The sequence below is a fragment of the Rattus norvegicus genome, chromosome 1, assembly GCF_021556685.1.
Source record: "Rattus norvegicus strain SHRSP/BbbUtx chromosome 1, alternate assembly SHRSP_T2T, whole genome shotgun sequence".
Taxonomy (NCBI): Eukaryota; Metazoa; Chordata; class Mammalia; order Rodentia; family Muridae; genus Rattus; species Rattus norvegicus.
This window is the reverse complement of record NC_141534.1, coordinates 104,540,696-104,652,084: the sequence shown is the minus strand read 5'-3', so window position 1 is coordinate 104,652,084 and position 111,389 is coordinate 104,540,696. Positions and strand designations below refer to the sequence as shown.

General features: G+C 39.0%; 1 protein-coding gene across 2 annotated transcripts; it reads right to left on the bottom strand.

Moving 5' to 3' along the window:
* Positions 1-24,379: 24,379 nt before the first annotated feature.
* Vom2r38 (vomeronasal 2 receptor, 38) lies at positions 24,380-87,426 on the bottom strand. 2 transcript variants are annotated; one of them, NM_001099476.1, is given in 6 exon segments: positions 24,380-25,317; positions 66,411-66,534; positions 67,603-67,830; positions 69,201-70,007; positions 70,341-70,632; positions 87,218-87,426. In NM_001099476.1, coding segments are annotated over 6 exon segments (2,598 nt in total).
* Positions 87,427-111,389: the final 23,963 nt, after the last annotated feature.

The window sequence follows — 111,389 nt, the reverse complement described above, 5'->3', positions numbered from 1 at the left end:
CAAGGCCCATAGCTAAACTTATTAAAAGCAATATACAACAAACCAGTAGCAAAACTTAAACTAAATGGAAGGAAAGTTGAAGCAATCCCACTAAAATCAGGGATTAGACAAGGCTGCCCACTCTCTCCCTACTTATTCAATATAGTACTCAAATTCCTAACCAGAGCAATCAGACAACGAAAGGAGGTCAAAGGGATACAAATTGGAAGGGAAGAATTCAAAATATCACTATTTGCAGGTGATAAGATAGTATACTTAAGTGACACCAAAGTTTCAGCAGAGAACTACTAAGCCTGATAAACAACTTAAGCAATGGGGCTGGGTATAAAATTAACTCAAACAAATAAGTAGCTTTCCTTTACTCAAAGAATAAACAGGCTGAGAAATAAATTAGGGAAAGGAAACCCTCCACAATAGTCCTAAATAATGTAAAATACCTCAGTATGACTCTAACCAAGCAAATGAATGATCTGTGTGACATGAAATTAAAGTCTCTCAAGAAGGAAATTGAGAAAATCTCAGAAGATGGAAAGACCCCTCCCTCCCATGCTCAGGGATTGTCAGGATTAACAGAGGAAAAATGGCCATTTTTTCTAAAAGCAATCTACAGATTCAATGCAATCCCCATCAAAATTACATCTCAACTCTCCATAGAGTTAGAAAGAGTAATTTGCAAATTCATTTGAAATAATCAAAAAAATGAGGATAGCAGAAACTGTACTCAACAACAACAGATTTTCTGGGGGAATCACCATCCCTGACCTCAAGGAGTATTACAGAGAAATAGTGTTAAAAATTTTTATGGTATTGGTACAGAGACAGCAAGTAGATCAGTGGAACAGGATTGAAGACCCAGAAATGAACCCACAGACCTATGATCACTTGATCTTTGACAAAGGAGGTAAAACAATCCAATGGAAAAGAGATAGCATTTTCAAGAAATGGTGCTGGTTCAACTGGAGGTCAGCATGTAGAAGAATGCACATAGATCCATTCTTATCACCCTATACAAAGCTTAATTCCAAGTGGATCAAGGACCTCCACAATAAACCATATACATTCAAACTAATAAAAGAAAATATGAGGAAGATTTTCTATTACATGGGCAGTGGGAAAAATTTCCTGAAAAAAACACCAATGGTTTATGCTCTAAAATCAAGAATCCACAAATGGGACCTGAAAAAACTAGAAATCTGCTGTAAGGCAAAGGACACTCTCATTAAGACAAATTGGCAAATTTTCAACAAATGGTGCTGGTTCTACTAGATGTAAGCATTTCCCACAAATTTGGAAAAGATCTTTACCAAGTAAATATCCAAAATATATAAAGAACTCAAGAAGTTAGACTACAAAGATCAAAATAACCCTATTAAAACATGGGGTACAGAGCTTAATAAAGAATTTTCAGCTGAGGAATAATGAGTGGCAAGTGACAGAGAAGTACCTAAAGAAATGCTCAACATCTATTGTGAGCGATGCCCTTGAAACCCTCCATTATTGATGTTAATGTTATGGTTAGAGTTAAGTATGACTGGGTTCATGGAAAATCCCCAGCCAGCTACAGAAGACTAATATAAATCTGGTGGTCAGGATAAATAATGATATGATAAAGTTGTGACCTTGCTGAGAAATACATCTGATGTCAAGATGCCCAATGTGATGACCTATAATCTGTCTGAGAAACCAACATCCTGCTGACTAATAGATATGACAAATCTGTAACTTTTCTTGAAAAACCAATCCTGTGGACACCAGCTGATCACATGAATACTATGTCCTTAGCCTGCGTAAATGTTTCACACTCCCCCCCCCCTTTGTTACCCCTGTTATGGTATAAATTCAGCTTTTGGGAAAAATAAAATTTTTGCCATGATCAGGCTCTTGTCTTTGTGTCCTTCTTCACGTCTCTTGTCCCCCATTCTCTTCCAGGTATCCTCAGCACCCTTGTTGACAAACATCCTTAGTCATCAGGGAAATGCAAATCAAAACAACCATGAGATTCCACTTCACTCCAGTCAGAATGGCTAAGATCAAGAACTCAGGTGAGGACTGACCCTGGACTCTGACCCCATAGGTAGCAATGAATATCCTATTAAGAGCACCAGTGGAAGGGGAAGCCCTGGGTCCTGCTAAGACTGAACCCCCAGTGAACTAGACTGTTGGGGGGAGGGCGGCAATGGGGGGAGGGTTGGGAGGGGAACACCCATAAGGAAGGGGAGGGGGGAGGGGGATGTTTGCCCGGAAACCGGGAAAGGGAATAACACTCGAAATGTATATAAGAAATACTCAAGTTAATAAAAAAAAAAAAAAAAAAAAAAAAAAAAAAAAAAAAGAACTCAGGTGAAAGCAGATGTTGGCGAGGATGTGGAGAAAAAGGAACACTCCTCCATTGTTGGTGGGATTGTAATCTGGTAGAACAATTCTGAAAATCAGTTTGGACGTTCCTCAGAAAATTGGACATTCCACTACCTGAGGACCCAGCTATACCTTTCCTGGAAATATACCCCAAAATGTCCCACCATACAACAAAGACACAGTCTACTGTGTTCATAGTAGTCTTATTTTAATGGCCAGATCTGGAAAGAACCCAGATGCTCGTCAACAGAGGAATGGATACAGAAAATGTGGTACATCTACACAATGGAGTATTACTCAGCTATCAACAATGACTTCATTAAATTCATAGGAAAATGGATTGAACTAGAAAATATCTTCCTGAGTGTGGTAACCCAATCACAGAAAAACACACATGGTATGCACTCACTGATAAGTGGATATTAACCCAAAAGCTGAAGTTACCCAAGATACAATCCACAGACCACACATAGCTCAAGATGAAGGATGACCAAAATGCAGATGCTTCATTCCTTCTTAAAGGGGGAACAATAATATTCATAGAAGGGGATTTGGAGGCAACGTTTAGAGCAGAGACTGAAGGAATGGTCATTCAGAGCCTGCCCCATATATGGCTCATATATATATACTGCCACCGAAACTAGACAATGTTGAAGAAGCTAAGAAGTATATGCTGACATGAACTGTATATAGATGTCTCCTGAGAGGCACAGCAAGAGTATTTTACAAACAGAGGAAAATGTGAGCAGCAAACCATTGTACTTAGCAGGAGATCCCTGTTGGAGGGATTAGAGAAAAGATTGAAAGAGCTGAAGGGGCTTGCAACCCCATAAGAACAACAATGCCAACCAAACAGACCTCCCAGGGACTAAGCCACTACCCAAAGACAATACATGGACTGACCCATGTCTCCAGATGAATATGTAGAAGAGGATGGCCTTTTGGGCACCAGTGGGAGGAGAAGCCCTTGGTCCTACCTAGTTTGTACCCCAGTATAGGAGAATATTGAGAGGGGGCATAAGGTAGGGGTGGATGGGGAGAGGAACACATTTATAGTAGAAGGAAAGTGGGATGGAATACGGGGCTTATTTCCAGGTATCCAGGAAAGGGAATATCATTTGTAATTTAAATAAAAATATATCCAATTAAAACAAAGATTCTTTTGTGGAGGATAACCATAAGACTTAAACACATATGTTTGAAGAATTGTCCTGGTAGCAGTACGAGGCATTTATAAAACCTTTTTTCCTTGCATGTTGTGTCAAGAGTCATTCTTACAATGTTTTAAATGAATATTTGTGAAAATACAATATTTTTGTTACTGATATAGGTATTATAATCCAACAAGAACAAAAACTAGCTTGTTACAAGTATTTAAGGACAAACATTAAAGAAAATTGAGTTAATTAGTAAGATTGTCTGTGAAGAATGGGGCCATGTACTGACCTTGAAGATGCAACTCTATGACCCTAATGCTTATGTACGCATCTCTATCAAGTATAGAGTATGTTGGTACTATCCTTACCTGTGTATCTATCAATTTCTGAGTTATTAAAGTACCCTGGTTTGAATGTGCTTGGCCCAAGGTATGGCACTATTTAGAGGGGTAGCCTTGTTGAAGTAGATGTGTCAGTGTGGTTGTGGGCTTAAGACCCTCACCCTAGTTGGCTGGGAATCAGTATTCCACTAGTAGCCTTCAGATGAAGACATAGAACTCTCAGCCCCTCCTGCACCATGCCTGCCTGGATGCTGCCATTTCCCTACCTTAATGATAATGGACTGACCTTCTAAACCTGTAAACAAGCCCCAATTAAATGCTGCTTTTATAAGAGTTGCCTTATTAATAGTGTTTGTACACAGCAGAAAAAACTACCTAAGACATGAGAATAAATTAAAAAAATTAATCTATACTTCCTGTAAACATGTATTCCTCTGGGTCTCATTTAAAACCTCATACAATGACACACCTTGTAGATACTACAACTGGTACACTAGAGCATCTGTAGGCACCATTCATGACACAGATTCAAAGATTAATGCCAGGTGCCTTACTAGTATTCTTTGCTTCCCTATCCTCATTTGAATCCTAGACCATTTCTCACTGCCAGAGGAAAGTTTTTTAAGATTCTTTTATCTAACTCTTGAAAGAACTGGGCATAAGCTGTGCCAAAAAACCCCACAAAAAGCAAAAAGCAAAAACAAAAACAAAAAACAACAAAAACAAAGAAACAAACAAAAAACAGAACAAAAAAAGACCTGAATTCAAGTTGTTTTCTCAAATGATACACACGATAAATTAAGGCCCCAACAATATACATGAAGATGTGGCTCAGCTTTTACAGCTACTATCTGCTCTTTCAGAAGACTTGGGAACTATTCCCAGAACTAAAATTGAAGCTCACAACTATAGGTAACTCCAATTTTATGGAATACAATGCATATTTCTGATCTTTACTGGTAATAGTCATGGGTGTATTGAACAAACTTACATGTGGGCATAATTCCAATGCACACAAAATAAAAATATTAAATTGTTTGAATCTTCCCAAGACTGCTTTGAGTTGCCCTATTCTCAACAATGTAAATACTTCTAATGATAGAGAAGTCAAACTCTGATATCAAAATAGAGTTTGAATTTTTCAAGAAAATCCAAAGTGAAGGTATTCTGGAAAGGAAAACCTAATAAAGCAAATGCAAATCTCGATGTAATACCACTTTCACAACACTGATGATGCAAAGAAGTTGAGAATAGAAGACCATTGAAGAGAGAATTTAAGGGTAAATTCAATAACAGCCAATGAAAAACTTGAAATTGTGTATGAATAGAGCACAAGAGAGTTTGGGGATACCAAGGAAAGACCAAATCTCAGAATTATGATTAGAGAAAGAGGAGAATGAAAAAAGAGAGAAAATATCTCCAGTGGAGGTATAATTTGAGGAATGTCAATGTTAAAAGGCATAAGCTATGTGTACTTAACAGGAAAGATGAAAAATTTAAAACTTTGAAAAACCAGGAGAAGCAAAGACTACAAATGTTTATGGGTTGGCAGGAAAAAACTTGTGAAAATGTCTAACCTATCAAAAGCAAATTATATATTCAATACAATCTCCAAAAATATTCAAGTCTTCAAAGAACCTGAAAATAGTCTTGAAGTACATGTGAAAACAAATAAAGGCTCAGGACAAAAAATTCTTAATATAAAAATATTACTAGAGGCATTTCCATTCCATGTTCCATCTTAAATTTAAGAGAAATAGTATAACAACAGTATGGTACTGTGCACAAATGGGCTCACTGACAAATGGAGTAGAACTGAGGACCCACACGCAAAATCACTGTCTTGCAGTCATTTGATCTTTTAAAAATGATGTGATATTTTAGAGAACAAACATCTTCCAAAGTGTTGGCTAAATTGCATAGCTTCACTTAGGGAAGAAACTAGATATTTACCTTCACCTTGTACAAAACTCAACTATAGAAGTATCACAAAGGACTGTAACTTAACATGATATCCTAATCCTTAATCATGATATCCTATAGGTAATAGGGAAAAATATAGGGAATATCATTGAATTGGCTTGGAAGGAGTTTCTGAACAGGACCACAGAACACAAGCACAGAGATGAATACCATTATTAAGTGGACCTCATGAAACTAAAGAGCTTTTGCACCCAGCCTTTAGAAAATGAAACGGTATCAAGAAAGGGGAAAATCTTTACCAGCTATATGTCAGACAAGTTTATATTTAGAACATAGAAGGGATTCAAAAATCTGAACAGGACAGGCTCTGGATGGGGAAAGGATCTTCAACCCTACATCTGACAGAGGGGTAATATTGAAAATGTACACAGAACTCAGTAAGTTAGACAGTAATAAGCCAAATAACCCCATTAAAAATTATGTTGCTTTCAGCTTCTGACTATCACAAATAAGGCTTCTGTGAATATAGTGGAGCAAGTGTTCCTCTGCCACTTTTGGGTATATGCTCAAGAGTGGTATAGCTGGGTCTTCTGGTAGATCTATTTCTAGTTTTCTGAAGAACCTCGAGTTTGATTTCCAAGGTGGTTGTACCAGCTTGCAACCCACCAGCAATGGAGGAGTGTTCCTCTTTTTTCACATTCTCACCAACATGTGCTGTTATCTGAGTTTTTGATCTTAGCCATTCTGATTGTTTTTTTTCTTCTTTTTTTATTTATTTAATACTTAATAATAATTCTTTGGTTTCCGGGCAAACATCTCCCTCCCCCCTCCCCTTCCCCATGGGTGCTCCCCTCCGAACCCTCCCCCCATTGCCGCCCTCCTCCCACCAGTCTAGCTCACTGGGGGTTCAGTCCTAGCAGGACCCAGGGCTTCCCCTTCCACTGGTGCTCCCACTAGGATATTCATTGCTACCTATGAGGTCAGAGTCCAGGGTCAGTCCATGTATAGTCTTTAGGTAGTGGCTTAGTCCCTGGAAGCTCTGGTTGCTTGGCATTGTTGTACATATGGGGTCCCGAGCCCCTTCAAGCTCTTCCAGTTCTTTCTCTGATTCCTTCAACGGGGGTCCTATTCTCAGTTCAGTGGTTTGCTGCTGGCATTCGCCTCTGCATTTGCTGTATTCTGGCTGTGTCTCTCAGGAGCGATCTACATCCGGCTCCTGTCGGTCTGCACTTCTTTGCCCCATCCATCTTGTCCAATTGGGTGGCTGTACATGCATGGGCCACATGTGGGGCAGGCTCTGCATGGGAGTTCCTCCAGTCTCTGCTCCAATCTTTGCCTCTCTCTTTGCCATTCTGATTGTTGTACTGTGGAACTCAGGGTTGTTTTGATTTGCATTTTGCTGACAAGTAAGGTTGGTGAACATTTCTTTAAGTACCTTTAGGCCATTCAAGATTCTTCTGTTGCGCAGTCTCTGCTTAGTACTATACGTCATATTTTGATTAAGTTGTTTGGCTTTTGAAGGTTATCTTCATGGGTTCTTTATGTATTTTAGATATTAGCCATCTATAGGATATGAAGTTAGGAAAGATTTTTCCCAATGTTTGGGTTGTTGATTTGTTCTATTGATTGTGTCATTTGCCTTACAGAAGCTTATAAGTTTCATGGTTTCCTATTTTTCAATTTTAGATCCTTAGCCATTCGAGTTCTGTTTAGGAAGCCCCCCCCCCCCAACACCCGTGTCAATGAGGCTCTTTCCTATTTTCTCGTTTATTATGTTCCACTTATCTGGTTTTATGTTGAGGTCCTTGATCAACTTGGACTTCACCTTTCTGCAAGTTGAACAAATACGCATCTGAGTGGATTAAATCAGATAAAAAAAGACATGCATGATATTTACTCACTAGTAAGTGGATATTAGCCAAAAATGTGCAGGATAGCATCCACAGAACCCAAGAATGTACTCCAGCTGAAAGGTCCAGGTGAGGATGCATTCATCCCACTTAGGAGGGTGAAGAAAGCAATAGGGGTAGAGAATGAGGCAGGGAGTTTCCTAGGTTGGAAAAGGAAAGGGAGGAGGAAAAGGGGAATATGATCAGTTATGGAAAAGTGGGAGAAACAGGAGAGAAGGCTTGAGGACCAGCAAAATGAATGGAAATATGCAACCTCAAGGGGATGGAGGAACCCTCTAGAATGTACCAGAGACCTTTGAGGTGAGACTTTATAACGACTCAAAATTAGAGACCTTAAATACAACAACAACAGTATCCTTTGCCTTACAGAAGCTTTGCAGTTTTATGAGATCCCATTTGTTGATTCTTGATCTTAGGGAATAAGCCATTGGTGTTTTGTTCAGGAAATTTTCTCCAGTGCCCATGTGTTCGAGATGCTTCCCCACTTTTTCTTCTATTAGTTTGAGTGAATCTGGTTTGATGTGGAGGTCCTTGATCCACTTGAACTTAAGCTTTGTACAGGGTGATAAGCATGGATCGATCTGCATTCTTCTACATGTTGACCTCCAGTTGAACCAACACCATTTGCTGAAAATGCTATCTTTTTCCCATTGGATGGTTTTGGCTCCTTTGTCAAAAATCAAGTGACCATAGGTGTGTGGGTTCATTTCTGGGTCTTCAATTCTATTCCATTGGTCTATCTGTCTGTCTCCGTACCAATACCATGCAGTTTTTTATCACTATTGCTCTGTAATACTGTTTGAGTTCAGGGATAGTGATTCCCCTAGAAGTCCTTTTATTGTTGAGGATAGTTTCAGCTATCCTGTGTTTTTTGTTATTCCAGATGAATTTTCAAATTGTTCTGTCTAACTCTATGAAGAATTGGATTGTTATTTTGATGGGGACTGCATTGAATCTGTAGATCGCTTTTGGTAAAATGGTCATTTTTACTATATTAATCCTGCCAATCTGTGAGCATGGGAGATCTTTCCATCTTCTGAGTTCTTCTTCAATTTCTTTCTTCAGAGGCTTGAAGTTCTTATCATACAGATCTTTCACTTGCTTGATTAAAGTCACACCGAGGTATTTTATATTATTCGGGACTATCATGAAGGGTGTCGTTTCCCTAATTTCTTTCTCAGCTTGTTTCTCTTTTGTGTAGAGGAAGGGTGATTTATTTGAGTTAATTTTATACCCCGCCACTTTGCTGAAGGTGTTTATCATGTTTAGTAGGTCTCTGGTCGAACTTTTGAGATCACTTAAATATACTATCATATCAAGTGCAATTAGTGATATTTTGACTTCTTTTCTAATCTGTAGCCCTTTGATCTCCTTTTGTTGTCTGATTGCTCTGGCTAGAACTTCAAGAGCTATATTGAATAAGTAGGGAGTGGGCAGCCTTGTCTAGTCCCTGATTTTAGTGGGATTGCTTCAAGTTTCTCTCCATTTAGTTTAATGTTAGCTACTGGTTTGCTGTATATGGCTTTTACTATGTTTAGGTATGGGCCTTGAATTCCTATTCTTTCCAGGACTTTTATCACGAAGGGGTGTTGAATTTTATCAAATGCTTTCTCAGCATCTAATGAAATGATCATGTGATTTTGTTCTTTCAGTTTGTTTATATAATGGATTATGTAGATGGTTTTCCATATATTAAACCATGCCTGCATGCCTGGGATGAAGTCTACTTGATCATGGTGGATGACGGTTTTGATGTGCTCTTGGATTCAGTTTGCCAGAATTTTATTGAGTACTTTTTTTTTGTCGATATTCATAACGAAATTGGTCTGAAGTTCTCTTTCTTTGTTGAGTCTTTGTGTGGTTTAGGTATAAGAGTAATTGTGGCTTCATAGAAGGAATTCAATAGCCGTACATCTGTTTCAATTTTGTGGAATAGTTTGAATAGTATTGGTATGAGGTCTTCTATGAAGTTCTGATAGAACTGGGCACTGAACCTGTTTGGACCTGGGCTCTTTTTGGTTGGGAGACCTTTAAAGACTTATTCTATTATTTAGGAGTTATGAGGTTGTTTAAATGGTTTATCTGTTCCTGAATTTAACTTCGGTACCTGGTATCTGTCTAGGAGATTGTCCATTTACTGCAGATTTTCAAGTTTTGTTGAATATAGGCTTTTATAGAAGGATGTGTTGATTTTTAGAATTTCATCTGATTCTGTAGTTATGTCTCCTATTTCATATCTGATTTTGTTAATTTGGACACACTCTCTGTGTTCTCTCGTTAGTCTGGCTAAGGGTTTATCTGTCCGGTTGATTTTCTCAAAAAACCACCTTTTGGTTCTGTTTATTCTTTGTATGGTCCTTTTTGTTTCTAGTTGGTTGATTTCAGCTCTGTGTTTGATTATTTCCTAACTTCTACTCTCCCTGTGTGTATTTGCTTTTTTTTGTTCTAGAGCGTTTAGGTGTTCTGTCAAGATGCTGATATATGCTCTCTCCTATTTCTTTCTGCTGGCACTCAGAGCTATGAGTTTTCCTCTTAGCACAGCTTTCATTGTGTCCCACAAGTTTGGGTATGTTGTACCTTCATTTTTATTAAATTCTAAGAAATCTTTAATTTCTTTCTTTATTTCTTCCTTGACCAAGTTATCATTAAGTAGAGCATTGCTCAACTTCCATGTATATGTGGGCATTGTTCCCTTATTTTTATTGAAGACCAGCTTTAGCCCGTGGTGGTCTGATAGGATGCATGGGATTATTTCTATCTTTCTCTATCTATTGTGGCCTGTTTTATGACCAATTATACAGTCAATTTTGGAGGAAGTGCCAGAGGTGGTGAGAATAAGGTATATCCTTTTGTTTTAGGGTGGAATGTTCTATAAATATCTGTTAAGTCCATTTGGTTCATGACTTCTCTTAATCTGTCTATGTCTCTGTTTAATTTCTGTTTTCATGATCTGTCCATTGATGAGAGTAGGGTGTTAAAATCTCCTATTATTGTGTGAGGTCAATGTGTGCTTTGAGCTTTAGTAAGGTTTCTTTTATGTATGTAAGTGCCATTGTATTTAGAGCATAGATATTTAGGATCGAGAGCTCATTCTGGTGGATTTTTCCTTTGATGAATATGAAGTGTCCTTCCTTATCTTTTTTGATGATTTTTAGTTGAAAATTGATTTTATTCGATATTAGAATGGCTACTCCAGCTTGCTTCTTCAGACCATTTGCTTGGAAAGTTGTTTTCCAGCCTTTCATTCTGAGGTAGTGTCTGTCTTTGTCTCTGAGGTGTGTTTCCTGTAGGCAGCAGAATGCAGGGTCCTCATTGCGTATCCAGTTTGCTCATCTATGTCTTTTTATTGGGGAGTTGAGACCATTGATGTTGAGAGATATTAAGGAATAGTGATTATTGCTTCCTGTTATATTCATATTTAGATGTGAGGTTATGTTTGTGTGCTTTTCTTCTCTTTGTTTTGTTGCCAAGATGATTAATTTATTTCTTTTTCTAGGGTGTAGCTTGCCTCCTTATGTTGGGCTTTACCATTTCTTATCCTTTGTAGCGCTGGATTTGTAGAAAGATGTTGTGTAAATTTGGTTTTGTCATGGAATATCTTGGTTTTTCCATATATGTTAATTGAGAATTTTGCTGGATACAGTAACCTGGACTGGCATTTTTGTTCTCTTAGGGCCTGTATGACATCTTTCCAGGATCTTCTGGCTTTCATAGTCTCTGGTGAGAAGTCTGGTGTGATTCTGATACATCTGCCTTTATATGTTACTTGACCTTTTTCCCTTAATGCTTTTAATATTCTTTTTTATTTTGTGCATTTGGTGTTTTGACTATTATATGATGGGAGGAGCTTCTTTTCTGGTCCAATCTATTTGGAGTTCTGTAGGCTTCTTATATGTTTATGGGCATCTCTTTCTTTATGTTAGGGAAGTTTTCTTCTATGATATTGTTGAAAATATGTACTGGTCTTTGAGCTGGGAATCTTCACTCTCTCCTATACTTATTATCCTTAGGTACGATCTTCTCATTGAATCCTGGATTTCCTGTTTGTTTTGGACTAGTAGCTTTTTCCATTTTACATTATTTTTGACTGTTGTGTAGATGATTTCTTTGGAATCTTCTGCTCCTGAGTATCTCTCTTTTTATCTCCTGTATTCTGTTGGTGATGCTTGTTTCTATGTCTCCTTGTCTCTTCCTTTGGTTTTCTATATCCAGGGTTGTTTCCTTGTGTCTTTTGTTTATTGCTTCTACTTCCATTTTTAATTCCTTCACCTGTTGGATTTTGTTTTCCTTGAATTCTTTCAGGGTTCTTTGTGATTCCTCTCTATAAGCTTCTACTTGTTTATTTATGTTTTCCTGTGTTTCTCTAAGGGAGTTCTTCATGTCTTTCTTGAAGTCCTCCAGCATCATGATCAAATATGATTTTAAATCTAGATCTTGCTTTTCTGGTGTGTTTGGATATTCTGTGTTTGCTTTGGTGGGAGAATTGGGCTCTGATGATGCCATATAGTCTTGGTTTCTGTTGGTTGGGTTCCTGTGCTTGCCTCTCGCCATCAGGTTGTCTCTGGTGTTACCTTGTTCTGTTATTTCTGACAGTGGCTAGACAGTCCTATAGGCCTGCATGTCAGGAGTGCTGTAGACCTGTTTTCCTGTTTTCTTTCAGCCAGTCATGGGAACAGTGTGTTCTGCTTTTGGGTGTGTAGTCTTTCCTGTCTTAAGCTGTTCCTGTGGGCCTGTGTTCTGAGTCCACCAGGTAGGTTGCTAGGAGCAGAAAAGTTGGTCTTACCTGTGGTCCCCCGGCTCACGTTTGTAGTGGGGGGCTGCTTTTGAGCTCTCCACGATGGCAGCAACCAGCAGGGTCTGCACTGCCTTTTCCCGGAACCCCCATGCACCAGGGTTTCAGATGGTGTTAGGCATTTTCCTCTGGAGACAGAAATGTGGGCAGAGTGTAGTCTCTTCTGGCTTCCCAGGCATGTCTGCCACTCTGAAAGTTTAGCTCACCCTCCCATGGGATTTGGGTGCAGAGAACTGTTGACCAGTTCCTCTCAGGTCTGGGCAGTGTCTGGACTGTGGGGGATCTGCCTTTCGAGTGCCCCTATCTTCTGGTTTCCAGAGGCCGTATACAGTTTCCTCTTGGGCCAGGGATGTGGTCAGAGGTGGGCAATATTGGTGGTCTCTCCTGCTCTGCAGTCTCAGGAGTGCCCACCTGTCTGGGCAGTGAGCTCTCTCTCCCAATGGGTTTGGGAGCAGTGAGCTGTGAGCTAGGATCAGCGAGGTTAGGGCTCCAGTTAATAACTGGAAGTGTCTGGTCCATGAGGAATTTTGTCCCTGTGTGTCCTGAGTCCACCAGGCAGGTTGCTTGGAGCAGAAAAGTTGGTCTTACCTGTGGTCCTCCTCTCAAGGTGCTCGTGGGGGGCTGCTTTTGAGCTCTTGGTGAGGGTGGCAACCAGGATGGCCTGTGCCGCCTTTTCCCAGGGCCCCTGTGCACTGGGGTCCCATAATGCATTAGGTGTTTTCCTCTGGAGTCAGAAATGTGGGCAGAGTGTAGTCTCTCCTGGCTTCCCAGGCGTGTCTTCCCCTCTGAAGGTTTAGCTCTCCCTCCCACGGGATTTGGGTGAATAGAACTGTTGAACGCTTCCCTTCAGGTCTGGGCGGTGTCTGGACTGTGGGGTATCTGTCGTTTGAGTGCCTAAAGTCACAGTTTTTGATAACAATGGAGGACTTTAAGAAAGGCATAAAGGGGGCTGGGGATTTAGCTCAGTGGTAGAGCGCTTACCTAGGAAGCGCAAGGCTCGGGGTTCGGTCCCCAGCTCCGAAAAAAAGAACCAAAAAAAAAAAAAAAAAGAAAGGCATAAAGAACTCCCTTAAAGAAATGCAGGAAAACATTAGTAAACAAGTAGAAGCCTTTAAAAAGGAAACACAAGAATCCCTGAAAGAATTACAGGAAAACATAGTCAAACAGGTGAAGAAATTGAACACAACCATTCAGGATGTAAAAATGGAAATAGAAACAATAAAGAAAGCACAAAGGAGCCAACCCTGGATGTAGAAATCCTAAGGAAGAGACAAGGAGTCATAGATAAAAACATCACCAACACAATACAAGAGAGAGAAGAGAATCTCATGGGCAAAACATACCAGAGAAAACATTGAAACAACTGTCAAAGATAATGTAAAATTGAAAAAGCTCCTAGCCCATAACATCCAATAAATCCAGGACACAATAAGAAGATCACACTGAAGGATAATATGTGTAGAAGAAAGTGAAGACTCCCAACTTAGTGGGCCAATGAATATATTCAACAAAATTAGAGAAGAAAATTTCCCTAACCTAAAGAAAGAGATATGCATATACATGCAAGAATCCTACAGAACTCCAAAGAGATTGGGCCAGAAGAGAAATTCCTCCCATCACATAATAGTTAAAACACCAAATGCACAAAGCAAAGAATACTAAAAGCAGTAAGGGGAAAATGTCAAGTGACATATAAAGGCAGACCTATAAGAATGACACCAGACTTCTCATGAGAGACTATGAAAGTGAGAAGATCCTGGACAGATATCATACAGACCCTAAACGAACACAAATGCCAGCCCAATCTACTGTATACAGCAAAACTCTCAATAAACATAGATGGAGAAAACAAGATATTCCATGACAAAACTAAATTTATACAATATCTTTCTACAAATCCAGCCCTACAAAGGATAATGGATGGAAATCTCCAACACAGGGAGAGAAACTACACCATACAGAAAGCAAGAATATAATTTCCTTGCAACAAAGCCAAAAGAGAGACACACAAACATAATTACACCTCTAATAATGAAAATATCAAAAAGCGACAATCACTATCCCTTAATATCTCTCAACATCAACTGACTCAATTCCCCAATAAAAAGACAGATTAACAGATCTGACATGTAAAGAGGATCCAGCATTTTGATACATGCAGGAAACACAGCTCAGAGTCAAGGATAGCCACTAACTAAATGACTGGAAAATGAATTTCCAAGAAAATGGCCCAAAGTAATAAGCTGGAGTTGCCATTCTAATTTCAAACAAAAATTACTTTCAACTAATAGTCATTAAAAAAGATGAGAAAGGACACTTCATATTCATCAAAGGAAAAAAACACCAAGATAAACTCTTAATCCTAAATATCTATGCTCCAAATGCAAGGGCACCAACATACATAAAGGAAACATTACTAAAGCTCAAAGCACACATTTCACTTCACACAATAATAGTAGGAGATTTTGACACCCCACTCTCATCAATGGACAGATCATGGAAACAGAAATTAAACAGAGACATAGAGGAACTAACCAAAGTTATGAACCAAATGGATTTAACAGATATCTAAAGAACATTCCATCCTAAAACAAAAGGATGTATCTTTCTTTTAACCACCTCATGGAACCTTCTCCAAAGATGATCATATAATCAGTCACAAAACAGGTCTCGACAGATACAGGAAGATAGAAATAATCCCATGCATCCTATCAGATCAGCATGGACTAAGAATGGTCTTCCTTAACAACAACAATGACAGAAAGACAACATATACGTTGAAGTTGAACAACACTCGACTCAATGACAACTTGTTCAAGGAAGAAATAAAGAAAGAGATTAAAGACTTCTTGGAATTTAATGAAATTGAAGATACAATGAAAGCTGTGTTAAGAGGAAAATTCATAACTCTGAGTGACTGCAAAAAGAAAAAGAGAGCATATGTCAGCACTTTGACAGCACACCTAAAAGCTCTAGAACAAAAAGAAGCAAATACACCCAGGAGTAGAAGGCAGGAAATAATCAAACTCAGGGCTGAAATCAACCAAATAGAAACGAAAAGGACTATACAAAGAATCACCAAAACCAGGAGCTGGTTCTTTAAGAAAATCAATAAGATAGATAAACCCTTAGTCAGATTAAACAGAGGTCACAGACAGTGTGTCCAAATTAACAAAATCAGAAATGAAACGGGAGACCTAACAACAGAGTCTGAGGAAAAAAAAACATCAGATTCTACTACAAAAGCTTATATTCAACAAAATTGGAAAATCTTGAGGAAATGGATAATTTTCTAGACAGATACCAGGTACCACAGTTAAATCAGGAACAAATAAACCATCTAAACAACCCCGTAGCCCCCAAAGTAATAGAAGCATTTACTAAAAGTTTCCCAAGCAAGAACAGCTCAGGATCAGATGGGTTTAGTGCAGAATTCTATCAGACCTTCATAGAAGAACTCATACCAATACTGTCCAAACTATTCCACAAAATTGAAAGAGATGGAGCACTACCAAATTCCTTCTATGTAGCCACAATTACTCTTATACTGAAACCACCTAAAGACCCGACAAAGAAAGAGAATGTCAGACCAATTGCCCTTATGAATACTGATGCAAAAATACTCATTTATATTCTTGCAAACTGAATCCAAGAACACATCAAAATGATCATCCATGATGAACAAGTAGGCTTCATCCCAGGGATGCAGGAATGTTTAAATATATGAAAATCCATCAATGCAATGCACTATATAAACAAACTCAAGGATAATAAGAGCATGACCATTTCATTAGATGCTTAGAAAGCATTTGATAAAATTTGATAGCCCTCCATGATAAAAGTTCTGGAAAGCTCAGGAATTCAAGGTCAATATATAAACATAGTAAAATCCATATACAGCAATCCAGTAGCTAACATCACACTAAATGGAGAGAAACTTGAAGCAATCCTACCAAAATCAGGGAGTAGACAAGGCTGCCCACTCTCTCACTACTTATTCAATATAGTACTTGAAATCGTAGCCAGAGCAATCAGACAGTGAAAGGAGGCCAATGGGATACAAATTGGAAGGGACAAAATCAAAATATCATTATTTGCAGATGATATGATAGTGTACTTAAGTGACCCCTAAAGTTCCACCAGGGAACTACTTAACCTGATAAGCAAGTTCAGCAAAATGTCAGAATAAAAAAAAATAACACAAACAAATCAGTAGCCTTCCTCTACTCAAAGGATAAAGAGACTGAGAAAGAAATTAGGGAAATGAAAACATTCACAATAGTCCCAAATAATATAAAATATCTTGGTGTGACTTTAACCAAGCAAGTGAAAGATCTGTATGACAAGAACTTCAAATCTCTGAAGAAAGACTGAGGAAGATCTCAGATGATGGAAAGATCTTCCATGCTTTTGGATTGTCAGGATTAATATAGTAAAGATGTCCATATTGCCAAAAGCAATCTACAGATTCAATGCAATCCCTATCAAAATTTCTACTCAATTCTTTATAGACATAGAAAAAGCAATTTGCAAATTCTTTTGGAATAACAAAAAACCCAGCATAGTGAAGATTATACTCAACAACAAAAGAACTTCTGGGCAAATCACCACCCCTGACTTTACAATATTACAATATTAGCAATATTACAGAGCAATAGTCATAAAACCTGTATGATATTTTTAAAGACACAGGTAGATAGATCAGTGGAACAGAATTGAAGACTCAGAAATGAACCCACACACCTATAGTCACTTGATCATTGACAAAGGAGCTAAAACCAATGGAAGAAAGATAACATTTTCAACAAATGGTGCTGGTTCAACTGGAGGTCAGCAAGTAGCAAAATGCAAATTGATCCATTCTTATCACAATGTACAAAGCTTAAGTCCAAGTGGATCAAAGACCTCCACTTCAAACTAGATGCACTCAAACTAATAGAAGAAAAGTGGGGAAGAGTCTCAATCACGTGGGTAGTGAGGAAAATTTCCTGAACAACACACCAATGGCTCATGCTCTAAGATCAAGAATCGACAAATGGGACCTCATAAAACCGCAAATCTTCTGTAAGGCAAAAGACACTGTCATTGGGACAAAACAGCAACCAAAAGATTGGGAAAAGATCTTTAACAATCCTCCATCTAATAGAGGGGTAATATCCAAACTATACAAAGAACTCAAGAAGTTAGACTCCAGAGAGCCAGATATCCCTATTAAAATTGGGGTACAGAGCCAAACAAAAAATTCTTAGCTGCGGATTATCGAATGGCCAAAAAGCACCTAAAGTAATGTTTAACATCCTTAGTCATAGGAAAATGCAAATCAAAACAATCCTGAGATTCCTCATCACAGCAGTCTGAATGGCTAAGATTAAGAAACTCAGGTGACAGCAGACACTGGTGAGGATGTGGAGAAAGAGGAACACTCCTCCATTGTTGGTGGAATTGCAAATTGGTACAACCACTCTGGAAATCAGTCTGGAAGTTCTTCAGAGAATTGGACATTCCACTTCCTGAGGACCCAGCTATACTTCTTTTGGGCATATACCCAAAAGATGCTCAAACATACAACAAAGACACATGCTCTACTATGTTCAAAGCAGCCTTATTTATAATAGCCAGAAGCTGGAAAGAATCCAGATGCCCTTCAACAGAGGAATGGATACAGAAAATGTGGTACATCTACACAATGGAATACTACTGAGCTAACAAAAACAATGACTTCATGAGATTCATTGGCAAGTGGAATGAAGTAGAAAATATCATCCTGAGTTAGGTTACTCAAATCACAGAAAAACCCACATAGTGTACACTCATTAAATAAATGGATATTAGCCAAAATCTCTAATTACCTAAGATGCAATCCACGGACCACACGTAGCTGAAGAAGAAGGAAGACCAAAATGCAGATGCTCCCAATCCTTCTTCAAAAGGAAAAAAATATCCATAGGAGGGATGTGGAAGCAAAGTTTAGAGCAGCAAATCAAGGAATGGTCATTCAGAGGCTGCTTCTCATGTTTCCCATAAATATATGGCCACCAAAACTAGATAAGATTGATGAAGCTGAAAAATGCATGCTGAAATGAACCAGATATAGAGCTCTCCTGAGAGATACATCCAGAGCATGCCAATGCTAGCAGCAAAACACCAAACTGAGAATAAGACCCCCTTGGGTGGAATTAGAGGAAGTATTGAAAGAGCTGAGGAGCTTTCAACCCCATAAAAACAACAATGCCAACCAACCAGAGCTTCCAGGGACTAAACCACTACTGAAAGACTATACATGGACTGACCCTGGGCTCCAACTGCATATGTAGCAGAGAATAGCCTTGTTGGGCACCAATAGAAGGAGAATCCCTTGGTCCTGCCAAGGTTAGACCCCCCAGTGTAGGGTAATATCAGGATGGGGGCATGTAGGGAGGGTGGATGGGGAGGGGAATACTCTTATAGAAGAAAAGTAGGGGGATTGGAAACTGGAAAAGGGAATAATATTTGAAATGTAATGTAAAAAAATCCAACTAAAAATAAAAGAATAAGGGAATCATGAGTTTTTCAGGCAAAAGGATGGAACTAGAAATTATCATCTTGAGTGAGATAACCCAACCACAAAAGAATACACATGGTATGTATTCATTGATAAGTGGATATTAGCCAAATATCTTGGAATACCCATGATACAACTCATACCATATGAACTTCAAGATGAAGGACGAAACAAGTGTGAATGATACAGTCCTACGTATAAAAGGAAACAAAATAGTCACGGGGTGGAGGGGGGCCTGGGAGGGAAGGAGAAGGAAGAGGGGAAAATGGGGGTGGAATCAGTTTTGGGAAGAGACTGAGGGAGAAGTACAGAGGGTCATCAAATTGATTGGAGCTGTATAGTGGTGTGGGATGAGGAACTGGGGGGTAGCCAGTATAAAATCCCAGATGCCTGGGAAGCAAAACTTCAGAGGACCTATCAGGGATGACACTAACCAAAATACCCAACAAAGGGGATATAGAACCTGTAGACACTGTATATATTTGTTTGGCATGGCCCCAGGTTGGAGGGGCGGCCAACCAAACAACTCAAAATATTAACCCAGAATTGTTTCTATCTAAAGTAAATGCAAGGACCAAGTGGAGCAGAGACTGAAGGAAAGGCCATCCAGAGCCTACCCTACTACAGGATCCATCCCATCTGCAGACACCAAACTCAGACACTATTGCCAATGTCCAGAAGATCTTGCTGACAATAGATCTTGTTGACAGGATCCTGGTACAACTACCCCTGAGAGGCTCTGGCAGAACATGACCAGAAAAGATACTGATGCTCACAGCTAACCATTAGACTGAGCATATGTACCCCAAGGGAAAAAACTGGAAAAGCTGAAGTGGTTTGCAACCCCATAGGAAGAGCAACATTATTAACCAGACCCCTCAGAGCACCCAGGGAGTAAATACCAGCCAAAGAGTACAAATGGAGGGACCTATGACTCTAGGTGCATATGTAGCAGAGTATTTCCTCGTGTGGCATCAAAAGGAGGGGAAACCATTGGTCCTGTGGAAGCTCAATGCCCTAGTGAAGGGGGCGCTAGTGCCTTTAGGTAGGAGTGGGTGAGTAGGTGGAGGAGAACCCTCATAGAAGCAGGAGGAAGGGGGAATGAGATAGGGGCTTTGTGAAGGGTAAACCAGGGAGGGGGAAACCTTTGAAATGTAAATGAATGAAATAAACAATTGAAAAAGAATAGTTTTACTTTTTTTTCAATGAAGTATATAACCTCCATATTATCTCTGCTGTAGAATTTTACTAACTCCATCTTCCTCAGTGGCCTTGCTAGTCTGAGCTAAACCTACATGCCTCTCTCCAATGTGGTATGCTCATGACAGCCTATGAAATGCCTGCTTAGTCACTCACATCCTGTTCCTGAGCTCCAAGTCTATAAACAGATACTCAGACATCTCTTGTAGTTATGCAGAGTAAGAAGCTTCATTTTTCCTTGAGTAACAATACATTAAATTAGAAGGAACTTCTACTGTTATTCAAAAACATGGCTTTTTTTTTGATCACTGGAAATAAGAACCTGTCAAATTGAGAGCAGAGACTGAAGGAAAGGCCATCCAGAGCCTTGAGAGACACTTTGCTCTAATAATCGTCTGTTTACAGAGTAGAATATAATAGAATATTCTGGAGTCGAAAAACAAATCAGTCACATAAATATTTTTTGAAAGGACAAAATGAGTGCAACGTAGCTGACATGGTGAGATATTTTCTTTCTTTTCTTTTCTTTTTTTTTATTAACTTGAGTATTTCTTATATACATTTCGAGTGTTATTCCCTTTCCCGGTTTCCGGACAAACATCCCCCTCCCCCCTCCCCTTCTTTATGGGTGTTCCCCTCCCCGTCCTCCCCCCATTGCCGCCCTCCCCCCAACAAACTAGTTCACTGGGGGTTCAGTCTTAGCAGGACCCAGGGCTTCCCCTTCCACTGGTGCTCTTACTAGGATATTCATTGCTACCTATGAGGTCAGAGTCCAGGGTCAGTCCATGTATAGTCTTTAGGTAGTGGCTTAGTCCCTGGAAGCTCTAGTTGCTTGGCATTGTTGTACATATGGGGTCTTGAGCCCCTTCAAGCTCTTTCAGTTCTTTCTCTGATTCCTTCAACGGGAGTCCTATTCTCAATTAAGTGGTTTGCTGCTGGCATACGCGTCTGTGTTTCCTGGATTCTGGCTGTGTCTCTCGGGAGAGATCTACATCCGGCTCCTGTCGGCCTGCACTTCTTTGCTTCATGCATCTTGTCTAATTGGATGGCTGTATATGCATGGGCCACCTGTGGGGCAGGCTCTGAATGGGTGTTCCTTCTGTGTCTGTTTTAATCTTTGCCTCTCTATTCCCTGCCAAGGGTATTCTTGTTCCCCGTTTAAAGGAATGAAGCATTCACATTTTGATCATCCGTCTTGAGTTTCATTTGTTCTAGGCATCTAGGGTAATTCAAGCATTTGGGCTAATAGCCACTTATCAAGGAGTGCATACCATGTGTGTTTTCCTGTGATTGGGTTACCTCACTCAGGATGATATTTTCCAGTTCCGACCATTTGCCTACAAATTTCATAAAGTCATTGTTTTTGATAGCTGAGTAATATTCCATTGTGTAGATGTACCACATTTTCTGTATCTATTCCTCTGTTGAAGGGCATCTGGGTTCTTTCCAGCTTCTGGCTATTATAAATAAGTCTGCGATGAACATAGTAGAGCACGTGTCTTTTTTATATGTTGGGGCATCTTTTGGGTATATGCCCAAGAGAGGTATAGCTGGATCCTCAGGCAGGTCAATGTCCAATTTTCTGAGGAACCTCCAGACTGATTTCCAGAGTGGTTGTACCAGTCTGCAATCCCACCAACAATGGAGGAGTGTTCCTCTTTCTCCGCATCCTCGCCAGCATCTGCTGTCACCTGAGTTTTTGATCTTAGCCATTCTCACTGGTGTGAGGTGAAATCTCAGGGTTGTTTTGATTTGCACTTCCCTTATGACTAAGGATGTTGAACATTTCTTTAGGTGTTTCTCAGCCATTCGGCATTCCTCATCTGTGAATTCTTTGTTTAGCTCTGAACCCCATTTTTTAATAGGGTTCTTTGTGTCCCTGCGGTCTAACTTCTTGAGTTCTTTGTATATTTTGGATATAAGCCCTCTATCTGTTGTAGGATTGGTAAAGATCTTTTCCCAATCTGTTGGTTGCTGTTTTGTCCTAACCACAGTGTCCTTTGCCTTACAGAAGCTTTGCAGTTTTATGAGATCCCATTTGTCTATTCTTGATCTTAGAGCATAAGCCATTGGTTTTTGTTCAGGAAATTTTTTTCCAGTGCCCATGTGTTCCAGATGCTTCCCTAGTTTTTCTTCTATTAGTTTGAGTGTATCTGGTTTGATGTGCAGGTCCTTGATCCACTTGGACTTAAGCTTCGTACAGGGTGATAAGCATGGATCGATCTGCAGTCTTCTACATGTTGACCTCCAGTTGAACCAGCACCATTTGCTGAAAATGCTATCTTTTTTTCCATTGGATGGTTTTGGCTCCTTTGTCAAAAATCAAGTGCCCATAGGTGTGTGGGTTCATTTCTGGGTCTTCAATTCTGTTCCATTGGTCTATCTGTCTGTCTCTGTACCAATACCATGCAGTTTTTATCACTATTGCTCTGTAATACTGCTTGAGTTCAGGGATAGTGATTCCCCTAGAAGTTCTTTTATTTTTGAGGATAGTTTTAGCTATCCTGGGTTTTTTGTTCTTCCAGATGAATTTGCAAATTGTTCTGTCTAACTCTTTGAAGAACTGGATTGGTATTTTGATGGGGATTGCATTGAATCTGTAGATCACTTTTGTAAAATGGCCATTTTTACTATATTAATCCTGCCAATCCATGAGCATGGGAGATCTTTCCATCTTCTGAGGACTTCTTCAATTTCTTTCTTCAGAGTCTTGAAGTTCTTATTGTACAAATCTTTTACTTGCTTGGTTAAAGTCACACCGAGGTACTTTATATTATTTGGGTCTATTATGAAGGGTGTCGTTTCCCTAATTTCTTTATCGGCTTGTTTCTCTTTTGTGTAGAGGAAGGCTACTGATTTATTTGAGTTAATTTTATACCCAGCCACTTTGCTGAAGTTGTTTATCAGCTTTAGTAGTTCTCTGGTGGAACTTTTGGGATCACTTAAATATACTATCATATCATCTGCAAATAGTGATATCTTGACTTCTTTTCTGATCTGTGTCTCCTTGACCTCCTTTTGTTGTCTGATTGCTCTGGCTAGAACTTCAAGAACTATATTGAATAAGTAGGGAGAGGGTGGGCAGCCTTGTCTAGTCCCTGATTTTAGTGGGATTGCTTCAAGTTTCTCTCCATTTAGTTTAATGTTAGCAACTGGTTTGCTGTATATGGCTTTTACTATGGTTAGGTATGGGCCCTGAATTCCTATTCTTTCCAGGACTTTTATCATGAAGGGGTGTTGAATTTTGTCAAATGCTTTCTCAGCATCTAATGAAATGATCATGTGGTTTTGTTCTTTCAGTTTGTTTATATAGTGGATCATGTTGATGGTTTTCCGTATATTAAACCATCCCTGCATGCCTGGGATGAAGCCTACTTGATCATGGTGGATGACTGTTTTGATGTGCTCTTGGATTCGGTTTGCCAGAATTTTATTGAGTATTTTTGCGTCGATATTCATAAGGGAAATTGGTCTGAAGTTCTCTTTCTTTGTTGGGTCTTTGTGTGGTTTAGGTATAAGAGTATTGTGGCTTCATAGAAGGAATTCGGTAGTGCTCCATCTGTTTCAATTTTGTGGAATAGTTTGGATAATATTGGTACGAGGTCTTCTATGAAGGTCTGATAGAATTCTGCACTAAACCCGTCTGCACCTGGGCTCTTTTTGGTTGGGAGACCTTTACTGACTGCTTCTATTTCCTTAGGAGTTATGGGGTTGTTTAACTGGTTTATCTGTTCCTGATTTAACTTCGATACCTGGTATCTGTCTAGGAAATTGTCCATTTCCTGCAGATTTTCAAGTTTTGTTGAATATAGGCTTTTATAGTAAGATCTGATGATTTTTTGCATTTCCTCTGAATCTGTAGTTATGGTGAGACATTTTCTAAAGCAGCACTTTGTATCCAGACGAAAGTACTTTGTATCCATTAGTTTATTCCACAATAGTATAGTTAAGGGAAAGTAGGCCAAAAATGGCATACATTGAAACTATGTTACAAAAATCACTTGAAGAACCTAAAACATAATATAAAATGAATGGTCTCAGTACAAAGAGAGTTTGATAGAATTAGATAAAGAAGTATGAGTGTACATAATTTTATCATATTATGTCTAAATAAGATATTTACAATGCTGTGGCACTGGATTACCCATCATAGATAAATTTTAATTTTTAACTAAATGTAAATGGATATTCCTTCTTGAATGTCTTTTGTGCCTGATATCAATACAGGAGTTTTTCTCTGGCCTTAACAAAATAATGTAGCACTTGGGTGCAAAAATCAATCCAAGGAGTGCTATACTGGAAGCCAAGGTGGAGAATATTTCCATAGACACCATGACCTTTCCCTTTGTGCTGTGATAAACATTGAGGAACGTGATCCAAACACAGAAGAATACCTGCATGCTGAATGACAGGAACTTGGCTTCGTTGAATGTGTCAGGCAGATTCCTGGACAAGAAGGCCATGGCGTAGCTCCCAAGTGCTAAGGAGCAGAGATACCCCAGGACAGTGTGGAAGGCAACTATTGATCCCATGTTGCACACAATGATGATGTGACCACGCTCAGCATGAGTATCTTGATCAATGAAGGGTGGAGAGGTAACTAACCAGATTCCACAGATAATAATTTGGATCAGTGTGCAGAAGGGAATGATGAAATTAGGGGCTCTTGATACCATTAACCACCTCACCATTCTAGCTGGAACAGTGGCCTTGAATGCAATAACCACTGTAATGGCTTTGGCCAACACTGTGGAGAGAGCCACAGTAAACAAAATTCCAAATGCTGTCTGCTGCAAGATGCAAGTGGCTGTGCTGGGCTGTCCAATGAAAAGCAAGGAACTGAGGAAACAGATGAAGAGTGTCAATAGCAGGATATAGCTGAGAGACCGGTTGTTAGCCTTGACAATGGGTGTGTCTCTGTGCTTCACAAAGACAACAAGAACCACAGCTGTGAGTACAGAGAAGCCCAGTGCTGTGATGGTGAGTGCCATCCCCAGTGGCTCTTCATAGGCCAAAAAGCTCACAGATTTCCGGAGGCAGTGGTTCTTCTCTGAGTTGGCATAGTGACTTTCTGGGCACTTCAGACACTGATCCATATCTGTTCAGAAATGAAAGTGACTGTGAATCAATCTTCAGGTGTTCACATACCCACTAATATATTAATTATCCCCAGCTGATTGAAGTGCTTCCTGATTCACCTCTTTTTATTGTTTCAGAAAGGCATTTTTAAGGATTCTGTGCATCATTTCAAATCTATACTGTGCTCTTTGCTTATGCTGACAAAAATCAAACAGCCCACTGCCTTTGCTCTCCCTTTGAATGCTTTCCTGCAATTTGTGACTCTGTTGCATCTATTTTATGAGTCATAACACTTCAGAGCAATATTGTATAATTGCAATTTGATTCTGATCTCATCTTATAAAACATGTCTAATCCTGGACTTTTATTTCATACAATACTGGCATTAGTGTTTGAGATTCATTTCCTAAATGATGTTTTCTGATTTGGGACCCATATTTACTTATTTTCATAAAATCTCTTGGAAACCCCAATTTGGTTAATACTGTGAATGATTTCAAACTAAAAAATGCCATTACATTCTTGGAGCCTAATTCCTTCACTAGTATAATGTTGTAACAATTAGCTGTCGCATTCTTTATCAGCACATAGGTAGACAACTATTACTAGGTATTAAATGTAGTTTTTGAATATTCTGCTCCTAAATGTTTGTGTTTTACCTTGAAATAAAAAACTTGTACCTCAGTTTATAAGGCCATATTTGCATTACATTAAACCTTAGTGTACTTTTGAACACTATCAACCTTATCAAGGAATTTCTCTGCTTTATACTTTTGAGCTAACAATTATCAAGGTTATTTTCAGAAGAATTTAATTTTTTTGATATCTTGCTTTTTTTACTTTAATGTTCATGGAAATCTACTCATATTTTATCAAGTTTTTACACATTCACAACTTGTTCCTTTGCTTCTACTATGAGCTTTTTGGTGTTTCTTTTGTATTGTACAAGGTATACTTCAAGAGTAGAATTCTATCTTCGACTTGCTTAAGAAACATGATGTCTGTTTCATTAACTAAATTATAGAAGGATAACACTTTATTTGAAAATTAGGTTTTTCTTATTCTATCATCTTGCATCAATGATATCTTGAATTTTAAATTGTTATGTGTATTTTCACCCTGATATGCCTTATGTATGGTTTGGATATATATTCACTAAAATAAAATTGTGCAGGACTTTATATCCATAGTTGAAGTTCTCCTATTCTATGCATACTGAAAATATCTGTGGACATTCCATATAGCTTAAGTACAGGCAAGAGATATTTATCAAAGGAGTATTTCATATCAAAGGTACTATGAGCTCACTTGAAAAGTCATGGTGGTAGGATTTCCTATCATGTAATAATGAACTCAATGCTGTCCTTGAGCTTAATCTACTGATTGTCAAAAACACATCTAAATATTTGATTTTATATACATCATTAAGTGACATTGTCATCCATACCTCAAGAAACGTATCTTTTTATAAAAAATTATTTATTTTATGTATATGAGTGGTATAGCTGTCTTCAGACACAGGAGAAGAGGGCATTGGGTCACATTACAAATGGTTGTAAGCCACTATGCGGTTGCTGGGAATTGAACTCTAGAACAGCAGTTATTTCTCTTAAATGATGATCCATCTCTCAAAACCCCAAGAAGCCTATTTTAACCATGATCTGTGATAAAGGTCAAGAGAGATGACTGTGGAAGATCATGAAGTGATACCTATCCATACACCAGTACTTTATAACTATGCCTTCTAAGACATAGTGGAAATAATGGCATAACAATCATAAGATAAGAACTGAGAGCTGCCACCTTCTAGGCAATATATGCATTGTTTTATGGAATTCTCAACAATTAAGGATACGTTTTTTTGGTTGTTTCTGCATAAGTATGGGTTGTAATAAAATGAGGAAATTATCTTATCCTTCCTTGCTAAACTATCCCCTGCAAAATTAGTCAAGGAAAGAAGTTAATTATTTCACTTTTAACAGTTGCTAACTACACTGGCTTCCCAAGTACATTCTAGTAGTTCTTTAAGGGATTTTTGTTTTTCCTTTTAAAGGGCTTCTACTTATTTACTTGTGTTGTCCTGTAATTCCTTAAGGGAGTTATTTATGACCTTCTTAAAGTCCTCCATCATCGTGATAAAAATGTGATTTTAAATCTAGACTTTGCTTTTCCAGTGCGATTGGATATCCAGTGTTTGCTTTGGTGGGAGAACTGTGATCTGATGATGTCAAGTAGTCTTGGTTTCAAGTTTGCTTGGGTCCCTGCGCTTGCCTCTCACCATCAGGTTGTCTCTTGTATTAGCCATTCTTGCTATTTCTTTCTTTCTTTTTTAAATTTATTATTTTTGTATTATTTTTCCATCTTTATTAAATTGGGTATTTCTTTTTTACATTTCAAATGTTATTCCCTTTCCTGGTTTCCAGGCTAACATCCCCCTAACCCCTCTCCCTCACATTCTACATGGGTGTTCCCCTCCCTATCCTCCACCAATTACTGCCCTCCTCCCAACAATTCCATTCACTGGGGGTCCAGCCTTGGCAGGACCAAGGGCTTCCCCTTCCACTGGTACCCCTACTAGACTATTCATTGCTACCTATGGATTTGGAGCAAAGGGTCAGGCCATGTATAGCCTTTGGGTAGTGGCTTAGTCCCTGAAAGCTCTGGTTGGTTGGCACTGTTGTTCATATGGGGTCTCAGGTCCCTTCAGCTCTTGCAGGCCTTCCTCTGATTCCTTCAATGGGGGTCCCATTCTCAGTTCAGTGTTTTGCTGCTGGCTTTCGCCTATGTATTTTCCATATTCTGGCTGTGTCTCTCAGGAGAGATATACATTCGGTTCATGTCAGCCTGCAATTCTTTGCTTCATCCATCTTATTTAGTTTGGTGGTTGTATATGTATGGGCCACATGTGGGGAAGGCTCTGAATGGGCATACTTTCAATCTCTGTTCTAAACTTTGCCTCCCTATCCCTTCCTAAGAGTATTCTTGTTCCCCTTTTAAAGAAGGAGTGAAGCATCTGCATTTTGGTCATCCTTCTTTTGTTTCATGTGTTTTGTGCATCTTGGGTAATTTGAGCCTTTGGGCTAATATCTGCTTATCAATAGTGCATACCATGTGTGTTTTTCTGTGATTGGGTTACCTCACTCAGGATGATATTTTCCAGTTCCATCCATTTGCCTATGAATTTCATAAAGTCATTGTTTTTGATAGCTGAGTAGTATTCCATTGTGTAGATGTACCACATTTTCTGTATACGTTCTTCTGTTGAAGGGCATCTGGGTTCTTTCCAGCTTCTGGCTATTATAAATGAGGCTGTTATGAACATAGTGGAGCATGTGTCTTTGTTGTATGTTGGAGCATTTTTTGGGTATTTGCCCAAGAGAGGTACAGCTGGGTCCTTAGGTAGTACAAAGTCCAATTTTCTTAGGAACTTCCAGACTGATTTTCATAATTTCTGGCCACATGCTTCAGTTAGGTGCACTTGCTTTTGTTATTTTAAATCTAGATCTTTCTTTTCTGGTGTGTTTGGATTGGTGGGAGAACTGGGCTCTGATGATGACAAGTAGTCTTGGTTTCTGTTGCTTGCATTCCTGTGCTTGCCTCTAGCCATCAGGTTGCCTCTGGTGTTAGCTATTCTTGCTGTTTCTAATGGTGGCTGGACTTTCCTGTGGGTTTGTGTGCCAGCACTCCTGTAGACCTGTATTCCTGTTTTATTTCAGCCAGTTATGGGAACAGAGTGTTCTGCTCTCAGGCATGTATTCATTCCTGGTGGCTGGCTTTCAACTCTCCTTGAGGGCAGTAACCAAAAGGGTCCTGCCCCTACTGCTCCTAGGTTCCTGTGTGCTGGGGTCACAGATTGCACTAGGCATTTCCTCTTGAGTCAGGAACGTGAGCAGAGAATATTCTCTTCCAAGTTCTCAGGAGTGTCTGCACCTGTGAGGATCTAGCTCTCCCACCACAAGATTTGTGTGCAGGGAGCTGTTTGACCGGTTCGGTTCAGATCTGGGCACAGATCTGGACCATGGGGTTCCTACAACTGACTGCTCCTATATCCCCAAGTACATTGTAAACCAAAGGGTAATAAAGAGGACAATGATTAAAGCAAATAGGTAACATACCAATATGAAAAAAATTATGAACTGGTAAAGGGATGACAAAGGATGGAAAGAATTGACAAGTGTAGGAAATTGTAAAAGAATGACACTGACAAAAAGAAAAAAGATGGAGATATGCCCAACAGAAAATGAGGTAGATTACTTGCAGAGCTTCTTATTTCTCTATTCCCCAAGACCTTACTCCTTAATGTCATTTTAGTGATGCAAAAGAACATTTCTTTCAGCCTCTCTTCCTCCCACATCTTCTGTGGATACCACAAATCATCCCCTTCTATTTTACCTCTCCTACTAGTTGATGTTCCAAACTTCCAACGCCAACAGATATCCACTGGTAATCTGCAGGCCAGACTTATTCTCTAGAAAAGCAAGTAAGCTGCCCACACTTCTCCTTTCTGTGTTTTCCTAGACCAAATCCTCCCAAATCATTCAAAGCACTGCAGCAGAACAATTTTCTTAGCCTTCTGTTGCCCTGAGCTCCCATCTCCTTGGATTCCACATATCTTGACCTCTGCCTTCCTTCCCCACTGGTTGCTTTGTCTCATATACCAATTTCAATATAAACCCTCTGCTATTCCAAGAGTCACTCATCCCAGAGCAAAAATGGAGGCTAAGGCATACCTATAGCACTTCTACTGCCTCTGAAATCCAATCCCCTCAGTCTCATTTCCATGTCTGTAGCAGAATATTTTTATCTCCTTTTCCTTTTGGAAACCATCAACAGATCACAAGGACCTTCTTAAATTTCCCTCCCCTTAGCCATTGGTCCTGCCAAGACTGAACCCCCAGTGAATGTGATTGTTGGGGGGAGAGTGCTAATGGGGGGAGTATGGGGTGGGGAACACCTATACAGGAGGGGAGGGGGAGGGGCTAGGGGGATGTTGGCCTGGAAACCGGGAAGGGGAATAACAATCGAAATGTAAATAAGAAATACACAAGTTAATAAAGATGGAAAAAAAATTTCCCTCCCCTTACTCATTCTAACAACAGCAGGCCTTTTCTGTGAATACAACTGCTCAGCAGGCAAGTGAAACACAGCCATTTCACTATTGAAATATCCAGAGAGGTAACATAAATCATACAACAACACACCCAAATACAAAGACAAATATTCAAAAATCAGTTCTGAGACATATAATTATCCCAATTCTAGACACCTAAGTGATGGCATAACAACACAATCAATAACAGCCAGGGTAACATATCTACAATAGAACAGAGCTATCCTATCACAACTGGTTCAGAATATTCTGCATACTTGAAGCACAAATAAAAGGCTGCAACACAGATTATGTAAAAGTGATTGATGTCCTCAAGGATAATATAAATAAATCTCATAAACACATCCAGGAAAACACACAAAACTCGAAGGAATAGAATAAATCTCTTAAAGAAAGCCAAAAACCATTGAAATAAATAAATTAAACTGTTCACAACATGAAAATTGCACTAAAATCAGTAAAGAAGACACAAAATGAGAAAATTAGAGAAGTTTTAGAAAAAATAAATCTATCAGTCAGAGAAAATGTTAAATCCAAAAATCACCTTAAGCAAAGAAACAGTAAATCTGGAACACCTTGAGAAAACCAAATCTAAAAATAATATAGATGAAGGAGAAGAAACCCGTCTTAAATCCTATGCTTTCAACAAAAATAAAAATCAATTTTTTCTTGAGATAAAGAATAAACCTATAAATGTTCAAGAAGCATACTGAGCACCAGAAAAGATTTCCACACCACATGTTAATAAAAACATAAAACACATACAACAAAGAAAGAATATTGAAAACAAGTGGATGATACGAAGTAGCATATAAAGAAGACATAATAAAATTTCAACTGACACCTCTTTAGATACTCTAAGTCCAGAAGGGCTTGGAGAGATGTACTACAGTCTGTATGATTCCAACACAGATGATTCTAGCCAGCTAAAGTTTTTAAAGTTTAATTTTCTTTTTAAACTGGGTAACGGAATCAAAATTGAAAACAGTAACACTTATTTTGACAAGATAGCATCCAAAGTCTTAAGCATAGGCTATTGTATACAGATTAAAAGATATTAAAGAATCAACCACAGTATGTGGGAGGGGAAACACAGAAAACACAAGATACAGTATGTCTAAACATTTTGAAATAATAATTTAATGGTAAAAGTTGTAAAATTATGCTGTTTTTGCTAGAGATTAAGTGCATTTTTGATCCGTTTCTCTCAGATATAATCAGAGTTGATAATTTAATCATACCTCAAATCATTTCTCTTAGTACAAAGCAACCACAAAATATACACAAAATACTTATTTGCTAACAATTTTCCTGCTCAATCAACATAGATTCAAAAAATCCAAGAAGTCAAATTTAAAAAATATCTATTAAAAAATCTAGCCATAGAAAATGTGAGTGGAAATACTCTAATTTATTGAGGTTAACTACATTGAAAATACACAGGAAACAGAATATTCTCACTGCAAAATGAATAGAAGCAAAACACACATAATCAACACTGCTACCACCACTACTACCACCACCAGCAGCCATAAAAATGCAATAAAAGAAACTGACAGTTATTGGTCATTGATATATCTTAATATCAATAATCTATCAATCAATGGATACAGAGGTACTAAATATAGGAACACAATAAAAATTAGTATACAGAGAATGTTCATAGCTCTTGGTGCCTACATTAAAAAAAATAAGGAAGTCTTATATAAAGAACTCAACAGTATGCCTGAAAGCTCTAGAACAAAAGAGGTAATCCTACCCATAAGGATTAAATCTGCAGAAATCATAGAAGCTTATTGGCAGTTGCCAGAAACCTGAAGCAACCATCATGAATTTTGTAGGCAAATGGATGGAAGTAGGAAATGTTATTTTGAGTGAGGATATGCATGGTATGCACTCAGTGATAAGTTGATATTATCCAAAATGTACAGAACACGCATAATTCAATCCACTTACCATAAGCAGTTTAGCAAAGAAGGCCCAAGTGAGGATGCTTCAATAGCATTTAAAAGGGGAAATGAAATACTCGCAGGAGACAGAGGGAGGAAGGGACCAATATTGGAGAGCAGAGAGGGAGTAGAAAAGGGAGCAAGTAGGATGTCATAAAGGTGAGGGTGGGCACAGGATAGAATGAGGCGTCATTGGATGATAAAGAAGGATGGGTGAGGGAAACGTTTGAGGGAGAAGGAGGAGTCTGGAACTGACGGGAGACTGGAGAAGGCTGCGGAGTAGCTGTGGAGAGAACATGGAGGCTAACATTAAGATTCCACTCTGTGGAATAACAGGTTGTTATGAATATTCTTAAAGGATGGTTGTGTAAAGGGCTTTGTATGTTTAGGTGGGCAATTATATCTTATCAATTGGATCAAAGGTTATTGTGTTGTGTGTTCTTTCTTGTGGTGAATTAAGTTTAAGAGTATGTGGTGGATGGGACACTAATCTGCCACGGAGTTGGGATGTGTGTTTCTGGCAAGATATCTCGCAGATATTTTTAGGTGCTGTGGTGCTGGATCTAGTGGGGGCAAAAGAAAAACATTTTAATATAATTTTACAACAACAGTTGCTCAGGTATTGGAAGTGGGAGACAGGAGAGGAGCCCAGGAGAATGAATGCAAATAGGCAAATGCAGGAGACAGTGCATGGTTAGGGAGGACCTCTACAAAGTCCCAGTGATCTGTGATGTGAGAGGCTCACAGGAATCAATGGGGGTGACCTTAGCTGACATGACCCACTGTGGGCATTAGAACCTAAAGAGACCGCCTTTATTAGATAAATAGAGATGGCCCCTAATGGAGGGATGGAGTCACCAATTTACCTCTAAAACTTTTTACCCAAAATGGAGCAGAGACAGAACAAAATGTTATCTAGTAACTGTCCCAACTTGGGATCAATTCCATGGACAGGCAGCAAACCCTGACAGAATGACTAATGCTATGTTGTGCTTGGAGACAGGAGCCTTAACATGACTGTCCTCTGAGAGATTCTAACAGCAGCTGACTGAGACAGAAGCAGATACTTCAGGGAAGTAATGGACTGAGGTTGGAGACCCCTATGCAAGAGGTAGGAAAAGGACAGAAGGAGCTGAATGTAATGGCAACCACATAGGAACTCCAACAGTGTCAATTGACCCAGAACCTTGGGAGCTCCCACAGTCCAAGGCACCAAACAAAGAGAATAACCTGGCTGGTTGGAGGCCCCCAGCACATAAATAGCACAAGGCTGCCTTATCTGGCCCCAGTGGGAGAGGATGTGCCATATATTATAGAGATTAGATTTCCCATGGAAGGATGATACCCCTCACCACATAGGGCTACCTCTCAGAGGTGAAGGAGAGGGAGGATGGGGTGAAGAACTCTGGGAGGGAAGACTGAAAGTGTGATCAACATATGGGATGAAAAAATAAAACAAATAGTTCAAAATATATAAAATTTAGGCTTTAAAACAATAAAATAAAAAGAAACAAATCAATATAAAGAATCAATAAAATAATGAATTGGTCCCTTGTGAAAAATAAGTAAGATCAACAAATCCTTATCTAAATTACCTAAAGATAAAGACTTTTGAAAGTTTAAAAAATCAGAAACAAAAAGAAAGACAACAATAGACACATACATGCAAAAAACCTTCTGGGGTAATCACCACCACTGACCTCAGGCAGTATTACAGAGTAATAGTGACAAAAACTGTATGGTATTGATACTGAGAGGGGCAGATAGGTCAGTGGAATAGAAGTGAAGACCCAGAAATGAATCCAGACACCTATGGTGACTTGATCTTTCACAAAGTAGCTAAAACCATCCCGTGGAAAAGATAGCATTGTCAACAAACTGTGCTGGTTTACATGGAGGTCATGTGGAGGAATGAAAATCTACACTTTCATGTTTTTTCATCTTTATTAACTTGGGTATTTCTTATTTACATTTTGATTGTTATTCCCTTTCTCGGTTTCAAGGACTACATCCTCCTAACCCTCCTCCTCTCCCTCTAGGTGTTCCCCATAGGTGTTCCCCTCCCCACCCTTCCCCCATTATCACCTTCCCAGCAACACTCACGTTCACTGGGGTTCAGTTTTGGCAGGACTAAGGGCTTGCCCTTCCCCTGGTGCTCTTACTAGGCTATTAATTGCTACGTATGCAGTTGGAGCCAAGGGTCAGTCCATGTATAGTCTTTGGGTAGTGGCTTAGTCCCTGGAAGCTCTGATTGGTTGGCACTGTTGTTCATATGGGGTCTCAAGCCCCTTAAAGTTCTTTCAGTCCTTTCTAAGATTCCTTTAACGGGGGTCCTGTTCTCAGTTCAGTGGTTTAATGATGGCATTCACCTATGTATTTGCTGTATTTTGGCTGTGTCTCTCAGGAGAGATCTACATCCTGTCGGTCGGCACTTCTTTGCTTTGTCCATCTTATCAAGTTTGGTGGCTGTATATGTATGGGCCACATATGGGGCAGGCTCTGAATGGGCATTCCTTCTGCCTCTGTTCTAAACTTTACCTCCCTATTCCCTTCCAAGGGTATTCTTGTTCCCCTTTTAAAGAAGGAGTGAAACATTCACATTTTGGTCATCCTTCTTGATTTTCATGTGTTCTGTGCGTCTAGGGTAATCTGAGCATTTGGTCTAATATCCACTTATGAATGAGTGCATACCATGTGTGTTTTTCTGTGATTGGGTTACCTCACTCAGGAAGATATTTTCCAGTTCCATTCATTTGCCTATGAATTTCATAAATTCATTGTTTTTGATAGCTGAGTAATATTCCATTGTGTGAATATACCACATTTTCTGTATCCATTCCTCTGTTGAAGGGTATCTGGGTTCTTACCAGCTTCTGGCTATTATAAATAAGGCTGCTATGAACATAGTGGAGCATGTGTCTTTGTTATATGTTGGGGCATCTTTTGGGTATATGCCCAAGAGTGGTATAGCTGGGTCCTCAGGTAGTTCAATGTCCAATTTTCTGAGGAACCTCTAGACTTACTTGTAGAATGGTTGTACCAGTCTGCAATCCCACCAACAATGGAGGAGTGTTCCTCTTTCTCCACATCATTGCCAGCATTTGCTGTCACCTGAGTTTTTGATCTTAGCCATTCTCACTGAGGTGAATCTCAGGGTTGTTTTGATTTGCATTTCCCTTATGACTAAAGATGTTGAACATTTCTATAGGTTTTTCTCAGCCTTTCGGCATGCCTCAGCTGTGAATTCTTTGTTTAGCTCTGAACCCCATTTTTAATAGGGTTATTTGTCTCCCTGCAGTTTGATTTCTTGAGTTCTTTGTATATTTTGGATATAAGCCCTCTCTCAGTTGTAGGATTGGTAAAGATCTTTTCCCAATCTGTTGGTTGCCGTTTTGTCCTAACCACAGTGTCCTTTGCCTTACAGAAGCTTTGCAGTTTTATGAGATCCCATTTGTTGATTCTTGATCTTAGAGCATACGCCATTGTTGTTTTGTTCAGCAAGTTTTCTCCAGTGCACATGTGTTCAAGATGCTTCTCCACTTTTTCTTCTATTAGGTTGAGTGTATCTTGTTTGATGTGGAGGACCTTGATCCACTTGGACTTAAGCTTTGTACAGGGTGATAAGCATGGATCAATTTGCATTCTTCTACATACTGAACTCCAGTTGAACCAGCACCATTTGCTGAAAATGCTATCTTTTTTCCATTGGATGGTTTTGCCTCCTTCGTCAAAAATCAAGTGACCATAGGTATGTGGGTTCATTTCTGGGTCTTCAATTCTATTCCACAGGTCTATCTGTCTGTCTCTGTAGCGGTACATGCAGTTTTTATTATTATTTCTCTGTAATACTGCTTGAGTTCAGGGATAGTGATTCCCCCAGAAGTCCTTTTATCATTAAGGATAGTTTTAGCTATCCTGGGTTTTTTGTTATTCCAGATGAATTTGCAAATTCTTCTGTCTAACTCTCTGAAGAATTGGATGGTATTTTGATGGGGATTGCATTGAATCTGTAGATCACTTTTGGTAAAATGGCCACTTTTACTGTATTAATCCTGTCAATCCATGAGCGCGGGAGATCTTTCCATCTTCTGAGATCTTCAATTTCTTTCTTCAGAGTCTTGAAGTTCTTATCATACAGATCTTTCACTTGCTTGGTTAAACTCACACTGAGGTATTTTATATTATTTGGGACTGTCATGAAGGGTGTTGTTTCCCTAATTTCTTTCTCGGCTTGTTTCTCTTTTGTATAGAGGAAGGCTTGTGATTTATTTGAGTTCATTTTATACCCGGCCATCTTGGTGAAGGTGTTTATAAGGGTTAGTAGTTCTCTGGTGGAACTTTTGGGATCACTTAAATATACTATCATATCATCTGCAAATAGTGATATTTTGACTTCTTCATTTTCAGTCTGTATCCCTTTGATCTCCTTTTGTTGCCTGATTGCTCTGGCTCGAATTTCAAGAGCTATATTGAATAAGTAGTGAAAGAGTGGGCAGCCTTGTCTAGTCCCTGATTTTAGTGGGATTGCTTCAAGTTTCTCTCCATTTAGTTTAATGTTAGCTACTGGTTTGATGTATATGGCTTTTACTATGTTTAGGTACGGGCCTTGAATTCCTATTCTTTCCAGGACTTTTATCACGAAGGGGTGTTGAATTTTGTCAAATGCTTTCTCAGCACCTAATGAAATGATCATGTGGTTTTTACTTTTCAGTTTGTTTATATAGTGTATTATGTTGATGGTTTTTTGAATATTAAACCATCCTTGCATGCCTGGGATGAAGTCTACTTGATCATGGTGGATGATTGTTTTGATGTGCTCTTGGATTCAGTTTGCCAGAATTTTATTGAGTACTTTTTTGTCGATATTCATAAGGGAAATTGGTCTGAAGTTCTCTTTTTTTATTGGCTCTTTGCATGTTTTAGGTATAAGAGTAATTGTGGCTTCATAGAAGGAATTCGGTAGTGCTCCATCCGTTTCAGTTTTGTGGAATATTTTGGATAGTATTGGTATGGGGTCTCTATGAAGGTCTGATAGAATTCTGCCCTGAACTTAATGCCCTGGGCTCTCTTTGGTTGGGAGACCTTTAATGACTGCTTCTATTTTTTTAGGAGTTATGGGGTTGTTTTAATGATTTATCTGTTCCTGATTTAACTTCATTACCTGGTATCTGTCTAGGAAATTGTCCATTTCCTCCAGATTTTCAAGTTTTGTTGAGTGCAGGCTTTTGTATTAGGATCTGATGATTTTTTGAATTTCCTCTGATTCTGTAGTTATGTCTCCCTTTTCATTTCTGATTTTGTTAATTTGGACACACCCTCTGTGTCCTCTCATTAATCTGGCTAAGGGTTTATCTATCTTGTTGATTTTCTCAAAGAACCAACTTTGGTTCTGTTGATTCTTTCTATGGTCCTTTTTGTTTCTTCTTGGCTGATTTCAGCTCTGAGTTTGATTATTTCCTGCCTTCTACTCCTTCTGAGTGTATTTGCTTCTTTTTGTTCTAGGGCTTTTTAGGTGTACTGTCAAGTTGCTGATATATGTTCTCTCCTGTTTCTTTCTGCAGGCACTCAGAGCTATGAGTTTTCCTTTTAGCACAGCTTTCATTGTGTCCCATAAGTGTGGGCATGTAGTATCTTCATTTTTATTAAATTCTAAGAAGTCTTTAATTTCTTTCTTTACTTCTTCTTTGACCAGGTTATAATTGAATAGAGCATTGTTCAATTTCCATGTATATCTTGGCATTCTTCCCTTACTGTTGTTGAAGACCAGATTTATCCCATGGTGGTCTGATTGGTCTCATGGAATTATTTCTATATTTTGGTATCTATTGAGGCCTGTTTTATGACCAATTATATGGTCAATTTTGGAGAATTATACTGGTCAATTAGATGGTGAAATGGTGAGAATTAGGTGTATCCTTTTGTTTTAGGATAGAATGTTCTATAAATATCTGTCAAGTCCATTTGGTTCATGACTCCTCTTAGTCTGTCTATGTCTCTGTTTAATTTCTGTTTCCTTTGTCTGTCCATTGATGACAGTGGGATTTTGAAATCTCCTACTATTATCGTGTGAGGTGCAATGTGTGCTTTGAGCTTTAGTAAGGTTTCTTTTATGTATATAGTTGCCCTTGTATTTGGGGCATAGACATTTAGGATTGAGAGTTCATCTTGGTAGATTTTTCCTTAGATGAATATGAAGAGTCCTTCCTTAATTTTTTTTGAAGATTTTTAGTTGAAAATCGATTTTATTCGATATTAGAATGGCTACTCCAGCTTGCTTCTTCAGACCATTTGCTTGGAAAGTTGTTTTCTCAGCCTTTTACTCTGAGGTCATGTCTGTCTTTGTGTCTGAGGTGTGTTTCCTGTAGGCAACAGAATGCAGGGTCCTCATTGCATATTCAGTTTGTTAATGTATGTCTTTTTATTGGGGAGTTGAGGCCATTGATGTTGAGAGATATTAAGGAATAGTGATTATTGCTTCCTGTTATATTCATATTTGGATGTGAGGTTATGTTTGTGTGCTTTTCTTCTCTTTGTTTTGTTGCCAAGACTATTAGTTTCTTGCTTTTTCTAGGGTGTAGCTTGCCTCCTTGTGTTGGGCTTTACCATTTCTTATCCTTTGTAGCACTGAATTTGTAGAAAGATATTGTGTAAATTTGGTTTTGTCATGGAATATCTCGGTTTCTCCATCTATGTTAATTAATAGTTTTGCTGGATACGGTAACCTGGGCTGGCATTTGTGTTCTCTTAGGGTCTGTATGACATCTGTCCAGGATCTTCTGGCTTTCATAATCTCTGGCGAGAAGTCTGGTGTGATTCTGATAGGTCTGCCTTTATATGTTACTTGACATTTTTCCCTTACTGCTTTTAACATTCTTTCTTTGTTTTGTGCATTTGGTGTTTTGAGTATTATGTGACAGGAGGATTTTCTTTTCTGGTCCAATTCATTGGCTTCTTGTATGTTTATGGGCATCTCTTTCTTTAGGTTAGGGAAGTTTTCTTCTACGATATTGTTGAAGATATTTACTGGACCTTTGACCCTCTCTTCTATACCTATTATTCTTTGGTTTAATCTTCTCATTGAGTCCTGGATTTCCTGTATATTTGGACCAGTAGCTTTTTCCTTTTTACATTATTTTTGACAATTGTGTAGATGATTTCTATTGAATTCTCTCTTCTATCCTGAGATTCTCTCTTCTATCTCTTGTATTCTGTTGGTGATGCTTGTATCTACAGCTCCTCGTCTCTTCCTTTGGTTTTCTAGATCCAGGGTTGTCTCCCTTTGTGCTTTCTTTATTGCTTTTATTTCCATTTTTAATTCCTTCAAGTGTTTGTGTGTTCCTGGAATTCTTTCTGGGACTTTTGTGATTCCTCTCTATAGGCATCTACTTGTTTATTTATGTTTTCCTGTGTTTCTCTAAGGGAGTTCTTCATGTCTTTCTTGAAGTCCTCAGCATCATGATCAAATGTGATTTTAAATCTAAATCTTGGTTTTCTGGTGTTTGGATATTCAGTGTTTCTTTGGTGGGAGAACTGGGCTCCGATGATGCCATGTAGTCTTGGTTTCTGTTTCTTGGTTTCCTGCGCTTGACTCTTGCCATCAGGTTTTCTCTGGTGTTACCTTGTTCTGTTATTTCTGACAGTGGCTAGACCGTCCAATAGGCCTGTGTGTCAGGAGTGCTGTAGACCTGTTTTCCTGTTTTCTTTCAGCTGCTTATGGAAACAGAGTGTTCTGCTTTCAGGTGTGTAGTCTTTTCTGTGTACTGGTCTTCAGCTGATCTTGTGGGCATGTGTCCTGAATTCACCAGGTAGGTTGCTTGGAGCAGAAAATTTGGTCTTACCTGTGGTCCTATGGCTGAAGTTGCTCCTGGGGGGCTGCTTTTGAACTCTCCATGAGTGAGGCAACTAGGGAGGCCTGCAGCACCTTTTCCCTGGGTCCCCATGCACCGGGGTCCCAGATGGTGCTAGGTGTTTTCTTCTGGAGTCAGCAATGTGGGCAGTGTGTAGTCTCTTCTGGCTTCCCAGGCGTTTATGCCTCTCTGAAGGTTTAATTCTCCCTCCCACGGGATTTGGGTGCAGGGAGCTTTTGACTCGGTCCATTCTGGTCTGGGTGGTTTCTAAATCTACCCTTTCTAATTACCCTGTACAGAGATTAAGTCTAAATGGATCAAGGACCTCCACATCAAACCAGATATGCTTAAACTATTAGACGAAAAAGTGGTGAAGAGCCTCAAATAAATGGGGTCTGGGGAAATGTTCCTGAACAAAACACCAATGGGTTATGCTCTAAGATCACAAATCTACAAATGGGACCTCATAAAATTGCAAAGCTTCTGTAAGTCAAAGGACACTGTCATGAGGAAAAAGCAGCAACCAGCAGATTGGGAAAAGGTCTTTAACAATCCTACATCTGACAGAGGGCTAATATCCATAATATACAGAGAAATCAAGAAGTTAGACTCCAGAGACCCAAATAACTCTATTAAAAATGTGGTACAGTGCTAAGCAAAGAATTCTCAGCTGTGGAATACTGAATGGCTGAGAAGTACCTAAAGAAATGTTCAACATCATTAGTCATCATGGAAATGCAAATGAAAACAACACTGAGATTCCACCTCACAGAAGTTAGAATGGCTAAGATCAAAACCTCATGTGACAACAGATACTGGCAAGGATGTGGAGAAAGAGGAACACTCCTACATTGTTGGTGGGATTGCAGACTTGTACAACCACTCTTGAAATCAGTCTGGAGGTTCCTCAGAAAGTTGGTCATTGTACTACCTGAAGACCCAGCTATATCACTTCTGGGCGTATATCCAAATGATGCTCTAACATACAACAAGGTCACATGCTCTACTATGTACATAGCAGCCTTATTTTAATAACCAAGAACTGGAAAGTACCCAGATGCCCATCAACATAGGAATTGATACAGAAAATATGCTACATTTACACAACGAAGACCTACTCAGCTAAAAAAAAACCAATAACTTCATGAAATTAATAGGCAAATGGATGGAGCTAGAAAATATCATCCTGAGTGAGACAACCCAATCACAAAGAACCTCATATGGTATGCACTCAATGATAAGTGGATATTATCCCCAAATCTGGACTTACCCAAGGCACATTCCACAGACCATATGTAGCTCAAGAAGAAGGACGACCAATGTCTGGATGCTTCATTCCTTCTTAAAGGGGGAGCAAAAATATTCATAGGAGGGGATATTGAGACAAATTTTGAGCAGAGACTGAAGAAACAGCCATTCAGAGCCTGCCGCACCTGGGTATACAGCCCATATATACATTCACCAAAATTAGATAATGTTGATGAAGCCAAAACTGCATGCTGTCATGATCCTGATATAGCTGTCTCCTGAGAGGCAGAGACAGAGCATGTCAAATATAGAGGTGAATGTTAGCAGCAAACCATTGAACTGAGAACGGGATTCCTGTTGGAGGAATTAGAAAAAGGAGGGAAGGAGCTGAAGGGGCTTGCAACCCTAAAAGAACAACAATACCAACCAACCATAGCTACCAGGGTCCAAACAACTACCCAAAGAGTACACATGAACAGAACCATGGCTACAGCCTCATATGTAGCAGACGATAGCCTTATTGGGTACCTATGGGAGGAGAAGCCCTTGGTCCTGCCAAGGCTATATCTCCTGTTCAGGGGAAGGTCTGGGGGGAAGGGGAGGTTGGGAATGTTGAACACCCTTATAGAAGAAGGGGAGGGGAAGGGAATAATATTTAAAATGTAACTAAAAATAGCCAATAAAAAACAGACATTTATAGAATAAGGGAATACTTTAAAAATTTGTACTCTACCAAATTAGAAAGTGTCAATACAGTGGAAATTTTTATCATTTGATACTACTTACCAAAGTTAGAATAAGACTATATAAATAATTTAGATAGACCAGTAACACACAGCATGATAAAAGCAGTCATTAAAATCTCCCAAACAAAAACATGCTAGGGCAAGATGTTTTAGTGCAGAATTCTCCTAGATTTTCCCAGAAAATTTAATGCCAATATTTCTCAAATTATCCCATAAGAAGCAAAAAAATTTCCAAAATCATCTGATAAGGTGCAGTTAACCTGATAATTAAGTCATATAAGGACTCAAAGAAAAAGAATTACAGGACAATTTTCCTCATGTTCATGTTTGCAAAACTTGAAACAAAATGTTACAATATATCAACCCAAAATGGCAGATTAGGCTTTATCCCAGAGATTTGTTAATGGTATCTTACAAAAATAAGTAAATTCAACATACCATATGAATGCACTAAAAGAAAAAAGGGTCATCTAATTAAATACAGAATTGTCCTTTGACAAAACCCAATGTACGTTCATTATAAAAACACTGAAGAAATTAGGGCCACAAGCACCATACTTAATTTTAAGGGAGGCAATTTACATCAAGCATATAGCCAACATCAAATTAAATGGAGAGAAACACAGAGTAATTCCACTAAAATCAAGAACAAGACCAATTTGTCTATTCTCTACATATCTATTCAGTATTGTACCCCAAATTTTAGCTAGAGCAATAAGAAAACTGAGGAGATCAAGGGAATAAAATCTGGAAAGAAAAAGTCAATGCACTGTTTTTTTTTGTTTGTTTGTTTTGTCTTGCAAATGATATAATACTATGCATAACTCACCATAAAATTTCCACTAGGGGACTCCTACATCCAAACCCATGTCCAGCAATATGGTTGCATACAAGATGAACAACAACAATGAAAAATCAGTAGTCCTCTGTCTTAGTCAGAATTTCTATTCCTGCACAAACATATATGAATCCCAATACATATGGACACCTGAATTTGATAAAGTACAAAAATACATGCTGGAAATAAGGCGGTGTCTTCATCAAATGATGATGGTAAATGGATTTCTGAATGGAGAGGTGTGGAAATAGTTCCATACACCTTGCTGTGCAAAAACCTCGATTTGTAATGGTCCAAGACCACAACATAAAGATGATACATGGAAACACATTGAAGATAAAGTAAGTAATGATCTTGAATTCATTGGAACAAGTGAAGACTCTCTTACCAAATCACTGATAGCATAGACACTAAGGTGAACAATTAATATATGGGATTTCACGGAACTAACAAATTTGTAAGACAAAGCACACAGGTACTTAGACAAGCAGTTGCCTACTAATTGATAAATTATTTTTACCAAACTTCAATTCTGACAGAGAACTAATGTCTAGATATATAAAGAACTCAATAAGCTAGATATCAGAAATAAAATATCTACTGAAATGTGTTGTACAGATCTAGAAAAATATTCAATAGGCTGAGAAAAACTTAAAGAAATGTTCAGTATCATTAGACAACAGGGAAATCTAATATAAATCATGTCTACTTTGAGATTACACCCTCCATTGACAACTGATATCATGGACACAATGATACCCCATGTTGGCAAGGCTATGGAGCAGGAATACTCCTCCATTGTTGGTGAAAGTGAATACATTTTAGCCACTATGGACAGGAATAACATAGCTCCTCAATGCATTAGGAATTGATCCACCACAAAATCTGGCTATACAATTTGTCTGCAAACAACCAAAAACACCCCACCCTGCCATAAAAGCACTTGCTCAAACATGTTCAATGTAGATTTATCATTCATAATAGCCAAAAACTGGAAATTAGCTACATGTCACCCAATTAAAAATGGATAAAATGTGAAACAGTCATAGACTGGAATACTGTTCAGTTGTGAAATAATATGAAAATTGAAGGAAAATAGGTGAACTAGAAAAAAAATTAGCCCGAGTGAGTTAACACAGACCTAGAAAGATGGTATGTATCACTTATAAGTGAATACCAACCCTCAAGTAAAGGATAACCAATTTACAATAAATCGACTTAGAGATGTTAGGTCATTGGTTCTTAACTATTCCAATGCTATGGTATTTTAATTTGCTTCCTCATGTTGTTGTGACATCCAGCAAAAAAGGAATTTCATAACTTCAATTTTGCTATTGCTATGAATTGTAATTTAAATATACTTCCCCCAATATTCTTAAATGACCCTTGTGATAGTCTTTCAATCCCCTCAGATTGAGGTATGATGGGTAAGGTAAACAGGCATCATCTAGTGGAAATAAGTGTATCCTCTTATAAAGGGGAATAGAGTAATTACTAAAAGTGGGCTGGAGGCTGGTTCAGGAAGGAGCAAAAGGAATCATTTGAGCATGGAGATGTAATGAATGGACAGAGTGTTGGAAGAGATGGTTGGAATTGGGAAGGACATTTGCATCTCTGTAGAAATATTTTGAATCTATGAAAGTGATCCTATTGAGGATTCCTAGTAATAAAAGATAAAGATTCTTTTGTATCCAGGCGAAAAATGGTAGGGCTAGATTACTTTCAACTAAGTCTTTGGCCAAGGAAGTGCAATGGAAATCCAAACAAGAGCCAAGGCAACATGTCACCTTCGGAGCAAAGCTATCTTACTATAGCAAGCCCTAGATATCCTAACACACACAAAGCACCAGAAAATGACTTTAAATCCACCCTTAAAAAGTTGCTTGATGCATTTAAAGAAACATGAATAATTTTCTCAAAGAAATTTAGGAAAATAAAAAATGTAGAGTCTTTTAAAGAGGAAATTGATTAATCTATTAAAGAAATACAGAAAAATATAATTTAAAAAGGTGACATAGAACCAAGTCCCATGGGGTAGAGAGCTGAACTCTCAGAAGTGTAGATATTCTTGAGACATTAGGGGTGACTGCTACTTCTGCTCACATTGCTGGCTCAAGAGGAATCTGCATCATGGTGTCTGAATACAGTAATATAGGAGCAGTTGGTGGCAAGAACCTGCCGGTTTCAGCCTGCACCCAGAACTGAACTAAACCAGTCCTACAGCTCCCTGCACCCAAATCTGGTGGGGATGAGAGATGGACCCTCAGAAGTGCAGACAATCTTGAGACCTCAGAGGAAACAACGACTTTCTGTCCACACTCCTGGCCCAAGAGAAAACCCCCTAGTGCCATCTGTGTGCTCTAGGGACCTAGGAGTAATCAGGGACAGGACCCTTCAGGTTTCTGCCTACATTAAGAGATGAAAGCCAGCCGCCAGGAACACCTACACACCAGAGAGCAGAGGTAAGACCAACTTATGTGCTCCAAATGACCCGCCTGGTGGCCTTAGGACACACACGGGCAGAAGTTGTCTGGGAAAGGACACTTCCAGTTTCTGGCTGTGCCCAGAACTGAACTGAACTGGTCCCACACCAACCTGTACCCAAATCCATGGGGGAGAGAGCTGAACTCCCAGAAGTGAGGATAATTCTGAGACCTCAGGGGAGGCCACCACTTCTGCTCACATTCCTGGCCCAAGAGGAACCAGCATAGTGGCCTCTGGATACAGTAATATAGGAGCAGTCAGCAGCAGAAACCTGCTGGACTCTGCCTAGACCGGAATAAAACTGAACCAGTCTCACAACTCCTTGCACCCAAATCCCATGGGTGAGAGAGCTGGATGCTCAGAAGCACAGCAATCCTGAGCACTCAGAGGAGACAATTATTTTCTGCCCACATTCCTGACCCAAGCTGAAACCACATGGTGACATCTGTGCCCTCTACACAGACTTAGACACAGTCTGGGACAGGATCCTACTGGTATGTGCATGGGCTGAGAGCTGAAATCTAGTTGCAAGGAATGCCTACACACCTGAAAGCAGAGTTAGGACCAACTCTTCTGTGCCAAGCAACTGGCACGGAGGCTTCAGGTCACACAGGAGAGCGGAGTAGGAAGGGAGAAGAACACCTTTATAGAAGAAGCAGAGGGGGTGGGATAGGGGGCTTATGTCTGGGGAACCAGGAAAGGGAATAACACTTGAAATGTAAATAAAAAAATATCCAATAAAAAATAGAACAGGGGCCATAAATGAATAAAACAGTTTATGACCTGAAATGAAAAGAGAATCAATATAAAAAACACAAGCTGAGAAAATCTACAAAACTCCTGACACAGAACATCTAGGAAAGATCAAACCTAAGGAAAATAGAAATAGAAAAATTTGAAGAGTACTAGCTCCAAAGACTGCAAAATATTTTCAGGAAAATCATAAAAGAAAATTTCTCCAATATAAAGAAACTGGTCTCTGTGATCATACAAAATGCTTACACAATACCTATTAGATTGGATCAGAAAAGGAAATCCTTCCACCAGATAATAATTGAAACACAATATCTACAGAACAAATTATAGTAAAAGCTATAAAGGAAAAATGCCAAGTGACATACAAAGGGCTATCAAATTACATCTGACTTCTCAACTTCAACAGAGACTCTGAACATTAGAAAGGCATGAAGAGAGAAATGTCTTACAGCTGCTAAGAAGTCACAGATGCCAACCTAGAGTGCTGGAATTTCATGCCAGTAGGTGTTTCACCTGTTTCTGACTGTGCCCTTTGTTGTGTGACCACAACACCCTATGGAGAGGATCTTGACAATCAGCCACACATGGGCAGTGCTGCAAGCCCCTCTACATGTAGATTATGCATTTCTAACATATCAGACCAAGTGAGTAGAAGGCATCTAATGTTAGAATCCAACACATCCCAAAAATATATATAAGACCTTATCCAGTGAAATAGCGAGGTGAGAATTATTCTATCAAGGCTGATCTGAGAGATTTTTGTCATATAAAAGTTATAACACTCCCTGGGGAATAGCGTTCTTGCCCCAAGTTCTGACTCTGGAGCAGTGGCATCAGTCAGAGGAGTGGAGGTACACAATCAGCGATGGTCCTGTTTATGACAACCATTCTGCTGTGTAGTAGGCTTTTGCTGCTCTAGAGTAGCAATAGCTTCAGAAGAGAGCACTGGCTACCTCCATCTGACTCTCCTCCCAGTCAGGGAGTATAATTTTTTTATCACACTAGCCAGGCAGATCCCCCACAGATAGTATATATAGACCTGGAATAGACTGACAATTGGCCATCACATGGGGCTAGAATGGCAGACACTCTAAAACCAATACCATGGGAAGGTGAGTGCTCCTCTCCCATCCCAACTATAGAGACACAGTTTCATCATGTAGATTTACAAAAGCTAAAAGAACAACTAAAATCTTCTGGCCAGAGTGTATTAGTAAGGGCTTCCTAAAGTCACAGAACTCATGGGTAGTCTCTATATAGCAAGGGAATTTGTTGATGACTTAGAATCTGTAGTCCAACTCCCAACAATGGTCAGCAGCACCTGTGAATGGAAATCCAAGGTTCTAGCACTTGCTCAGTCCCATAAGGGAAGCAGTAAAAGAGGAGTTTTCCTTCTTCTAATGTCCTTATGTAGGTCTCCAGTAGAAAGTGTGGCCCAGATTAAAGGTGTGTGCCACCATCCCTGGATCTGGGACTTGCTTTGTCCCAGATGATCTTGAACCCAGAGATATCCTTGCCTTAATCTCCTAGTATTCATAGCCACTATGCCTCAAGATCTCCATGCCAGGATCTTGGTCAGAGAACTTTATTTCCCAACCTCAAAATCAGGATCACAGGTGAGCCTTCCAATTCTGAATTGTAGTTCCAGAGATAGTCAAATTGACAACTAGGAATAGCCACTACACCAGAGCTACTCTATGGTGTTGGCTGAAGTTCCCTTTAGCCCTTGTATAAAACCCAACAGCCCATAATATTTGGTGACAAAGATTTTCTATCTAATGAAAACCTTGGTAACACAAGAACCACTTAAAAGCTACAGGGTGGCTGCCAGTTCTTAAATCAATAGAAAGGCTTAATGTTTTAAATCTCTGTAAAATCAATAGTGATCCCCCAAGACAATAGGCCAAGGGATCACTCCAATGGACAAGACATTTTCCCCTTTTCTGTCATGGTAACTTGTCATAAAATAAAAATACCCCCAGATTAGGGAGATATATGCCCTATGAAAAGCCCACAAAATAAAAATAGCCAGAACCCAAACCTTCTTATTTTTTTTCTTTTTATATGCTAACTTTATTTCCTTTGGAGAAATGTTCAGGAGTTGTATCATATAACAAATATACACTGTTTAGTCAAACCACTGCTTTGACTGTTACAGGTCCCAGAAAAGCAAATGCTGCATGCTCATAGGTGTGGATCTTTAGATGTGCTGGAGTCGCTGCAAAAGCCAGGAAAATAAAGAGTGACCAGGTAGGGGCGGTGGCTCTCTAAAGGGCGGATAATAGGATAAGAGGCTAGGAAGGGAATAATGGGTCAGAGGAACATAGACAGGAAGGAGAAAGAGGAGGGATAAAAAACATGAAGAATGTTCAAAAGTGCATAGGGGAACTTATCTTCTGTTTACTTAAAATATGTAACATATATTTGATGAAGTTATGCTACTTGGGATGATAATCCCCACAAAAGCCATAATATCTAAAAACAAACAAAGAAACAAACAAAAAACAAACCTGTCATGAACCTTCTTCCAAGTTGCCAAGAGAATCAAAGACTTCCTCAAATAATACAGACTATTGCCATTTTCCTTAGGTGCCTCCCAGAATTTGACCCTATTGCTGAAGACTCCAGTCTGTAGACACAGGACTTCGGGAAATAAAACTGGATCTGACCTCCAAGCCTCCTCTCTGAAAAACACTTCTATATACATATATATATATATATATATATTTATATAAAAAGACCAATAATAGCAGTGTGTTATGCATCAACAGCAGCAACAGCTTTTCCAGGTTCTGCAGTCATCTGAACAAAACTGTAGAGACATCCAGCACACTCCATTAAAAAAAAAAGTAAAAAAACAAAACCTGAGAAAACAGCACAGTTCTGTTACTCTTGTGGTACCTGGCACCATTTTTTTTTAAAATTAGCTTCTCTTTTTTTTTTTTTTTTTTTTTCGGAGCTGGGGACCGAACCCAGGGCCTTGCGCTTGCTAGGCAAGCGCTCTACCACTGAGCTAAATCCCCAGCCCCTAAAATTAGCTTCTCAATCATCATCTGGAAAGAAAACATTCTGAACAACATCATTAAAAACAGCTCTGATAAAGCACGGTCACTACTACATATCATAAAGCAGGTACAAGCTATTTTACATCCACAGAGGTATGATACAGTAGTGTCCTACATCTATAATACTAGAGGATACAATTTAAAAGGCATTATTTGAGACTTGATTCTACTTTTCCAGCAGAGGGCCCAAAGGATGGTGTGACACAGCTTTGTAAAGAAACATACTCTAGACAGGATTTCCTTTCACTAGTGGCACAGTTCTAAGGATTCATTCTCTCCATGAATGTCAGCTAAAACCGTTATTAAAAAAATGAAATATCCCTAGAACAAAACCGTATAACCACCGGATTCACATGAAGATGACCTAGTGGAGACAAGCTGGACCTCACCTTACCAACAAGCTATCAAATCTGTTATGTTTAAACAGTGAGACCTCCAAGGAAGGAGATGCCACGTAGTGCTTCAAAGCTTCGGACCACAATCAAACACAGCATCCTTTTCAACAGAAGCAGAAGCTCATCTGAATATGCTCAAGGATGCTGACACCAACATTTAATCATCTCCTCACTCATCCAGGAAGAAGGGGAGATCAGTTACTACTGTACTTTATTGTGTTCAACCAAATCACCATGTTACAAAAATAGCAAGCTGCCATAATAAAAAAATAAGGCTCCTCTATCCAGCACCAGATAGCATCATTTTACTTTCAAGCCTAGAAATTGCACAGTTGTATATAAACCAACCGAAGATGAGGATTGAGAGTTCATCTTGGTGGATTTTTCCTTTGATGAATATGAAGTGTCCTTCCTTATCTTTTTTGATGACTTTTAATTGAAAATTGATTTTATTTGATATTAGAATGGCTACTCCAGCTTGCTTCTTCTGACCATTTGCTTGGAAAGTTGTTTTCCAGCCTTTCAATCTGAGGTAGTGTCTGTCTTTGTCTCTGAGGTGTGTTTCCTGTAGGCAGCAAAATGCAGGGTCCTCATTGCGTATCCAGTTTGTTAATTTATGTCTTTTTATTGGGGAGTTGAGGCCATTGATGTTGAGAGATATTAAGGAATAGTGATTATTGCTTCCTGTTATATTCATATTTGGATGTGAGGTTATGTTTGTGTGCTTTTCTTCTCTTTGTTTTGTTGCCAAGATGATTAGTTTCTTGCTTCTTCTAGGGTATAGCTTGCCTCCTTATGTTGGGCTTTACCCTTTATTATCCTTTGTAGTGCTGGTTTTGTAGAAAGATATTGTGTAAATTTGGTTTTGTCATGGAATATCTTGGTTTCTCCATCTACGTTAATTGAGAGTTGTGCAGGATACAGTAACCTGGGCTGGCATTTGTGTTCTCTTAGGGTCTGTATGACATCTGTCCAGGATCTTCTGGCCTTCATAGTTTCGGGCGAAAAGTCTGGTGTGATTCTGATAGGTCTGCCTTTATATGTTACTTGACCTTTTTCCCTTACTGCTTTTAATATTCTTTCTTTATTTTGTGCGTTTGGTGTTTTGACAGTTATGTGATGGGAGGAGTTTCTTTTCTGGTCCAATCTATTTGGAGTTCTGTAGGCTTCTTGTATGCCTATGGGTATCTCTTTTTTTTAGGTTAGGGAAGTTTTCTTCTATGATTTTGTTGAAGATATTTACTGGTCCTTTGAGCTGGGAGTCTTCACTCTCTTCTATACCTATTATCCTTAGGTTTCATCTTCTCACTGAGTCCTGGATTTCCTGTATGTTTTGGACCAGTAGCTTTTTCTGCTTTACATTATCTTTGACAGTTGAGTCAATGATTTCTATGGAATCTTCTGCTCCCGAGATTCTCTCTTCCATCTCTTGTATTCTGTTGGTGAAGCTCGTATCTACAGCTCCTTGTCTTTTCTTTTGATTTTCTATGTCCAGGGTTGTTTCCATGTGTTCTTTCTTGATTGCTTCTATTTCCATTTTTAATTCCTTCAACTGTTTGATTGTGTTTTCCTGGAATTCTTTCAGGGATTTTTGAGATTCCTCTCTGTAGGCTTCTACTTGTTCTCTAAGGGAGTTCTTTATGTCTTTCTTGAAGTCCTCCAGCATCATGATTAAATATGATTTTGAAACTAGATCTTGGTTTTCTGGTGTGTTTGGATATTCCGTGTTTGCTTTGGTGGGAGAATTGGGCTCCAATGATGGCATGTAGTCTTGGTTTCTGTTGCTTGGGTTCCTGCGCTTGCCTCTCGCCATCAGATTATCTCTAGTGTTACTTTGTTCTGCTATTTCTGACAGCGGATAGACTGTTCTATAAGCCTGTGTGTCAGGAGTGGTGTAGACCTGTTTTCCTGTTTTCTTTCAGCCAGTTATAGGGACAGAGTGTTCTGCTTTCGGGCGTGTAGTTTTTCCTCTCTACAGGTCTTCAGCTGTTCCTGTGGGCCTGTGTCTTGAGTTCACCAGGCAGGTTTCTTGCAGGGGAAAAGTTGGTCCTACCTGTGGTTCCAAGGCTGAAGTTTGCTCGCGGGGTACCGCCTAAGTCCTCTCCGTGGCGGCAGCAACCAGGAAGATCTGCGCTGCTCTTTCCGGGAGCCTCCGTGCACCAGGGTTCCAGATGACGTTTGGTGTTTTCCTCTGGCGTCTGGATGTGCACAGAGTGCAGTCTCTTCTGGTTTCCCAGGCGTGTCTGCCTCTCTGAAGGTTCAGCTCTTCTATCCTGTCCGTTTCCTTCAGGCTCCAGCGGTGTCTCAGGCGCAGGGGTCCTGCCACTCCTGGGCCCTCCCCTACGGGAACCCAGAGGCCTTATACAGTTGCCCCCTGGGCCAGGGATGTGGGCAGGGGTGGGCAGTGTTGGTGGTCTCCTCCGCTCTGCAGCCTCAGGAGTGCCCACCTGATCAGGCGGTGAGGTCTCTCTCCCACGGGGTTTGGGAGCAGAGAGCTGCTGCGGGCCGGGATCCGCGGGTGTGGGACTTCCGGTCCAAACCTTCTTATTTTGGGAAAAATTCTTTCAGACAGTTCCATACATATTTACATCCCTAACTCATGGACCCAAGTAACTTGTGTCATATGAAACAGAGTTATCTGAGAAGAAAAATAACCCTCCCTTGATTTTTTGTCAGTCTTATCTACAATTCAGCAATACATTAGATCATCTAAAATAGGACAGATTAATAGCAGCATAGCCCCTGTACCCCCTCAGTCAGATGACAAAGATCAATGTCCTAAAGTCTATCCTACCCTATTTCAGATCTCACACCTCCTCACCCAACTAACAAGAAAAATAAAATTCATCTACCCAGCCCTGACCCCTTATCCCTCAGAAAACAACTCCAGGAATATTACTCAGCTATCAAAAACAACGAGTTTATGAAATTCGTAGGCAAATGGTTGGAACTGGAAAATATCATCCTGAGTGAGCTAACCCAATCACAGAAAGACATACATGGTATGCACTCATTGATAAGTGGCTATTAGCCTAAATGCTTGAATTACCCTAGATCCCTAGAACAAACGAAACTCAAGACGGATGATCAAAATGTGAATGCTTCACGCCTTCTTTAAATGAGGAAAAAGAATACCCTTGGCTGGGAAGGGAGAGGCAAAGATTAAAACAGAGACTGAAGGAACACCCATTCAGAGCCTGCCCCACAGGTGGCCCATACATATACAGCCACCCAATTGGACAAGATGGATGAAGCAAAGAAGTGCAGACCGACAGGAGCCGGATGTAGATCGCTCCTGAGAGACACAGCCAGAATGCAGCAAATACAGAGGCGAATGCCAGCAGCAAACCACTGAACTGAGAATAGGACCCCCGTTGAAGGAATCAGAGAAAGAACTGGAAGAGCTTGAAGGGGCTCGAGACCCCAAAAGTACAACAATGTCAAGCAACCAGAGCTTCCAGGGACTAAGCCACTACCTAAATACTATACATGGACTGACCCTGGACTCTGACCCCATAGGTAGCAATGAATATCCTAGTAAGAGCACCAGTGGAAGGGGAAGCCCTGGGTCCTGCTAAGACTGAACCCCCAGTGAACTAGACTATGGGGGGAGGGCGGCAATGGGGGGAGGGTTGGGAGGGGGACACCCATAAGGAAGGGGAGGGGGGAGGGGGATTTTTGCCCGGAAACCGGGAAAGGGAATAACACTTGAAATGTATATAAGAAATACTCAAGTTAATAAAAAAAAATAATAAAAAAAAAGCTACTAAACTTCCACTTACCTCTCCCCTTACTCTACCTTCCTCTAACTAATCACAGAGAGGAATCTACCCTTTCCCCTCCCTGAGCCAAAAAAAAGCCAAAGATCTACTAAATACTTAAACAAAAAAACTGCCAAAGTCCATACATAGCTCCCTATCCCCAACTATCTACCATACAACAACTTTATAGTTTTTGTGACTCCCTTATAGAAACAAACCCCACTTCTCATATAACTCAAACCCTGATATAGAACAAAAGTCCCCAACCCCCCCAATTCCTTATTAATATTAAGCCTAATTAAATTAAACCACCCAACTGGTACTCATTCAACATCAGACTTAAAAAAACTCAGACAATAAAAAAAGATGATATCTATACTCCTTAGATAAAATCTCTCTCCTACAGAGCCATATTGCCAACTTAAACATGCCTCAAAATGAAAAAAAGTTGTCACTTTTCCCTGCCCAGTCTGATTATTTACAATGAAAGACACTATTTCAACATAAATGTCTTCAAGTTTGACTGAGATGATATCCGATAGTGTTTTGATAAACTCTTTGAGAAAAAAGGGCTTTTCCACTAAAAGCAAACAACACAGGCAACAACCTATTATAAACAGGTCTGCCTCTTAACAACGCAAGCTTGAGACTGCATTAACCCACGCTCAGGTTTAAAAGACCATGCTTTCTTCCTGCTTTTTCTCTGTCAATGACAAAAAAACCAAAAGCAAAACAAACAAACAAACAAACAAAGAAACAAAAAACCAAAAAATACTCCTATCTAATTGTAACACTTCAGGGGGAAGAGAGTTCTTTCCTGAAGTTTTTGCCACTGGAAGCTGCCCAGGTCCACTAGAGTCAATTCCTGCCCATTAGCTCTGATCTTGTTGCTAACTCAGGACCCCCTAAATAACACACCCTGCAACAGCATCTCAGTGCTTTGTGCCTTGTGGACAGCTGTAACAGTCAAGCTCAAATAGAAATTGTCAAGCTCCCTGCTCAAGTAGCAGCTATCCCCCTCACTAATGCCAGTATGCCCCAGAGCATATCAGGGTCTTGCTCTTCTAGAGTATCAAGAGCCCTGGAATAGAGTAGAGGTTGCCTCAATCTGACTTCCTTCATGTCTTGGAAGATTACAATTGCTTGATTGCTGTATCTGTGCTAGGCCCCCACAGATCTCTGTTGATAGATTCCTACATACTGATTGACAGTGAAGAACACATGAATACACACACGCACGTGTGTGTGCGCGCGCGCACACACACACACACACACACACACACACACATATGCACCCACGGATCCATACACATTAATAACAGGAACATCAATTAATAGGAATCAATGATCATGGGTCATCAATATATCTCAACAAAAGTGGACTCAAGTCCCAATAAAAAATGCAGGCTAGCAGAATGGATGAGAACATAGGATCTCTTACTCTGATATATACCAGAAACACACCTTAGCAACAAAGATATTCATTAATTGACAGTAAAGTGTTGAAAACATATTTCTCAAGAAATAGACCAAAGAAACAAGCTGAAGTACTTGTTTATAATATCTAATAAAACAGGCTTTCAACGAAAATTAAGCAAAAGTGATTGAGCATGTACAGTTCATACTCATCAAAGAAAAAATGCAATAGAATGGCAGCCCAATTCTGAACAAATCTGCCCCAAACTCCATGGCACACACATTCATAGATGAAATGTTACTAAAGCTTAACCTACACCTCAAAACTCATACATTAATAGTGGGAAACAACAACACCCCACTCTCACCAGAAGACAGGTCATCAAGACAGAAACTAAGCAGAGAAATAATGAAATTATGTGAGGTTGTGAATACAATGGATCTAAAATGTATTTTCGGACTCCTCCATCCAGACACAAAATAAAATACAGTTTTGTTAACATCTCATAGAACCTTCTTCAAAATTTACCATGTAGGTGGTGAAAAATCAAGCCAAAACAGAATCAAGACAATGAAAATCAGTCCTTGTATCTTATTAGACATTATGGATTAAAGCTGGAATTTTAAGGACAACACAAGCAACAGAAAGGCCACATAATCATGGAAAGTGAACAACTCTCTACTCAATGATAAGTGCTGAGAGGAAAGTTTATAGCACTGAGTGCCTTTGTAAACAAATTGGGGAGTTCTCATACTAGCAATTTAAAAGTACACCTGAAAGTTCTAGCAAATAAGCAAACACACCTAAGAAGAGTATATGTCCTAAAATTAACAAACACAGGGCTGAAATGAACCAATTAGAAACATAAAAATGGATGATACAAAAAAAATCAATGGAACCAAGAACTGGTTCTTTGAGAAAATGAACATAATAGGCAAACTCTTATCCAAACTAACTAATAAGCAAAGGAAAGTGTCCAAATTAACAATATCAAAAATGAGAAGGGAGACCTAACAAAAGACACTTGTGGAGTCGTGCTGGGCCATGTAAGGGATTCAAAGACATGGTTCCTACCATGTACACAGACTGTACATGAGTTTTAATGTTTAATGTGGGTGTAAGACTTGTTTGTATAATAATATACGTATTTTCTTGCTCCTCCTTTGAAGAATATCCTCACTGCCCAGGTTAATGATTCTATAATAAAGAGAAATAGTACAAGGCTAGGAGGCAAGGACATGTAAAATTTCTCAACAAAATGTAGAACCCTGTGACCATCAGGCTGTGGAAAAAAACTCTGAAAATTTTAGTTCAAAAATATATGATTTCTCAACTACACAAAATATAAGAATACAATATGAATTGTACGAGGAGCCTCACAGACCTAGAAAAACAGATGCAAAAGCACTATGAGCCAGGTTGTAAAAAAGATACTAAGAAAGGAGATAAAGTGGTTTAGGGACTGGTGATCCTAGGGCAAGATCCCACCTAGCTTAGTTTACAAGGGCAGGCAGACCTATCAATTCTTTTACAATGATAAAAAGTGAACTTGTTGTCCTTTTCCTGAATCACTGGGCTAAGGTCTTGTGAGTGCTAATATGTGGGATGCTGAAGAGGGAACCTGGAATAAATGACTGAATTGATTTGCAAATAAAAAACTGGCCTTTCATTTTACCAAAATTGATCTACAGATTCAATGCAATCCCCATCAAAATACCAATCCAAGTCTTCAGAGACTTAGACAGAACAATTTGCAAATTCATCTGGAATAACAAAAAACCCAGGATAGCTAGAACTATTCTCAACAATAAAAGGACTTCTGGGGGAATCACTATCCCTGAACTCAAGCAGTATTACAGAGCAATAGTGATAAAAACTGCATGGTATTGGTACAGGGACAGACATATAGGCCAATGGAATAGAATTGAAGACCCAGAAATGAACTCACATACCTATGGTCACTTGATTTTTGACAAAGGAGGCAAAACCATTCAATGGAAAAAAGATAGCATTTTCAACAAATGGTGCTGGTTCAACTGGAGGTCAGCCTCTAGAAGAATGCAGACCAATCCCTGCGTATCACCCTGTACAAAGCTTAAGTCCAAGTGGATCAAGGACCTCCACATCAAACCAGATACACTCAAACTAATAGAAGAAAAAGTGGGGAAGCATCGTGAACACATGTGCACTGGAGAAAACTTCCTGAACAAAACACCAATGGCTTATGGTCTAAGATCAAGAATCAACAAATGGGATCTCATAAAACTGCTAAGTTTCTGTAAGGCAAAGGACACTCTTGTTAGGCAACCAACAGTTTGGGAAAAGATCTTTACCAATCCTACAACAGATAGAGGCCTTATATCCAAAATATACAAAGAACTCAAGAAATTAGACTGCAGGTAGACAAATAACCCTATTAAAAAATGAGGTTCAGAGCTAAACAAAGAATTCACAGCTGAGGAATGCCGAATGGCTGAGAAACACCTAAAGAAATGTTCAACATCTTTAGTCATAAGGGAAATGCAAATCAAAACAACCCTGAGATTTCACCTCACACCAGTGAGAATGGCTAAGTTCAAAAACTCAGGTGACAGCAAATTCTGGCAAGGATGTAGAGAAAGAGGAACACTCCTCCACTGTTGGTGGGATTGCAGACTGGTACAACCATTTTGGAAATCAGTCTGGAGGTTTCTCAGAAAATCAGACATTGAATTACCTGAGGACCCAGCTATACCTCTCTTGGTCATATACCCAAAAGATGCCCCAATGTATAACAAAGACACATGCTCCACTATGTACATAGCAGCCTTATTTATAATAGCCAGAAGCTGGTAAGAACCCAGATACCCTTCAACAGAGGAATGGATACAGAAAATGTGGTATATCCACACAATGGAATATTACTCAGCTATCAAAAACAATGACTTTATGAAATTCATAGGCAAATGGATGGAACTGGAAAATATCATCCTGAGTGAGGTAACCCAATCACAGAAAAACACACATGGTATGCACTCATTGATAAGTGGCTATTAGCCCAAATGCTTGAATTACCCTAGATGCCTAGAACAAATGAAACTCAAGACGGATGATCAAAATGTGAATGCTTCACTCATTCTTTAAAAGGGGAACAAGAATACCCTTGGCAGGGAATAGAGAGGCAAAGATTAAAACAGACACAGAAGGAACACCCATTCAGAGCCTGCCCCACATGTGGCCCATGCATATACAGCCATCCAATTAGACAAGATGGATGAAGCAAAGAAGTGTAGGCCGACAGGAGCCGGATGTTGATCTCTCCCGAGAGACACAGCCAGAATACAGCAAACACAGAGGCGTATGCCAGCAGCAAACCACTGAATTGAGAATAGGACCCCCATTGAAGGAATCAGAGAAAGAACTGGAAGAGCTTGAAGGGGCTCGAGACCCCATATGTACAAGAATGCCAAGCAACCAGAGCTTCCAGGGACTAAGCCACTACCTAAAGACTATACATGGACTGACCCTGGACTCTGACCTCATAGGTAGCAATGAATATCCTAGTAAGAGCACCAGTGGAAGGGGAAGCCCTGGGTCCTGCTAAGACTGAACCCCCAGTGAACTAGATTGTTGGGGTGAGGGCGACAAGGGGGGGAGGATGGGGAGGGGAACACCCATAAAGAAGGGGAGGGGGAAGGGTATATTTTCCCGGAAACCGGGAAAGGGAATAACACTCGAAATGTATATAAGAAATACTCAATACAACAGATAGAGGCCTTATATCCAAAATATACAAAGAACTCAAGAAGTTAGACCGCAGGGAAACAAATAACCCTATTAAAAAATGGGGTTCAGAGCTAAACAAAGAATTCACAGCTGAGGAATGCCGAATGGCTGAGAAACACCTAAAGAAATGTTCAACATCTTTAGTCATAAGGGAAATGCAAATCAAAACAACCCTGAGATTTCACCTCACACCAGTGCGATTGGCTAAGATCAAAAACTCAGGTGACAGCAGATGCTGGCGAGGATGTGGAGAAAGAGGAACACTCCTCCATTGTTGGTGGGATTGCAGACTAGTAAAACCATTCTGGAAATCAGTCTGGAGGTTCCTCAGAAAATTGGACATTGAACTGCCTGAGGATCCAGCTATACCTCTCTTGGGCATATACCCAAAAGATGCCTCAACATATAAAAGAGACACGTGCTCCACTATGTTCATCGCAGCCTTATTTATAATAGCCAGAAAATGGAAAGAACCCAGATGCCCTTCAACAGAGGAATGGATACAGAAAATGTGGTACATCTACACAATGGAATATTACTCAGCTATCAAAAACAACGAGTTTATGAAATTCGTGGGCAAATGGTTGGAACTGGAAAATATCATCCTGAGTGAGCTAACCCAATCACAGAAAGACATACATGGTATGCACTCATTGATAAGTGGCTATTAGCCCAAATGCTTGAATTACCCTAGATCCCTAGAACAAACGAAACTCAAGACGGATGATCAAAATCTGAATGCTTCACTCCTTCTTTAAATGAGGAAAAAGAATACCCTTGGCAGGGAAGGGAGAGGCAAAGATTAAAACAGAGACTGAAGGAACACCCATTCAGAGCCTGCCCCACACGTGGCCCATACATATACAGCCACCCAATTAGACAAGATGGATGAAGCAAAGAAGTGCAGACCGACAGGAGCCGGATGTAGATCGCTCCTGAGAGACACAGCCAGAATACAGCAAATACAGAGGGGAATGCCAGCAGCAAACCACTGAACTGAGAATAGGTCCCCTATTGAAGGAATCAGAGAAAGAACTGGAAGAGCTTGAAGGGGCTCGAGACCCCAAAAGTACAACAATGCCAAGCAACCAGAGCTTCCAGGGACTAAGCCACTACCTAAAGACTATACATGGACTGACCCTGGACTCTGACCCCATAGGTAGCAATGAATATCCTAGTAAGAGCACCAGTGGAAGGGGAAGCCCTGGGTCCTGCTAAGACTGAACCCCCCGTGAACTAGTCTATGGGGGGAGGGTGGCAATGGGGGGAGGGCTGGGAGGGGGACACCCATAAGGAAGGGGAGGGGGGAGGGGGATGTTTGCCCGGAAACCGGGAAAGGGAATAACACTCGAAATGTATATAAGAAATACTCAAGTTAATAAAAAAAAAAAAATAAAAGGAAAAAAAAGTAAAAAAAAAAAAAAAAAAAAAAAAAAAAAAAAAAAAAAAAAAAAAAAGAAATACTCAAATTAATAAAAAAAAGATGTTGTCTCAAGATTGAGCATGGATATATTAGAATGTTTTCTTAGTTTCTCGTTTTAATCAGAAAACTTAAGAAATACTTTTAGAATTTTTCTAATAGGATTTCTAACTTGATTTAAAAATCAATGCAGTTTTTATAGAAGCTTTTCTGACATTGGTGAGAAAATCCACGAGCTATCCAGAGAGCATTTAGAAATTTTTAATAGCAAGAGAGAGCTGTCTCAAACAGAAAGCTGGCGAGACACACACACACACACACACACACACACACACACACACACACACAGAGAGAGAGAGAGAGAGAGAGAGAGACAGAGAGACAGAGAGACAGAGAGACAGAGACAGAGACAGAGACAGACAGAGACAGAGATTCAGTGAGGTAGAGACAGAGACAGAGATAGAGATGCAGTGACACAGAGACAGAGAGAGAGAGAGAGAGAGAGAGAGAGAGAGAGAGAGAGAGAGCTGTCACGAGCAAACTACAGACCCAAGAGCTATCTACAGAGAGCTTCCTAGGGAACCATGTCCAGCAGAAGATAGGCTATCAGCTTGGAACTCACGATTTGACTTCAAGTCATACTTTTTGCTACTCTCTGATACCCCTTCTCTCAGGAACCCTTCTCTAAGCTGAGACTGGTCATTGTAAGACACTGAAGAAATTAAAAAAATTATTAAGTCCTACTCCAAAAGCCTTCACTCCACAAAATCTGAAACACTACACAAATTCGACCATTTTCTAGATAGATACCACTTACCAAAGCTAAATCAAGATCAGGTAAACCAATTAGACAATCCTATAACCTCTAAGAAAATAGGAGCTTTGATTAAAATATACCAACCAAAAAGCCCACAACCAGATGGTTTTAGCAAAGGATTCTACCAAACTTTCAAAGAAGAGCTAATACTAATAATCCTCAAACTTGTCCATTAAATAGAGCAGAAGGAACACTCATTTTATGAGCCCTAATACCTAAATGACACTCAACTAGGAATGTGAACTTCAGAGCAATTTGTCTAATGTACATGGATACCAAAACACTCATTAAAAAGTTCACAAGACTGAATACCAAAAGACATCAAAAGCTTCATCCATCATCATGAAGTAGGATTCATCACAAAGATGCAGGGAAACTTCAATATACAAAATCTGTCAAGGTATTCTACCATATAAACAAACTGAAAGGAAAAAAGTCACATGGTCTCACTAGATACTGAAAAAAATCTTGGGCAAATCCGATACCCCTTTATGTTACAACTATTGGAGAAATCCAAGATACAAGGTGCATCCCTGAAGATAATAAACACAATATACAGCAATCCAATAGCCAAGATTAAATTAATGGAGAGAAACTTAATGATATACAACTAAAATCAGATACAAGACAGGGTTGTACTCTGTCTCCCTATCTAATCAATATAGTACTTGCATTTCTAGGTAAAGCAATAAGACAACTAAAGAAGATGAAAGGTATACAAATGGGAATGGAAGAAGTTATCGCATTACTTTTCACAAATGGTATGATAAAATACATACATGATCCCAAAAATTCTGCCAGAGAAAACCTTCAGCTGAAAAACACCTTTACAAAAGTGATTAAATGAAATTAATTCAAAAAATTCAGTGGCCTTCTTTAAACAAACAGTACCTAGGCTAAGAAAATATTAGGGAAACAACACCCTTTACAGTAGCCACAAATAATGTAAAATATCTTGCTGTAACTATATACAAGCAAGTGAAACACCTGTATGATAAGAAATTTAGGTTTCTGATAAAGAAAGAAGCTGAGGAAGATATCAAAAGATGGGAAGATCTCCCCTGCTCATGGATCAGGAGGATTAGCTTAGTAAATGCAGACATTTTGCTAAAAGCAATCTATAGATTCAATGCAATTCCCACCAAAATTGCATAACAATTCTTTACATTCCTTGAAAGAGCAGCTCTCAACTTCATGTGAAAAAAGACAAACAAAAAAAAAAAAACCAAAAAAACTCAGGGTATTTAAAACAATATTGCAGAAGAAAAGAACTTCTAGAAGTATCTCATCCATGATTTCAAGCTATACTACAAAGCAATGGTAATAAAAACTGCATGGTGTTGGCATAAAAACAAATACATGATCAATGGAATAGAAACAAACACTCAAAAGAAAACCTTCACATCTATGAACATTTGATATTTGTCAAAGAAGCAAAAACTAAACAATGGAAAAAGGGAAGCATATCCAACAAATGGTCCTGGTCTAACTGAATGTCTACAGGTAGAAGAATGCAAATTTCTGCACATAATTCAAGTTCAAATGGATCAAAGATCTCATCATAAAATCTGACACACTAAACACATTAGAAGATAAAATGAGGAACTGCCTTGAACTCATTGGCACATGAGAAAGCTTCCTAAACAGAACACCAATAGCACAGGCACTAAGATCAACTGTTGATAAATTTGACCTCCTGAAATGTAAGCTTTTGCTAGAGTAAGCACACCATCAATAGGATAAAACAGTAGCCTGGAGAATGGGAAAAGATCTTCACCAACTGTACATTTGACAGAGGTCTAATATACAAAATTTGCAAAGAACTCAGTAAATTAGATACCAACAAGTGAAATAAACCCATTAAAAAGTGGGATACAAACTGCAGTTAGGATGTAAAATAATAATAATAAAAAGATTTTAATGAAAAAAAGTGGGATACAGAGCTAAAAAGAGAATTCTCAATAGAGGATTCTCAAATGAAATAGTAAATAATGGGAATAAAAAATAAAAATTTTTTAAAGAAATACTTTTTTGTAATTATTTTCAGTGTCTAAATATACAACCTAATTAATGACTTACATGTTATATATGCTTGATTTACCTTTTTTTGTTTCCAACTCATATGCTACCTTAATTCTTCTCATCTAGTTCCCAGGCTTCACTTACTCTGTACAAGATTTAATTTCCCTGAATTCATTCTGATACAAGAATTATATTGTGAATATCCTGGAGCTAGCAGTGCTTTTACTTCAGTGTGTTTAGTTTCACTAGCTCAAGCACATACAGATATCCCTAGTTTATCATTCGACTAACATTCAATAATGCAGTTACATGGTCCCTGATGACGAATACAAAATTAATTCAGTGGGAAAATGAAATATTTTACTATCTCACAATTGTTTGTCTTGACAATTTTTTAACCTCACAGGTCTTCATGTATATGTTACAGTTTCTGATTTTGTTTTCATGGGATGTCCAATTATGAAAGATGTGTGTTTGCATTTGTCTTTGCATGTGAGTGTGTATGTGGGTATATGCATGTTTGTGTGCATGTGTGTGTGTGTGTGTGTGTATGTGTGTGTGCCTGTGTATGTATGTCAATGTCTGCATATGATTCTTACAATTATTCTTTGTGTCTTTATTTACTTAGTTAGCTTGTTTCATAATACTCTGGTTTATTTATTCTTATATTTTATTTTATCATTATGAATTAGATGTCTTTTGTATTCTAATGGGAGAGAAAAAGAAAGGGTATGAATTTGTATAGGTTGGAAAGGGGAAGAATTGAAAGGAATTTAAGGATGAAAAATCAGAAGTATATTCTGTAAATGAAAACTACATTGCCATTCTATCTTATGCCTGTCAGAATGCCTAAGAACAACCATACAAGTGGTAGCTCATGCTGGCAAGGATGTGGAGTAAGGAGAACACTTTTCCATTGTTGGTGGAAGAGCAAACTTGTACAGCAAATATGGAAACCAATATGCCATTTCTGTAGAAGAATGGGCGTCAGTCTACCTCAAAATCCAAACTTACTGCTCTTGGGAATATACCCAAAGTATGCTTCATCCTACCACCAGGACATTGGAATAACCATGTTTGTTTTTTCTCTTCTTACAAAAACCAGAAACTGGAAACAAACTAGATGTTCTCCAACAGAAGAATGAATACAGAACATACGATACATTTACATAACAGAGTATTAATGCTTAGATGTTAAAAATGATATCATGAAATTTCCAGACAAACATAAGGAAATAGCAAATATGAAACTGAGTAAGGCAATCCTAGAAAGATAAATATTATATGTATTTGCTTATATCCTTATATTAGTTGTTAAATAGATTATAATAAAGACACATATTATAGTGGTTATGAAAAGAGGAAAGGACTAGGTGGTCCCATAAATCTCCATGAAATAATAGAATTATGGGAGGACTGAGCAAAAGAGGATGAAAATAGGATGAGCATGTAGTGGGTGGGAGGTGAGATGGAATTGAGGGAGGGAATGAAAACAAGGACAGCTAGAAACAAAGGGCATTGAGGGAGCAACATGGAAACCTAATGCAAGGGAAACACCCTATAATGTATGAAGGTGATCCTAATGAATTTTCCATATAGTGATGGAAACAGAATCCCACTGGCCATCTCTGGTCAAGAAATGAAGCTATGAATACTGGGATTAGGTTTCATGAATATGAGTTCTTGGTTTAAAAGGTGCACTGGATTCTGCACACACACCCTCCCTTACCCCCCCAAAAAACAAAACAAAACAAAACAACCCCCCCAAAAAACCAACAAAAAAGAAAAAACAAAACAAAACAAAACAAAAAACCCAAAACGAACAAAAAACAAAACAAACAAACAAACAAAAAAACCCAGGATGTTGCCAGACAAGGTTGTTCTGCAAAAACTAACAGCAAAGTCTCATTGCTAAAAATAACAAAGCACAACTCATCAAATATGGAGTGGTGGGAGAGCCCCTGCATCAGTTGTTGGAGGACCCACATGAAGACCAAGGTGCACTTCAGCTACATATATGCAGGGGGTCCTGGTTTATCCTGTGATTAGTCTTTCAATTACAAAAATTTTAACCTAAGTTTAGTCCTGTCCACAAGCTATGCTAGGATATCAGCAGTACAAACCTTGAGGAAGTAACACACCAATGTCTGATTTGACTCCATGACATGGAACCCATTCCTGACACTATTTGAGCAAACCAGGAACCAGAAACTAGATAGATCAAAATCCTTGGGTAAAACTAATACTACCGATATCAAGCTATGGTTTCTAGTGTATTCTGCCATACTCATAGATCAATGCATAATTCAGTCATTCAGATAGGCTTCATTCTCTATTATTGCAGCAGAATGGTTTGAATACAGACGTGCATCCATTGTGATGAGAGGGGTTAGGGAGAGAATACAACAGGCAGCTCTAGGTGAGGTGCTTCTCAGTCTATTCTTTCCTCTCAAAGTTTAGAAAACTCCACAGAAGATGAATCAGGAGTAGGGGATACAGATGAGAAGGAGGACACCAGAAAAACAATGCTTTCTATAAAAAATATGCAATGCTTATATGAACACAAAGAGGCTGCAGCAGGCATCACAAGGCCAAAACAGGTCTGCACTAGGTCTTCTTATATATACTAAAACTTTCAGTTTAGTGCTTTTATGGGACTCCTAAACAAGTTTCTAATTCTTGAGTGCTCTCTTGGATTTTATTTTTCTACTGTCTTTTCTTCTACAGCTTCGATATGATGTTTTTAAAAATACTATTATATTTTATTTTATTATATTTTATTGTTATCTCATAGAAACATGTTCAGTTATGATGAGAGACAGATAAGGCATCGATCAGGATGAGAGAGGAGGTGGGAAGGTATCTGGAAGAAATGGAGGGAGGGGATATATATCCAGATAATATTGTGTGAGAGAAGAATCTACATTCAATAACATAGAGTCAAAGGTTTTACATAAAATAAGTAAAACAAAAGAAACTTAGCAATGATGGAGAATAAATATATCTACTGGAGAAATGACCAACTGCTCAGTTCCCTACTGTGTAAATCAACAACAACAACAACAACAACAACAACAACAACAACCCCCCGTACAGGAAATAATGATGAGGAAGGTATGGGGAATCCAAGTTTTAAGTGAATCCTACATGTGACTGTGTATTGTTTGAAAATATAAAGAAATTTTTTCTAAAAACACTGTGTCCATGGTGAAATGAAAAAAAATGCCATTAATGTGTGTGAAAGGTGAGTATTCAGGGATAAATATGTGCAATGGATCAGCAATGTAAGTCAAGGATGATTTCAATGTCTAGAGAGTTTGATTTCAAAAGGAAATAAAACTAGTAGCAATGCTTAAATTTCTAGCAAAGGAATATGGGATATTCTCTTCTTATCTCCAGTCTTTTCCCATTTGCTTAGGTATAGCAGATTACTGTGGATAAGTTGGACACGTCTCTGTAAGCCAGTATTTACCTGTCTCATTGGAAATCTCATTTTCTGCACAAGGAGTACAATTAAAGCAGCAGACAGCCTTGCCTTCCTGGGCAGCTTTCCTGAATCCGGGCCTACAGCTCTCACTGCACACAGACTGAGGAATCTGATGGAAATAAAATCTATTAGCAAATGACTGGGTAAATAGAGAATTTTGAGTAAATAGAGAATTTCTGAGTGTAACTGAGCAGTTAATTTTCAAATGCTTTCCCTTACAATTGAAGCTAATGGATTTTGATATTGCTAATTTTATCTGCTTTGTGGCTACATAGCCTATATGTTTAAGCCTTGGTCCAATTCCTGAAGATATTTATAAGAATAAGTCATTAAAGTACTGCTCAAGAAAGTTATGATATGCATTCATATTTAACTTGTATCTATGCTTACTTGCTACTAGGGGGATCTTTTATATTGAAAGTGGTTTTTAATATTGACTGACAAATTTACAGGTCTTGGACTCATTGTGGAAGAAAATCTTATGCATCTCCATGCATAGTTTTATATGGGAACTTACCTGAGATAAGAACCACGTCAAAATGGTGGTCAGTATTTCACTGGATACTGTCACACACAGAATGAAAATGTGATAGGAGTGAGCAACCACTTGTCTAACTTTGCTCTGATTCTGACCTATGAACAAGTTATCACCTTCTTTGGCTTTTAAAACATTTTTTCCCACAATGTAATGTGTGCTCAAAGAGTCAGGAAAAAAAAACCATCCTCCCCTTAGTTGCTTTTGTTGACTATTTATATGAAGTAGCAATAAAGTCAAGCATTGCAGACACACACACACAAACACACACACACACACACACACACACACACACTCACGCATGCACATATCATACTATTATGCCTTTTCAGAGGCTGTGAAAATAAAATGCAACCTTTATAACTGTAATTTCTTCATCTAGGTGACAAAACGAATTTTTCAGTGTTCTGAGGCAGTAAGTAATAGACATTCTTTTTTAAGACATGTGTGGGCATTAACAAACTTGAAAACAAACATATCCATTGATCATTAGCAAGTAAAAGAGAAAATAGTCTTTATGTGAAGATTCTTAATGGTAGTTAAATATTTATTAGTATTGAGAGAGAGTCTAATGATCAGCATATCTTGAGAATTACCTTAGTTTTATGAAAGGTCAGAGAAGTGAGAAAAGTCACAACTCACCTTTGTAAACTTTGTAGGCCATTGTATCATCTCTTCACATAAAGAGAAATGTACACCCTGGTGAGCACTTAGAGAATAGGTTCCTACTTTCACCTTTAATCCAAGACCACTTGGAAAATTCCAGAAATTAAGAATGTCATACTTTGTATTTAAGTTTCTTCCCCCATCCATTACTGTGTGTCCTCTCACATGACTTTTTTTTATCGTGGTCTTTAAGAAAGGGAGAAGCTAAAAGAAATGCAAAAACACAGGTTAAAAATTATATGACATACTAAAACATTTTTAAAGTACTACAAGAAATCTCAGTTGACACAGTCATGTCCAATGGAAATGGTGAAAGTCATGAAGCTAGGACAGTTGTATGTCACAATTCCAGCAAAGGTAATCCAAATGCTTGGATCATTTTCACTCTGTTTCTTTTTAGGTTTTGGTCTCTGCCTCTAGCATTCTTGGAGACTTTCTGCATTATGATTCTTTATGTCTTTTTCAGAGAAAATTATGTCTAAGTCTTTAGGAAAGTCATAAACTTACTAGTCCTTCTGCTCTTTAAGGAAATTCTCTTATTTGACCCTATTTTGAAATTTCCCTTGTGTCCTGGAGATCATGATAGGCATAGATAAGCACAAATCTAGACATTTCTAAATGAAACCATGACTCCAGGGATTTTCTTGCATATCTACCCCTAAACAAACCCAAACATTATAGTTGGAACTGGTTAAACTTAAAAATATTTGAAAAACTCCAACTGGCCAGGAGAACTGGTGAGTGACTCTACATCATTAGGCTGTCTTCCTTCTGTGGAACCTGTAGAAATGAAGATCCACCTGGACTTCTAGTTAGACTAAGTTTTGTGATTTCCCTGACAACTATGCCTTAGTCATTCCTTTCTCACTGACACATTATCTCCTCTTGAAAAGCTCGAAGAACCCTCGTGGTTGCCCCTTGACCCTCAATTCATTGAAGCCTACATGATAAGAAGCACCTTTAAAGGAGCCATCAAAGATCCTCAACAAATGAAAGATGCTTGAATTGAATTTCAATTTGAATTAAATTTCAAAAGTCTCAGTATATGTACAATATAAATCATTGAACCAAGATACAAAGGCACCAACGTATATGGATTGAGCTAATTCATATCTCTTTGATAAGCTAACCTCACCTATTCACTTTTGGAATATATTTAGAGCTTCTGCCTTAAAAGGAGGGCCTGAAAGTCTGAAGTACACTTTAAAATGGTCCTTAACTTTATAACCCGTGGAAGTGCTGAGGAGCATTTTAACACTTAAAGATCTACTCTGACCTCTTCCCTGAGAAATATATAGGAGAAAACTCAACTTTTCATACTGGAGATATTTTGAAGAAAACTGTGAGGCAGCATGTTATATAAATTTAATATTAGCTTAAGATTTTTCTTGTTACTGCCATTTCAAAAGAGAACATTTACTTAGAATTTAGCATTTAACTCCAGATGTAGAAACATTATTCTCTCCCTTGTCATTGACAACATAGTCTAGCACTTAGGATACCAAATTCAAATGCCTTATAAATACTAAAAATGCCCCATTGCTGATACTATAAAACACAGAAAGAAATATTACCTGCCAGGGGGAGAATACCATTCCTTTTTCATTGGTATATGGTTGTGTCTGTGTTTGTTGAAGATTTATCTCATGGAGACTATAGGCCACAGCATACACAGCATTGTATATATTGTAGCCCTCTTCACTCATAGTGGGGTCAAAAATGTGTCTGGGAAGTAATTCCAAAGAAGCATTGGGTTGGCAGTTCTCCAAAAGATGACAGTCAAACTTAGAAAATGGACACTTGAAAAACAAAAACCAAAACTTAGGAAGATAATTGTCCTCTGGGTATTTGTAGGGATTAACTGTTTGAATAAAATTCATAAACTCAATCATCTCTTCATGGTGGTGTGAAAAAATGAGACTTCCATGAAATGACTCTAACATAAAATAATCAGAATGGCTATCAATATCCCACGAAGAGTTCAAGACCCAAACTTTCCATGTAACTAATAGTTGTGCAACATGCCGCATTAACCCTTGTATAGAAATAATATCCCCATAAATAACTATTACATTTGCTGATGATTCCTCAATCTTCTCCATATTTTTCCATAATGCATTGGAAAATGCATTCCATGTGCCAGGGATCATTTTCAAAAAGGCTATGCAGATGCCATTGCTCTCCATATTTTCTCTCAAGTCTGATAGAAACTGAGTACCTCTGTGGTCATCTGGGAGCATCAGCCCAACCCAGGACCAGCTGAAATGAAGCATCAAAAGGACTATGGCAAGTGACAGAGATGTGTCCTTTGGAGCCATCTGATAGAGTGAATTAAATTGACCTTGGTCATTCAAGATAGAATCAAAAGGCCCAAAAGTGAGCTGAAGAGATCATGAAATATAAGGCCATGAAACACAATCTCAGATCAAAATCAACAGATGGAAACAGTCAAGTTGAAGATCGACTTGTCTTGTAATCTCACTACATTTTTTTCTACAAAAATTGCCGACAGGCCTCTAGTTCCAATAACCTAGCTGGTCTTACCCACTTTTCCTTTCATTCTATTTTAAGTAATGGAAATAAGGTTCTATTAAGTATCTCCGTACTTTTCTATGATAAGTGATTAACTCTAGTCCCCCATATTTTACATTTTCAGATTCCTATAATATCAACAAAGTGTATTTGTCTCCTAGTTCCCACATTCTATTCCTCACCTGAGGTATTTTGTAGAGTTGTAGCAGTGTTCCAATATGGGCAGATGCTGACCATGATGGTCCTGTGAGTACAGCAGGTGACTTTCTCTTGTGTCCACAGTCACAGTTAGGAAGGGGATTGATTATCCCTGTATGCCAAAGAAAGGCACTATAAAGAATATTCTTTTCAGTGTATGGAATATTATAGATATCATATCCAAGAGTTGTATTGGGTAGAAGATGAGGGTTTCTGTTGATCTCCTCAATGGCAAACATCAGGGCCAGAACAAACTGGTAGTTCTTAAACTTATACCTGTATAGATTTCACAAAATTACACAGGAAGAAGCCATAGACTATACAACATTTCTATTTGGTGAAGTGTTTTATAATGTAAATGCCAATATTTCTATGAAATCATAATTTTTGAGTCTTCTCATGGATAACTGAAATGAGAATTGGCATTTTAAGCAGCAGATGAGATTGATAATGTCCTACACTCAAGAATTATGGTCTCGCCAGAGGAAAACACCGAACGCCATCTGGAACCCTGGTGCACAGAGGCTCCCGGAAAGGGCGGCGGAGATCTTCCTGGTTGCTGCCACCGCGGAGAGCTCATAAGCAACACCCCACGAGCAAACTTGAGCCTCAGGAACACAGATAAGACCAACTTTTCTGCTGCAAGTGACCTGCCTGGTGAACTCCAGACACAGGCCCACAGGAACAGCTGAAGACCTGTAGATAGGAAAAACTACACGCCCAAAAGCAGAACACTCTGTCCCCATAACTGGCTGAAAGAAAACGGGAAAAGAGGTCTACAGCACTCCTGACACACAGGCTTATAGGACAGTCTAGCCACGGTCAGAAATAGCAGAACAAAGTAACACTAGAGATAATCTGATGGCGAGAGGCAAGCGCAGGAACCCAAGCAACAGAAACCAAGACTACATGGCATCATCGGAGCACAATTCTCCCACCAAAGCAAACATGGAATATCCAAACACACCAGAAAAGCAAGATCTAGTTTCAAAATCATATTTAATCATGATGCTGGAGGACTTCAAGAAAGACATGAAGAACTCCCTTAGAGAACAAGTAGAAGCCTACAGAGAGGAATCTCAAAAATCCCTGAAAGAATTCCAGGAAAACACAATCAAACAGTTGAAGGAATTAAAAATGGAAATAGAAGCAATCAAGAAAGAACACATGGAAACAACCCTGGATATAGAAAACCAAAAGAAGAGACAAGGAGCTGTAGATACGAGCTTCACCAACAGAATAGAAGAGATGGAAGAGAGAATCTCAGGAGCAGAAGATTCCATAGGAATCATTGACTCAACTGTCAAAGATAATGTAAAGCGGAAAAAGGTACTGGTCCAAAACATACAGGAAATCCAGGACAAAATGAGAAGATCAAACCTAAGGATAATAGGTATAGAAGAGAGTGAAGACTCCCAGCTCAAAGGACCAGTAAATATCTTCAACAAAATCATAGAAGAAAACTTCCCTAACCTAAAAAAAGAGATACCCATAGACATACCAGAAGCCTACAGAACTCCAAATAGATTGGACCAGAAAAGAAACACCTCCCATCACATAATAGTCAAGACACCAAACGCACAAAATAAAGAAAGAATATTAAAAGCAGTAAGGGAAAAAGGTCAAGTAACATATAAAGGCAGACCTATCAGAATCACACCAGACTTTTCGCCAGAAAATATGAAAGCCAGAAGATCCTGGACAAATGTCATAAAGACCCTAAGAGAACACAAATGCCAGCCCAGGTTACTGTATCCTGCAAAACTCTCAATTAACATAGATGGAGAAACCAAGATATTCCATGACAAATCCAAATTTACACAATATCTTTCTACAGATCCAGCGCTACAAAGGATAATAAATGGTAAAGCCCAACACAAGGAGGCAAGCTATACCCTAGAAGAAGCAAGAAACTAATCATCTTGGCAACAAAACAAAGAGAAGAAAAGCTCACAAACATAACCTCACATCCAAATATGAATATAACAGGAAGCAATAATCACTATTCCTTAATATCTCTCAACATCAATGGCCTCAACTCCCCAATAAAAAGACATAGATTAACAAACTGGATACGCAACGAGGACCCTGCATTCTGCTGCCTACAGGAAACACACCTCAGAGACAAAGACAAACACTACCTCAGAGTGAAAGGCTGGAAAACAACTTTCCAAGCAAATGGTCTGAAGAAGCAAGCTGGAGTAGCCATTCTAATATCAAATAAAATCAATTTTCAACTAAAATTCATCAAAAAAGATAAGGAAGGACACTTCATATTCATAAAAGGAAAAATCCACCAAGATGAACTCTCAATCCTAAATATCTATGCCCCAAATACAAGGGCACCTACATATGTAAAAGAAACCTTACTGGAGCTCAAAACACACATTGCACCTCACACAATAATAGTAGGAGATTTCAACACCCCACTCTCATCAATGGACAGATCATGGAAACAGAAATTAAACGGAGACATAGACAGACTAAGAGAAGTCATGAGCCAAATGGACTTAACAGATATTTATAGAACATTCTATCCTAAGGCAAAAAGATATACCTTCTTCTCAGCTCCTCATGGTACTTTCTCCAAAATTGACCATATAATTGGTCAAAAAACAGGCCTCACCAGGTACAGAAAGATAGAAATAATCCCATGCGGGCTATCGGACCACCACGGTCTAAAACTGGTCTTCAATAACAATAAGTGAAGAATGCCCACATATACGTGGAAATTGAACAATGCTCTACTCAATGATAACCTGGTCAAGGAAGAAATAAAGAAAGAAATTAAAAACTTTTTAGAATTTAATGAAAATGAAGGTACAACATACCCAAACTTATGGGACAGAGTGAAAGCTGTGCTAAGAGGAAAACTCATAGCGCTGAGTGCCTGCAGAAAGGAACAGGAAAGAGCATATGTCAGCAGCTTGACAGCACACCTAAAAGATCTAGAACAAAAAGAAGCAAACACACCCAGGAGGAGTAGAAGGTAGGAAATAATCAAACTCAGAGCTGAAATCAACCAAGTAGAAACAAAAAGGACCATAGAAAGAATCAACAGAACCAAACGTTGGTTCTTTGAGAAAATCAACAAGACGGATAAACCCTTAGCCAGACTAATGAGAGGACACAGAGAGTGCGTCCAAATTACCAAAATCAGAAGTGAAAAGGGAGACATAACTACAGATTCAGAGGAAATTCAAAAAATCATCAGATCTTACTATAAAAGCCTATGTTCAATAAAACTTCCAATCAAATGGAAAAAAGATAGCATTTTTAGCAAATGGTGCTGGTTCAACTGGAGGTCAACATGTAGAAGAATGCAGATCGATCCATTTTTATGACCCTGTACAAAGCTTAAGTTCAAGTGGATCAAGGACCTCCACATCAAACCAGATACACTCAACCTAATAGAAGAAAAACTAGGGAAGCATCTGGAACACATGGGCACTGGAGAAAATTTCCTGAACAAAACACCAATGGCTCATGCTCTAAGATCAAGAATCGACAAATGGGATCTCATAAAACTGCAAAGCTTCTGTAAGGCAAAGGACAATGTGGTTAGGTCAGAACGGCAACCAACAGATTGGAAAAGGATCTTTACCAATCCTACAACAGATAGAGGCCTTATATCCAAAATATACAAAGAACTCATGAAGTTAGACTGCAGGGAGACAAATAACCCTATTAAAAAATGGGGTTCAGAGCTAAACAAAGAATTCACAGCTGAGGAATGCCGAATGGCTGAGAAACACCTAAAGAAATGTTCAACATCTTTAGTCATAAGGGAAGTGCAAATCAAAACAACCCTGAGATTTCACCTCACACCAGTGAGAATGGCTAAGATCAAAAACTCAGGTGACAGCAGATGCTGGCGAGGATGTGGAGAAAGAGGAACACTCCTCCATTGTTGGTCAGATTGCAGACTGTTACAACCATTCTGGAAATCAGTCTGGAGGTTCCTCAGAAAATTGGACATTGAACTGCCTGAGGATCCACCTCTACCTCTCTTGGGCATATACCCAAAAGATGCCCCAACATATAAAAAAGACACGTGCTCCACTATGTTCATCGCAGCCTTATTTATAATAGCCAGAAGCTGGAAAGAACCCAGATGCCCTTCAACAGAGGAATGGATACAGAAAATGTGGTACATCTACACAATGGAATATTACTCAGCTATCAAAAACAATGACTTTATGAAATTCGTAGGCAAATGGTCGGAACTGGAAAATATCATCCTGAGTGAGGTAACCCTATCACAGGAAAACACACATGGTATGCACTCCTTGATAAGTGGCTATTAGCCCAAATGCTTGAATTACCCTAGATGCCTAGAACAATTGAAACTCAAGATCAAAATGTGAATGCTTCACTCCTTCTTTAAAAGGGGAACAAGAATACCCTTGGCAGGGAATAGAGAGGCAAAGATTAAAACAGACACAGAAGGAACACCCATTCAGAGCCTGCCCCACATGTGGCCCATGCATATACAGCCATCCAATTAGAATAGATGGATGAAGCAAAGAAGTGCAGGCCGACAGGAGCCGGATGTTGATCTCTCCCGAGAGACACAGCCAGAATACAGCAAACACAGAGGCGTATGCCAGCAGCAAACCACTGAATTGAGAATAGGAACCTGGTTGAAGGAATCAGAGAAAGAACTGGAAGAGCTTGAAGGGGCTCGAGACCCCATATGTACAACAATGCCAAGCAACCAGAGCTTCCAGGGACTAAGCCACTACCTAAAGACTATACATGGACTGACCCTGGACTCTGACCTCATAGGTAGCAATGAACATCCTAGTAAGAGCACCAGTGGAAGGGGAAGCCCTGGGTCCTGCTAAGACTGAACCCCCAGTGAAGTAGATTGTTGGGGGGAGGGGGGCAAGGGGGGGAGGATGGGGAGGGGAACACCTATAAAGAAGGGGCGGAGGGAGGGGGATGTTTGCCCGGAAACCGGGAAAGGGAATAACACTCGAAATGTATATAAGAAATACTCAAGTTAATAAAAAATAAAATAAAATAAAATAAAATGTGAAAAAATCTGGGACTCTAGTTTATCATTATATTGCTTTGTCTTTCATGTGTAGATAATATTTTAAAAACTCCATGAATAAGGAATTAGGTTCACATTCGAACCCAGCATGATTGTGAAAGCATTTACAAGACTATGTGTGCTCAAACAAGACATAATACCAACATAGAGAATATAGGCATGAAATTTCACCCTGAGCCAAAATGCTATTGAGATTCGATAGTAACTAGATGAGAGATAGTCTATATCTTCACTATTGTGATCCTTGAGACGTCAACCATACTCAAAGGAAGGTTCCAGTGACAATAGTACTTATAGAATACAAACTGTACTTGATTGGAAAAAATTAGTTTGGTAAGAGGATAAGGGTCAAAAGAGGGATATGAGAAGATGGGTTTATATGGGTGAATATGCTCAAAATGTTTTGTATGAAATTAGTAAAAAATTAATAAACGACTTTCAAGGCAAAAATAAAATTTGAAATGTATGTCTAATGGAGGGCATTTGGTCAGAATTGTGAGAAAAAGTAAATATAGTTTTTGTCAATAGACAAAATAGATTTAAAGTATACATATATAAATATGATATGTATCATCTTGATAATTTCATACATGCAAGCAAAGCTTACAAACACAATATTGAGTGCAATCACTAATATTTCACTATATACTTCATGATCAAATAGTACAGGTGATCCTAGCTTCCCAACATAAAGCAATGATAAGGAGATGGGGAATTATTTCCAAGATTTTATCACTTTATTTTAGATTCAATTTTTGAGAAAGCATGGTATGTCATAAACAAGTATAATTCGTCAAAATTTAACAAAATTATGCTTGTTATTATTTTTCATGCAATGATATTCAAAATATGCATTCTATAGATTGCTTAAACATTTATTTTAATATATTTAAAGTATCTATATGTTCACAAACATGTGTAATATCTTTATTTTCCTAAAATGACCAGATTTATTTTTCTTTTTTCTCATTTTTTCATTTTCCTACCCATATTACTACCCATGCAGATCTATGCTCTCTGTCTATCTGTCTTTGTCTCTCTCTTTCTTGTGTGTGTGTGTGTGTGTGTGTGTGTGTGTGTGTGTATTTAAAAAAACAAACAGGAAAATTAAAAAAGCAAGAACACAGATATTTAAAAAAAACATGGAACCTGTATTTGAGGGTACACACTATTAATACCATCACCCAAGAGGCAAAAGCAGATAGATCTCTGATTTTAAGTTCAGCCTGGTGTACATAGTTTTAAGACAGCCAGGGCTACATGAAAGAATGAAGAAAGAAACAAACAAAGAAAGAGAGAGAGACACACACACACACACACACAGAGAGAGAGAGAGACAGAGAGACAGAGAGACAGAGAGACAGACAGAGACAGAGACAGAGACAGAGACAGACAGAGACAGACAGACAGAGACAGAGAGAGAAACAAAAATGTTTTCCTGGGAATGGGAGTCATTCCTTCAGTCACAGGATGCGAAAAGCAGAAGAAAACAGAACTTTGGCCAGCTGGTCTACATAGTAAGTTTTAGGAATACTAGGGCTATATGAGTTAGAGAAACTGTTTCAAAATAAAAAAAATTTAAAAACCCAAGAAAACCAGTGTAATATCATATGAAACTTCCTCCCACCGCACCCAACCACCCCACACTAAGTTTTTTAAAGTGAAACAAAGTATTTTAGCTAGTTATTTTTTATTGAATGAAACACCATGACCAAAAGCAAACTAAGGGGTAAAGGTATTTTGGTATCTTTATTATGATTACTATTGCTGTGGTGAAACACCATGACCAAAAGCAAGGTGAGGAGGAAAGCTTTATTAGTTGATTACCTGCACACCATAATCCATCTCTGAGAGACATTAGGACAAAATATCAAACAGGGTCAAAAAGTGGAGGCAGGAGATGATACAGAGGCCACAGTGTGGTTCTACTAACTGGCTTGCTCATTATGTGGTTTGCAGCCTGCTTCCTTATAGAATTCATGATTACCAGCCTCAAAATGGCTTCACCTACAATGGGCTGAGTAATACTATTACAAGTTTTCCTACAAGCCAATCTAATAGAGACATTTTCTTAACTTATCTTCCCCCCTCCTTTCAGATGACTTTAGCATGTTTCAAGTTGATACAAAACTTTGCAACATATTTAGCTTTTACTTCTTCATTGCTGTTCATTATTAGAGGAAGTCAGGACAGGCACTCAAGTAAGGCAGAACCCTGTACACAGGAGCTGATCCACCAGCCATGGAGCAATGCTGTTTATTGTTTTGTGCACAGAGGTTGGCTCAGTCTCCTTTCTTTTGGAACCCAGGGCCACATTTGCAGAGGTGGCGCCCCACCCATAATGGATTGGGTCTTCCCACACCAAGGAAGGATTAAGAAAATACCCTACAGATCTGCCTATAACCAATCTTATTGAAAAAATTACTCAATTGAGACTTCCTCCTCTCCAGTGACCCTAGTTTGTGTCTAGTGGATATAAAACTAATCAGGAATAAGATTTAAAAAATCTTCAAATGTTAAGAACTTGGTAATAATAGTTTAACAAAAGTATAAGGTAATGACTACTAAAAATAATCTTAATAAGTGGTTATTTACAAGATTCTTATTAGAATAGTGATCATAACAGAACATACAGACAAATCTGCAGAAAATGTCAGAATTCTGAAAAATTTCTTGTATTATCTCTAAATGTTTACTACATTATACAACTTACACTGAAAATTAGATACTACTCCATGAATTATCTACTTATTCAATTAGAGGAGATAAAGTTGAAACATCATACAATTAAATAAATTTTAATCTGTTAATTTAAAAGAAAATTAACCACAAAGGTCTAGATATTTTCTTCATCTATTTCTGTTATCTATAACTATTTGTGCAAGTGATAGTTTGAGATAAATGGTAGAAAAACATCCACAGTCCTGACAATGACTGCTATAAGCACTCACCTAAGCAAACCATGACAACATCTCTTACATCAGAGAGGGTGATGGGTTTGAAGGGTTGCCTCTGTTTGTGGTTCCAGCTCTGCTGGAAATTTCCTTTATTTATCATAGCTACTTTACTAATTGTCCAGAGAAAAGGGGAGCTAGCAAACACAACCCAAATGCCAGTTAAAGAATAAAGTATAGATTGAAAAATATCATTGAATACAATAAAGCACACACAACAGTTGTGCTTCTCAAATAATTGAATATATCTCCAATACATGAGAGACCTCCATGAATGGATTTAAAGGATGCTCAATGGCCATTCTGACTGTGTATGGAGAAAAGACCACAGGCTGCAATTCTTGGACATAGAGGCCTCAATTAAAAGGCCACAGGCAAGAGTGGAGAAATATACATAAGATAAAGATATATTTAGTGGTGCTCCCAAACCCCGTGGGAGAGAGACCTCACCGCCTGGTCAGGTGGGCACTCCTGAGGCTGCAGAGCGGAGGAGACCACCAACACTGCCCACCCCTGCCCACATCCCTGGCCCAAGAGGAAACTGTATAAGGCCTCTGGGTTCCCGTAGGGGAGGGCCCAGGAGCGGCAGGACCCCTGTGCCTGAGACACCGTCGGAACCTGAAGGAAACAGACCAGATAAACAGTTCTCTGCACCCAAATACCGTGAGAGAATCAAGAGAGCTCATGGGCAGCACCCCGCGAGCAAACTTGAGCCTCGGGACCACAGGTAAGACCAACTTTTCTGCTGCAAGTGACCTGCCTGGTGAACTCAAGACACAGGCTCACAGGAACAGCTGAAGACCTGTAGAGAGGAAAAACTACACGCCCGAAAGCAGAACACTCTGTCCCCATAACTGGCTGAAAGAAAACAGGAAAACAGGTCTACAGCACTCCTGACACACAGGCTTATAGGACAGTCTAGCCACTGTCAGAAATAGCAGAACAAAGTAACACTAGAGATAATCTGATGGCGAGAGGCAAGCGCAGGAAACCAAGCAACAGAAACCAAGACTACATGGCATCATCGGAGCACAATTCTCCCACCAAAATAAACATGGAATATCCAAACACACCAGAAAAGCAAGATCTAGTTTAAAAATCATATTTAATCATGATGCTGGAGGACTTCAAGAAAGACGTGAAGAACTCCCTTAGAGAACAAGTAGAAGCCTACAGAGAGGAATCGCAAAAATGCCTGAAAGAATTCCAGGAAAACATAAATAAACAAGTAGAAGCCCATAGAGAGGAGACACAAAAATCCCTGAAAGAATTCCAGGAAAACACAATCAAACAGTTGAAGGAATTAAAAATGGAAATAGAAGCAATCAAGAAAGAACACATGGAAACAACCCTGGATATAGAAAATCAAAAGAAGAGACAAGGAGCTGTAGATACAAGCTTCACCAACAGAATACAAGAGATGGAAGAGAGAATCTCGGGAGCAGAAGATTCCATAGAAATCATTGACTCAACTGTCAAAGATAATGTAAAGCAGAAAAAGCTTCTGATCCAAAACATACAGGAAATCCAGGACTCAATGAGAAGATCAAACCTAAGGATAATAGGTATAGAAGAGAGTGAAGACTCCCAGCTCAAAGGACCAGTAAATATCTTCAACAAAATCATAGAAGAAAACTTCCCTAACCTAAAAAAAGAGATACCCATAGGCATACAAGAAGCCTACAGAACTCCAAATAGATTGGACCAGAAAAGAAACACCTCCCGTCACATAATAGTCAAAACACCAAACGCACAAAATAAAGAAAGAATATTGAAAGCAGTAAGGGAAAAAGGTCAAGTAACATATAAAGGCAGACCTATCAGAATCACACCAGACTTTTTGCCAGAAACTATGAAGGCCAGAAGATCCTGGACAAATGTCATACCGACGCTAAGAGAACACAAATGCCAGCCCAGGTTACTGTATCCTGCAAAACTCTCAATTAACATAGATGGAGAAACCAAGATATTCCATGACAAAACCAAATTTACACAATATCTTTCTACAAATCCAGCACTACAAAGGATAATAAAGGGTAAAGCGCAACATAAGGAGGCAAGCTATACCCCAGAAGAAGCAAGAAACTAATCGTCTTGGCAACAAAACAAAGAGAATGAAAGCACACAAACATAACCTCACATCCAAATATGAATATAACAGGAAGCAATAATCACTATTCCTTAATATCTCTCAACATCAATGGCCTCAACTCCCCAATAAAAAGACATACATTAACAAACTGGATACGCAACGAGGACCCTGCATTCTGCTGCCTACAGGAAACACACCTCAGAGACAAAGACAGACATTACCTCAGAGTGAAAGGCTGGAAAACAATTTTCCAAGCAAATGGTCAGAAGAAGCAAGCTGGAGTAGCCATTCTAATATCAAATAAAATCAATTTTCAATTAAAAGTCATCAAAAAAGATAAGGAAGGACACTTCATATTCATCAAAGGAAAAATCCACCAAGATGAACTCTCAATCCTAAATATCTATGCCCCAAATACAAGGGCACCTACATACGTAAAAGAAACCTACTAAAGCTCAAAACACACATTGCACCTCACACAATAATAGTGGGAGATTTCAACACCCCACTCTCATCAATGGACAGATCATGGAAACAGAAATTAAACAGAGACGTAGACAGACTAAGAGAAGTCATGAGCCAAATGGACTTAACGGATATTTATAGAACATTCTATCCTAAAGCAAAAGGATATACCTTCTTCTCAGCTCCTCATGGTACTTTCTCCAAAATTGACCATATAGTTGGTAAAAAAACGGGCCTCAACAGGTACAGAAAGATAGAAATAATCCCATGTGTGCTATCAGTCCACCACGGCCTAAAACTGGTCTTCAATAACAATAAGGGAAGAATGCCCACATACACGTGGAAATTGAACAATGGTCTACTCAATGATAACCTGGTCAAGGAAGAAATAAAGAAAGAAATTAAAGACTTTTTAGAATTTAATGAAAATGAAGGTACAACATACCCAAACTTATGGGACACAATCAAAGCTGTGCTAAGAGGAAAACTCATAGCACTGAGTGCCTGCAGAAAGAAACAGGAAAGAGCATATGTCAGCAGCTTGACAGCACACCTAAAAGCTCTAGAACAAAAAGAAGCAAATACACCCAGGAGGAGTAGAAGGCAGGAAATAATCAAACTCAGAGCTGAAATCAACCAAGTAGAAACAAAAAGGACCATAGAAAGAATCAACAGAACCAAAAGTTGGTTCTTTGAGAAAATCAACAAGATAGATAAACCCTTAGCCAGACTAACGAGAGGACCCAGAGAGTGTGTCCAAATTAACAAAATCAGAAAGGAAAAGGGAGACATAACTACAGATTCAGAGGAAATTCAAAAAATCATCAGATCTTACTATAGAAACCGATATTCAACAAAACTTGAAAATCTACAGGAAATGGACAATTTCCTAGACAAATACCAGTTACCGAAGTTAAATCAGGAACAGATAAACCAGTTAAACAACCCCATAACTCCTAAGGAAATAGAAGCAGTCATTAAAGGTCTCCCAACCAAAAAGAGCCCAGGTCCAGACGGGTTTAGTGCAGAATTCTATCAAACCTTCATAGAAGACCTCATACCAATATTATCCAAACTATTCGACAAAATTGAAACAGATGGATCACTCCCGAATTCCTTCTATGAAGCTACAATTACTCTTATACCTAAACCACACAAAGACCCAACAAAGAAAGAGAACTTCAGACCAATTTCCGTTATGAATATCGACGCAAAAATACTCAATAAAATTCTGGCAAACTGAATCCAAGAGCATATCAAAACAATCATCCACCAAGATCAAGTAGGCTTCATCCCAGGCATGCAGGGATGGTTTAATATACAGAAAACCATCAACGTGATCCATTATATAAACAAACTGAAAGAACAAAACCGCATGATCATTTCATTAGATGCTGAGAAAACATTTGACAAAATTCAACACCCCTTCATGATAAAAGTCCTGGAAAGAATAGGAATTCAAGGCCCATACCTAAACATAGTAAAAGCCATATACAGCAAACCAGTTGCTAACATTAAACTAAATGGAGAGAAACTTGAAGCAATCCCACTAAAATCCGGGACTAGACAAGGCTGCCCACTCTCTCCCTACTTATTCAATATAGTTCTTGAAGTTCTAGCCGGAGCAATCAGACAACAAAAGGAGGTCAAGGGGATACAGATTGGAAAAGAAGAAGTCAAATTATCACTATTTGCAGATGATATGATAGTTTATTTAAGTGATCCCAAAAGTTCCACCAGAGAACTACTAAAGCTGATAAACAACTTCAGCAAAGTGGCTGGGTACAAAATTAACTCAAATAAATCAGTAGCCTTCCTCTACACAAAAGAGAAACAAGCCGAGAGAGAAATTAGGGAAACGACACCCTTCATAATAGACCCAAATAATATAAAGTACCTCGGTGTGACTTTAACCAAGCAAGTAAAAGATCTGTACAATAAGAACTTCAAGACACTGAAGAAAGAAATTGAAGAAGACCTCAGAAGATGGAAAGATCTCCCATGCTCATGGATTGGCAGGATTAATATAGTAAAAATGGCCATTTTACCAAAAGCAATCTACAGATTCAATGCAATCCCCATCAAAATACCAATCCAATTCTTCAAAGAGTTAGACAGAACAATTTGCAGATTCATCTGGAATAACAAAAAACCCAGGATAGCTAAAGCTATCCTCAACAATAAAAGGACTTCAGGGGGAATCACTATCCCTGAACTCAAGCAGTATTACAGAGCAATAGTGATAAAAACTGCATGGTATTGGTACAGAGACAGACAGATAGACCAATGGAATAGAATTGAAGACCCAGAAATGAACCTACACACCTATGGTCACTTGATTTTTGACAAAGGAGCCAAAACCATCCAATGGAAAAAAGATAGCATTTTCAGCAAATGGTGCTGGTTCAACTGGAGGTCAACATGTAGAAGAATGCAGATTGATCCATACTTATCCCCCTGTACAAATCTTAAGTCCAAGTGGATCAAGGACCTCCACATCAAACCTGATACACTCAAACTAATAGAAGAAAAATTAGGGAAGCATCTGGAACACATGGGCACTGGAAAAAATTTCCTGAACAAAACACCAATGGCTTATGCTCTAAGATCAAGAATCGACAAATGGGATCTCATAAAACTGCAAAACTTCTGTAAGGCAAAGGACACTGTGGTTAGGACAAATCGGCAACCAACAGATTGGGAAAAGATCTTTACCAATCCTACAACAGATAGAGGCCTTATATCCAAAATATACAAGGAACTCAAGAAGTTAGACCGCAGGGAGACAATTAACCCTATTAAAAAATGGGGTTCAGAGCTAAACAAAGAATTCACAGCTGAGGAATGCCGAATGGCTGAGAAACACCTAAAGAAATGTTCAACATCTTTAGTCATAAGGAAAATGCAAATCAAAACAACCCTGAGATTTCACCTCACACCAGTGAGAATGGCTAAGATCAAAAGCTCAGGTGACAGCAGATGCTGGCGAGGATGTGGAGAAAGAGGAACACTCCTCCATTGTTGGTTGGATTGCAAACTGGTACAACCATTCTGGAAATCAGTCCCGAGGTTCCTCGGAAAATTGGACATTGAACTGCCTGAGGATCCAGCTATACCTCTCTTGGGCATATACCCAAAAGATGCCCCAACATATAAAAAAGACACGTGCTCCACTATGTTCATCGCAGCCTTATTTATAATAGCCAGAAGCTGGAAAGAACCCAGATGCCCTTCAACAGAGGAATGGATACAGAAAATGTGGTACATCTACACAATGGAATATTACTCAGCTATCAAAAACAACGGCTTTATGAAATTCGTAGGCAAATGGTTGGAACTGGAAAATATCATCCTGAGTGAGCTAACCCAATCACAGAAAGACATACATGGTATGCACTCACTGATAAGTGGCTTTTAGCCCAAATGCTTGAATTACCCTAGATGCCTAGAACAAATGAAACTCAAGACGGATGATCAAAATGTGAATGCTTCACTCCTTCTCTAAAAGGGGAACAAGAATACCCTTGGCAGGGAAGAGAGAGGCAAAGATTAAAACAGAGACTGAAGGAACACCCATTCAGAGCCTGCCCCACATGTGGCCCATACATATACAGCCACCCAATTAGACAAGATGGATGAAGCAAAGAAGTGCAGACCGACAGGAGCCGGATGTAGATCGCTCCTGAGAGACACAGCCAGAATACAGCAAATACAGAGGCGAATGTCAGCAGCAAACCACTGAACTGAGAATAGGACCCCGTTGAAGGAATCAGAGAAAGAACTGGAAGAGCTTGAAGGGGCTCAAGACCCCATATGTACAACAATGCCAAGCAACCAGAGCTTCCAGGGACTAAGCCACTACCTAAAGACTATACATGGAGTGACCCTGGACTCTGACCTCATAGGTAGCAATGAATATCCTAGTAAGAGCACCAGTGGATGGGGAAGCCCTGGGTCCTGCTAAGACTGACCCCCCAGTGAACTAGACTGTTGGGGGGAGGGCGGCAATGGGGGGAGGGTTGGGAGGGGAACACTCATAAGGAAGGGAGGGGGGAGGGGCATGTTTGCCCGGAAACCAAAGAATTATTATTAAGTATTAAATAAATTAAAAAAAGAAACCTAAAAACTTTAAAGATTCTAAACGGTTTCAAAAATTACCTCTTGAATAGCTACGGGAAGAGCTGCTTTATATGTCTATGATCTTATAGATCTTCTAAAATCTAAAGTTTAAAATGCATTGCCATGCTGTCAAACATCCCTTTTAGAATTTTATTGATAACTACATTATGATCATTTTTAGTACAAATAATAAATGGTCCCAAGCATTTTATATCCCAAGTAGTTCATTGTAATGAATGGACTAAATATAGATCACTGTGAAAGTCCCGATAGAATGGTATACACAATGCAATTGATTAGACTGAATAAAGAAAAAAAGAAATTAAAGGAAAAAAAAAGATATATTTAGTGGTAGAACTATTTTCACTGCTAATACACCAAAAGATAAAATGGACAAAGCAATCTCAGATCCCTTTTAGGCACCAGAGCAATGTCCTAGAAAACTTGTAGGAGCTCAATTTTTCTATTCTTTTACTAGAGAAATTATAATACAAATATAAGCATATGCAGAAAAATATGTCTAGGAATTGTATAAGGCAAGATTGTTAATATTTTGTAGTGAAAATATTCTTTCCAAGTAATGAACTACTTTGATTTTATTTTTGAATATAAAAATTTGATTATAAAATGAATACTTTTATAGGATACAATGCTTTTATTCATCATGGAATAGCCAGCTACTTATGGCTCATGTACCTGAAAGTATACTCTTTCCACATATGGGCCTGTTGTTACATTGTGTACAAAATACCACATACACATGTACAATGGTACCTGGACTGCTGAAAGTAGAGTAGAGAGGGAAAGGAGAGTAAGAAAAGACCTTAATTATGATGAAATAGAAGGAGATCCACCCAAAATCCAGTGCCCTCTGGCTGCTAGGCACATAACACATATTTGTGAAGTTATTTAAGATGTGATCCTTAAGCAATTGTGTTAACCATGAATTTCCTCATTGAGATAGGAATTACAGCATGTAGATACACAATTTTTGCTCTTTGACCATCTTTGCTATGTTAGTTTCATACTAAATGTATCAAGACCCCAAATATCTCATGATTTTTTACTTCCAAACATATTTCTTCTTCTACTTTCTTTGATTTTTAGCTTTACACCCCACCAAGATTTAACAGTTGCATGGTAATGTCACACTGAACACAATCCTTTTCTTTCTTTCTTCCTTACTTTCTTCTTTCTTTCTTTCTTTCTTTCTTTCTTTCTTTCTTTCTTTCTTTTTATATAATTTCTTCCTATTGATTTTCTCATATGTTTAAAGACATTTAAAAGCTCTATTGCACTACTTCATTGTCTTTTTAAATAGATCCATTAACATTTTGGATAACTCCATTGGATAAACACACTTTATCTCCTCTATAAAGAGAAAAACTTAATTTTTAAATTACTTTCCCAAGAAATCAGACTTTTCTGACACTATTTCTTAATATTTCAAATTTCAGAAAAGCCTAAAAACACCTTTAAGTGGCCATGCTTTCAGGTAGAGTATTTTGGGAGCACACACACATAAAGAAGGAAAAACACTAGAAACATGTAAGGCAACAAGATAAACATTTAAAATCTGTCTGAGCAAAAAGTTTAAGGCCAAAAAAAATAACCAAAACAAAACAAAAACAAACCAAAAACCAAAAAACCCCATCCCAATTAAATGAAAAAAATTATAGACAATGACATGTGTAGAGTAGAAAGTACTCTCAAATTTTAATGATGACAGTCCTCTTCTGAAATCAGCTGGATGTAACATAGTACTTGTCACTCTAGTAACATTCTAAGCACTCAGGAATCTCTTCACTCAGTTACATCATCTCTTCCCTCAATTGCACATCGGGACTTATAGAAAACCCAGAAGTTCAAGGTCATACTTAGATTAAATCATAAGTCATACTCTAAAATCATAATCCTGAAAATATTCAAAATATGTGGTGTTACAAGCATGACAAAGAAAAATCATGGATATTGAAGAGCCACAGGGAAGACAAAATGAATAACATCAAAATTGTCACTTTTCCCTTTGAAAGAGGAAAATATACACAAGGAAGTATACTTGAAGATTTGACAATGGAAAAGAAGGATTGTACAAAACTACAGGAAGTTTTAATCTATATATCCAATAAATCATAAAAATTCTGAACTCTTAAAATGAATAATTGTACTTACTGTATATGAAGATCTTGTAAATTGTATGGTTCATATTTATGAGAAACTTTGTTGCCTGTGTACAAAATATGAAGAGGGAAAAATGCACCAATTGTCACATCTCCTTCATGGTAAAAATAATCCTTGCTTGTTACATAGCATTCATTGTCAGTAAGGGCACACAAAAAATTGGGAATATATAGGAACCCAAAGGTAAAAATCCAGAGCATTCTAATAACATATATATCTTCACAGCTATAAGACTGATGGACACATATCCAATGCTGCCCTGTAGGTATATATTTAGTTCACATGTTTGTGAACATTTTGTGCTTCTTCTTTCTGTTAATGAGTACAGCTGTGGCATTAGTCGCCCACAAGTTCTCAAAGACACTTACTTCATTGCCAATGAGAGTTATATAAATCTTTTCTCCCCTAGGCTTTGCATCTGAGGCCCAGTGTCATGATTAAAAACAAGTCGAAATTTATGTTTTGGATCTTCTAATCTAGCCAGAGGCACCATGGTTTCAGAAAGGAAGACAGAAGGAGCTTAAAGATGAACTTCCTGACTGGGCTGTTTTGGTCAAGTTTGAAACATTTAACACAGTTGTGGCTGATGACACCATGCTTCATCAGAGGTTGCAGTGGTAGATGAACTGGAAGAATTCTTGAAGATGTCCATGCTAGTCATGCACAAGACATGTCAGTGGGCCATGCAATCACAAACAAAGTCAATATTTGTTTTTTTACTCTTCTTACTTATTGACTCCTGTCTCAGAATTTTCTTCTATGATATATTTTTATCTGAAGAAAATATGTTGTCTGCACCCAACACAGCCAGTTTATTTCTCACTTTGGAAAAGCTAGTAGTCCTGCTGGATTTCTCACTTCCAAATTATCTACTTAATTTCAATGAAAAAAAAATCAAGTCTCCTGTTTATATTCTGAGATTTGAACTTCTCTACTCATACCCTTTTCTTTAATTCAAGGTTCACATTTGATGAGTAAAGGTGTCATTGTGATCCATTTCTGCATCTAGATTATGCAGAAATGTATGATTACCTGTTGCTTATCATGCTCTGAAAATATTGGGTGTTTCTTTTTTTTAAGATTTATTCATTTATTATATATAAGTACACTGTAGCTGTACAGCAGATACACCAGAAGAGGGCATTGGATCTCTTTACAGATGGTTGTGAGCCACCATGTGGTTGCTGGGAATTGAACTCAGGACCTCTGGAAGAGTAGTCAGTGCTCTTAACCACTGAGCCATCTCTCCAGCCCGGGTGTTTCTTATTTATGCAAAGTGTATGGCAATCAAAGGCCTTACACTGTGTCCTTTCACTGAAGATACTGAGGGAAGCGATCTTCAGAAGGGTTCTCTTTCTACCACCCAGCAGTTTAGGACAGTAAATGTACTATCTACTATGATATTGTAATGAAAGTATGCACCACCCCCAAATAAGATGACTCACCTGCAGAAGAATGTGAAAATAGAGTGAACAAAATCCTAAATGAAACAAAATAAAAAAACATTACCATAAGAAATGTTAACCAGTCACACTGTAGCTTGTTTGGACTGTGGTTTTGCTTTATATTAACAAGATGGAATGAGCACATGGTAGACAGAACTTGTCTATTATAAGACTGAAGGCAATGAATAGGCACAGGGAAACCTTTTGCTTAGTACATCATTGTTTAGTGCAATCATGTGTAATAGAGCAAGCCTACGTGCCACTCAATTCAAATATGCTACTACTTTTATAACAGAGAACTAAATCTGAAGAAAAGGAAGTACACTGATGAATTCTTCAACAAGATTCTTTGACGAAGTCTCTTTCTTCCTTGCTCACACTATTCCTCATTCTTTTGTGAGTTAAAGAACCCGTTGCCTTGTGAATCAAGTGCTATAGTCACCAGAGTCCTGGGGTCTGTTACCCATCAACCATAACTATTCCTCTCCTCGTCCTCCTCCTCCTCCTCCTCCTCCTCCTCCTCCTCCTCTTCTGCCTCCTTCTACCCACCACCAGCATCTCCATCACCCACCAACACCACAATAATCCACAGCCACGAATGAAAATTCTGGATCATATAACCTTCAGAAATAGTGGGAGAAGTTGTAAGAGTGATTCCTTTCTCACATGAAAAAATGCAGTGTCTTTCATATGTAAGTTTCAAGAAAAGTTCCTAGGGAGAGAGGGCTGAACTCCCAGAAGTATAGACAAACCAGAGACCTCTGGACAGACTGCCACTTCTGCCCAATTTCCTGGTCCAAGAGAAATTGCATAGTGCCTCTGGATATAGGAATATAGGATCAGTCAGTTGCAGAAAGCAGCTAGTTTTTGGCTATACCAGGAACTGAACTGAACTGTACCCAAATTCCATGGAGGACAGGGCTGGACCAACAGAAGTGTGGACACACCTGAGAACCCAGAGTTGACAAATATTTTCTGCCCACATTCCTGACTCAAGAGAAAATCGCCAATGCCATCTGTGCCCACTAGGCACAGGGATATAGAAGCAGTCAGAGGCAGGAGTCTTTGGATTTCTGCCTGTGCCTAGAGCTGAAACCAGTCTCTAGGAACACCTTCACATCTGAGAGGAAAGCACTCTGTTCCCATATCTGAATGAAAGAAAACAGGTCTACAGGAGTGCTGACACAGAGGCCTAAAGGAGGGCCAAGCCACATTCAGAGTCAGCAAGACAAAGAGAAGCCAACACTCAGAAAACCTGACTGCAAGAGGCAAGTGCAGGAGCCTAAGCAACAGAAACCAATACTATTCGCCATCATCAGAGATCAGTTCTCCCACCAAGGAAGATAATGGATATCAAAACACACCAGAAGAGCAAGATTTGGACTTAAAATCACATTTTATGATGATGAAAGAGGACTTTAGGAAGGACATAAATAACTCCCTGAAAGAAATACAGGATAATACAAGTAAACAAATAGAAGCCCTTAAAGAGGAAACACAAAAATCCCTTAAAAGATTCCTTAAAGAATTTAAGGAAAACACAACCAAATAGGTGAAGGAAATGGACAAAACCATTCCAGGATTTAAAAACGGAAATAGGAACAATAAAGAAAGCACAAAAGGAGACAACCCTGGAGATAGAAAACCTAGGGAAGAGATCAGGAGTCACAGATGCAAGCATCACAAACAGCATACAAGAGAGAGAAGAGATAATCTCAGGGGCAGAAGATACCATAGAAAATATTTTCACAACCATCACAGATATCGTAAAATGGAAAACATTGTAGCAAAAATCCAGGATACAATGAGAAGATCAAACCTAAGGATAATAGGTATAGAAGAAAGTAAAGATTCCCTATTTAAAGGGCCAGTAAATATATTCAACAAAAGTATTAGAAGAAAACATCCCTAAAGAAATGGATGCCCATAAACATACAAGAAGCATACAAAACTCCAAATAGATTGAACCAGAAAAGAAATTCCTCCTGTCATATAATAGTCAAAACACCAAATTCACAAAAGAAAGAAAGAATTATAAACACAGTAAGAGAAAAGGTCAAGTAACATATTAAAGCAGAATTACTAGAATCATACCAGACTTGAGATTATGAAGGCCAGAAGATATAGGGCAGATGTCATACAGACCCTAAAAGAACACAAATGCCAGCCCAGGCTTCTATATCCAGCAAAACTTTCAATTAACAATAGATGGAGAAACAAGGATATTCCATGACAAAACCAGGATTACACAAAAAGTTTCTACAATTCCAGCCTTACAAAGGATAATAGATAGAAAACTTCAATACAAGGATGGAAACTATACCCTATGCGAAGCAAGAAAGTAATCTCCTTGCCACCAAACTAAAAGAAGAGTGACACACAAGCAGAATTCCACTTGAACAGAAAAAATGACAGGAAGCAACAATCCTCACTATTCTTTTAATATATTTAATATGTCTTTTTTTGTAGTGTAGATTGTTGCTTTATTTTTTTTACCTTTATTAACTTGAGTATTTTTTACTTACATTTCAATTGTTATTCCCTTCCTGCTTTCCAGGTCAACATCCCCCTTACCCTCCCCCTCCCCTTCTATATGGGCTTCCCCTCCCCATCCTCCCCCCATTACCACCCTCCCCCCAACAATCATGTTTAATAGGTGTTCAGTCTTGGCAGGACCAAGGGCTTCCCATTTGACTGGTGCTCTTACTAGGCTATTCATTGCTACCTATGAGGTTGGAGCCCAGGGTCAGTCCATGTATAGTCTTTGGGTAGTGGCTTAGTACCTGGAAGCTCTGGTTGGTTGGCATTGTTGTTCATATGGGGTCTTGATCCCCTTCAATCTCTTTCAATCCTTTCTCTGATTCCTTGAAGGGGGATCCCATTCTCAGTTCAGTAGTTCAGTGGTTTGCTGCTGGTATTCGCCTATGTATTTGCTGTATTCTGGCTGTGTCTCTCAGGAGAGATCTACATCTGGTTCCTGTCAGCCTGCACTTCTTTGCTTCATCCATCTTGTCTAGTTTGGTGGCTGTATATGTATGTGCCACATGTAGGGCAGGCTCTGAATGGGTGTTCCTTCTGCCTCTGTTCTAAACTTTGCCTCCCTATTCCCTCCCAAGGGTATTCTTGTTCCCCCGTTTAAAGAAGGAGTGAAGCGTTCGCATTTTGGTCATCCTTCTTGAGTTTCATGTGTTCTGTGCATTTGGTTAATTCAAGCATTTGGGATAATAGCCACTGATCAATGAGTGCATACCATGTGTGCTTTTCTGTGATTGGGATACCTCACTCAGGATGATAATTTCCAGTTCTCTCCATTTGCCTATGAATTTCATAAAGTCATTGTTTTTGATAGCTGAGTAATATTCCATTGTGTGAATATACCACATTTTCTGTATCCATTCCTCTGTTGAAGGGTATCTGGGTTCTTACCAGCTTCTGGCTATTATAAATAAGGCTGCTATGAACATAGTGGAGCATGTGTCTTTGTTATATGTTGGGGCATCTTTTGCGTATATGCCCAAGAGAGGTATAGCTGTGTCCTCAGGTAGTTCAATGTCCAATTTTCTGAGGAACCTCTAGACTGATTTCTAGAATGGTTGTACCAGTCTGCAATCCCACCAACAGTGGAAGAGTGTTCCTCTTTCTCCACATTCTCGCCAGCATTTGCTGGCACCTGAGTTTTTGATCTTAGCCATTCTCATTGGCGTAAGGTGAAATCTCAGGGTTGTTTTGATTTGCATTTCCCTTATGACTAAAGATGTTGAACATTTCTTCACGTGTTTCTCAGTCATTTGGCATTCCTCAGCAGTGAATTCTTTGTTTAGCTCAGAATCCCATTTTTTAACAGGGCTATTTGTCTCCCTGCGGTCTAACTTCTTGTGTTCTTTGTATATTTTGGATATAAGGCCTCTATCTGTTGTAGGATTGGTAAAGATCTTTTCCCAATCTGTTGGTATTTGTTTTGTCCTAACAAGAGTGTCCTTTGCCTTACAGAAGCTTTGCAGTTTTATGAGGTCCCATTTGTCGATTCTTGATCTTAGAGCATAAGCCATTGGTGTTTTGTTCAGGAAATTTTCTCCCGTGCCCATGTGTTCCAGGATCTTCCCCCCTTTTTCTTCTATTAGTTTGAGTGTATCAGGTTTGATGTGGAGGTCCTTGATCCACTTGGACTTAAGCTTTCTAAAGGGTGATAAGCATGGATCAATCTGCATTCTTCTACATGCTGGCCTCCAGTTGAACCAGCACCATTTGCTGAAAATGCTATCTTTTTCCCATTGGATGGTTTTGGGCCCTTTGTCAAAAATCAAGTGACCATAAGTGTGTGGGTTCATTTCTGGGTCTTCAATTCTATTCCACTGATCTATCTGTCCATCTCTGTACCAATACCATGCAGTTTTTATCACTATTACTCTGCAATACTGCTTGAGAGCAGGTATAGGGATTCCCCCAGAAGTCTTTTTATTGTTGAGGATATTTCAGCTATCTTGTTTTTTTTGTTATTCAAGATGAATTTGCAAGTTGTTCTGTCTAACTCTCTGAAGAATTGGATTTGATGGGGATTGCATTGAATCTGTAGACTACTTTTGGTAAAATAGTCATTTTTACTATATCAATCCTGCCAATCCTTGAGCATGGGAGATATTTCCATCTTCTGAGGTCTTCTTCAATTTCTTTCTTCAGAGGCTTGAAGTTCTTATGGTACAGCTCTTTTACTTGCATGGTTAAAGTCACACTGAGGTATTTTATATTATTTGGGACTATTATGAAGGGTGTCGTTTCCCTTATTGCTTTCTCGACTAGTTTCTCTTTTGTGTAGAGAAAGGCTACTGATTTATTTGAGTTAATTTTATAGCCAGCCACTTTGCTGAAGGTGTTTATCAGGTTTAGTAGTACTCTGGTGGAACTTTTGGGATCACTTAAATATACTATCATATCATCTGCAAATAGTGATATTTTGACTTCTTTTCCAATCTATATCCCCTTGATCTCCTTTTGTTGTGTGATTGCTTTGACTAGAACTTAAAGAACTATATTGAATAAGTAGGGAGAGAGTGGGCAGCCTTCTCTAGTCCCTGATTTTAGTCAAATTCCTTCTAGTCTCTCTCCATTTAGTTTAATCTTAGCGACTGGTTTGCTGTATATGGCGTTTACTATGTTTAGGTATGGGCCTTTAATTCCTATTCTTTCCAGGACTTTTACCATGAAGGGGTGCTGAATTTTGTCTAATGCTTTCTCAGCATCTAATGAAATGATCATGTAGTTTTGTTCCTTCAGTCTGTTTACATAATGGATTACGTTGATGGTTTTCCTTATATTAAACCATCCCTGCATGCCTGGATGAAGCCTACTTGATCATGGTGGATGATTGTTTTGATGTGCTCTTGCATTTGGTTTGCGAGAATTTTTTTTTTGGTGTGTTAATAACTTATTTAATCAGAAGTGCTTTGTAATAAAAAGGATGAGAAGGAAGTCATTGAAATATCTTCTTTGTTACACAACAACATAGATATACACATTTTGTCCTCCCACACATAAGGACATACAATTAGCATATGAAAATAAATTTAGAAATTATAAAAATGAAAACAAAGGAATATTAAATTTAGTTTTTTAAATTTTTTTAACTTTATTAACTTGAGTATTTCTTATTTAAATTTCAATTGTTATCCCCTTCCCGGTTTCCAGGCCAACAACCCCTTAACCCTTTTCCCTCCCCTTCTCTATGGGTGTTCCCCTCCCCACCCTCCCCCCATTACCACCCTTCCCCCCAACAATCATGATCACTGGGGGTTCAGTCTTAGGAGGACCAAGGGCTTCCCCTTCCACTGGTGGTTTTACTACGCTATTCATTGCTACCTACAAGGTTGGAGCCCAGTGTCAGTCCATGTATAGTCTTTGGGTAGTGGCTTATTCCCTGGAAGCTCTGGTTGGTTGGCATTTTTGTTCATATGGGGTATGAAGGCCTTTCAAGTTCTTTCAGTCCTTTCTAAGATTCCTTCAACGGGAGTCCCATTCTCAGTTCAGTAGTTCAGTTGTTTGCTGCTTGCATTCGCCTATGTATTTGCTGTATTCTGACTGTGTCTCTCAAGAGAGATCTGCATCCGGTTCCTGTCAGCCTGCACTTCTTTGCTTCATCCATCTTATCTAGTTTGGTGGCTGTATATGTATGGGCCACATGTGGGGCAGGCTCTGAATGGGTGTTCCTTCTGCCTCTGTTTTAAACTTTACCTCCCTATTCCCTCCCAAGGGTATTCTTGTTCCCCCGTTTATTGATGGAATGAAGCGTTCGCATTTTGGTCATTCTTCTTGAGTTTCATGTGTTCTGTGCAGCAAGGGCAATTCAAGCATTTGGGTTAATATCCACTTATCAATGAGTGCATACCATGTGTGTTTTTCTGTGATTGGGTTACCTCACTCAGGATGTTTTCCAGGTCCCTCCATTTGTCTATGAATTTCATAAAGTGATTGTTTTTGATAGTTGAGTAATATTCCATTGTGTAGATGTACCACATTTTCTGTATCTATTCCTCTGTTGAAGGGCATCTGGGTTCTTTCCAGCTTCTAGCTATTAGAAATAAGTCTGCTATGAAAAAGTGGAGCATGTGTCTTTGTTATATGTTGGGGCATCTTTTGGGTATATGCCCAAGAGCGGTTTAGCTGGGTTCTCAGGTAGCTCAATGTCCAATTTTCTGAGGAACGTCCAGACTTATTTCCCGAATGGTTGTACTGAACCCGTCTTGACCTGGGTTCTTTTTGGTTGTGAGACCTTTAATGACTGCTTCTATTTCTTTAGGAGTTATGGGGTTGTTTATATGGTTTATCTGTTCCTGATTTAACTTCTGTACCTGGTATCTGTCTAGGAAATTGTTTTATTGAATATAAGCTTTTGTAGTAGTATCTGATGGTTTTTTGAATTTCCTCTGATTCTCTAGTTATGTCTCCCTTTTCATTTCTGATTTTGTTAATTTGGACACACTCTGTGTGTCTTCTCGTTAGTCTGGCTAAGGGTTTATCTACCTTGTTGACTTTCTCAAAGAATCAATTTTTGGTTCTGTTGATTCTTTGTATAGTCCTTTTTGTCTCTACTTGGTTGATTTCAGCTCTGAGTTTGATTATTTCCTGCCTTCTACTCCTCCTGGGTGTATTTGCTTCTTTTTGTTCTAGAGCTTTTAGGTGTACTGTCAAGTTGGTGATATATGCTCTCTCCTGTTTCTTTCTGCAGCCTCTCAGAACTATGAGTTTTCCTCTTAGCACAGCTTTCATTGTGTTCCATTAGTTTGAGTATGTTGTACCTTCATTTTCATCGAATTCTAAGAAGTCTTTAATTTCTTTCTTTATTTCTTCGTTGACAAGGTTATCATTGAGTAGAGCATTGTTCAACTTCCGTGTATATATTGGCGTTCTTCCCTTATTGTTGAAGACCAGCTTTAGCCCGTGGTGGTCTGATCGGACGCATGGGATTATGTATACCTTTCTGTATTTGGTGAGGCCTGTTTTATGGCCAATTATATGGTCAATTTTGGAGAAAGTACCATGAGGTGGTGAGAACAATGGGTATCCTTTTGTTTTAGGATAGAATGTTCTATAAATATCTGTTAAGTCCATTTGGTTCATGACTTCTCTTAGTCTGTCTACGTCTCTGTTTAATTTCTGTTTCCATGATCTGTCCATTGATGAGACTGGGGTGTTGAAATCTCCTACTATTATTGTGTGAGGTGGAATGTGTGCTTTGAGCTTTAGGAAGGTTTCTTTTTTGTATGTAGGTGACCTTTTATTTGGAGCATAGATATTTAGGATTGAAAGTTCATCTTGGTGAATTTTTCCTTTGGTGAATATGAAATGTCCTTCCTTATCTTCTTTGATGAGTTTTAGTTGAAAATCGATTTTATTTGATATTGGAATGGTTACTCTAGCTTGCTTCTTCAGACCATATGCTTGGAAAGTTGTTTTTCAGTCTTTTACTCTGAGGTAGTGTCTGTCTTTGTCTCTGAGTTGTGTTTCCTCTAGGCAGCAGAACACAGGGTCCTCATTTCGTATCCAGTTTGTTAATCTATGTCTTTTTATTGGGGAGTTGAGACCATTGATGTTGAGGGATATTAAGGAATAGTGATTATTGCTTCCTCTTATATTCATATTTGGATGTGAGATTAGGTTTCTCTTCTTTTCTTCTCTTTGTTTTGTCGCCAAGACGATTAGTTTCTTGCTTTTTGTAGGGTGTAGCTTGCCTCCTTATGTTGGGCTTTTCCATTTATTATCCTTTGTAGTCATGGATTTGTAGAAAGTTATTGTGTAAATTTAGTTTTGTCATGGAATATCTTGGTTTCTCCATCTATGTTAATTGAGAGTTTTGCTGGATACAGTAACCTGGGCTGGCATATGTGTTCTCTTAGGGTCTGTATGACATCTGTCCAGGATCTGCTGGCCTTCATAGTCTCTGGTGAGAAGTCTGGTGAAATTCTGATAGGTCTGCCTTTAGATGTTACTTGACCTTTTTCCCTTACTTTTTTTTTTAGGGCTTTCTTTTTTTTTCTTTTCTTTTCCTTTTTTTGGAGCTGGGGACCGAACCCAGGCCTTGCGCTTGCTAGGCAAGCGCTCTACCACTGAAGTAAATCGCCAACCCCCCCTTACTGTTTTTAATATTCTTTCTTTGTTTTGTGCTTTTGGTGTTTTGACTATTATGTGACGGGAGGAGTTTCTTTTCTGGTCCAATTTATTTGGAGTTCTGTAGGCTTCTTTTATGTTTATGGGAATCTCTTTCTTTATGTTAGGGAAGTTTTCTTCTATGATTTTGTTGAAGATATTTACTGGTCCTTTGAGCTGGGAGTCTTCACTTTCTTCTGTACCTATTATCCTTAGGTGTGATCTTCTCATTGAGTCCTGGATTTCCTGTATGTTTTGAACCAGTAGCTTTTTCCATTTTCCATTATCTTTGACAGTTGTGTCAATAATTTCTATGGAACTTCTGCTCCTGAGATTCTCTCTTCTATCTCTTGTGTTCTGTTGTTGATGCTTGTATCTGCGGCTCCTTGTCTCTTTGATTTTCTATATCCAGGGTTGTTTCCCTTTGTGGTTCCTTTATTGCTTCTATTTCCATTTTTAATTCAATCACTTGTTTGATTGTGTTTTCCTGGAATTCTTTCAGGAATTTCTGTGATTCTTCTCTACAGGCTTCTACTTGTTTATTTATGTTTTCCTGCATTTCTCTAAGGGAGTTCTTCATGTCTTTCTTGAAGTTCTCCAGCATCATGATCAAATATGATTTTAAATCTAGATCTTGCTTTTCTGGTGTGTTTTTTATGTATTTTATGTATTTATTTATATTCAGTGTTTGCTTCGGTGGGAGTATTGGTCTTCGATGATGCCATGTAGTCTTGGTTTCTGTTGCTTTGGTTCCTGCACTTGCCTCGCACCATCAGGTTGTCTCTGGTGTTACTTTGTTCTGCTATTTCTGACAGTGGCTAGACCATCCTATAGGCCTGTCTCAGGAGTGCTGTAGACCTATTTTCCTGTTTTCTTTCAGCCAGTTGTGGGAACAGAGTGTTCTACTTTCGGGCGTGTAGTCTTTCCTGCCTACTGGTCTTCAGCTGTTCCTGTGGGACTGTTTCCTGACTCCACCAGGCAAGTCGCTTGGAGCACAAAAGTTGGTCTTACCTGTGGCCCTGCAGCTCAAGTTGCTCTTGGGTGGCTGCTTTTGAGCTGTTCATGGGGGCCGCAACCAGGAGGGCCTTCCCTACCTTTTCCCAGAGCTCCCATGCACTGGGGTCCCAGATGACGTTTGGTATTTTCCTCTTGAGTCAGAAATGTGGACATAGTATAGTCTCTTCTGACCTCCCAGGCGTTTCTGCCTCTCTGAAGGTTTAGCTCTCCCTCCCACGGGATTTGTGTGCAGAGAGCTGTTGATCGGTCCCTTCAGGTCCGGGCGGTCCTTAATATGTCTTAACATCAATATCCTCAGTTCCCCAATAAAGAAATATAGACTAACATGCTGGCTATGTAAAGAGGGCCCAGCAGTTTGTAGCATGCAGGAAATAAGACAAACACCATCTGAGAGTAAAAGGCTGGAAAAAACTTTCCAAGCAAATGGTTCAAAGCAACAAGAGTATCCATTCTAATATCAAATTAAATCAACTTTCAACCAAAAGTTATCAAAAAAGATATGGAATGACACTTCATATTCATCGAAGGAAAAATCCACCAAGATGAACTCTCAATCCTAACTATCTATGCTCCAAATACTAATTCACCTACATTCATAAAAGAAACCTCCCTAAATCTCAAAACTCTCATTGCACCTCACACAATAATAGTAGGAGTTTTCAGCACCCCACTCTCATCAATGGACAGATCATGGAAACAGAAATTAAACAGAGACATAGACAAACTAACTGAAGTTATGAACCAAATTGACTTAACAGACATTTATAGAACATTCCATTCTAAAACAAAATGATATATATTCTTTTCAGCACCTCATGGTACCTTCTCAAAATTGACCATATAATTGGTTACAAAACATGCCTCAACAGATACAGGAAGATAGAAATAATCCCATCAACCTATCAGATCACCATGGACTAAAGAAGGTCTTCAACAGCAACAAAAACTTCAGAAAGTCCACTTGGAAGTTGATGAATCCTCTACTCAATGATAACTTGGGCAAGGAACACATAACGAAAGAAATTGATGACTTTTAGAATTTAATGAAAATGAAGGCACAATATACTGAAACTTATGGGACTGAATGAAAGCAGTGATATGAGGAAAACTCATAGCTATGAGTGCTTCCAAAAAGAAACAGGAGAAAGTATATAGTAGCAGCTTGAGAGCACACCTCAAAGCTCTAGAATAAAAAGAATCAAATAGACCCAAAAGCAGTAGAAGACAGGAAATAATGAAACTAAGGGTTGAAATCCTCCAAGTAGAAACAAATAGGACTACACAAAGAATTACAAAACCAGGAACAAGTTCTTTGAGAAAATCAGCAAGATAAATAAACCCTTAGCCAGACAAACCAGAGGGCACAGAGACAGTGTCCAAATTAACAAAATCAGAATTGAAGAGGGATACATAATGATAGAATCTTAGGATATTAGAAAAAACAATCAGATCCTACTAGAAAAACCTATATTCACCACAACGGGAAAATATGTATGAAATGCACAATTTTCTAGACAGATACCAGGCCCCAAATTTAAATAACGATCAGGATCAGTTAAACCATCTAAACTGTCCCAAAATTCCTAAAGAAATAGAAGCCCTTATTAGACAGTTCCCAACCATAAAAACCCATGACAAGGAGGATTTAGTGTAGAATTCTATCAGACCTTCATAGGAGACTTCATACCAATACTGTCCAAACTATTTCACAAAATAGAAAGAGACAGAGCAGTAGCCAATTACTTTTATGAAGTCACAATTACACTTATACCTAAACCACACAAAGACCTAACAAAGAAAGAGAACTTCAGATCAATTTCCCTTATGGATATCGACACAAAAATACTCAAAGACATTCTTGCAATCCTAATCCAAGAACACATTAAAATGATCATCCATCATGATCAAGTAGGCTGCATCCTCGGTTCAATGTATGGAAATCCATCAATGTAATCCACTATCTAAACAAACTCAAAGAAAAAAACCACATTATTCTTTTATTAAATGCTAAGAAAGCACTTGACAAAATTCAACACTTTTGATAGAAGTCCTGGAAAGATCAGGAAATTCAAGGCTCATGCCTAAACTTAGTCAAAGTAGTATACAGCAAACCAGTAGTGAAAATTAAAGTAAATGGAGGGAAACTTGAAATAATCCCACTAATATAAGGGACTAGACAAGGCTGCCTACTCTCTCCCTACATATTTAATATAGTACTCGAAGTCCTAACCAGAACAATCAGACAAAGAAAGGAGGTCAAAGGGATACAAATTAGAAGGGAAGCAGTCAAAATATCACTATTTGCAGACGATATGATAGTATACTTAAATGACCCCAAAGTTTCAGCATAGAACTACTAAGCCTGATAAACAACTCGGGCAATGTGGCTGGGTATAAAATTAACTCAAACAGATCAGTAGCTTTCGTCTACTCAGAGAATAAACAGGTTGAGAAAAATTAGGGAAAGGAAACCCGACACAATAATCCCAAATAATATAAAATACCTCACTATTACTCTAACCAAGCAAGTAAATGATCTATGTGAAAGAACTTCAAGTTTCTGAAGAAAGAAATTGAGAAAATCTCAGAAGATGGAAAGACCCCCTCATGCTCATGGATTGTCAGGAATAATACAGGAAAAATGGCCATATTTTTCCCAAAAGCAATCTACAGATTCAATTCAATCCCCATCCAAAATCCATCTCAATTCTTCATAGCGTTAGAAAGAGCAATTTTCAAATTCATTTGAAATAACAAAAAAATTAATCAGGATAGCAAAAACTATACTCAAGAAGAACAGACCTTCTGGGGCAATCACCATCCCTGACCTCAAGGAGTATTACAGAGCAATAGTGATAAAAATGTGTATTATTGATACAGAGACAGGCAAGTAGATCAGTGGAACAGAATTGAAGACCCAGAAATGAATCCACACACCTATGGTCACTTGTTCTTTAACAAAGGAGCTAAAACCATCCAATGGAAAAAATATAGCATTTTCAACAAATGGTGCTGGTTCTACTGGATGTAAGTATGTAGAAGAATGCAAATAGAATCATTCTTATCATCCTGTACAAAGCTTAAGTCCAAGTAGGTCAAGGACCTCCACAGCAAACCATATACATTGCAAGTAATAGAAGGAAAAGTGGGTAAGAGTCTCAATCACATGGGCATTGGGGAAAATTTCCTGGATAAAACACCAATGGTTTATGCTCTAAGACCAAGCATCCACAAATGGGACCTGAAAAATCTGCAAAGCTTCTGTAAGGCAAAGTACACTCTCATTAAGATGAATGGACAACCAACAAATTGAGAAAAGATCTTTACCGATACTACATTTGATAGAAGACTAATACCCAAAATCTAAAAAGAACCCAAGAAAGTAGACTCCAGAGATCCAAATAACCCCATTAAAACACGGGGTACAGAGCTAAACAATTAATTCTCAGGTGAGGAATAGCTAGTGGCTGAGAAGTACCTAAATAAATCCTCAACATCCTTAGTAAACAGGGAAATGCAAATCAAAACAACCCTGAGATTCCACATCACTCCAGTCAGAATGGCTAGGATCAAGAACTCAGGTGAGAGCAGACGTTGGTGAGGATGTAGAGAAAGGGGAAGATTCCTCCATTTTTGGTGGGATTGAAATCTGGTACAACCACTCTGAAAATCAGTCTGTAAGTTCCTTAGAAAATTGGACATTCCACTACCTGATGAGCCAGCTATACCTCTGCTGGACATATACCCTAAAGTTGCTCCAACATACAACAAAGACACAAGTCCCACTATGTTCATAGCAACCTTATTTATAATAGCCAGATGCTGGAAAGAACCTTGATGCCCTTCAACAGAGGAATGGATACAGAAAATATGGTACATCTACATAATGGAGAAGTACTCAGCTATCAAAACAGTGACTTCATTAAACTTATAGGCAAATGGATTGAACTAGAAAATATCACCCTGAGTAAGGTAACCCAATTACAGAAAAATACACATGATATGCACTCACTGATAAGTGGATATTAACCCAAAAGCTCAAATTACCCAAGATACAATCCACAGACAACATGAAGCTTAAGAGGAAGGATGACCAAAATGCAGATGCTTCATTCCTTCTTAGAAGGGGGAACAGAAACATTCATAAAAGGGGATATGGAGGCAAAGTTTAGAGCAGAGACTTAAGGAACAGCCATTCAGAGCCTGCCCTACATGTGGCTCATATATATACAGCCACTAAATCTAGACAAGGTTGAAGAAGCTCAGAAATTTATGCTGACAGGAACTGGATATAGATGTCCTCTGAGAGGCACAGCAAAAGCATGTCAAATACAGAGGAAAATGCTAGCAGCAAACCATTGAATTTAGAAGGAGATCCCTGTTGGAGGGATTAGAGAAAAGATTGAATGAGCTGAAGGGGCTTACAACCCCATAAGAACAACAATGCCAATCAACCAGAGATCCCAGGGACTAAACCACTATCCAAAGACTGTACATGGACTGACACATGTCTCCAGCTGAATATGTAGCAGAGGATCATCTTGTTGGGCACCAGTGGAATGAGAAGACCCTGGCCCTGCCAAGTTTGGATTCCCAGTGTAGGGGAATATTGGGAGGGGGTGTAAAGTGGGGTGGATGGGGAGGGGAACACCCTTATAGTTGAAGGGGAGTGGGGTGGGATAGGGGACTTATTTCCAGGAATCTGGGAAAGAGAATATCATTTGTAATGTAAATAAAAATATATCCAAGTTAAAAAAAAAAGATTCTTTCCTGGAGGAGCACCATAAGACTTAAACACCTGGGTTTGAAGAATTGTCCAGGTAGCAGTGTGAGGCATTTATAAAACCTTTTTTCCTTGCATGTTGTGTCAAAAGTCCTTTTAATGTTTAAAATGAAAGTTTTTGAAAGTACAATATTTTTATTACTGATATAGACCTTATAATCCAATAAGAACAAAAAACTAGTTTGTTACAAATATTTAAGGATAAACATTAAAGAAAATTGAATTAATTAGTAAGATTGCCTGTGAAGAATGGGTCCATGTACTGACCTTGAAGGTTCAACTCTATGACCCTAGACCTTATGTATTCATCTCTAGCAAGTACACAGTGTGTTGATTCTATGTTTACTTGCATATCTATTAATTTCTGCATTATGAAAGTACCATGGTTTGAATGTGCATGGCCCAGGGAGTGGAACTATTTAGAGGGTTGGCCTTGTTGAAGTAGAGTGTCAGTGTGCATATGGGCTTAAGACCCTCATTTTAGCTGACTGGAAATCAGTATTCCACTAGACTTCATCTTCAGATGAAGACATAGTACTCTCAGCCCCTCCTGCAACATGCCTCCCCGGATGCTGCCATTTTTCAGCCTTGATGATAATGAGTTGTGCCTATAAACCTGTGAACAAGCTCCAATTAAATGTTGCCTTTATGAGAGTTTCCTTATTCATAGTGTCTGTGCACAGCAGTAAAACCTTAACTAAGACATGAGAATAAGTTTAAAAATTTTAAATCTATATTTCCCAACCAAAAAGAGCCCAGGTCCAGATGGGTTCAGTGCAGAATTCTATCAGACCTTCATAGAAGACCTCATGCCAATACTGTCCAAACTATTTCACAAAACAGAAACAGACAGAGCACTACTAAATTCCTTCTATGAAGCTACAATTACTCTTATACTGAAACCATACAAAGACCCAACAAAGAAAGAAAAGTTCAGACGAATTTCCCTTATGAATATTGACACAAAAATACTCATAAAATTATTGCAAACCAAATCCAAGAACATATCAAAATGATGATCCATCATGATCAAGAAGGCTTCATCGCCGGAATGCAGGGATGGTTTAATATACAAAAATCTATCCATGATATCCACCATATAAACAAACTAAAAGATAAGAACCACATGGTCATTTCATTAGAGGCTAAGAAAGCATTTGACAAAATTCAACACCCCTTCATGATAAAAGTCCTGGAAAGATCAGGAATTCAAGGCACACATCTAAACATAGTAAAAGCAATGTACAGCAAACCAGTAGCTAACATCAAACTAAATGGAGAGAAACTTGAAGCAATCCCACTAAAATCAGGGACTAGACAAGGCTGCCCATTGTCTCCCTACTTATTCACTATATTACTAGAAGTCCTAGACAGAGCAATCAGACAGCGAAAGGAAGTCAAAGGGATACAAATTGGAAGGGAAGAAATCAAAATATCACTATTTGCAGATGATATGATGGTGTACTTTAGTGACCCCAAAAGTTCTACCAGAGAACTACTTAACCTGATAAACAACTTCAGCAAAGTGTCAGGGTACAAAATCAACTCAAACAAATCAGTAGCCTTCCTCTACTCAAAGGATAAATAGGCTGAGTAGTTATTAATGAAATGACACCCTTCATAGTAGTCCCAAATAACACAAAATATCTTGGTGTGACTTTAACCAAGCAAGTGAAAGATCTGTATGACATGAACTTCAAATCTCTGAAGAAAGAAATTGAGGAAGATCTCAGAAGATGGAAAGATCTTTAATACTTATGGATTGACAGGATTAATATAGTAAAGATGGCCATTTTGCTAAAAGCATTCTACAGATTCAATGCAATTCCCATCAAAATTCCTACCCAATTCTTTATAGAGATAGAAAGAGGAATTTGCAAATTCATTTGGAATAACAAAAAACCCAGGATACCAAAAACTACACTTAACAATAAAAGGACAGCCAGAATACAGCAAATACAGAGGCGAATGCCAGCAGCAAACCACTGAACTGAGAATAGGACCCCCGTTGAAGGAATCAGAGAAAGAACTGGAAGAGCTTGAAGGGGCTCGAGACCCCGTATGTACAACAATGCCAAGCAACCAGAGCTTCCAGGGACTAAGCCACTACCTAAGGACTATACATGGACTGACCCTGGACTCTGACCTCATAGGTAGCAATGAATATCCTAGTAAGAGCACCAGTGGAAGGGGAAGCCCTGGGTCCTGCTAAGACTGAACCCCCAGTGAACTAGACTGTGGGGGGGAGGGCAGCAATGGGGGGAGGGTTGGGAGGGGAACACCCATAAGGAAGGGGAAGGGGGAGGGGGATGTTTGCCTGGAAACCGGGAAAGGGAATAACACTCAAAATGTATATAAGAAATACTCAAGTTAATAAAAAAAATGTGCTTAAAAAAACAATAAAAGGACTTCTGGGGGAATCACCATCCCTGACTTCAAGCAGTATTGCAGAGCAATAGTCATAAAACCTGTAGGGTATTGGTACAGACACAGGCAGATAGATGAGTGGAACAGAACTGCAGACCGAGAAATGAACCCACACACCTATAGCCACTTGATATTTGACAAAAGGGCTAAAATCATCCAATGGAAGAAAGATAGCATTTTTAACAAATGGTCCTGGTTCAACTGGCAGTCAGCATGTAGGAGAATTCAAATTGATCCATTCTTATCACCATATACAAAGCTTAAATTCAAGTGGATCAAGGACCTCCACAACAAACCAGATACACTTAAACTAATATAAGAAAAAATGGGGAAGAGTCTCAAATGCATGGGCACTGGCAAAATTCCCTGAAGAAAACTCCAATGACTTATGCTGTAAGATCAAGAATTAACAAATGGGACCTCATAAAACTGCAAAGCTTTTGTAAAGCAAAAGACACTGTCATTACGACAAAACAGCAACCAACAGATTGGGAATAGATCTTTACAATCCTACATCTGATAGAGGGCTAATATCCAATATGCTGGCGAGGATGTGGAGAAAGAGAAACACTCCTCCATTGTTGGTGGGATTGCAGACTGCTGCAACCATTCTGGAAATCAGTCTGGAGGTTCCTCAGAAAATTGGACATTGAACTACCTGAGGACACAGCTATACCTTTCTTTGGCATATACCCTAAAGATGCCCCAACATATAACAAGGACACATGCTCCCATTTGTTCATAGCAGCCTTATTTATAATAGCCAGAAGCTGGAACAAAGCCAGATGCCCTTCAACAGGGGAATGGATACAGAAAATGTGGTACATCTACACAATGGAATATTACTCAGCTATCAAAAACAATGACTTTATGAAATTCATAGGCAAATGGAGAGAACTGTAAAATATCCTGAGTGAGGTAACCCATCACAGATAAACACACATGGTATGCACTCATGGATAAGTGGATATTAACCCAAATGCTTGAATTGCCAAAAATGCACAGAACACATGAAACTCAAGAAGGATGATCAAAATGCGAATGTTTCACTCCTTCTTTAAAAGGGGAACAAGAATACCCTTGGGAGAGAATAGGGAGGCAAAGATTAAAACAGAAGCAGAAGGAACACCCATTCAGAGCCTGTCCCACATGTGGCCCATACAAATACAGCCACCCAATTAGACAAGATGGAGGAAGCAAAGAAGTGCAGGCCGACATTTACCGGATGTAGATCTCTCCTGAGAGACACAGCCAGAATACAGCAAATACATAGGCGAATGCCAGCAGCAAACCACTGAACTGAGAACGGGATCCCCGTTGAAGGAATCAGAGAAAGGACTGGAAGAGCCTGAAGGGGCTCGAGACCCCATATGAACAACAATGCCAAGCAACTAGAGCTTCCAGGGACTAAGCCACTACCCAAAGACTCTACATGGAATGACCCTGGGGTCCAACCTCATAGGTAGCAATGAATAGCCTAGTAAGAGCACCAGTGGAAGTGGAAGCCCTTGGTCCTGCTAAGACTGAACCCCCAGTGAATGTCATTTTGGGGGGGATGGCGTTAATGGGGGGAGGATGGGTAGGAGAACACACATATAGAAGGGGAGGAAGAGGGGTTAGGGGGATGTTGGCCTGGAAACTGGAAAGGGAATAACAATCGAAATGTAAATAAGAAATACTGAAGTTAACAAAGGAAAAAAAGAGTAGATGAAAAATCTGACATGTGTGTTCCTCTGGTTCACAATGCAAAAGTACTGTTGTGTTGTGTTACTTTTTTGCCGAAAGATGAAAAAAATATATTTAGATGCTCTACCTTAATGCAGCTGTTAAAAATGAAATGCATGTGGGAATGCAGTTTTAGGAGGCAAGTGAGCCTATAATCTCTCTGCTTAGGAGGCCGAGTCAGGGTGATTACCTCAAAAAAAAATGCCCAGCAATGTGGAGTGAGAACATGTGGAGTCCTCTTGCAGTTCAAAGACAGGCAATCAATTGGAAGGATGGGGTTGCCATCTCACAGTAAAAATTCTGATCAGGAATTGGTCCTGTCTAAAAGAATTGCAAGTACAAAAATGCAAGAGACTGAGGGAAAGGAGAACCACTGACTGGCCCAACTTGTGATCCATCTCAAAAAGAGGACAAAGGCCTGACACTATTATTACTGGTATTTTATTCTTAAAGACACGGTCTTAGCATGGCTGTCCTCTGAGAGGCTGAACAAACAGCTGACTGAAACAATTCAGATACTTAGACCATTGGTTAATGGACTGATGTCGGGGACCCTGTGGTTGGATTAGGGAAAGGCTGGAAGAAGTTGAGAAAGGTGACCTATAGGAAGACCCTCGTCTCAACTAGCCTGGACCCCTGAGATCTCTCAGACACTGAGCCACCCACTAGACTGCATACACTAGCTGGTCTGAGGCCCCTAATACATAAACAGCAGAGGACATCATGCTCTGGCATCATTGTGAGAAGATGTGCCTAACTCCTGAGAGACTTGAGGCCCCAGGGAGTTTGGAGGGCTAGAGGAGTTGGGGGCATTGGTGAAGAGCTCCTCTTAGAGATATGGGGAAGGAAGAATAGAATGAGGAACTATGGGAGGGTAGATGGAGAGGCAGAAAATGACTGGATTGCAAAAAAGATTGAATATAAATATTAAAAAAGGTTCACATGACTAAACAGAATTCTCAACTGAGGAATCTTGAATAGCAGAGGACCACTTAAAGAAATATTAAAAATCCTTAGTCATCAGGGAAATGCACAGCAAAATAATTTTGAGATTTCCATCTTACACTCATCATTGTGGCTAAGATCAAAACCTGAAGAGACAGCACTTGCTGGCCAGGATGTGGAACAAAGAGAATGAACACTTCTTCATTGGTGGTGGAAGCCCAAATTTGTGTAACCCCTTTGGAAATCAATTTGCTGGTTTCTCAGAAAACTGGGAAGAGCTTTACCTAATGACCCAGCTATACCACTCCTGGGCATATACCCAAAAGATTCTCCAACATTCCACAAAGACATTTCCTCGACTATGATCACAGCAGCTTTATTCATAATAGCCAGAAGCTAGAAACAAACTAGATGTCCCTCAGCTGAAGAATGGATAAAGAAAATGTGGTACATCTTCATAGTAGGATACAATTCAGTAATTAAAAAGCAAGGCATCATGAATTTGCAGTCAAATGGATGGAACTTGAGAATATAAACCTGACTGAAGTAACCCAGTCTCCAAAGGACATGCATGGTATCCACTCACTTTTAAGTGCACATTAGCCACAAAATATAGGTACCATGTTACATTCCACAGAGAAAAAAATGAGGCTCAAATAAGGAAGCTTAAATCTCTCTTAGAAGTGGGAATAAAAATCATGAGAGGCACAAGGATGGAGGAAACTCATTGTGCAGGGTGACAGAGAGAGAATGAGGGTTCAGGTCCAGCTGTGTGTGAAGGAAAGGATAAATGACTAAATGTCTATGAAAATGAATGGAAATCTGCAATGTACAGGGGTGAGGAAGTAGGGGTCATATCCATGACAAGACAGAGACCTGGATTAAGGGAGGCACCCAAGAATCAATGAACATGTGAGAGCTGTGATTCACTACATTGGGGATATGGAACCTGAAGGGGCCACCTTCTGTAGCCAGACAGAATGGCCAGTCAGGTGATAGAGACACCAACCCACTGACAAAACTTTGAATCCAATTTTCTTCTGTTGACAACTAACGCAGACACAGAGGATGGAGCATAGTCTAAGGATATGGCCAACCAATAACTGGTCCAACTTGAGACCATTATTTAGGGCAAGGACCAATCCCTAACATTATTAATGATATCTGTTATGGTTGCAAGACAGGAGCAAGGTGTCCTCTGAGATTCTCAATCCAGTCGCTGTCTCAAGGAGATACAGCCACTCATAGACAAATAGTAGATGTAACTTGAGGACTCTTAAGGAAGAATAGGAGGAAGGATTGTGGGCACTAAAGGGGATAGGAACTCCAAAGAAACAGTAACAGAATAAGTTAACCTGGAACCTAGGAGCTCTCAAATTTTGAACCACCAACCAAAGAACATACAGGTGTTGGACCTAGCCCCCCTCCCTTTGCACACATGGAGCAGAGGTAAAACTTGGTCTTCATGTGGGTTCCAAACAACTGGAGTGATGCTATCCCTAAAACTGTTGCATATATGTATAATAGGTTGTTCTAGCTAGGCTGCCTTGTCTGTCCTCAGAGAGAGAGGAAGCAACTAGTCTTGCATGAATTGTCAGGGTGGTGGGATACCCAGGGGATCCACCTGCTTGGAAGAGAAGGGGAGTCAGAAGTGAGTCAGATGTAAAGTGAATAAGCAAAAAGTAATAATAGCCATAACTAAATAAACTAACATTTACTTAGTTGATAGATTTTTACTGTTTTGCCTATTTCATGTGTGAACATGTTATATGTTAAATTGTTTATGTCACATTGGTATTTTTTCTCCATCTTTATTAAATTGGGTATGTCTTATTTACATTTCAATTGTTATTCACTTTCCTGGTTCCCAGGCCAACATCCCCTAACCCATCCTCCTCCCCTTCTATATGTGTGTTCCCCTCCCCATCCTCCCCTCACTACCGCCCTCCCCCCAACAATCACATTCACTGGGGGTTCAGACTTGGCAAGACCAAGGGCTTCCCCTTCCACTGGTGCTCTTATTAGGCTATTCATTGCTACCTATGGAGTTGAAGCCCAGGGTCAATATATGTATAGTCTTTGGATAGTGGCTTAGTTCCTGAAAGCTCAGGTTGGATGGCATTGTTGTTCATATGGGGTCTCAAGCCCCTTCAAGCTCTTTCAGTCCTTTTTCTGAATCCTTCAACTGGGGACCCATTCTCAGTTCAGTGGTTTGCTGCTGGTATTCGTCTATGTATTTGTTGTATTCTGGCTGTGTCTCTCAGGAGAGATCTACATCCGGTTCCTGTAAGCCTGCATTTCTTTGCTTCATCAATCTTATCAAGTTTGCTGGCTATATATGTAATGGCCACATGTGGGGCAGGCTCTGAGTGAGTGTTCCTTCTGCCTCTGTTCTAAACTTGGCCTCCCTATTCCCTGCCAAGGGTCTTCTTGTTCCCCTTTAAAAGAAGGAGTGAAACATTCGCATTTTCGTAATCCTTCTTGAGTTTCATGTGTTCTGTGCATCTAGGGTAATTCAAGCACTTTGGCTAATAGCCACTTATCTACAATGCCCATGTTTTCGAGATTCTTCCCCATTTTTTCTTCTATTAGTTTGAGTGTACCTGATTTGATGTGGAGGCCCTTGATCCACTTGGACTTAAGGTTTGTACAGGGTGATAAGCTTGGATCAATCTTCATTCTTATACCTGCTGACCTCCAGTTGAACCAACACCATTTGCTGAAAATGCTATCTTTTTTCCATTGGATGGTTTTGGCTCCTTTGTCAAAATTCAAGTGATCATAGGTGTGTGGTTTCATTTCTGTGTCTTCAATTCTATTCCACTGGTCTATCTGTCTGTCTGTGTACCAATACCATGCAGTTTTTATCAGTATTGTTCTGTAATACTGCTTGAGTTCAGGGATAGTGATTACCCTGGAATTCCTTGTATTGTTGAGGATAGTTTTAGCTATCCTGGGATTTTTGGTATTCCAGATGAATTTGCAAATTGTTCTGTCTAATTCTCTAAGGATTTGGGTTGATATTTTGATGGGGATTGCATTGAATCTGTAGATCGCTTTTGGTAAAATGGCCATTTTTTACTATATTAATCCTGCCAATCCATGAGCATGGAGATCTTTCCATCTTCTGAGATCTTCTTTCAATTTCTTTCCTCAGAGGCTTGAAATTCTCATCATACAGCTC

Excerpts from the sequence above, each read along its gene's own strand:
- Vom2r38 (XM_087555198.1), bottom strand. The coding sequence starts at position 70,595 with ATGTTTGCCATTGAGGAGATCAACAGAAACCCTCATCTTCTACCCAAT. Across the intron at positions 70,008-70,340 it reads AACTCTACAAAATACCTCAG|CTCACTTTTGGGCCTTTTGA; the intron begins GTGAGGAATAGA and ends TGATCTCTTCAG. Across the intron at positions 67,831-69,200 it reads TGGTATTCTCCCCCTGGCAG|CTTCTCCCTTTCTTAAAGAC; the intron begins GTAATATTTCTT and ends CATTTCTTTTAG.